The sequence below is a fragment of the Stenella coeruleoalba genome (genome assembly GCF_951394435.1).
Source record: "Stenella coeruleoalba genome assembly, chromosome: 13".
NCBI lineage: Eukaryota > Metazoa > Chordata > Mammalia > Artiodactyla > Delphinidae > Stenella > Stenella coeruleoalba.
The window spans coordinates 54,909,907-55,054,085 of NC_137159.1; the positions used below are offsets into that span (position 1 = coordinate 54,909,907).

A 144,179-nucleotide genomic window follows, 5' to 3' on the forward strand; every position below is an offset into this window, starting at 1 on the left:
GCAATGATTTGGGTTCTGGAACTTTAGAATCCCTTTGCATGTTAGTTGGGAAGCCCTATTGATATGGACAATAATGGCAGCTAACATTTTGCCAGGTGTTTTCTGTGGACTAGGCACAGTACTAGCATTTTAAAGTATAATGATTTGGGTAACTGGGATACGTGGTTGAAGGAGGGAGCCTGGTAACCAGGAAGGTGAAGGTTATCTGCCTGGGCCCTAATCACCAGCACTGATTCAGGAGTGATTCAGTTGATTCACCTTGATCTGATTAAGCAGGTGAGTTCTCTTTTCTACCCTTATGCCTCCTGAGGCTTCAAACTTGGACGAAGAAAGTGACTTTCCTGGGTAGATGAAAATTGTTCTCAAGGTAAAATATACAAAGATTTGAGCTCCTCTTCTGAATCAGCCCAAGAAGACTCACAGATTTCAATGGTGGTGATGGAGGAGGAGACAGTTTTATGCTGCTTCCTGGATGAAACGAACAACAGTGCAAAAGGATAAAGGTGTGTGCAGAGTATATCTGGGGATCTGTGAATAGTTTGGGGTGGAAGCATATAAAGTGCCTGGTGGGGCTAAGGTGGGAGAGCAAACTGGACAGGTAGATTGAGCTACAGTGAAGGATCTTGCAGTCTGGATTTTACTGTGTTGGCGATGAGAAACCAAATAAGATTTCAAATAGGGGTGTGCCATGACTAGACCTAAGTTTCAATGAGATAATTTTCTGCAGCTATGTGAGGGATGCTTTGGAGTCTAGAAGTCCATACAGAGGCTATTAACAATAGCCCAGAAAGTGAGAGTTTTTATATTTTTTCCTTGTTTTCAAAGTTACATGAGCTTATTGTAGAAATAATAGTATACAGAAAAAACTAAGAGGGTATAATAAGCAAATACCAGGAGTAACAACTATTAAACATTTTGATGTATTTTATTCCAATCTTTTTTCTCACAGAATTGAGATTTTACTGTAAAGTTTGTTAACATTCTGATTTTAACATGTATTTTCCCATATCAATTTTTTAAAAACCCATAATAAACATAGGCTTTGATGGCTACATAAGGTTCCACTATATAGATTTTTAATAATTTACTTAAGCATTCTCCTAATATGAGTGTTTGAGGTTAAACACCTAACATGAGTTGGGCCAGTCAGAGTCCTTTTCTGGAAATTTTCAAACAAGAATTAGGAGAATCAAGTCATTCCTTCTCTGGAGGAAATTGGCATATTTCCTGCTAAATGAAGTACTCTTGTGGCAATAAAATCCCTTTTTTCCTTTAGGAAAAAGAGAATAGGGGGAAATGTGAGAGGAGATGCGGTCCCTGCATGAACCAGTTAGCAGAAAAGCTTCTCCACCTTATTAGTCCTGCTACTCACTTTTGCTTCCTCACTCCCCACATTCCCAAAGCCTTTGCTCCCCTGGAATCAGCCCAGAGACTCTGCAGCGAAGTCCAAATTCCATGACAGCTAGGAGGTGGGTGGATGGGTGAAATGTGTTCTCGGCATCTCAGGACTACTTAAAGCCTTTTTCTAGAGAAATATGGTTATCCATGGTGGTTAATTCTTCAGGATTATACTTCAGTACAATTATGGGTTACAAGTGTTGTTACAGGAACCTGACTACCATGTATTTTTTTCCTATGGAAAAAATGTCCAAACAACCACTGATAAACACATTTTTCAAGCAAATACTTTATAAGTTGTGACTAACTTTTCTTGTAAATTGAGAGTTAAATTCATTTCTAAGCTATGGCAGTATTTGACTTTAAGGACACACACAGAAATCTAGAGCATTCAAAATAAAATTTTAGACACAGTCCAATCAACTTACCTATAAGGAGCTTATTATGAAATCATGGGAGAACCCCATGACTTATACATATTGTATATGTGTCAATATGCATACATACATATGAAACTTACAATTTGCCAAAAACAGCTTCCTTTTATATGGATAAAACAAAGCAACACAGAAGACAAAGCATGAGTGCAAGAGAAGGAGGTAATAACTACCATTTTCACTAGTAGTACACCTCAGCTTTGACAATGAAAACATTAGGTATTTCTTGAAGATTATTCAAAAGATAATGCTTGAAATGGGTTTTGTAAATCATTTATTATGATTGAAAGGGAAGAAAATGATAGGAGACAAATATTACATTAAACATGTAACATTATTCTCTTGTAACCAATCATAATAACATACTTTGAATTTTTTAAATGGCTATATAAAAGTAATTTCCCAGAAAATAAAATTTTCACATCAGTTACAGAAAATTGATTTCTTTCCATCAAAATATTTTATCTCTGCTCTATCAAAAATAAATGCCAAGTCTAGGGTACTACCATTTAAGCTAAGTCTTCACTACTCGTTTAAATTAGATTTTCGGGGGGCTTACCAGATGGTGAACTAACTATTGCCTGAGAATAAAGTCCTCACACATATGTAACAGCTCTGCCAAGCCTGTGGTTCACAGACTAATGATTATTAAATGGTTTTCTGGGAACTCAGAAACTACTGTATCCCAGCCAAAAGGCTCCTGAGAGTCATCTCAAACTGGTAACCCATTTATTCTCAGAAATTAATTTGCTTACCCAGTGAGTGGTTGTGGTTCAAAAGATTTAGGAGAAATAGTAAATGGCAATCTATTTCTATGGTTTTTTTTTTTTACCTTTGTCATTACCAATAAAGCAAAATCTTACTTGATCAGTATACTTCTTGGCTCTGTCCTTTCGAAGGATGCTAACATGGGATGGAGCATTTTTAAAAGGCTTATTGTGAGAACAGTACATTGCCATAGGGAGAAAGCAGCAAAAAAGAAAACATGAAGGCTCTGCCAACAAATTAATTCAGCAGCTAACTTTTTTTTCCAATTGGTTAAAAAAAATACCATACACAGAGTGATAAATATACGTCCAAAATATAAAATATTCTACACATAAATAAAATTAAGTATACTCATGATTACTATTTCAATTAAACATTTTTGCAATATAATTTTCATGTCTTATCACAGTTTCATTTTTATCATGAATAATAAGTATTTTGACACAAACCGGAATGTACTGACCACTTACGTAACCTAGTAAAGTAATACGTTTCTAGATTCTTTCACCTAAAAATTTACCTCCTTTGACAGAAGAGTTACTTTCTCTTTCCTTTTAAAAAATATTTTTGGGAATTTATTTTTAAACTATAATTAAAAAGGACTGTATGAGGAAAAGCTTTAAGAATGGTCTTTGTTTTCACAGATATTATTATTTAACAAAGCAAGGTCAAGATGACCCAGCACTAATGCAATGAAATGTGGGCAATATTCCAGTGAACTTGGGTTATGTTGACAGCCAAAGAATGTCAGGAATCACTGTCTCATTTTAAGTTTTACACTCCAGTGATCTGAAAAAGTGACAGGGTACACTTTCTAAAACCACATAGGAGGTTCTGGTTACCTAGCTCCTGTTTTCTCACACAATGATTCATAGGGCCAGAAGACTTACTGCACTTGCTCTAAAATTTACCCTTCAATACCACCCTGCAGCTGTTTCTTAAACTGTATACTCTACTTCTTTCTAAACACCATATCATTAATTAAAAGCACATTTAATTACAGTACTTAATTTTTTGGCAATGAGCATTGCCAAATAATCAACTGGTTTGCCAAATGAGAGTTTGGAAAAACTCCCTTGAATCTCACTTTCTAAAGATTGTTAGAATATTTTTTTAAAAAAGAGAAAAAAGCCTTGATGTGTCTGATGGCAAAGGAGAAGGTGATGGAAAAAAATAACAAATTCTAACCCAGTTAAGCTAAGAGAAAATCAGCACGTGGGAAAATCTGTGTTTAGGTCTTATTACTAGCATTCATTTGCATATTTATGAATCAAATGAAAGAGAGTAACCCTCATTATTTTTAAAGAATGGACTACTACTGTGTGTGTGCCATGCTGCCAGGATGTAAATGAACTTGTTTGGAGCCGAGGCAGCCATTGGTTAGAGAACAGGGAGTGAATGTTCAGGTCCCTGAGCTTTCAGAGTAAAGTGGGGCCTTTGGTTGGTCTGCTTGACAGAAGGGGCTGGCTTCCCATCACCCTGGCTTGAGGACCCTGGGTCCGAGCTGAGAGCAGCGCTGGAGCAGAGAGGTGGTGAACCACCTTCTGCTGATAGAAGTTGTTCATGTAGCTGGCGATCAAAAGAGTGATTTCAAGAATCTAAAACAAGAAAAATGGAACTGTTATTCTCCTGAGAAGTTCTCATCACTTCCAAAAGAGAGTGAAGGGTTGGCCATGGGTGGTCTCCATCTGCAAGTACCCAGGCTACCAGACTTCCCTTTTAACCAGATCAAGCAGTGCAGTACAGTTGATCCTTGAACAACACAGGGGTTAGGGGCCCCAACACTCTAAGCAGTCAAAAATCCATGCATAACTTTACAGTGCCCCTCTGTAGCCACGGTTCCTCTGTATCTGCAGTTCTACATCCATGGATTCAACCAACCATGGATCGTGTAGTAATGTAGTATTTACTACTGAAAAAAAATCCATGTGTAAGTGGACCCGTGCAGTTCATACCCATGTTGTTCAAGAGTCAACTGTACTTACATGTTCAGCACCATCAAGGCACTGACCTATTTTCCCATTACTTAAACCAGCAGAAAGTGGTACTTTAAAAAAAAAAATCAAATTTAGTGGCAACATTAGAAAATGTGACAGTAGTACAATTCTACCAGTTATCCTAAAGCCACATTTGTGAATACATGAATAAGAAATTCAGTGTATTATATCAACTCTTTAAACTAAAGCACTGAGTGTACCATGATCTTCTACACTTACAGACTTCACTTAAGTATAGATTTAATTAAGAAACATATATGTCATTTTTTAAAGTTTCAAATTCTAAAACAGTAGTCTCTTTTAGTTGAGAATTTTAAGACAAAGTCTTCGAAAAATTAAATTCTCATTCTTTTTCCTAAAATCAGAGTTACATGTTAGAATGCAGCCCTTTTATTTACTGCTTTTATTTAGAGACATTAAAACTACATAGTTTGCTAAAAATAGTAAAGAAACAAGTATGCCTTAATTTTAAAACCTCACTCTTCTCAATAATGAGTCTATAAAGTGAATTACTACAAGTACGTAAGGTAATGTACTACAAGTACATAAAGTACCTGACAATAACAACTTATGCCAGGACCACTTATTTTGAACTTTCTGTATACCAGGCACTGGGCTATAAATACTTTACAATTCCTTCATTTTATTCTTAATCCAGGAAAAAAAAAGATAGCATCATAGCATCATACCATTTTTTAGATGAAGAAACCAAGGTTTAGAAAGATAAGGTAAGCCAGAATTTGGACCTATGGTTGTTTGATTGTAAGTAGAGTCTGTTTTCCCATGAGGAACTTATTCTTTGTACAATATATGTTTTAGTATGAAAAAAACTAGCATAAAAATGTTAGCATAAAGCCTTCTACTCACCTTGGGTTTTGCCATGGCAAAAAGTAATTTCTCTGTTGGTTTGTCCTTTGAATGTGCATTGTTAATGACTATCATAAAATCATCTTGATAACCTCCAAAGGTCATTAGACTCTTGTACACATAGCTGATTATTAACCTCTTCAAAGAGAAATAAAAGTAAGTATGTTATACAATCTTTATTTTCAAAGAAAGATGAGAGATGATTAATAACATGTATCCCCATTAAAATGATGATGTGGTCAACCACTGCAGATGGAAAATATGTTTTAAAAATTCCATAAAGTTCCAAAAAGCAAAACTTGAACTTGCTGTGCACCAGCAACTATTTACATAGCATTTACACTGTATTTGTCCTTAAGATTTCTATCTGTCTATCTATCTATCTATCTATCTATCTGGTTGAACCATATGAAACTGATTCTTTTTAAGGTTAAAAAAAGGTCAAATATTGGCAAATCCACATAGTTCACCCTGATATATAAACTTTGATATGTGTAAACATAAACAGTATCACGCATACTACTTTTTTTTAACATTCTGCTTCTTTTAACTTAACATGTTATGAACATCCTTCCATGACAACAAATGTACTTGTATAACATTTTAAATGATTTTATAGACATTTATTTGGATTTTATAGACATATAGACATTATTTAACTAATCTCCTATTGAAGAATATTTAAGTTTTTTAATTTGTTACTATCTTAAACAATATTCCAATGAATATTTTGGGACATATTTCATAATACACATAGCCTAATTATTTCTTTGGTTATAAACCTCAACAGCTAAAATTACTATCTCAAAAAAGTAAATCTTTCCAAACTCAAAAAGACTATACCCATTTACATTCCCAGCATTACAGTCTTGCTAACACAGGATATCATTATTCTTTTGAAGCTCTGCCAATCTGATTGGTGAAAAGTAGAATCTCACTGTATTAAACTGAATTTATTTGCTTGATGGTGAGATTAACATTTAAAAATACATTTATTGAACATTAGTATTTCTTCTGTGAATTGCCTCAGCCCATTTGTCTATTGGTGTGTTCATCATTTCCTTACTGTTTGAAAAAACATCCACATTCATAAAGGATACCAACCCTTCATCATACATGCAGCAAATATTTTTTCCCAATGTGTTACTAAAACAATTTAAATAATATAAGTCAAAGATGTACAGCCTAAAAGGAAAGGAATCTGCGTATCTAATGATCAGCTTGCAAGATTCTGAGCAGACCATCCCAGCAGTGAACACCTCTAGTGCTGCAGGCTGGCAATGTCTACTTCCTGACCTGTATGTCCATCTCCCGGGACCTAGGAACTGGTTTACTTAGCTAAGGTAACTCAATACTTGTGTACTACTTCTGTTGACTTTAAGTCACTGACTTTATAATCTATCTTCAGATTATCTATTCAAGAACTAAAAGGCATTCAGGAAACATAAATGCCTTCAAAAAAGTTTTTCAGCAATTATAAGGAGAAACAGTTAACTATAACACTAAAGGATAACCTCGTTTACGAGAAATTCTCAGTGATCCTGACTATAGCCACAAGTAGGAGAGCCCACTACACCTACCAGGTGAATTTAGCAATCCTTGCCTACCAGGTTAAAAAAAAAAAAGAACAAAAATTTTAAAAGTACTCTGATACATATAAAATATGATAGAAAATAAAGTAAATTTCAGATAAATAAATGAGTAAATAGAAATCACAGTCTGATTTTATATTTAATCATGTAAAAAGCTCTAAGATACTGTCTACGTACAAATGAACTGGTAATTGATATTATGGGATAGTATAGAAATTGTTATAGAAGGCTTCGTGAAACTGAACTTAAAAATTTGGTAACTGAGGTTTCTACCTAAATGTTATCTTCAACAGTTGCATTTTACACAGGAAGCAATCTTCCGAACACAATAAATGAACAGTCATTTTACAAATACAACCATGATTGCAATTTAGTCATGGTATCTTAATATTTTTCTCATATACAATATATAACCTGTCTAATCTTGATTTAAAAGATTAAATTGTAACCATAGTTATATTTGTAAAATGACTATTCATTATATAGTATTAGGCAGAGTGTTTTCTGTGTATGAGAAAAGTCAGATAAAGATATCATTACCTTCTGTTTACAGTACACTGAGCAATGGAAATAGTTGACTCAATGCAGAACTTAAGGATTTAATCTTACCATGGAGTTGTATTCTAAGATGCTTAAACCATCCTCATGTATAGCCAGCCACATGAAAGTACTTCCAAGTGATGATGGGGTTATGGGCTATGAAGAGGTGAAAATACACTACATAATAAATGCTAAGCAAAATTACAGAAATAATTTTCAGTGTAAATGCAATGCAGCATTTGCAATAACACAACAACATCTTGTTATTAAAAATCTCACCTGGGGAGCAGGCAGTGTGGTATAATGGAAAGAGGAGTGAATTAGCAGACCTGGGTTTGAGACTCAGATCTGCCATTTATTAACGTGTGCATTTGGACAGGCCTCTTAAGCTAACCCCCAGCAGGTTTCATCTCTCCTTCTTCAGTGTTCCTCCATCACTCTGTTCATGTCACCCTTAACCATATTCTCCACACAGTAGTTGTTTCCAGGCCTATTGCAATACTGGTTGTGAGTTCCTGGAAGTGTGAGTACAACCTATCTGAAACCATGGGCTGATGTATCCCTAGAGTTTAGCTCAATGTTTGGCAAACAGAATTCATAAATACTAAATGAATGAGCAAATGAGTGAGAGAGTAAATGAGTGAATGGATGAATGAATAAAAAGAAGAAAGCAGAGTTCAGCTGTTGTCTTCAGTCTAATGATTAAGCCTACTGAGTGTAAGAAATGATTTACGGTATGGGGAAGTGGAACGGAAGGGAAAAGACAGAGACGCTAATGGCTTTCCTTCCCTTTCCTTAGTGTCCCTTCATGGTTTTCTTTAAATTGTTAGAAATTTCCTTATTTTCTTTTAAAAAGCCAAATGTACTAAACCTGGGGTTACTCAGGTTATCACTTTATATTTTACTGAACTGAATAACCCCCCATTCTTTCTTACTTTTGCAAGAAACAATTTGGCACCAAAGAATGGCCACTTCCTGGCTACTGTCAGATAGATTCGCACACAATCAGCAGCACTGTGTCCCCGGAGGGCCATCCATCTGGTTGACAGTCGCTGGCAAAGCTGCCTAAAAAAAGAAAAGAACAAACACAAAAGAAAAACACATAAATAGTGTATGATCCTCCCAAGATAAAGCTCTCCTTGAGCCGATCCTAAGCACCCCCGGGAGACATACTCACAACCTAGGTGAAGCTGTTGTTTTGTGAGTCCCATCTCACCACTGTCTACCCCTTGTCCTTTTTGTAGCATTCCTTCCACCAAATTCTCGTACGGTTAGTGCTCTCAGTATGTATGACCTAAGTTCCCCGCTCCCCACCCCCTTTAGGTAAAATTTTAAAATCTGATAAGCTAACATCAAACTGCATAAATTAGTTTAAAAGGGAATAACTTTCATTTTTAAAGAAAAGTACAAGAAGTCAAGACTGAAGAATGAATCCCCAACAGTGGAATTTTAGGTGCTACCACTCCTGGTTTGGAGACATGCTAGCTGCAGGGGAAACCTCTTAAACAAAAGTACAAAGGCAGACACTTATTCTACACAGACAACAGACTGATCTCAAATGTTTCTGTTTTGGAAAAATTCATGGTGAATTGGATTTGCCTCTATTTTTGAATCTACAGCTTTTCTTTATATGGTCTCAAAAATCAAAACTTCAAATTAGTTCAGTTTAATTAAAATTTTATATTATAATAAAACATCTTGTGTAAAAAGATAGTTTATTTTTATTCCAATTTGTTTATAATGGAATACCCTAAGAGATAAAAATTTTTTGGTAAACACTTAATATAATTAAACATCTTATTAGCCAATTTTTTCCTTTTCTTTATTAGCACGATTAATTTGGACAAGAATGAATAAGGTTAAATGAAAAGTAGATCTTCTAAATTAAGGTAGATTTTTTTTCTCATTAAAAAAAGTTTAAATCTAGATACTACAGTTTCTAGGCACATCTTAAATAAAAAGAACTATAACCTCCTGGTATTCAACAGTACTTAAAAAATCCTGAGAAAATTGTTATGTACAATTTTTTTCATCTTTAAAATTTCAACAGAAAAATGTCACTGAAAAACTAGTGTGCATCTGCCTTTTCAAGAGTTACAAATAGTTCTTTACCTTAACTGTTCTTCAGAAGAGTCATCTCTATACCTTTTAGGATAAAATTTCTCTATGAGTTGTTTTATAGTTTGATTTGCTTTGCACTGACTAGTAACATGCCCTGCTGGAGTAGAAAAAGGTCTTTCAAAATCTCCAATCTCCACCTAAGTGGAAACCCAAAAAAGAGAAAATACAGGATATTAAAAAAGAATTTTAAGATAGAAAATTAGTTTCTTTTTTCTAAACATTCTTTATAACATACAATATATAAATCTATGTGTCATGATTGTGTGATTATGGAATTTATAATCATATATAAATACTATTATTCAAATTTAAATTTCATTTGAAGTCTAATTATGAAAATAATCTATAATTTAAACATTCCAGTTTCATTTCTACATTAATCACTCTAGGTTAATATCTGGTAGTATTTGCTAAAGGTCACTTACTCTACCATTCCTGTTAACAGCACCAGATAATTTTTCATTTTTAAGGTACCATTTTGGTTGATAATAGTAAGGCAAAATAGAACTTAGAAGTGAAAAATTAAAAACTTATAAAGCTATGAAAAATCTTTAAATAGTATTACTTGGACTTTTTCAGGATCTCTACCGAACATCCTGGGAGCAAGTACTATTTTCTCATTACTTTCTTCCTAGATTTTCTCCATAAATGTTACTGTATTCATCCCCTCAATCTATTATTCTGTCATTTCTGGAAATAAAGCCCTTCATTCCCCCTTTTGCCTGAATGAAACAATGTTCAATCCTTACTTCCATTAACAGGCTACACAGATGCCATCCTCTACCAACCCATCCAACCACTCACCCAAACATCTCTCCATCTACTCTCCCACTCATTCATTCACCCAAACCTATACTGAGTCCCTGTTATATGCCAGGCACTGTGCTAATTTATATGAGAAAGAAAAAAGCTGAACATAGTTCCTATCCTCAAAGAGTTTACTGTCTAGTAGGGGAGACTGAAGAATAAATAAATACTTGTGATAATCTGTGTTAAATGCTTTGTATAGGGTACCAAAGAGGGCTCAACAAGTGAGATGGGGTGGGGGACATACTGAACATCCACATCCTTACCTAGAGTACTCCCCAGCAAGCAGATGGAGGGTTCCATCAAGACTGGGATGGTCTTACAGAAAGCCCTGGGTCTCCATCTCAAAAGGGCCCTCTGCCTTCAAGTAAGCTGTTAGCACCACCAGCCTCTGAGATTCTGACCCCTGTGACCTCCCTTATCTAGTTCTTAATCTGACCAGCTACTGTCTAAATTCCTCAGCTGAGCTTTGCCCTTACCGTCTATTCTTATGACTTTCTAGTTTCCTTGACCTGGTCCCTTACTTGATGGTTTCTTGGCTTGGCTTTGCTGTTCAGTTTTTTCACCCTCATCTCCTATCTAGTCAGGTATCATCTTAATTTCCTCACACCAAATAAAAGTTGTCCACCTGCTCTTCAAATACATCGAAATCCTTCCCCCAGAGCAAGCTTTTCATTGTCCCCACCTATCACCAGGCAGTACTCAGCACATCTAGCTGTGAACCCTTAGACCAGGATTTAACCTCTATAAGGACATGGCAGTTGGACAAACAATAGTTACAAACATAGAGGCCACTTAAGGCAAGCTTGGCTGTTAGGGAACCCTGTAGTGGGATATTCAAACTCAGGGTGTCCCTTTCTGGCTCCTGGCATACTGTGTGGCACAGAATGAGCACAATTAATGTTTGGAGAATCAACTCCAAATGTTTGGAGAATCAACTCAGATAATCCCCAATATGCCTCACATCAACATGACCCCTTACCAGACACCATGTACAGCAATCAGAACATCAGCTCCAAGAATTTCCTGATTAAGACAGAGAATATCAACAAGGCCCTATAGATATGCAAATCTACAACAGAAATAACTATTTTCTTCTACAGACCTCAGATTTCCTTAGCATATTTCATTTATCTTCACAAAAACTGCTCTGAGGAAGAGACCAGAGGTATTATTTAATTTTCCTTTTGTAGATGGAGAAATTATACTTTTTAGTTAGTAATATGCTCAGAATTTTCTAGGTATATGGTTTTACCTTTCTACCCCTTCCGAAAATTCATCTAAAAAATATTAGAAGTGTGTATCTCCAAAGGATATGATGATTTTTCTTGGAGAAGCTTTCCCCAGAAAATTAAAAAGTAAGAAGATGAACTTATTAAATTTTAGCAAAAATAAGAGTGATTTTAACAGAGCATCTGTGCCTTTAGAGAACCAAAGCCTAGAATGGCATGTGATAGGAAATCATTCCTAATTCTATCACCAAGAAAAAATGTGACCTAGTTCTCATTTCTTCAGCTTTTTATCACTTGCAAAAAGGGAACACTCAGTGTAGCACTGAACGCTTTAAAGTCTGGATGACCATAAAATTGTTATGAAAGTAAACTAAATTATCAACTAGTCATTCATCCAAGAACATTTATGGAGAATGGACCGTGTATAAGGCACTGTGCTAGATACAAACATGAACAGAGAGAGCCCTTGCTCTCAGGAAGGCCGCAGTCAGTGGTGCAAAGCAGAAACAAATAACTAATAATAAACCACTGGGGTCAGGACAGTAATAGATACATGCAGGGCATTACAGAAACCCCAAGAGGAACATTTAACCCAACCAGGCAGAATTCAAGAAGGTTTTCCTGGAATGAGTGACCCCTAAGATGAAAATTAAAGGATAAGCTGAAGTTCACAGGTAGAGGCATGGGAGTAGACGTGTTCCAAGCAGAGGAGACAAGTAAAGTTTAAGAGGTGAGAATAAGTGAATCATATACAACTCAGGACCATAAAGTTCAAGGTAGAGAGTATTAAAAGATAAGGCTGGAGAGGCAGGCAGAGTTTAGATCATGACAGTCCCTCCATGTAAAGAGAATGACACAGCTAGATCCACATTTTTGCTGTATCTCCATTCCAGTTACTGTATATTACTGCTGCCTGACAAACCACCACGGCAGTTTCTAGGCCCAGACCTTAGAAAATGGCAGCTTCCACATCTTGTCTCTTCCGGGACAGCTCTTGCCACCCCACCACCATTCTGTGAGGAAGCACAAGCAACCACTTTAAGAGGCCACGAGTAGGTCTTCTGGCTGACATTCCCCAGCAGAAGATCCAAGTAAGAGCTGGCATCAGCCCCAAGACGTGTGAGTGAATGAGCCTGCAGATGATGCCAGCCCTCAGCTGTAGAGTCACAACCAGTCTACAAGCTATGCCAGCTGATGCCATATGAAGCAGAGACAAGCTGCCCTTATACATCCCTGCCCAAACTGTCCTTTTGAGCCGAGTCTTGGAGTCATTTGCCATGCAGCAGTAGGTAATTGGAACAATCTCTCTAGATTCTGCATGGAGGATAGAAGTGTGTGTGGGACCAGACCAGAGAAAAACACATTACTTAGAAGCCTGATGCAGGAGAGCAGGCAGGATGTGATGATGGTCTGAACCATAGCAATGGTGGTCAGCATGGAGAGGAGGGAACAGAGTTAAAATGGGCAGGGCACATTTTAACTGGGGGAAAGGGAGAGAGGGAGGGCAGAGTCAATGATGATTCCTGGATTTGAAGCTTGCTTGGCGGACTGAATGGAGGCAGTGAATAAGCAAAATGTGAAGGAAAAGAAGGGAAGATGATTAGTTCCCGATATGTTGGATTTAAGGAGCCCATGAAAGAAATATGAGCTGGAGAGAAAAGATTTGGGAATCATCAGCACAGGTGGTAGATAAAATTAAGAGAATGAGTAAGATGTCCTGGGATGGTACGTAGAGTGAGTGAGTGAGAAGACTGAAAACCCGGGGGAATCTAAGCCAACGACACATCATTTTCCCTTAAGTAACCTGTGCAAAGACCCAGATGGGGTAGAGACTGTGGGTTGTCTCTTATGACCATTCTCTCCTTCTTTCTGAATAATAAAAACCTTGAATTTAGCTGGGCTCACTGCTGCCCAGCTAAGACCACATTCTCCAGTCTCTCTTGTAGGTTGGCAAGGTTGTGTGACTTAAGTTTTGACAGAGAAACATAAATAGAAGCGTTTTGTGTAACTGCTGGGAAGTTTCTCAAAAGCAGGAGGGCATGCCCTTCTTCAGTCCTTCCTCCATTATGATGCCTGGAACATTGATGTAATGGCTGGAGCTCTGGCAGACCTCCAGGACCGTGAAGATGACAGCAGAATGGAGGGCAGGATAAAGCCTATGCCCCTAATGCCTGTAGAGGTGCCAGCATGCCTATCTCTCGCTGGGGAGGGGCAGATTTCCCCTTCCACATCCCTCTAGAGTTCTCTTAGCTGGTCTAATAATGAAACTGACACAAGACAGATTAACAGGAGAAAAAAAACCAATTGAACGCACAGAGGTCTCATAGAAATGGGACCCCTGAAATGACCAAAGCAGGCTGTTTATACATCATTTTTAGACAAAGAAACAATTATTTATGAAGATTTAACAAAACAAAGGGGTTTGTGCTTGGGATAGCAGATTAGTGAAGAAGCAACAAAGTTTGTTTATACAGCTTTCTTAGCCTTGAATTCCCTAACTCTGTTGACAAGGATGCTTTTTATCCTCCTGGTAGAGGGAGGATACATTCACATGGGAAGATTTATTTCCTGCTTTTAAGGGAAAAGAGGGAGGTCAGAGTGTTTTTAAAATATATATCATTTTTTTTCACCAGCTGTTTCTCAAGTAACTTTAATTAAAAATAATCAATATGCCACTGAGGCATATTTGGGGGCACACTGCCCTGGGCCCCAACACTCTCCATATGAGAGACAAATAACACTTCCATTTTAACTGTCATTATTAATTTGCATGCGTGTGTAGTTTATAGCCAACCGAACTTAATTGATACAATAGGTAAATAAAAGAAAGTGCTTTAGCTTTTTAGAAGACTGATCCTATTTGACTACTGAATGATTTTAGCATGGCAACCGCAACCCCACAGTTCAACACTCAAACTCCTTTATTAAATGCAAAGCCTAGTGGGATATTTTCAAGAGATTAAGAAACTAGGTTCCCTTTATGGAATATTGTCTCATTCTACATCACCGCAATTGTCAGCAATGGGAGTCAGGCTGCAATTATAATGCCTGTAATTTTTAAGGTGTTAATCACAGCAAATTGAATTTAAAGAATTACGAAAGGTATATTGTTTTACTACATTTAATTCAGTGGAGAAATTAGTATTTTATCATTACAAAACATCGCTCTATATAACACGGAAGTTACCTGAGCTAAAAGAGCTGCCATTTCTAACGCCAGGTCTCTGTTCAGAGGAAAAAGTCCATTTACTATTTGATCATTTGTCTGATACATTAACAGCAGCTTTTCTCTATCAGTCTCTCCACGAGCTTGCATTGAGAAATACAGTCTGTAAAAAAAGAGGAAATTTTTCATTAAATGATCTACTTACAAAGGAAAAAAGTAAAGAGAAATCCAGAGGACTGATATGGGGCTGCTCTAACAATAGTTCTCTCAATGATACAAACTTAGACCATTACTATCGGTTAATGACCTCTATTTCTATTCTTTATAACGTTTATCAGCAAACTGAGGAAAAACTGCTTTGAAGTTGAGGCTGATGGATGCTTCTATGCTACCTTTATGCCCTGAAATACCTTAATACCTTAGATGTTACTGAGGAAGGACCTCAGACACCAGTGGGCTGTATAAACCCAGTTTTCAAAACACCCATGATCTTTCCTAAACACCTTGGACACACCAGGAAATAGAAAATGAAGGTTTCAATTCAAAATCAACATCGAATGGTCAAGTGGGGCAGTTTTCTCTGGGAATCTAAAAGATAATATTTGCACATTTAAATGTTTTGACTTTTTTATGCCACATTCTGATAAACAGCCTTAGGATCTCAAAAATAGTTTACATGTTATCATTATTATTTGTTGAAACATGACATGACTTTTGTTCGCCTAGGTTTTCCTCAATTCAGTGACCCTCTATGTTTAATCACTGTGCTGTTTCTTGGTATGTGAGGCTTCTGGGGCTCTGATTCCAGGCTGCAGGGCAGGCACAGAGCACTGTAAACACTGTAAATGCCGTGACAGTGGTGTGGGTAAGCAGCCCCGTGACATACCTTAATATTGTCATGACAACACAGTGGCAGGAAAACAGAGATTTAGATCTGGCATTTGTTAAGTGTGTGCTCAATTAGCTATAACCGGATTTCCAGCCTTTTTTCCCCTATCCACTTGATGATAGGGAGAGGACACCCTATCATCAGTTACGGAATCTTTCGTGGTAATTACCTCAAATAGCAAGGAATGAGAGGGCAGCAGGTCAGAATCTTGGGGGAAGCACGGGGGATGTACTTTGAAAAGCTATTCCTCCCCATGGTTCTGATTATTCTTTCCGTTCACGCCAGCTTAAGAATCACTGGCCTGGGCCATCATTCAGAGTGGTTTCTTTTTCTTTTCTTTTTTTTTTTTGTGGTACGCAGGCCTCTCACTGCTGTGGCCTCTCCCGCTGTGGAGCACAGGCTCCGGACGCACAGGCTCAGCGGCCATGGCTCACGGGCCCAGCCGCTCCGCGGCATGTGGGATCTTCCCGGACCAGGGCACGAACCCGCATCCCCTGCATTGGCAGGCGGACTCTCAACCACTGCGTCACCAGGGAAGCCCCAGAGTGGTTTCTTGATAAAATAATTATCTGTGACTGCATGATGGCAAATTGTTAACTGGTAGGAGAATATGGCTGGGCAACAGAAATAGTTTCTAAATTCAAAATGGTGTTAGCAAAGGGATATAAAATAAAGAGAATAAAGTTTAAGATGAAAGCCCTCCCTTTCTGGCATGTGAATGTTTTTGTACTTAGCTTATTTTCTCCACTTGAAGTTAAGAACTATGTCTTGTTCATCACTATAATGCACTAGGGTTTTTTTAGCTAAGTGTTAACCATTGGAAGGTTCTTAGTAAAAGTTTGAATTGGTAATACAGCTAGGAGGGAAAAAAGAACCTGTAGTTCAAATGGCTACAGGCAAGAAGAGCTAAAGTGCATTTTCTATCATTTCTGGCATGCCAATAAGACTGCACCTGGGAAGGGAAAATGAAGCACTATAGGCACAAAGGAGAAAAACAATTCCAGACACACATATAGGAACACAACCTGTAGGAATCATAGGCTCAAGCCCCTAATGGAACAGTTTGGGCTCCAACAGCTATACAGGGATTTGGAGAGAATGTGAAGAGGAACTAAAGAGTCACAAAAATGATCCGGAAGTCAGAAAATCAAATCCATGGATCTTGAATAGGAAAGGTGCCGGGGTTACATGATCTGAGTCTCTCCCAATATGACCAGCTTCCAGCTGCTCTCCAATCCTAAAGGGGCCTGAAACAGAGAAAGGGGCTTCTGTCACAGCAGGGAGGGCACACGTTGGAAGGCTGGGGCATTCCCAAATGCCCACCTCCTCACTTGACATCCAGGAAGCTGAACACTGTGGGATGGAAATCATGTCACTATGTGGACCAGTATCAGCAAACACACTGCTCCAAGTTCAGCAGAGCTCTCGGCACTGCTGGGTAATCCTTTTGCTCGCCTCCAACCGGCTCCATATTTCAGTCCTCAGAGCATTTATTTCCTACTGTTGCCTTTCTCATCATCATGTAAACTTACTGAGGAAGCAGCCTGCCTTCACTCTCCATTTACCTTCCTTCCTTCCTCTGTCCACCATGGTCTGCTAATAACACTACGAAATCTGCAATTGTGACGCCCCTTCCCTGTTCTCCTCCGGCCTCTATGGCTACCACAAGTCCTGTGCTCAGAAGTCACCACTGTGAGAAGCCTCTCTGTTCACACAACAGACATGCTATATTCACAACAAGAGGGGTATCTACTATGTGTTAGGCTCTGATCCAAGTGCTTTACATTTGCCAACATTTAGTCCCTCAGGCAACCCTAAAGGTAGGTACTGTTTTCATCTCCACTTCACGTAGAGGGGACTTGAGGCACAGAGATGGTGAGTGACTCGTTCAAGGTCACAGAGTGAGTGGGGGAGCCAGGATTCTAACCCGGCAGTTTCTCTCCAGAGCCCATGTTCTTCACTACTCTGCTATACTGTCACTGTTACAGCATTAATCACATTGCTAAGAATTCATGTCTGTCTCTCCCTATAAACTGTAAGATTTCTAGAGGGTAGGAAAATTCTATTCACCTTTGAATCTCTAGGGCTTCAACAAGGCCTGGCACTGGCAGACACTGGATAGATGTTTACGGCATGAATGGATAAATGAATGGTGGTGAGAATTGTTACACATGGAAACTATTTGCCAAAAAACCCCTGAAAAATCCCTTCTGTAGCCTTGGGTAAATGAGTTAACTCTCTAAAGCTTCAGTTTCCTCATCTATAAGATGGAGATTAATGATAACACCTACCTAGAGGTGTTGTTAGGATTAAATGAGATGACACATATAAACAGCTCAGCATAGGGCCCGGCATGTGGTAAGTGCTCAATAAATATTGGTGGCAGTTATTATTATTACTATTATGATGATGATGAGCCTTCTCTAGAGGTCTTTAGAATCGTAAGAGTCTCTTCATACTAGAATTTTTTTTTTTTTTTTGGTGTGAACACAGCTGGAAGAAATGGCATACACTAGGTGACCTGTGAAGAGGCTTGTTGGCTTAGGATCCAATGGATATAGGTGCTCTTACAGTCAGCTAAGGGTGGCAGAGATGGGAATGTTAAACTATGTTCCAGAAAACAATAACAAAGAATTATTGAAAATAATCTTTCGTTTCAAAGAGGGGAGAAGGAAGAGTTGTTCTCTGTAGAGAAAGACACTTGCCAGTTTTGTTTTGTTAAAAACATGCTTTGATTTTGCAATTTCAAATAGACAGTAAGAAACCAAATTAAATAAGTGGCTTAAATATGAATAGAATTTAAACGTTAGTTACCAAATGGTTTTCTATGAGAACAAGTTCAAAACCTATTAATTAGATCATTAACCCCTAAATCTAAATAATTAAAATTCCATAACTTACTAAATATAAGCAAAAATTCCATGATAAAGAGAGCTGGTGCTTTAGTTTTGCTTATTACAGTGCTGCCTGACAGATGAAGAATCAAGTCCGCAGCTGCATGGTAGGTCACAGCCAGCTCCCCTCCTAACTGTGTCCCCGGAAATTAGGGCTCATTGTCTAAGCCATTTTACACATGTGCAAATCACGACCGCATTTAGAAACAGTACTTTCTCATAGATGTGGCTATCCAGCCATTTCAGATTTCTGTTAAAAATTAAACGTTATGATCGAGTTGCTTTTTCTCTGATGTCAAAGATACTGTCATAAAGCTTTGTTGTTGTTAACAAGGCATTGTGTTATTCATGACTGTCTTTGTCCTCCCTGGTGGTGTTTGCTAGACTTGGCACAGTAATTCTTACGTCTTTCAGACCACTTTTCTCCATTTCATCCATTTAATTTTGGTTCCAACTGTGGCCATCACAGTCAAAATCAGTATGTATTCAGCATTCATAAGCTATGCAGTGTTAGGAATAGTCTTAGACATGGACGTAATTCCACTTAGTGCCAACAAAACCAAATGAAAATTCCTGAACCTCTTCTACATAAAGATATATGGCAGGTCAGGTCCAGGAGCTGGCTTCCTTCCACAAAAGACACAGGCAGCAACACGGACCTCTGGATCAGTGCTTCTCAAAACTTAGCATGAGTAAGAATCACCTGGAGAGTGGTTAAAACAGACTCCTGGGCCTTATCCCCGGACATTCTGACTTAGTAGGCCTGACATGGGGCCAAATAATTTGCATTTCAACGTGTTTCCATGTGATACTGAAGCTGCAGATCCAGAACCCACACTTTGAGAACCACTGCTCCAGTGATCACAAAACTAAAACAATCATCTGGAAGGTCCACGTCTTCCAGCTGCTGTTCTTGCCAGTCACCAAAGGGCCACAGATGAAGACTGCCATCAGTGGAGACAGGTTCCTCTGGGAGTACAGCCTATTAGATTTCTAGTATCTAAATAATCCTGCTTATCTCTACGAATAGGAGATTTTAAAACCTTAGATACCAAAGCTTGACAGTTACCTTCTCGTTACCCAGAACTCCTGCGAATCACCTCAGCTCATGAACCCCTGAACAGAGAAGCTCTTGTGGCTCAAAACCACCATTCAGATCAAAGGAGTCTGTTCAAACAGTGGTGACACTTCAATGTCTGAGTGTGTAAGAGGAATCCACAATATGAATGCACAATATTTATTTAACTGTTCCCCTATTGATAAACTTAAGTGCCCCCTACAACACTTATTTTTCACTGTTATAAAGCATACTGGAATATTCTTGCCCACTTGTGCAGGTATTTCTGTGGAATAAAGTGTCAGAAAAAGAGATCCTGAACTGGATCAAAGGCTGTTACATTCTTTATGTTACATAGTACCCTTACTTCTCATATCCCAACTTCAGATCTATGAACATATTCCAAAAGTAGCCTTCTGAAAGAAGTCAACACTTCACCAATAATTCTACCAGGCTCTTGGTCTGATATTTTAGATTTCTTACTTTATGGGATATGAGTCAAATAAAACAAGAAAATACTTTTTTTTAGTTTTTTTGCTGTTGTTGTACAGTTAATATGACCTGGTCAGTGAACACTCTTTATTAAATACCACCTTCTACTAATACATGGAAGAAAAGAAGATATTAAAAAAGAAAGAAAGAAAGAAAGAAAACCTGATTTCTGATCATTTGCCAAAGTCTTTTAAAATTGTATCAGTTGAGAAAGTGAGTGCTCCAGCCCTACCAGCTTTTTCCCAGTTCCTGAAACACTGCACAGCCTCCTTATACAGGCTTTGAACATCCTTTTCCATCCATTTCCACTCTCAGCGCCCTTCTGACGTGGGCATAAGCATCATTTCCTTAAAGAAGCCTCCCAAAGTCTCCAGGCTAGGTCAGGATTTTTGCCATGTGCTCTCACAGAGCCATGCTCTTTTCTTTCAGAGAACTTAATATGTTATTATATACTCATTAGAGTCATTGTAAAATTAGCAACCGTCTTCCTCACTAGCCTGTAAATTCCAAAAGATGTGTCTGTTTTTATTATCATTTTATCCAGAGCATCTAGCTAAGTGCCAGGCTTATAGTTGAAGCTCAATAAATACAGAGGAAGAGAGAATATGAAAGAATAAGAATGAATGGATATGAATATATCACTTCTGAAAGACTTGGGTAAACAAATACTTCTTACTACAGATCTACAGTAGGGTATTTGAGTATTCAGTCTTATGAAAAAATGTAAAATAGTGTTAAAGGAAATTTTGAAAGTGAAAAATTATATCAACTACCCTAAGAGAGCAGCTATATTTTCCTATAGTTTTTTTCTAATCTTTGTCCAAGTGCATATTTTTATAAAATATAATTATTCATGACATTAACAAACTAGAATTAGAGAAAAATATTTATATGACAGTTTCTTCTTCCTATAGAAACAGTTACCATTTATAAGAAAACATATAAATGAATATAACTTTTAAGGCTATTCAATAGGAAACTAAATTGTAGGTGCATGATTTGAACATAGACGCATACTCCCACTTTGGCACTTGGCAACGGCATTACACACCTGTTTTTATAAGTGAGACGAACGGTTCTCGTACCTTCCCATTTCCCGGGCTGCTGTTCTTTGGAAGCCTGTTCCCATTTAGAGATAATGTCACAAATCTAGAAGGGAAGTGGAAAATGGAGATTCATAATATTTTTCACATTGGATATTTTTTGAAGACAAGCATGTCTATAGACTGAAATTTTTCAATTAATGTGATCAAACCAAATGGACTGGTGCTTTCTGTTTTAAGCTTCTGCAGCTCTGAGTTTAGAATTTAATTATAAATCACTCTTTGGTCCTCTTATCCTTTTGGACACACATTAACTTTGGACTATGGCCATGAATTTTTTACTCAAAAAGGAATCTTAATGAAGGACTGCATGAGACTGGAAACAAGAAGATTCCAGGAATTTTTTCATGATTTAGTCACTGAAGAAGCAACTTCCCACCTTCTGAGTTTATAAAGATGGGAATAACTGATGTTATACCAAAGAAATCTGAAATATAATGTTAAGATTTTTGATTGGGAAAGAACAAAAATTCTTCAGGAACCAAATAAATGTTTGTTTGTTTTTTTTAGACTGGTCATTTGAGAATTATAAATAACAGTTTTCAGAATTATGGGGTAAGCAGTTATTCACCAAAGCCCCTGATATTTACTCAGTTCAAGCCAACCAAAAATACTAGCTTATCTTATTGACTAATTATTAACATAGGAATGTCTGTCTCAAAAATTTACATTTGGAATGTCTGTCTCAAAAATTTACATTTGGAATTGTTGATCTAAACAGGATATACTTGGAGCTGAGAAGAAAAAGACATTCATTTATCTAGATGTCTCAAAATGCAGCTGAAGAAATAAGGCAGGGGTGGGGTGGAGTGAGGTGGAAATCCTATATTCTGACCAGTACTCCTTAAGGAACTAAGTATGAGCTTTAACATAGTCTGCGGAACCCCATGGACACCCAACAGATCGTTCTGCAAGTGGAGCTGGGCTTCTGGGAGTTAGATGAAAGTACTGATATTTCACATGTTCTAAACTCATGGGTGTGTCCCTTGCTTTGCCCCAATTCTTTAATCTCCAAATCATAGAAATACCTTTACTCCGTAACAAGGTACTTATTCCCAAGAGCAATCAAGGGCCACATCAAGTAAGAGGGTCCAGACCTGGTTCTAGCTGTTTGATTTGCCATAAATCATTTTTCACTCTGGGCTTCAGTTTCCTCATTTGCAAAATAAGTGGGTTATTTCTCTAAGGTTCCTTATGGTTCTATATTCTATATTTTTAATTGTTGCCATTGCTAGATGGAAACTTTATTACAGTTATTTTACTATGACCTAGAAAACATTTTTAAAGAATCTTCCAATTCTCTGTCTTTGCTCATGATTTTCCTTATATCTGGAATCTCTTCTTTATTTCCACAGGTCCATATTCTACCAATCCCTCAAAGACCAGTTGAGCTCTTCCCTAATTTCCAATCTGAACTTAATCTCTCCCTTTGTAGAATGTTCACCTCGCTCTTTATATATTTATCACTTTCAGATTGAAGGTTATCAGTGTATAAGGCTACTCTTTCCTAAGCAAATTAGAAGTTCACTGTGTGCAGGGACAATTTCTCGACCTTCTTTATATTACCCACAGGGTCTGGACCAGCTCCTGGGACACAATAAACAGTTCCATGAATATTGCTGAGTGAATGAATAAAATGGAAAGCCATTTTATTAGACCTTCCACACCTCCACTCTTTTTACCCTAATATTTAGGGTATTATTACTATTATTAATCCTCTTCTTCTCTTTAACATGGAGTATGTGTGTGTGCAGATTGTATTAAGAATTCTACGGCTTCAACAAAGTCCTGCAATATTATTTTTATTATGAAAATTAGATTGCTTAAATTTTTGGAAAATTCTTGAGCTAAACTTTTTGCAAATAGCAGAGTAGCTTCTTTGCTGTTTTCTGGGTCTGCCTCCTTAAAAGGAGTTGGTTTTACCTTGATGTTTCCTTGAAGACAATGCTCTAAATCCCTGCCAGAAGGATCATCTGTGAACAATGCAAATCCAGACTGTGCTGGCCTCCTCATCCCGGTATCCTGGTTCAAAGTATTCAAAAATTCTTCCACTGTGGTGGATGCATCAAATCCAACTACCTAAACAGAAATAACAAAGTCGTTCTCTTAATAAAAAGGTACAAACATTTCAAACTTAGATTTCAGGGGGGAAACAGGGCATTCTTGATGCATGATTAATGATAGCATATTTATCTAGGTGTTTTAACTTTTTTTCCAAAGCTCCGCTGGAGAAATTTAATGTCATCTTAGTCATTAGCTTGATGTAAGAATTCAGAAATCTTGGCTTCAGCCAACAGACATGAATTCAAAATAGAAAGATCATTTGACAGCTGCAAACATCTTGCAGAGATATTATGCCTGCCCATTAGAAGCAAACCAAGAACTACAGTACAATATGTAATCTTTAAGCAAAGGAAAAAAAATAAGCACATTTAACTTTTGTTTCTTTAATATGCAGTTAAGTATCTGAATTCCATGATAAAAGGCTTAGAGCTACAAAGACTAATTGTTAGCTTTGGAACATGTTTGCTTGAGTTAATAAGCAAGCAGTTAGATCTGAGTTGGGAGGGCTTGGACAGTTTTCCCAGATAATTCCTGAGATCTGGAGATTTTAAAGAGACTAAACCTGTACACATCCCACACGTTAGTAATTATTTTCTCACCTAGCCGGTACCCAGGTGGGGAAAGGCCTCAATCTTTTTGTTTTTCTCCATCAGAATTATAATGGTAGTGAAACTCCTCCCTTATTTGGTTCAATTATGGATTTTTTTAGTGTGAATCCTTTTTAGCAAAACTATTTCACAACTCAGCTGTCCTGACAGAAGGTCTAATACATTTGCATATTTATCACTGCCAGGAGCTGACAGAAATAGGGAAACAGTCTCACTTCCCAGTTCCACAGAGTGCACTTAGAATTCTAGACTAAGCATGTTTTCACTGGGTAGAAAGTCTAATCTACCTGATATATCCCATTCATGAAGTGTACGGGGATACTGAAGGGCAAAGAATGATGATATGGGTTTCGAAGAAGGGTGGAAAGAATTTCCATTCTTGAGGGTCTTGCTTCTCGATCTCCATTCTGTTGCGTTCTTTCTACACATCGTTGGCAGTAAATGGCATATTTTCCAAATTCTGTCCTATAATACAAAACTTAAGATAAAGCCTAAGAACAAATTTAATTAAGACAACCTTTTACATATATGAAACCATTAAGAAAGCTTTCCTTGGTATACAAATATTACAATGTATTATGCTAATGTTGACAGTAATTTTTCTTTTCTTTTTTTTTTTTTTTTTTTTTTGCTGTACGCGGGCCTCTCACTGTTGTGGCCTCTCCCGTTGTGGAGCACAGGCTCCAGACGCACAGGCTCAGCGGCCATGGCTCATGGGCCCAGCCGCTCCGCGGCATGTGGGATCTTCCCCGACCGGGGCACGAACCCCCGTCCCCTGCATCGGCAGGCGGACTCTCAACCACTGCGCCACCAGGGAAGCCCAATTTTTCTTTTTGAGTGATATTAACTGCTGTTACTTTTCTCAAATTCTAGTGTCTTTACTTTTGCTACTGACTAAACCAGACTTCCCCACAAAACAATCTTTATTGTTATTGTATTATTACAGTCACAAAATATATTTAAAATTACCAGACATTTTATGGTCAATATATAATGATTATATTAACAAATATAAAGAAAATAACTGTATAAAGACTAGTACAGGATAACTTAAGAAGTGCATGATGAGGAGAGTTCTCTTTTGAAGAACATAGAAGTTAATGCCATTCCTGCTAAGCAAGGTAAGAAAATATCTTCAAACAAAAATAAAAATATATTTTCCTTTTTTGCAAAACATGCACTTCTTTAAAAATGTTAAATGTTAAACAAAACCAGTGGAGTAAATAAATCCAGTAAAAGCTGGATAGAGATCTTATTTGCCCTCATTTGTTATATATAATTTTTATTCTGTTTATAAAAGCAGGTTGATAATATCTCTAAATATATTTTTATTCCAGTGCCTTCTAGGTAGACTTTAAAATGTCACCTTTGTCTGGAGGGGTAGGGGGTCCTCAGTGACTGCTATTGGAATCACATGACCTTGATGACAGAGTCTCCAAAATATATTATGAGCTGGAGTATATTTTCCTACTGCTTTCAAGTTGTTTTTTGATTCATCATTTGTTTGTTTGTTTGAATCCCAGAGTCTGTTTAAACAACCTAATATGAACCTCTTGGACAAAATGATCCTGATAACCCTTGGCTGGGTGCCCTGGGTCTCACTGTAAGAAAGCCCCTCTGACAGCTGAATTTTATGAGTCTTTTTCAAAGGAGTAAAAATTCTGAAGTAATTCAAATACATACAATTATAAAAGGTGGGAAGACCATCAGAGAAGTCTTCTACATAAAAGAATTCAATGTGAAGAAAATAGTAATAGGAAAAATAAGGAAACAAAATAGTTGCTTTTATTGAATGAACACCCACTAATGATAACACATTCATACTTGAAATGTACATAGACTTTTCACTTAAAATATTCTTTGTCAGTTTTTCAAGCTTTTACTGTAATCTTCCATAAGAGATTTAACATAACAAAGGAAATATTTTCCCAGCTCCGCATAAATGATAACCAAAGGCTTCCTGTACCAACATTTGTTTCACACATTCTTCCACAAATGTACCTGGCAGGTTACTGAATACCTTTGACTTATTGTAGACACTCAGAGGCCACATAAATGGTTTAGCTGGCTAGAATTCTGCGTACCTGGAATCTGCATTCCTCTTTAGGTGGAGTCTGAGGAGCCACAGGAAAGGATGATGGGGAAGGAAGAGCCCAACACAGAGCGCTAAGAGCTGCCAGCCCTGGGCAAAGAGAAGCATCACAGGTCAGACACCATGTGGTCGTCAGAGATCCAAGTCAGGGCAAGTATGACTGACAGAGGCTGTGAGAGCAAGGGGATGATGACAGTCTTACTTGACCCCACATGTTTTTGCTTTTTCCATATATGCATTATCTGCTTAGAGCGTTTATAATACATAAAAACATAAAAGCTTCCTATTGGGTCAGAACCATAATCCATCTAGTTGTATATATTGTTGTCTACAACTGAGGTACCAGAAGACATGATATGGTAGTCCTTTCTGATATCACACCCAAAGATCAGGGAAATTGTTGCTTTTTGTTCATTTATGTATTAACTCATTCATTGAAATATAAGTAATGGCACTGAGAAAGGGCAGATTGAAAAATAGTAAAAAAAATTATTTATACAAAAAGCAAAACCTATCTACCCATATATAGATACATACCTAAATAAGGGGCAAGTACAAAAATATTAACAGAGGTATGTCTAGGTAATAGAATTGTATGTGATTTTTATTCTTCTCTTGCTCTGGACTATATTCTATTTTCTATCTTAATTTTTTTAATTAAGCAAGTATAACTTCAATAATTTTTTAAATGTCATATAAAAAAGGAGAAGGGGGAAAGGCCCTGCCCTTGAAGAACCTACAGTCCAGGAGAAGACATTATATATTGAAACAGTAATTTATAATATAATATCGCTAATACATTGTAATAATATTTTTTAAGTATAACTAATGGAGGGAATGACTTACTGTTGCGGAAGTCAGGAAGGAATATATGGGAGAGATGTTGCTTGGGCTGGACGGTGAAGTCACAGGTAGGAAGAAAGCAGAGGGATCCAGGTAACAGGAATAATGCCAGGTGCAAGGTGAAGGATAATGCAAAGGCAGGGTATGTTTGAAGAATGGGGAGAGTTTATTCATTCACTGTACACTGGAGGCAGGAAGTATAAAATGAAGTGGAGAAAGAGGAGGCCACTGGAGCCAGACTATGAAGGGCCCTTGATTCACATAAAGATTAAGCTTCAGAACCCCTCTATGCACAGGTCCCCTCCAAGTCCCTGGGACAGGCCCGATGAGCTGTCCTAGTCATATGACATGGTCATACGTTCTTTTAAAATGTGTAAAAGTAATGTATTTTGTACTCTTTTTCTTGGAGAGTATTCGCTGCATGAGCTTCAAGTCCCACAAAACCTGGATCCACCCCTGAGAGTCTTACAGGCTAGGGTAAGAAATTTCTATTTTATCCTGTAGTTGACAGGGAGTCAGTAAGCAAAGATTAAAAGAGGTATTCACTGAAGAGTAAACACAAGTGACCAAAAACCCCCTGAAAATAAATTCAACTGCACTAATAATTAAGGAAATGCATCCAAAATCAATAGTGAAATACTACTTTTTACCTGGAAAGGAATTAAAAGAAGAATTACACTGAACATTGTTGAAGATATAGGAAAATTCTAGAAGTGGACTCAATGAAATTCACTGGACTTGCACACAAAATTTAGGTTCAAAGATGTCTAATGTAGTGGTATTTATTATAGGAAAAATAACTGGAAAAACCTAAATGTATAGTAATTGATATTAATGCAACTAGTATTAATGTTTTGTAGATTATTGAAGGCTATAGGGGAAATGATTATGTTCTATAGTTTTTAAAAAGTAGTATGTACACTGTAGCTCTAGTAATGTGAAAAACTGTGAGTGCATAAAGATATACACATATACATTTATATATAAATATAGAAACTGAAAAGATATACATAAAAATATTAATAGCTGTTTTTCCATTTCATACTTTTTGTAATTTTCCAAATGTCTGTATTGAATATGTATTTTTCTTACAATCAGGAACACAACATCATTTAAAATTGCATGTATATGTATCAACAGATACCTGCAGTGGTCCTGGTTGATTCTGTGGCTGTCTCCGTCTTGTCTGTTTAATGAGCTGACAGCAAATTTCATTCTGTAGCTCAGGATGTGTCAAACAGATTTGCAAAGCACTCTGGGCTAGAGATATGTGGTAATCAATTGCAGGAGAGTCAACTGCTGCATTTATAAAAAGTTGGCAGGTCTGAATTAAATGAAAAAAATAGATATACTCAGGGTGAGAAATGATCAGATTTATTCTGCATGAAATATTGATCCTCTTCTTAGCAATAGCTTTTGTTTAAAAGGATGGAAAAGGATATATTGTGATAACACTAATCAAAAGAAATCCAGAGTGGCTGCATTAATATCAGACAGAGTAGATTTCAGGGCAAGGAATTCTGCCAGAGATAAAGAGGGTCATTTTATAATGATAAAGGGGTCAGTTCATCTAGAGGACATAACAATCCTAAATGTTTTAATAACATAGCTTCAAAATACATGGTGCAACAACCTATAGGACTATAAGGAGAAACAGACAAAGTTCACAATTAAAGTTAGAGATTTCAATATCCCCTGTCAATATTTGAGAGAACAAGTAGGCAGAAAAATCAGTATGGATTTAGAAAATCTGAATAACACTATCAACCAACTTGAACTCATTTGTAGAATACTCCACCTCAGAGCAGAATATGCATTCATTTTAAGGGCATATGGAACAGTAATAGTCCCTGGTCTACCAGACTATAAACTTCATAAAGACAAGGACTCTTTCTTATTTATCTTTGTATTCTCTACACAGCACAGAATTTCTAAACTTATTTGACTACAATCCCTTCCCATCTTTATTTTTTTCTAGTAATACCAATTGGCATCTTTAAAAACTAGTTTACTGAGGAAAATATTTTGGGAAATAGTAGAATAAATAACTTAAAATGAATGCAAATAAATACTTTTTTCCCCCAAAGAGATTAAATTTTGGAGTAGGTTACTAGTAAAAGGTTATAGCATAATCTTTCCTAGACATTTTCCAAAGTAGGATATTAATACTTATCATTCTTCATTTTAACAGTTCATTGTAATAAAACTGTGAAAATTTGTTTTGTTCCTGACTAGAGGAGTAGGTACACTTGCCTGAGAAAGTTTAGGATGGATTGCCTAAAGGCAGGGGAAGCAACTTCAATACTCATAAAGTGTTCTATCTATGAATTCTTAAAAATACTTGCATGCTAATTGAACCCCAAATTATTGTAATAATGTATTAAATAAATTTGTAGTTATAGTGTAATATATATTTGTTTCAATGAATTAAATATATTGGGCTTATTAATGACATTGATATTTGGGAGTAAAATGAAGTTCTGAGAGTGAAATCAGTTTCTTTTGAGCAGGCTATTTTAAAATGTCAGTCTTTTTTTCTTACAACAAATGTCAGAAAACAAAAGAAGTACTGCTTGTGACAGCATATAGTTGGATCGTGTTTTTTTATACAATCTGACAATCTCAACCTTGTAATTGGAGTGTTTAGACCATTTAAATTTAATGTAATTATTAGTATGATCAGGAATAAATCTTCTATCTTGCTATTTGTTTTATATTTGTCTCATATGTTCTTTTTGGTTTTCCTCTTTTTCGGCCTTTTAAAAAATTACTAGAGTATATTTTATGATTCTGTTTTATGTCCTTTATTGGCTTATCAGCTAAACCTCTTTGACTTTTGTTAAGTGGTTGCTTTAGGGTTTTAGCATATATTTTAATCTTATCACAGTCTACCTTTAAGGAATATTATACCACTTCTTGTAGTATAGGAACCTTACAACAGTATACTTACATTTCCCCTCTCTCAGACTTTGTGCTATTATTGTCATATATTTTATTTCTACATATAATTTTAAACCCCACAATACAATGTTATTATCTTTCCTTTAAACAGTCAATTATCTTTTAGAGAGATTGAAATAATAAGGAAAAATTCTTATATATTTACCCACATATTTGCCATTTCTAGTGCTCTTCATTCCTCTGCATAAATCCAGATTTCCATCTGGCATCATTTTCTGACTGCCTAAAGGACATCACTAAACATTTCTTGTAGTATTGGTCTTCTGGGGAGTAATTCTTTCAGGTTTTATATATCTGAAAAAGCCTTTATGTCACCTTTGTTTTTGAAAAATATTTTCACTGGATATTGAATTCTAGGTTGATAGATTTTTTTTCCTTGCAGTACTTTAAAGATGTTACTCTACTATCTTATGACTTGTATAGTTTTCAATAAGAAGTCTGCTGTCATTCTTATCTATGTTCTCTATGTGTTAGGTTATTCCTCCCAAACCACCACCCTCTTTATAACTTGTCTAAAGCAACTGATTATGATGTATATTAGAGTAGTTTTTGTCACATTTCTTCTGTTTGAGATTCACTGAGCTTCTTAAATTTGAGAGTTTTATAGTTTTCATTAAATTTGGGAAAAGAAAATTTAAGCCATTATTTCCTTGAATATTTTTCTGTTGCCTTTCTTCCTTTTGTGGAACTCCAATTCCATATATATTAGGCTGATTGAAAATATACCATTGCTCACTGTACTGTATTCAATTTTTTTCAGTTTTTTTTAAACTCTGTGTTTCATTTTGGATAATTTTTCTTGCTATGTCTTTAAGTTCACTAGTCTTGCCTACTGCATTACCTTACCTGTTGTTAATCTCATCCAGGGTATTTTTTTCATTTTAGCCACTACATTTTTCATCTCTGAAAGTTCAATTTGGATCTTTTAAATATCTTCCATTACTCTTCTTAAAATGCTTATGCTGTCCTCTACTTTCTTGAATATATGAAGTATGGCTGCTAGTCTCCAAGATGGCCCCCAATGATCTCCATCTCTTGATATTCAGACAATATCTGAGGCAATCCCCTTCCATATTGTACTAGAGTTAGTCTGTGTGACCAGTAGAATATGGCAGAAATGATGATATGCCATTTCTGAGGTTAGGTTATTAAAAATCAATGTGACTTCTATCTTGAGTACTCTACTTGATGCTTAGTGCATTAGGAGGTCTTTCCATTCTGGATGATAGGAATACAAACTATTTTCAGCTATGTGTAAGCTCCAGGAATTTTTTTTTTTTTTTTGTCTATTCTTTTCTGGTAATTCTTTCCCTAGCCTCAGGTAGTTTCCTCACACACATATGATTATCAGTTCTCAGCTAAAAACTCAAAAGGAACCCTCTATGAATCTGTGGAGCACTTTCCCACTCTCTTTTGCTCACTCCTCTCAGTTTTGTGAATTCTAACCATCTTGGCCTCCTCAAATTCTAAACTCTGTCTTGGTAACTCAGGAAGACTGCCAAGCACCATCTGGGTGTCCCTCCATGCACTGTGGTCATGAAACTCTCTCCAAGATATTAAGCTGCAACGATTGTAAAGCTTACTTCATTTGTTTTCCTGAGGATCACTGTCCTGCACAGCCTGTTATTCAAGTCTGAAAACCATTGGTAGGGTAAATCCAGTTCCTGTTGCTCCATCACAGCCAAAAAGCAGAAGTTCTTCCTTTTATCTTCTAACTGGTTGTTGTTTGTACGTGTAAAAAGTTTTGATTTCTGCTTATTAATTTTGTACCTCACTATCTGATTGAATTATCTTTTTTTTTTTTGAATTATCTTTTTTGTTTGTAGTAGTTTTTTAAGTTTTTTTCCCCAGGTATACAATTACATAATCTGTAAATATTTGCATTTCCAATTTGTTCCCTTCTAATTTGTTTTCACTGCCTAATTGCAACTGGTTAGTACCACTAATAGAATGCTAAATAATAATAATATTAATAATAATGGGGATACACTCTATACAGATTATGCTTTAATAAGAAGTTTTTAAAATATTAATGGGAGTGAGTATGATTGTCTTGTTCTTCACTTTAATGAAAATGTTTAAAGCATTTCCCCATAAAGCATGACATTTGTTTTTACTAAGCAGGAATATTTTATCATGTTAAGGAAATATCTATCAGTATTTTATGAATGCCTTTTCACCATCTATAGAGATGACTGTCAACTTAATAATAAATAATATTAATAGACATCCTAATATTTAGCCATCCTTGATTTCCTGGAACAAATCCCTCTTAGTCATGATTAGTATTCTTTTAGTATGATGTTGGATTCTGTTTACTAATACTTTATTAGTTTTTGTATGAAATGCTCTGTTTTCTACAATATTTTCTGGGGTTTGGTAACAAAGGAATACTCACTTCACAAAAAGAATCTGGGGACATGATGACTGAGAATTGCTTCAAAATAATCCAATCTTGGGGAGCAGTGGGGTTGGGGAGAATAAAACAAAATTGGTCATATGTTGACAACTGTGGAGCTGGATGATGAGTATCTTATACTTCATAATATTCTCTCTACTCTTATATATGTTTGAGATTTACCCCCAAAAAAGTAAAAGAAAAAAATTTTGCAAAATTTCCTTCTTTCCTATGCTTTGGGACAGTTTAAACAGCATTGAAATTAACCACACTTACAAAGTTTAGTAAATTTCCCTGTTTAAATTTTCATTCACCTGTGTAACTGGTTTTCACCATTTATATTTTGTTATAAAGTTGATCACTTCATCCAGATATTCAAATATATTTGTATAAAGTCTTTCTTGCTTTGGATATTTGTGTATTCTACAGGTGGATTTTTAAAAACGTTAAAATTATGGTAATTTTAAAACATGAACAAAAGTAGAGAGAACAGTATAATGTACCCATCATCTGGTGTCAACAATTGTCAACAAGCATTTTGCCACACTTGTTTCATTCAACCCCTGCATCCACTTTTTTTCTGTAGTATTCTAATGTATATCATGTTATTTTACCAATACTTCAGTAGGGCTCTCCAACTGATAAAGATTTTTTTCCCATAACCATCATGTCATCATTATCCCCTTCCCAAATTAACAACAATTCCTTAGTATTATCTAGTAAATATATAATTTTTTGAGATGGGTGAAATGTAGGCAAGAAAAAGCCAAAAGAGAGACAAAAATTGAGACTTTAAGAGACTATGGGAAAATGAAGTACCAAGGTCCCAGTGCAGAGTCAAGACATGAATCCATAGAAGGTACATTATATTCTGAGACTGGAGTAATGGAGGAAAAAATAGATGAAAGAATGTCTGTTGAGAAGGGAGATTCGAGGTGATCAATTCTGATGCCCTCTAATTTTCCCAATGAACTAGAAGGTAACTTTGTTGTGAGGAGCATTACTAAGTAGGGAATTTGAGGGGATGTGACCAAAGACAAGCAAAAGGAGAGACAGTTGGCCCTAAGGAATGAAGACCACAGATTTACATTGGCTCCAGTCCATACGGCTGTTTGATGCTCTCTAGCAGTATGTATGCGATTAATAGGGAAGCAGGCAAGACAGCAGCATTGATCTCGGTTGGGGTTCAGCTGAAGATTGCATGGAACTACAGGTCCCAAGGAACTATGAGTATTAATGAAAGTCATCCAGACTAGATAAAGAAGGAAGAAAAGCCAAGAGGCAGTTATTGTGCTCTCTCTTGATCTCAAAGAAAATAAATGGCTCAAAAAAATGTCTTAGTGAGGATGAGAAATGGAAGAAAGAAAATTAGAGAGCTCATGGGCTAAGAGATTATGGTTAATGAAAGACCCATTAGAATTTAAGCTTTTAGAAGTGGTGTACTTATGAGGAATGTTGAGGTCAGGGTGTGGACATGGAGAATTGGAAGGTGAAGCAGGGTAGAGAGGAAGCTTACTGACATTGAGAAGGTCAGGAATCTTAAGGCCGTGGCATTGGTGAGTGAAGTGATAGCAAAGTAATTCAGGTAATGGCAAGATTTGAGGCAGAGAGAAAGATGTGAGTTGGGAGCCAAAATCCTTAATGAAATTTGAGGAGTTACCAGAAGGTGACTGATGACAGAGATGATGGGGGTGGAGGATTAAGAGTGATATAGTTGAATGGTAAGCTTCAAGTCACCACGGATTTCTAATAGAGGTTGAGTAATAAGAATGTGAGAGTAGCACTGGAGAAGAAGAAGGGTATTGATCCCTCTCCCAACACTGAGGTACAAGTGATGTCAGGAGTCTCTCCATTTGAGAGGTTGAAGAGGAAATGATTCTTCTGATATTAAGTGTTTCACATGGCCCAAACCATAGATAGTTTACTGCAGTAAATCTCAAATCCTCACTCAGAAAGCATATTAAATTCACCTAATTTTATTTCAGTAGATTTTCTTAATCATCATCACATTTTGAATTTTCTTGAAAAGAGTGAAACTTTATAATCTGAAGTTTTATTTTTTCCTATTAAATTTTTTAACAATATATAACTCCATATAAAATCTTACCTTAAATAATTTAATTGCTTCTGTCTGTAGAGCTTCCGAAGGTAGTGTTGTCAAAGGAGAAATGAGTCCTTCTTTGCTGTGACACAAAGTAGGGTGTCTCCATATCTGAGAGGCTAAACACAGAATGAAATATGAACAGGAAATAGAAAGAATCACTTATTTTGGCCTCACATTAAATCAGTCCTTTAGAAATTACCTCATTCTGGCTTGGCTCACAATTTAAGTCATAAAAGTCATGAAAAACCTCTGATAACATTATTTTATTTCAGTTTCCAGGCCATTGGGATTCTCCTATTTCTGTTTTGGATAAATTAAAGCTAGAAGAGTTTGGTAGAAATATTCTAGGCCAAAACAAGTCTACCAGGGCGTTGTCATGTTGCTTAAATGTGCTAAAGATTGGTGACCTAGGTGGGGAGATGACTGTACATGAGAGGGAGCTGGGGGAAGATACAGAGAGGAGAAGCCAGAGCAGCAGGAGACAGAAAGATAAAGAGGAACTTGAAGTCATTCCTAAAATCAACATTTATTAAATTCCTATGCTAGACACTGCAAATAAAATGTGATCTCTATTATTAAGTAAAGCAGAGCTTAGAATCTAGGCTCTCAATGGGGAAACCTTAGCCATAAAAAAAAACTTCAGTGCAAAGCAACAAATGCTATAAAAGTTTTAAATGGTAAAGTGCATTGGGATATAATTTTAATATTTATTAGGCACCTTTTATGACCCAGATGCTGAGTTGGGATGGGTTGGCTGGGGGAGCTCCTAAGGTAGGTAGGATTTCATCAAGTTGGTGGGGAATGTGAAGGAAGAAGGGTGTTCCAGGCAGAGGGAGTAATGTGAGCAAAGGCAGAGAGGTGTGACAGGATATGGACATGTCAAGGAATGACTGTGTCCTTAGAGCCAAAGAACCACAATGAGAATCCTGGCCCATGACAAGCAAAGCCTGTGAGAAGATGGGTACATCTCAGGGAAACAGGAACCCGCAAAGTGAAAACTCTATTAGGCTAAGGGAGTTAGGGGCCCATTTCATAAACCATAAAGCCTTGTACGTTATAAACTTACAAGGTTCCCCTTCTATATTTAGCAATTTGCAAACGAGTTGTTCAAATTCAGATCCAACATTTACATTGTTACTTCCAGCTGCAACAGTCAGGTGATAAAGCCAAGTGTCCTTAAAAATCAAAACATATTAATAGAAATGTTAACCAAGAGACAGTTTTTGATGACTTAAGGAAAAACACAACTTGCATAAACAGTAGAAAACTTTGACAATGGAAAAAAAACACTCTTAATTTTTAAATAATAACTAAAAGCCACTTAAAGAGTTCTGAAGCCAGCTTATTTGAATTGTGCTTATAGTACCTTTCCCCCATTGTTCACATTTAGAAAAGCATAAGAAAATTAAGAAAGTAACGTGACATTAAGAGACTAGAATAAATACAACCAATTAATATTCTTTTATGAAATACAACAAATTCTATCAAATTTAAAATCTGACTCCTAGTACATACAAATAGAACATATAAAATACCTAGGAAATCCAGAAAATTTAAAGAAGGAAATAATACCCAGAAGGAACATACCTCAACACAATAAAGGCCTTATAAGAAAAGCCCACAGCTAATATCATACTCAATGGTGAAAAAGTGAAAGCTTGTCCTGTAAGATCTGGAACAAGGCAAGGATGCCCACTCTTGCCACTTCTATTCACCATACCACTGGAAGTCCTAGCCAGAGCAACAGAGTAAGAAAAAGAAATAAAAGGCATCCAAATCGGAAAGGTAGAAGTAAAATTATCTCTGTTTGCAGATGACATTATCTTATTTGTTGAAAACCCTAAAGGTTCCATAAAAACACTGTTAGAACTAATACATTTAATAAAGTTGCAGGATACAAAATCAACATACAAAAATCAGTTGTGGGGACTTCCCTGGTGGTGCAGTGGTTAAGAATCTGCCTGCCAATGCAGGGGACATGGGTTCGAGCCCTGGTCCAGGAAGATCCCATATGCCACGGAGCAACTAAGCCTGTGCGCCACAACTACTGAGCCTGTGCTCGAAAGTCTGTGAGCCACAACTACTGAGCCCACATGCCACAACTACTAAAGCCCATGCACCTAGAGCCTGTGCTCCGCAACAACAGAAGCCACCGCAAGGAGAAGCCTGCATACTGCAAGGAAGGGTAGCCTCCACTCACCACAACTAGAGAAAGCCCACGCACAGCAATGAAGACCCAACACAGCCAAAAAATAAGTAAAATAAATGAACTAATTAATTTTAAAAAATCGGTTGTGTTTGTACACACTAACAATGAATTATCTGAAAAGGAAATTAAGAAAACAATCCCAAAACAATAGCAAAAAAAAAAAAAAAAGAATAAAGTACTTAGGAATAAACTTAACCAAGGAGGTGAAAGATTTGTACACCAAAAAAATAAAGCACTAATGAAAGAAACTAAAGCAGACACAAATAAGTGGAAAGACATCCAGTCATAGATTGGAAGAATTAATATTATTAAAATGTCCATACTACCCAAAGCAACCCATAGAGATTCAAAGTAATCCCTATCAAAATCCCAATTTTTTTTTTAACAGGAATAGAAAAAACAATCCTAAAATTCACATGGAACAACAACAGACCCCAAATAACCAAAGTAATTTTGAGCTAGAAGAACAAAGCTGGAGGGATCATACTTCCTAATTCAAAATATATTACAAAGCTACAGTAATCAAAATAGTATGGTACTGGCATAAAAACAGACATTAGGTCCATCAATGGGCCTAATGATTGCTTCATTAGGCCAATGGGACAGAATAGAGAGTCCAGAAATAAAACCATGCATATATGGTCAACTGATTTTTGACAAGGTTGCTAAGAATACAGTGGGCAAAGGATTGTCTCTTCAATTAATGGTGTTGAGAGAACTGGATATCCATAGGCAAAACAATGAAGTTGGAGGGCTTCTCTGGTGGTGCAGTGGTTTAGAATCCGCCTGCCAATGCAGGGAACACAGGTTTGAGTCCTGGTCCCGGAAGATCCCACATGTTGCAGAGCAACTAAGCTTGCATGCCACAACTACTGAGCCTGCACTCTAGAGTCTGTGAGCCACAACTACTGAGCCCGCGTGCTGCAATTACTGAAGCCCATGCACCCTAGAGCCTGTGCTCCGCAACAAGAGAAGCCACCGCAATGAGAAGGCCATGCACTGCAACAAAGAGTAGCCCCTGCTTGCCACAACTAGAGAAAGCCCATGCACAGCAACGAAGACCCAACACAGCCAAAAATAAGTAAATAAAATATATATTAAAAAAAATGAAATTGGACCCTGATATCACACAGTACACAAAGTCAGTTCAAAATGGAATAAAGACTTAAACATCAGACCTGAAACCATAAAACTCCTAGAAGAAAACATTGAGAAAAAGCTTCTGGACACTGGCCTTGGCAATGATTTCTTGGGTATGACACCAAAAGCACAGGCAACAGAAGCAAAAATAGACATGTGGAATTACATCAAACTAAAAAGCTTCTGCACAGCAAAGGAAACCATCAACAAAATGAAAAGATAACCTACTGAGTGGGAGAAAATATTTCAAATCATATTTCTGATAAGGGGTTAATATTTAAAATACATATAAAACTCATACAACTCAATAGCAAAAAGACAAACAATCCAATTAAAAAATGGGCAAAGGATCTGAAAAACATTTTTCCCAAGAAGACATACAGATGGCTAACAGGTACACAAAAAGGAGCTCACATCACTAATCGTCAGGGAAATGCAACTGAAAACCACAATGAGTTATCACCTTACACCTTTTAGAATGGCAACTATCAAAAACAGAACAAAACCCCAATAAGACAAGAAATAACAAGGTGAGGATGTAGAGAAAAGGGAGCCCTGTACACTGTTGGTGGGAATGTAAATTGGTGCAGCACTATGGAAAACAGTATGGAGTTTCCTCAAAAAATTAAAAATAGAACTACTATATGATCCAGCAATTCTACTTCTGGGTATTTATCTGAAGGAAGTTTTATAATATAAATTTATATAAAATAGTAACTCAAAAAGATATATGCACCCCCATGTTCATCACACCACTATTTACAATAGCAAAGACATGGAAGCAACCTAAATGTCCATCGATGGACGAATGGGTAAAGAAAATATGGTATATACATACAATATTATTCAGCCTTAAAAAGGAGGAAATCCTGCCATTTGTGACAACATAGATGAATCTGGAGGACATTTCTGTGTCTGGTTTCTTAGCAATCAGGTTTGTTGCCTGCTAACAAACCAGACACAGAAAGACAAATACCTTATAATACCACTTATATGATGGATCTAAAATAGTCAAACTCATAGAAGCAGAGAGGGAATGGTGGTTGCCAGAGGCTAGGGGGAAAGGGAAACAGGGTGGTATTAGTCAAAGGGTACAAAGTTTTGGTTATACAAGATGAATAAGTCCTGGGAAAAAAAAAAGATGAATAAGTCCTAGAGATCTATCATACAGCATGGTGCCTATAGTTAACAATGTTGTATTACATACTTTAAAATTTACTAAGAGGGAAGATCTTATGTTATTGTAGTTCTTATCACACACACACAAAAATAATAATTAAAAAAGAGGTTGAGAGGAAACTTTTGGATGTGATGGATAGGTTTATGCCATAGACTGCAGTGATGTTTTCATGCGCACATAATTATTTCCAAAGCATCAAGTTGTATACATTGATTATGTATATAAGGAAGAAAGAAAGAAAAGAATCCATTTTTCTGCTCCCCAAATATACTGGACTTTTTTCTTTCTATTAAAATATATATGTACATCATATTTTCACATAGTTGAGATTATATTAAGGACGTGCTTATACTATGTTAGTAAAATTCAGAAATTATAATTATCTATTTTTAATATAAAAAAGATATAAGGCTGCAGGATATTTTATCATATGGACATTATTTAATCAATTTCCTATTGTTGAACACTTAGATGGTTATTAATTTCATGCCGATAAAAAAATACCATGAAATCTAACATCTGTTAAGTAAAAAAGGGTGTCTGTTATATTTTTTGTGTTTGAAATATATCAGAAATAAAATTATTTTAAAAATACTATGTCCAACAAATCTATACGTAAATCTTTGATTGTACTTAACGGTCATTTGAAAATTATTACCAATACTTAATCATATTAGTCTAAATCATTCTAAATCAACCAATTAGACCTTACATACCTTTTCATGCTTGGATCCAATCAGGAGGTAAGTCGGACCTTGGTCTTTGGGGTGGATCACAATAGTGTAATGTGTGGATAAAAGACTTCGCCCACTGGCTTCATAATCTTCATCTGAATCACAGGATCTGTCAACCTCTTCAACTTTAGCCTCCCAGAGTCTGATCTGACCTAAAGGAAACTAAAGTAAATATTAGTAATTGTAAGGAAGGAACTTTCTAAATATTTTCCTGCTAAAATTTTTCATAGTGTTTTTCATTCTTACCTTTATAAAGCATACCTTTTTTTAAATGAATGCCTAAAGCTAATTGGATTATCCACATTGTTACAAAAGTAGTAGCCACAACCAACATGCCAACTGTGATACTGAAGAACAATTTGAATACTAGACATTTAACTTTTGTGGAAAAAGCAAGAAGCCACTTCCATACAGTGGTTTGGATTATTCATTTGGACCAAAATGACACATTACCTAGTCAAGCAATTCAGTCAAAATATTCATTTGACTTTTTTCCCCACAGAATTAATTTAAGTTATTGGATCAAAAGGACAAGGGTAGACATAGTCTCAATACTATTCATAGAAAAAGTAACAAAGTGAAACAGCTGGTGTGAAGAAGTGTGATTAACTATCACTCTAAACCCCAATAAATGAGGAGTGTTTTGAGGCTATATACACATATATGATTTATTACACATGTAATATATCACAAAAAATGCCATGATTTCTTTCATCTTAATTTAAGTGTAAGAAAAACATCCTAAAAATGATTTATATTAAATTTTACCTACTCTTTTACTGATGAAAACCATTATTTGCTGTGTAGAATATTTAGCATATTTGTTTTAAAACTTTTCTTTAATTAAGTCCATTTATTCCAGCAACACACACAGTCTGCTTCAGATGTACAACTTCTAAAATATTCGGTCAGGTTTGGAATTGCAGCCTGAGAAAGTTCCTTGTAACTCCAAGGACATCTACCATCTTACATTTCCATGCTCGGGCTCAGTGCTTGGACTCTCTTTTCCCATCTACACTCACTCCCCTGGGTGATGTCATCCAAGCTCATAGCTTTTGCATCAGCATGTATTAGCTACTTCCAAATTTATAACTCCTGACTCACACTAGCTCTACTTAGATGTCTAATAGCATTTCAACGTCACTTGGTAAGTCCTCCCCCACCACCTGCTCTCCTGAGTCTCTCCCATCCCAGTTGTTCGCAACTTGATCCTTCCAGCTGTTCAGGCCAAAAAGATTGGCATTGTCACTGCCTCTTTTCTTGCTCTCATATTCCATACCCTTTTAGTCAACAAATCCTATCAGCAAATCTTTCAAAATATACCCAGAATCTGGTCTCTTCTCACACCTCCACACTAAACCACAATCAGCTCTCACCTGAATTACTGTAAGAGTCTCCTAACCAGTCTCCTCCTAATTCCCTTCAGACAGTAGCTGGAGTGTTCCTGTTAGACACAGGTCAGATCATGTCACTGCTCGGCTCAAAATCCTCAAATGGCTTCTCATCTTACTTGGAGCAAAAGCTAAAGTCCTTACTATGATAAGGCCCCCTGCAATTTGGTCCCCATTACTTCCCTGAACTCATCTCCTATTATCCTCTCCCTAACGGAGTCCAGTCCAGTCACACTGACCTTCTCACTATTCCTCAAACACACCTGGCATGCTCCTGCCAAGGCCTCTGCACTTGCTGTTCCTTTGGCTTGGAATACTCTTGCCTCTTTTACTTCCTTCAAAACCTAATTAAAATGTTGGCTTCTCAGTGAGGTCTTACCTAGATATCTTATCTGCCTAATAGCTGATTAATAGTAAAAAATTAATTCATTTGATTAAATGTGTTGTCTTTTACGAGAAACACTGCTTTTTCCCATTAAATTAATTACAGTTATTTTCTGAGTAGTTACTATGTTCAAAGCACCATTCTGGAGACTGAGTGAATAAAATTTACTTCTGAAGGAAAAATGTGAAATTAACTTATCTATACTTTCAGAAAAAGGCAGTAAAACAAAAGCAAAATAATAGGGCAGAAAATTCACATTAATAAATAAAAAGCAAGCTTTAAAAAATAGGATAAAGAAAACTAATTCTACTATGATAATACATGACAATACTATCCTAATTGTGTGCTTTAGGCATACCTAATCATATGACAATCAAGGTTCCATCCACCCCAATATTTAAAGATGATTATTCCTTTTACCAGAGGATTTACCATGGTTCTATAAACAGTGAATAGACCGGTGCTTTTAAATATTTTGACTGAATTTTTTAAAAGACACTGATTGAGATAAAGACAAATTGTTTCTGAAACATCTATAGCACAAAATGAAGTAAGCCTAATACCGATTCACAAGCATTCTCAACACTTCTCCAGTAATTATAATGGATTTCTGTTCAGCTATCTACATTCCTCTGACTTGTTCCTTCTGTGATCAATGTTATCCATTTTTAATAAAAAACAAAATTATTATTAGTAGTAATAGTAGGAACATTTAAATTCTACTCTCAGCAAATTTTAAATTATTTTTCTATTTATAAAACACGAATATAGAAACTTGGTAAAAACAGAAAGTTATTAAAAAAAAAGGAAGAAAAAAATCATCCATAATTCTACTCCCACTCAACATTTTGGCATAGTTCTTTCTGACTTTTCTGCTATGTGTATCTTTACATAGATGTGCTGGACTGAGAATTATAAACTCAGAATCCCAAACTTGCTGTGGAAGGTAAGCGTGAAAGAAGAGTCATGATTCTCCTGAGACAGCTGCAGTCAATTGCCTGGGCTGATGTATCACAGAGGCTTCTCAGTAAACTGCTGAGTACCAGCTGCCTCTGTGCTTTGTGTTCAGACCATTGGTGCTGGCTTCTCAGATCTTCAGTGGCAGCTGCTTCCCCGACCTCTACTCCCCCGACTTTTCTAAAGTTATGTATGTCCCTAATTCTGCATTAAAATTGTTAAAAACTGGAATACACAGAGTGGCTTCTGTTTTCCTGACTGATAATTGAGTTAGGGTTATACTGAATATGCAGTTTTGTACTGTGCTTATTCTTGTATTATTTTTATGAGCATATTCCCACATTACTTCAGAGATATCACTCTCAATGGCTGCACTGTGTTAAGTACCAACCCGTGAGCGATACTGACGATAATGGCATGCATTTTAAATATGGCTAGTCAGAACTGAGAGTGCAGACTATGAAAATAGAGCAGAGAAATACTAACTGACCTACATGGTCAGTGGACCAAGAAGTTTAGTCTCATTAACACAGTAATCAGTCACAGGTTGCTGTTCTGTGGAGCTGGCATCATTGTTTTATGCAAATACTCTTGGTCCATGTTAGTTCAATTTTTATAGTTTCAGTAATCCAAAGATGACATGGGGTATGCACAATGATAATTAGGTATACATTTCATGTTTGGAAGATACCCATCTTTTTACTTTGAAAATGCAATAACTCAAGTTTTGGCGGGGAGGAGATTAGTTAAAAATGAACGAATGGGATATAGATATGCAGATGGATGGATAGATAAGTGGTATCTAGGGATTCGAGGGCCTGGGACAGGACTGGATTCTTTTCCCTTCCCAGCTCTTTTTTCCTAGCTTGCTGTTCCCTTCAATCAACCTTATCTAGTCTGTCAGACCTGAAAAATATGAGAAATTGATGGTTGAAAGTGGGATAGAGGAAGACTTTTCTAGGTCTTAGAAGAAGAATTAATTAAAAGTTACTAAGGCTTATAATTAAGAATGAAAACCCCTGTAGGGGGCTTCCCTGGTGGCGCAGTGGTTGAGAGTCCGCCTGCCGATGCAGGGGACACGGGTTCGTGTCCCGGTCCGGGAAGATCCCACATGCCGCGGAGCGGCTGGGCCCGTGAGCCATGGCCACTGAGCTGGTGCTCCGCAACGGGAGAGGCCACAACAGTGAGAGGCCCGTGTACCGCAAAAAAAAAAAAAAAAAAAAAGGCCCTGTAGGTCTATGATTACCTTAGTAATAAATTTTATGCAAAATTTCAACCTTATCAAAAATTCTGAAGTTTGAGCTAGCAACAGAACAGTGAAAGGGAAAACTTGAAGCCATAACAAACAAAAAATTCCTCTAATTAGCATATTAAAAATACATACATACCTTATCTTCTTGACTACGAAAATAATATAATGTTTTTCCTATAAGTGTACACCAGACTCTCTTGGAGTAGCCATGTTTTACCTGAAATCATATTTCAAAGAATTACAAATGTAGCTCAGAACTCTGACACCTTAAAGTATAGTTTATACACTTTATTTGAAGTTGTTCGGCTGTCCAGTTTGCTTGAGATATAAGTGATATTCCAACTAGACTATCCAAATGCTATTTAAAACTTACCCATTATAGTAATAGCATGGTATGTTTTGCTTTGGTGTTCACCATTCAACATTTAACGAATGTTTACTATATGTCAAGTACTATGCCTAGGACTAAGGATTCAAAGATGCAGTTTCACAAGTAAGTATATTTCATAGTTTTTATATTACATAGATTTCCAATAACTCTGTGGGGCTCTCTGGGTTAACACTCTGATGTTAGAAACAAGATTGAAACCTAAGAATTCTAGTGATTTCCAAAATGTAAGAGATTCAATCATTCAAAACATTTGATGCCTTTTCCAGAGTAATAATACACTGAACATATTTGATACCTTCTCCAGAAGGATACACACAAAATTGTAAAATAATAATACTAAAAGCTATTATTACATATTGAGTACTTCCTACATGTCAGGAGCTATGTCAAGTGATTGGGATGGAACCTGAATCTGATTCCTGACTCTGAATAGTCAGAGGCTAGTCTAGATACTGGGGGGACGGATATGAATGAGACACAGTCTCCTTCCTCAAGGAGCTCACTGCCTCGTGAGGAAGACAGACAACTAACCCAGCAGCGTGCTACATATCTTCATCAAGAACACAAGGAGTTTAAAAGCCTAGTTTTTGGGGGGGGGGTTTTTGGAGGAAGACATTCTACCAAAATTTGTACTGAATACCACAGGTTTTTCATCGTTTGGTAGCTTTATGAAGATCCTCACTGTGAGTTCCTCTCTGCCCCAGTTCTGCCCAGGTACAGGCATTGAAGATCTTTGCCAGACAGTCCCAGCTACACCCTCAAGCCTAGAAAAACACCAAGAACCCCATTCCCATCAGTGGGTAAGATTGATAATAGGCTCTGTTGCCCCAGACCTAGAATGTGGTGAGCCTGGTTGAGTTTGCCCTATAATCCCACTACCCTGGCAGCCCTGCCAACTTCTGCCTTGAGGCTTGACCCTCTCCTGCAATAGTTAGAGTGGGCTTCAATTTGGAGTGGCCCACCACCTGGAAACCAAGACACTGGCTGGTAAAACGAAAGCCCAACATTCCATTGTCATGCTTGCCCATGGTGATAAATACGAAGGAGAAAACTACAGCAGGAAAGGAGAAGGAAGTGCCTGGAGAAGGAGGGACGTGTTTTACAATTTAAAATAAGGCGGTCAGGAAGGCATCACCAACACTGATCCAAGCCTTGGAGGAGGCAGATGAGCTATGCAGTCACCTGAGAAAAGAACACTCCGGGCAAGGAAGCAGCAAGCTTCCTTGGTCCTGAGACGGTGTGTGCCCATGTGTCTGAGACTAAGCGAGGAAGGGGAGAGGTCACTGGGGAAGGGGCAGCATATAGGGGTGGAGAGCACACATATTTTGCAGGGCCCTTGTAATGACATAACATTTAAACGGACTGCTCTGACAGTTGTACAATGAGAAGAATATAAATTATTGCCACAACGGATTTTACAGTCAGCAAGTCACGACAGTAGAAAAGGCCTGGATTCTGAGGTCACATGGACCAAGGCTTAAATTCCAGTTCTACCACATACTGGATGGATGATGTCCTCAGGCAACTGACTTGACCTCCCAAGTTCTGTCGTTAACATGGGATTACTGTACACCTCATTCATTGGGCTGTTGTGATGACCAAAGGAGAAAATGTAAATAAAGGATACTAGTAGTTACTCAATAAATGCTTCCTTCCTCACTATGCATAAGGAGAAGTAAAACACATGTTTCGTTTAAACCCACAAATGCAGCCAGCCTTTGGGCTTTCAAAACTATGGTTTAAGCAAACAAATAACTCCACCATCTAACAGTTTGATGGATTTAAATGTTGCTTGAGGAAAAACAAAACAAAATGTCGCATTTGGCAAGACATGTTTCGGTTTAATTAAATTTAGAAACATATATTTACAGATGAATATCCTGGAAGTTTTAAATAGCTTGTGTTATGCAGCTTTTTTTTTCTCCTTTTAAACAAACTCCAGAAAGGAGTCTTAGCAAAACTGAAGAATAATGCATCTGGCTATAGAGAGTATACTTTTGAAATGATTTATCTTTAAAGAGAACAATGTGTGCCTTTGAGGAACTACAAATTAATGAAGACTTCTGCCAACTTACAGTAAAAGCTGTGTTTTAAAACATAGTCTATCTTTTTATGTACATCTGATTATGTTAAGATTTCTTCCAATTCTGACTTATTCTGAAAAAATCATAATGAAACAAATTACACTAGAAGAATCCTCACAGAGATTTAAAGACAATCTCAAACCTCAAGGCTTTGGTGAACTAAGTAGTTGAAAGAATAAATTTTTTTACCTTGCATCCATGACAAAGTTACTTATATCAGTTCTCTCTGAAACTTTGATGACAAATAGTATATCATATTCTGATTGGCCTTTGTCATCACACAAAACATAAGCTCCCATGGTCTTCTCCCCTCTCCTATATTTGCACGCCTGTAGCCTTCTCCACCACAAATCCTGCCACCTGTCTTGCTGACTTCAGCATCTAGGTAAAACTCTTGTGATAATAATAGCTAGCACTTTTGGCATGTTTATGATGTGCCGGGCACTGTTCTAAAGCACTTGACATGCTTAAATAATTTATTTAATCTTCCCAGCACCTGTGAGGTTGGCACTATTATTATTCCCACTTTACAGAAAAGGACACTAAGGCACAGAGCCTCTAAGTAATCTATTCAAGGTCACACAAGTGGCAACTGTCAGAGGCAGGACATGCACCCATGCAGTCTGGCCCCTGAACTCTTGCCCTAGCCTTTTTGCTGTACTGCCTCCCTACAATCTTAACTCACAGTTCCTTGCTCTCTTCATTTCTAAAAACCTTTGCTATCCTTCCATTTTTGCCATTCATCCGCTTGGCCACACCCTGGTCCTTTTTCCTTCATTGGGAACTGCTCCACTTCTGAAATTTACATTCTACTCTCTGATCCCAACCTCCCCCCAGCTCCCACCCTCCTACTCACACCACTCCTATTCTTTGACCTCATTCAAAACTTTTAAGTCCTCCAACCCTTCCATTTTATTCCAGTTTATCAGTTTCCTCCTGGCTTCTCTTCCTTCTCCACCAACCTTGAATTTGATATTTGATCACAAAACAACTCTTGCTCTAAAACCTGTGATTATGTTGCATTCCCATGCTTCTAACAAATCCACACAATAAAATTTTACCTCCATTTGTTTTTAAGTAATCCAGTGGAGCGTGTAGGAAGAGAAAGAAGGTTACGGGAGGTTTTAAGAAATGACATTAGCCATAGTTAATAATTGTTGAAACTCGGTAATGAATATATGAAGGTCCTTTCTATTATTCCTTCTACTTTCACATGTGTTTGAAAGTGCCCATAATAAAAGAATGATTTAAAAATCATCATCTTGATATGCATAAAGCAAGTAAAATGTTCATTGTGGAATTTAGGTGGTGGGAATATGAGTGTTCACTGTAAAATACTCTTCCAACTTTTCTGCGTATTTGAAAATTCACATAATAAAATGTTAGAAAAAAATGACTATCCTCACATCACTACAATGTAAAGTCTCTGCTCTTATTTCTGAGCATCTTAGAGAAGAATAACCAATATGAACTCAAATCACTGAAGTCAGGTGGGCCCTCGGTAAATCAATCCTTCTATCTGTCCTTGGGTATATCTCACTTCCCTTATTCTCAATCCTTTCCTTCACTCTCATGGAACTGTCCACTGGAGTAATCTTCATCAAAGAAAACCGAGGACATCAGACATGATTTCACTCACTGCCCCACAAACTTGTATTTTCATCCTTCCTCACCTTTCTGCAAGTCCAGCCCCTCCACAGTGCCCTCCCGCCATGCCCGATCACCCATTTCTTCTGGACTTTGTTCTTAACCTCCCACTTCTCTCTCCCAGCTTCCTCCCTTCAATTTGGAAACTCAAGGTATGCCTTTCCCATCTGAAAAAGTGCCTCTCCTGACACCATGTTCCCTCCCAGCTTGATTCTTTCTCATGTGCCGGAAAGTATGGACAGTCCTCCACACTCAATACTGCACTTACCCATCACCCGGTTACTGTTCAACATACCACAAGGCACTTTCTGCCCTAGCACTTGACCGCATCTGACACTACAGATAACTCCCTCCCTGTCAACCACTCCACCCCTGGCCTCCAGGACGTACTCTCCAGGGTCTCTTCATACATCACCTTTATGTGCCCTCAAATTTTGGGAACCCGAGTGTCCCATCAACAGTCCCCTGCTCTTCCCACCTACACAGTTTCCTGGGTGATTTCTCTCACTGTCGTGGATTCAACTATCATATCCATGATGATAATTCCCCATATCGTTCTCTCCAACCTAGCCCTCTCCTCTTTTTTTTTTTTTTTTTTTTTGCTGTACACGGGCCTCTCACCGCTGTGGCCTCTCCCGCTGCGGAGCAACAGGCTCTGGACGCGCAGGCTCAGTGGCCATGGCTCACGGGCACAGCTGCTCCGTGGCACGTGGGATCCTCCCAGACCGGGGCACGAACCCGCATCCCCTGCATCGGCAGGCAGACTCTCAACCACTGCACCACCAGGGAAGCCCTAGCCCTCTCCTCTGATGGAGACTGGTGTTGCCACTGCCTGCTGGACTTCTTAACTCAGGTGTCTTCACAAGCTCTAAACGTTGACAGTTCCCCAAATAACCTTTTAGTCATCCTAAACTGCTCCTGTTTTCTGAGCTCTCTATTATCTGGCATGGTCTTTCACCCAGCCATCCTTAACTCTCCCACTTCCTAGTCGCTGAATTCAGTCTAACGGAAGATTTTACCTCCTAGCATTATTCAGATTCACCCTCTGGTCTCTTTCCCCATGACCAGTTCAGAGTCCCATCCTCTTGAGGAAAACCACTTCCACTTACTGTTCTTAGAACCTCCAGTTTGCTTCCCACAAATTCATCTTCCTCTCAGCAGAGTAATCTGTTAACAGCATGAATATAGCCATGTTCCTGTTACAAACCCTGAAGGGTTCCACAACACCTTCAGGATGAAGAACAAAGTCCTTAACAAGACAAAAAAGCCCTCCATGATCAGGACCCTCCAACTTTTTCTCCAAAGGACTTGCTCTTCACATAGGTGGCACTGCTTTGAGATACTGTGTCTTTTGTTCGTGCTGTTTTCTAGCCCAGGATACCTTTCCTTGTCCGTTTCCAAAATTAATTCATACTCCTCCTTGGAGACTTGGCACAGGCAAATCTTCTCTGAGAAGTTGTTCCTGATCCCACAGTCTAAATTAGGTTTCTCTGTGACCTTATGATGCATGTCAACAATAGTATTTTATATATATCATTATAAATATGTGGACGTCCTTTTCTTTGCCAATAGATATGAGGCTCTCTGAGGGATGGGGCAGTGGCCTATTCATCTTAATACCCTGCAGCTCATTGCCTGACATGTGGTAACTGCTCAATACATATTTTAAAAATAAATGAATTTTTATATAGGAAATGTTCTTCCAAAGCATTAAAAGTTGCAAGAGTGACTGTCCAGAACCAAATTAGTCAAGTTCTTAATATCTACCTACATATTTCTGTACTTAATAATAACAGTGTGACAACTTGGAAAAGCCTCCTCCCCTCCAAAGTATTCAAATGCTGCTCTGCCATATCTGGGATTGTAGCCTGAACGTGAGCTCAGAACAAGTCACTCAGAATGAGTTTTTCTCTTATAAGGCTTTGCAGGTGAAAATATGGGGGTGGACAAGCCTTCACAAATGGTAGGAAGGAAACCTAATAAGCATCCTGTCTATAAATTCTAATGGTTTAGTCATCTGATAATCACATCAACTTATACTCATTTAAAATGCAATTGTGAAATGGGAAGCAGGGAACAGCACAAATGTAACAGGAGTGGAAACTGACAAGCCATGCCAACAATTAAAAATAAGCAAAAAAACAAAAAACACTAATTGTGAAAGAAGTAACAAACCCTTAGCCATGAGATCATATTAAAGCTTAAGGGTTTCATAAACATAGCCCTTGAAACAGGAGGACACCTAGTTACTATGAATTAGAATAAGAATGTGATTTAAAGTGGCACTGTGTTCGTTGGAAAACATATATCAGCACAATACCAAGGAGTTCTCAAGCCCATCAGTAACTGAAAAAACATTTTCATGGTAACGTAATGTTTTGGAAAAAAACATAGTGCATCTCTTTGTTGAATGTATTGGTAATTTTTTTCTCCAATTTTTTTCTCCAGTCTTTGTAAATATTACTGAAGAGCACCCACCTACATTCCCACATTAATAATAAGTATAAATTACATGGTGGCATAGCTCATCTACAGCTAAATTTTTCACCTCTTACATAAATAAAGCACATGAGTGATGAGTGATGACGTAGAGGTTATTTTTGTGGGTAATATTTTGCACATAAATATCTTATTGTTTTGTTCTAAAAGTGACCAATTGAACTCTTAAAAATTTATAAATAATATTTATCTTAGCGTAAATCAATACTTCCTCATTCTAAAAATGTTAGGAAGCAGAACTAAGCAAAAATGAAGTAAAAACCACCCAGAGATATCTAATATACCTTAGTATATTTCTTAGTCAGACATTTTTCTACAAACATGTTTACCAAAAATGGCATAACAACCATTTTTATGTATTTATGGTAATATGCTATTTTATCACCTAACAATACATCCATAACCTATTTCTAAAACATTAAGCATTCTTTTACAACATTTAAAATGACTGCATAGTAAAGCATTACCTGGTTACATAAATATTTATTTAAAACTATGCTCTACTCTACATCTAAGTTGATCCCAGTTTTTCTTTATTATAAACCATGATGTGCAAGTAACCTTTCTGCAGTAATGGAAATGTTCTGTATCTTGAGAGAGTGACAGTAAATATCTGTCAAAACTCATCAAATTCTGCACTTAAGATCTGCATTTCAATGTATGTTAATTATATCTCATTTGTTTTAAATAGGAAAGGAAAAACCATGCTGTGATGGACATCCTCATACTTAAATCTTATGCAAATTAAGATAATTTCCTAAGCATAAATTTCTTGGACTGAGATTGCTGGATCAAAGGGTACGTATATATGTTCATAAAACATTTAATAATCATTCATTCATTTGTTCACTCAAAAATATTTATTGAGTAAACACTTTAGTCAAGATATTGCCAAATTGCCTTCTAAAGTAATAAACTCACTAGCAAATTTCTTAACTTGTGTCGATACTGCATTTCATACTTTTAAAAGAGGTCCTCCCTTGATCAGATTTTTTAAAAATATCCATTATTTCTTGCTTTTTAAGAAAATTATTATTGATAGTAGAACGTTTCCCCATATGTTTATTGATCATTTGTATTTCTTCTCTCTACTATCTCTACTTTTCTCTCATTGTGTCCTTTGTTCCTTCCCCTCACTGGTATTTATCCTTTACTTACTGATTAGAAAAAGCTTGTTTTTCATGTTCAAATACCTTTCCAAAGCTTCTCATCGGTCTTTTAAAAATTCTGCTTAGAGAAATTCTGATGGTAAGAACATTTACTTTTTTTTTTTTTGGTTGTGCCACACAACTTGTGGGATCTTAGTTCCCCGACCAGGGATTGAACCTGGGCCCTCGGCAGAGGTTCCGAAAAGCAGAGTCCTAACCACTGGAATGCCAGGGAACTCCCAAGAACATTTACATTTTTTATGTAGAGTAGTCAAATTTACCATTTTTCATCTTCATGGTTTTTGTCTTTGGTATCATACCTAAAACACTCTTCCCCATCCCAAGATAACATAAATACTCAATATTTATATTCTCTGATGCCCACTTTTTTATGATCGGGGGCTAATTCCATCGCTGCCTGGGATACCGCTATGTATAAGAGTTCCCACCTTGGTGAGCAATCCCTTCACCGTTGGTTTGCCCTCAGGTTGGAGGAAAAGGGGGTTGGCAGCTTGTACCCGAAGAACGTTCTGTAACACTTTAATCCATTCCTCCAATATATTGGGAGAATCTGCAGTCAGATAGTATGTGTGTTTTTCAGTGGTCAACTAGAATGGGATAAGAAAGAGATAGGAAACTCTGAAGATTTTAGGATATTAGCACTTCCTTGTCCATTCTTCAAACATCACTACCTAACATGGAAACAAACATGCTGAACCTTGAATCCTAGGCTCTAAATAAATGATTCCATAAATCACGTAGCATATTTTAACCACTTTGTGAGAATGACAATTAACTTTTTCTGAAATAATTTTTTTCACTTCTGTTTACTTTAAAACTCTTCATAGTATTAAGCTTTGGGGTCATGATTTTTTATCTTGTTTACTCATTACATTTTCCTTTTCTCCCTTAAATGTGCTACAGGTTCCTGGTTGTTGAAATGAGGAGCAGAATGATTTCAGACTGTAATAAAATAACACACTTTAAGCAAATAAAGGGAAGTTATTTGTTATGGAAATGAAGAAATGAATTATAAATAAAATAAGAAAACCTATACAGCAGAAGAGGAATTCTTAAACATGTAATCAGATATTATGAATTCACAATTTCTCAAGTTCAAATTAGCCATATTTTAAAAATTCCAAATATTTCAGAAGCCTACAAATGATTCTTATCTGCCATGCTCCAAGACAAAGTTTTCCCTGATTCTCCTTTCTGCATTTTTGGGCAGTCCTCAGGTATTATCTACTGGAAACACTGATAATGTACCTTTCTAATAAAATATTGTATTCTACCCTCCAAAGGAGCAAGATAAGAAAATAATGATTATTGAAGGCATTTCAGAAATAAAGCATCTGAATTTTAAATCACACATACCAAACTGTCTCGATAGCTTGTTTTTTGTTTGTTTGTTTTTGTTGTTTTTGTTTTTTCGTGGTACGCGGGCCTCTCACTGTTGTGGCCTCTCCCGTTGCGGAGCCCAGGCTCTGGACGCGCAGGCTCAGCAGCCATGGCTCACGGGCGCAGCCGCTCCGCGGCATGTGGGATCTTCCCAGACCGGGGCACGAACCCGTGTCCCCTGCATCGGCAGGCGGACTCTCAACCACTGCGCCACCAGGGAAGCCCGATAGCTTGTTTTTTTTGTTTGCTTGTTTTAACTTAACAAAGGTTTCTAGCAAGACTGGCATTATGTGTGGGTGAAATGGTCAGCAGCTACCTCTGCCATGTGACTCAGTGGGAGCCAGGACAGCCCCTCTGCTCACCAATATCCTTCCCACTTTGGTGTTACAGCCTCTGAAGTTCATACAACTGCCATTTTCCGGTTCTCTATTTAATTGCAAACATTTCTGAATTTAATAGTACATTAAATTATGAATATCTTGTTGGGAATTCATTTATCAAATAACCCTCCCCTAAAATAGCTTGACAGTTTGAGAACAGAAAATGGCTGGGAGGGTTAGTGTGGGGAAAGAACCGTGTAAAGGATCAAGGGCAAAGAAAGTGTAGAGGAGAGTTACTAACATATACTCAGGTTATATTATAGTTTTAACTAAGAAGTCCTAGGGTTTCACACATTTTTGGGGCATCAAACTGACCCCCAAAGGGAATAAACAAACAATTGAACACCCAATTTCCACTCTATTAGCTTACATAATTGAGAACTGAGTTTTGCATGACACAAAAAAAGAAAAAAAAGTACCTGAACTGTTTGTTTGTTATCTCCTCTTAAAATGCTGCAGGATGCACTAAGTTCAATATGGCCCTGGGGTTTTCTGATTACATCACTCTGTATGAAAGGAAGAAAACCAATGCAAAGTGATTACCTATAATAGTCATAATAAGAAATGCTTTGTCTAATTAATTGCATTACATGGAAGAAAATCAATCAGGAGTCTGATTTATAGTTTGAGGAATTCAGTTCTAAATAACAAGCAATTTCCACTCACCGGAGATTTGTAGTAAAGTAATTCACCACCTTTAAGAACAAACCATCTCCGCTTCCAAGTCTTGACTTTACCACTCATTTTTAATAAGTAGCCAGATTTTTCCAGTGGTTCCTAATTAAAGAGATTTTAAAAAAATATTTAAGTTTCCCTTTGGAGGCTCAAACTAACAGATACATTAATGTTAAAAAAAAAACTGATTCAGTGTTTACATTTTTCCCATTATCACTGGAAGACGAGCAAGTTTTCGGGAGCTTCTGCTCTGGCTGTGAGCACTCTACATCTGTGGAGTAAGCATCTGGGGGAATAGCATAATCACTTTCAGAAGCTACAGAAGAGAGAGACACACCTAGATGAAAAAAGAAATAAATCAAGTCAGTATTTAATAATTGGGTGGTCCAAATGCTGACTGTCAGGTTTCTTAAGAAATACATCTAATCCCAAATCATGAACCTTCCTAGACTAGATGTAGTCCATGAAGTACCTTTAAAGCAGAAAACAGAACTTAAGCATAAGGACTATCATGCAAATCTCCAAGGAAGTTAAAGGAACATAAATAATATTTCGGTATGATTATAAGCACAGCTATTTTTACATATATAAAATGTATGCAGTAGCCTAACAATATCTTTTATTAAGGATTAAAAATATGTGTATTTACATATTGGCATGTAGGCAAACAAATGTTGAACCTTAATTTATCAAGATTTGTACAATCACACTTTACTGCACTTAATTTTTGTAATCATTTTTTAACATCTTTATTGGAGTATAATTGCTTTACATGTAATCATTTTTAAAGTAACATCACATTAAAAAAGACACACAAGTCCAATACTACTAGTTTACAGATTTTGAAAATCTTTCATAAAAGAGACGCATTAAGACTTAAAGATATAAAATGACTATTTCATTTGCCAGCAGCTCTAATGTAAAATTCAAGGGAGCATTTTTCACAATAATTCACTTGTCATTTTAGAAAACAACTTGCAAGTTGCAAGCCACATTTGGAGAGTCACTACAATTGGAGATTTTGAAAATATTAAATAAAATCAAGGACTTAAGTCATTATTCATTACAGTATGTGGCAATTTTTTAAGTGTTTATTAACATTTAAGGGAAACATTAGGACAATGTCACTATATTATTCCTCTTATTTATTTGACTAAGACAAGTAATGGCTGTGATAATAGTAATATCTTTATTTTTCAAAGAGTAACAGAAATTTAGATCTACAAAGGACCTCAGAGATCATCCTGGTTCATGCCCTCATTCTCTAAGGAGACTAAGGTCCACAGATTAAAGGATTTGTCCAAAGTCAAACAGCTAGGCAGAGGCAATGTTGGAGTGCAAATCTCAGGCTCCTAGCCCCAGGGTGCTAGGGACAGAGCAGAGAACAAAACGAAGAAATTTCTGCCCTCATGGAACACAGATTCTAGTCGGGGGAGACAGACAAAAAACAGGGAGTAAATGCCATGGAAAAATAAAATGTAGAGTGGACTAAAGGGAATAAAAAGAGCTAGCAGTTAGAGAAGGGCAAAGGACTACATTTGAATGGTGTGCTCTGGGTAGATCTCCTTGAGAAGGCAGTGTCTCAACTGGAGGAGGCAAAGGAACATCTGGGGCAAGAATACCAGGTAGAGCAAACGATCAGTGCAAGGTCCTGAACTAAAGGAATGAATGGCATGTGCCGGGAACAGCTAAAGGGTCTGGATGGCCAGAGCTGAGTAAGAGAGAAGAAAGGAGGAACTGAGGTCCAAGACATCAAAGAATCACATAACATGTTATAGTCTTTATAAGAGGTCCTTGCAGTGTTTTGAGCAAAAGTGTGATATAACCTGATTCTGGCTGTCAAGGGGGCAAGGTCATATAGCAAAGGGACTGATGGAAGCCCAAAATATTAAACCTATGAGAGCTGAACAGCTCCTGTTGAAGCTGAGGGGTTTGGGAGTACCTAGGGGTTCCATGGAACACAGTTTGAAAACCAACATACTGTGCTGCATTAAAGGCTTTTGTAAAATACAGATGCCATTTAATGTGACTGGCTCTCTCTGTAACCTGTATGCCAAAAATTTTTTCAAAATCTACAAAAATCATAGACATGCCCAAAGTAAGTTTTTGTTGGTTTCCATCTTAATATCAGATTAACCACCACATTTTTAGGTATATTTATCTGCCATTTAGCAGTGCAACAAATTTAGCTGAAATAAGTCCATCCTATAAATTATCCAAAATCACACAGTAACTGTAAAAGAAGAACCTAATTTAAGCCAAGTATCTCACTTTATTCCTATAACGAAGTGATCTCTCTTTTACAGATAAGGTAAAAAACAAAAAACAAAACAAAACAAAAAAAAACCACTGTCTTGTCTGGAATCACAAAGAGAATTTAAAAGAGAATTAGGACTAAAATATAAGCATCTTAGTCCTAGGTGAATACTCTTTTCACTATGAGTTGAAGGCAGCTCAGATGTTTTTTTTTAAGTCCTATTATAGAGATAAAATTCCCATTAAATATTCTGAATTTTTGGGAGTTGTCTTGTATGCCTGAGACTCTCCCTTACCTCGTTTCATTGCTCTGGGACTGCCTGGCCCACTCCGACTGCGAGAGTCTGACTCTGAAGTCCGGGAGCTGGATCTGGAACTATCTTCTTCCTCTGACCCAGAGGAGTCATCCAGGAATGGGTTGCTGCTTATCTGGGTCGCCTTCTGAAGAAAAGCAAAACAGCCTCCCTGTGTCCATCCTTAAAGTCACCACTCTCTTTAGGTATAGAATGTTTTACCAGAAGTTATGGAATAAGTTTTTTTAAGGAATACAAGAAAATATTTTGCCATTATCAAAGTCACGTTGTTAAATCCCAAATTCCAATTAGCAAGGCATTTGTCAATTATAAAAGATTCCTAAGAACATAAGCCTGTTAATACCTGATGCTACTTTTTTTTCTGATATTTATTTTAATTAGGTACTTCACACAAAGGAGGGGAACCCTGGCAGTGATACAAAGATCTTTCTGTATTAGGAGTTTCCATTACATCATTAATACTATTTCCTTTAAACAATTAACAGCTATGGAGGGGGTGGAGACTCACATGTAGCATAACAAAAACGGAGCATATCAGACCTCTAATACTCCAATAAAAATAAATATCTTCTCTAGATCTTTCCATTTCTTCTCTTTTAATAATATGCTAGTGTGAACTTCTAAAACTCCCTTTAAAGGGACAGTCCGTGTAAAATGTCAAGAATGGAATCTGGAGCTTGACTAAACAGTTTCCTTGATTCATCATGAAGAGCCCCACATCTTTAACAGTAACAATAATGAGTTACCCCTTTTAAAGTTGTGTACACTGGGGTTGTCATATTCTTGTATATCAGTGATGTATAAAGTCCTGATGTGGTATAGGAAAGCACTGCAACAGAATCTGAAACAGAAAACAAAATGATTAAGAAAACAAACCTTCTAACTAGTGCTTATGTCTATTTCTTATGAATGTGAAATAGCAAAACTTCCAATTAAAGAGAAACTGGATGAACATACAATATTCACTACACAGTCTACCTGAAGAATTATGGCATTTATGGCAGTTTTAATTATACACTCTCTTACATGGTTCATTATGTCCTCAGGTGTGCTAGTTCCCAACTAGACTGTAAGCTCTTTGAGAGCAAGGATCTTAGCTTTATTTCTTTGGCATCTCCATCCAGCTCACAATGGGCAGAAATGAGTACAAACACCTGCTGACTGATTCAGTGAGCAGTACCCTATGAAGATATTCTCTGACTATTCAGAGACCTATTACTGACACGTGTTAAAACATCGTCACTTTTAAACCTTTATCAGGTGAACCTCAGATTGAAAGGTTAGAATATATTTCCTGAGTGGCAAGAACAGAGGATAGCTGAAAAGGAATAGAACAACAATAGTCACCTCTAAGATACAGATCAGAGGTAGGATAGGGAGGGGGCCAGTAGAACGAACCACAGAAAAATTTTTCTTTTTATTCCAGACAGTTCTCTGTTGTTTGGTTTTATTTTTCATAATGAACATGCATTGTTTCTATAATAATATTTTGAAAAAAGAAAGAATGGAGGAATGTGTTTTAAACTCTGGAAAAAGAAGACATAGAGATCAATAGTTTTACAATTTTAAACAGCTGAAACTCCACAGTTTCTTAGCTTTAGCCTCTTTCGGGTAAAAACATGAGGTATTTGCTACATAAGAGTTGAACATCTATGTGCCCCTATACTGAGTAACATGAATTTCAATTTTAAAATATAAATCAGCAACCTCAGAAAGCATTTTCTGGAAGTTGGCAAAGTTGTATTTTTTCCAATGACTTTAGACAGTTAGGAAGTTCTTGGCTAATGAAATGGCAATACAAAATCACTTATTTTTTAAACATTTTTTATTGTAGTAAAAAACACATAAGATAAAATTACCACCTTAACCATTTTTAAGTGCATAGTTCAGTTAGTGTTAAGTATATTTACATTGTTGTGAATCAGATCTCCAAAGCTTTTTTATCTTGAAAATCTGAAACCCTATAGCCATTAAGCAACTGCTCCCCTTCCCCTACTCCCCCTAACCCCTAGTAACCACAACTCTACTTTCTGTTTCTATCAGTTTGACTATGTCAGATATCTCATATAAGTGGACTCATACAGTATTTGTCCTTTGTGACTGCTTATTTCACTTAGCATAAAGTCCTCAAGGTTCACCTGCATTGCAGCATGCAAAATCACTTACTTTTATTAACATTCTCCATATTGAAGGCCTCAGACATTCGAATGCCTGATTTGGCTACAGCATAAATTCTGCTTTCCTAATGTAAAAGAGAGATTTAAGCTGGATATTTAAAGCAAAGAAACAATTACTTTCAATACACATGTTCTTCATTTGTGCTTCATTTAATTGTCACCAGAGTACAGAATTATTATAAAACTGTCACCAGTGCCAACTAAAATATGCCACTGTGAACAGCACTGCAGAATTTTCTTCCATCCATTAGTCACTCCATTATTTATCTTTGTTCCCAAATTTTTGCTTGGTATTTTAAATTCTTTTGAACAGACAGGAAAAAAGTAAGAGAAAGCTTATTCACGATCACTGACTATTCATAAATACCACCATTAATATTCCACCATTTCACAACATGGTCAAAAAAAAAAAAAAGGAAAACTCTGAAGAGCTGTAACATGAAGCCACAAACCATTTATTATCATTGACTAGACACAAATATTATCTTTAATATTCTACCATTCTAGAATATGGTTAAAGAAAAAGAGAAAGCCAAAACTTGAAGTCAGAAAGCACACACAAAGTAACATTTAGTGCTATCACCTTCATATCTCAATGTACATTTCAATGAAGTAGAAGAAATACCTGAGGTCAAATAATAAGTGAATTTGAGAACTGCAATGGAATTTATAGGATCTTGTTCCAAAAGCAGGTTGTTATTTTGCTTTCTCTTCTCTGAGAGAGATTTCTGAAATGGGTACTGGAAGGCTATTGGCCCTGCCCCCTCTGAGAAAAGGGACTCTAGGTTGTCCCTAATGCATAGATCACCATGTCCTGAACTTTGTCACACACCTAACCTGGACAGTTATCTGGATCGGGGCACAGGGGGCAACTAAGGCAGTCCTCTTTGGGACTGCGCTAGACAGGGGCCTGTGTGAGGCAATGGGCAGGAGATCTCTAATCATCTGAGACACTTAAGATTGAAGAGTGGCTGAATGAATCACTCTCACAGCTTCTTTGAGAGTGTGATGGTGAGATACACAGAGAGAGACAAACAACAGAGTGGACAGAACAAAAAGACATATAAAAATAAGGCAGTAAGTGAGGCACTTACAAGCCATGAGAGAGCGAAGGAGAGTAGTTAGCAGTCATGAGAGAAGCAGACAGTCACTGTAGACAGGAGAGGACAAGCTGAGCCATGGGACCAGGGACACTGGGTATCACCTGTTTTTCTAAGGAGTTGAGCATCAGAGGTGCTCCTGAATCATTACATGCTGTCCTGCTAGAGTGACTACTGTATTTTGGAATGATATTCCAGTTCAATAAGAATGGGCTATGCCTTAAAGTAAACTCTTAAAAATCCTTAAACTCTCATAAATTGAGGTGACTAGAATGTATCTCTTTAACTTGAAACTTGAAAATACCCAACAAGCAGAAATAAAACCTCAAACTTGGCCAGTTTGCTAGAAGGCTTTTGCAAAGCAGTACTACTTTTTCAGGACTGGATAGTTTCAGAAGGCAAGAAGAGAAAAAGGCAAAAAAGTAGTAAAAATGGTTTGCCAAATAAAATGAAAGTGAATGTCTAACCTAAATCTCTGCCAATCTCAACATAATGAAAGAAGCAAAATTTCAACTCCTAACTGCCTAAAGGGTAACATAGTTGGAATTCCAGAGATTCACATGCCAATAATGTCCATTTTTTATGCTATCCAGAGTTTAGTAATAAACTGCAGGCGGTTTCACGTGGACTTTGCAATGAAATGTTCTTTTAAAAGTAAATAAGAGCAGATACATCTCAAGGTCTGAATTTATACTAGGAAAACATAGTTGCCTTCATTTGCTTAAAGTTGCATTGGTCACTAAATAAAAAATAATAACAGAACATGACTCCAAAAACCAAAAAATCCCACAACCCAGATGATTCTCTGGAGGCCAAAGGTTAAATTATGTCAATATGTGAAGGAAAACTTCAATCTACAAAACAGATAATTTCACTTTGTTTCAAATATAGGAAGAATTTTTTTTTAATCTAGAGATTCCTAAGAAGAATCACACAATTAATGGGTTAATTATTATATTAATGGTCAGTGTTTCAATGGAAGAAATTTCAATCTATTCTAGATATACAGGAAGATGCTTTTGGTTAAAGCAATAAATTTATAAGTTCATGAAGAGTAAAATTAAATTTCTCTTAAAGCCAATCAAGTAAATACTTAAGTTCAGAACTTGATGACCAGTAAGTGCCCTCATCCAGAATTTACCCACAAGTATTATACAGTTAGAGAGAGCCCTTCTTCCCCACCCCAATGTTTCCTTCCATGTGGAGGGAGCTCCAAAAATTGAACATTCCTGATCTCTAGCCAGTGATTCCTAGAAGGAGAAACCGGACATGCAAAGCCCGGCACCTTCCCCTCTCCTTTCTATTGAGAAGTAGCTGTGTGCAGGAAATAACCATTTGTTCTTTCTCTAGACTGTAAGCTTTAGAGGAGCTGGGCCTCACTGGATGAGCCTGTGGTGGCTGGTCAAGCGCTACCTGGGCCTGGGTGAATAAATCTAGCTTTTTCCCAGGTGCAGTACTTGCTCCTTTGCCCACCAATTCTCTAAAATCCATTTTATCAGTAATAAAGGTAACATTTTGATCTTGCTTTGTCTTACCCTTCTCTTATTTCTCGACTGGTTCAGGGGAAAGAGGAGGGGAAATTGAATTCTAAAAACTGGGAATTGTCAGAACAAAGCCGGACTGGAAAAGAAAGAAGAAGAAGTGGAGTAAAACCTGAAAATGAGCGTTGAGCAAAAACGAGTGTGTGTGCGTTGCACACAACACATAATTTACCCAAGAGGGAAACCGGTGCAGGGGAGGAGTTGGAGGTTTCCCACAGGCCGCCTTCTTTGCTGAGTTGCAGGTTTCCTGGTCGTCTGAACACGGGGACTCCAGGGAGCCGTAGGAAAATAATCCATCATCACAGCTAGTGTCCATAGTCTCTAAAATTTCTGTACTGTCGCCATCAACTAGATCAAGGTCTGTTTCCTGAGGTCTCAGTGGCCGGATCATGCTTATAGCATTTCTGTTTGTACCAAACATCCTGTCGGAACTTAACTGTGGCTGGCTTAGGTGTCTTTTGGCTAGAGCTACACTTAAGCTGAAAACATTAGGAACCCTTAATTTGGGAAGTGGCAGGCTTGAGGGGGGCACTAGTTCTGTGCCTTTTCCAGTGAGTGAGTTAGGATGCTTTGGACTCAAAGCTGGGGTCAGAATAGGGCTTGGGGTGTTGGCTTCACTCGATGAAGATGAATAATCCAGTCTCTGAGACTGAAATTTTTTATTCAGTTCGTCTGAGGAACTATCGTGCTCCTTTTTACTTGATTCAGAATTTCCCTTTCCGAGAGGACTCCACTGTGCCTCCTGTTGCCAAGAATACAGCTTCTTGTGTTCTGGTCTCTTTATGCCAAAAGTCTCTTCTTCAAATATAGAACTGCTGTCATCAGAGGCTGTCAGATACGTCTCACTGCCCATTCTGCTACACTGGACCCCCTCCTCTGATGTGTGGCTGGAAAGGGTGGACGTATACCTGGACTTGGATCTTCCTTTGCCCCCGTCGTCCTCATCGGAACTCCAGTCACTCCCAGGAGCCCCAGAATTCTGGGATATGCCACCATCCGTCACAAAGCTTGTCCTTGTTTTCTGATTCTGCTCTGAGACACACGGCACTTGATGCAATGTTCTCTGACCTCGGTTGTTTTCTTGAATTTGGTTATCGACAGACTTTTCTGGTATTTCCATTTCTAGAAAAGCATACATTATATTGGCATGCTGCCTTTAATCATACAATCTTTTTGTATGTTTAGCTTTATATAACTACATTGTACAAACTGGAATTTCCATGAGTCAAATTAATTTACATTATCCTTTTTTAGTCATATGCCTTTTTTAAACCCAAGTTTGAAAACCACAAGCTTTCTATAAAACACTGAGCCCTTACACTTCAATAGAATAATATCAAAATGAAACTGCTTTTTACAAAGAAACATGAAGGAAAAATAAAACTGACAATAGTCTAGGGCGAGATAATACGAGAAGCAAAATGAAAAATAAGGCAACACTGACTATCAAAGAAAGCAGCCACTAAAAAAATGAACATCATCATTTATATTTTAGAGGCAAAGACAATGACACCCTCTTTCTACTAAACTTCAAAATTATCATAAATAAATTAAAACATAATAAATATAAAGCTATAGTTTAAAAAAAAAACTTTGTTCCCAAGCTTCACTACATGAAATATGCAAAACCGTAAGGAAAACATACACAAAGAAAAGCTTTATTCACTCTACTTTTGGTTTAATCATAAATATAAAATATGTCTTTACAATAAAAAATAACAGTCTTTAAAAATATCTTTAGATATGGCTTATTATTGTTTATAACATAATTAATAGAACGAACCATTATAAACAGTGAACTAAAAATTTAGATTGAAGAATACAAAAGAAACTTTGAAAACATGAAAATATAGATAGGAGCTTCATAATTAAGGATACAGAGGCTGAACAAATAAACTCCACAATTTGGTATCAGGCAGTTTGTTAAATTTGCAAATGAGCAAGAACCGCAGTACAGGCAACCTCAGCTGAACCGAGCTGTACTCAACTATTAGAAAGTGGGAAAAAAACTAAAATGACGTCTCAAAAAAGAAAAAAAAATCCATGTAATGGCATGAAAACAAGTACCAAAGGAGCCTTCTGAATGGAAAAACATTATATAGTTTTCAGAGTTTCAAAACCAAGCATAGAGACAGTTCTTAGGGCTATAATTTTTCTCCTTTGGAGGAAGGAAGCAGGAACTGAAAATAGAGAAGATACAAGTTCAAGTCTTTCAAAAATATTTGGGAAAAGTCATACTAGTGGTGGCAAAGCAGCAACCGCAAAATTAAGCAAAATTTAGAGGGGCTTTAAGACTAAAAGAAGGGTAGAAATTTGCACACAGGTCCAAAGTTTAAACATCTGGCAAATATTTTCCTCTTTGAGGCAATAAAGGGAAAATCAAAGCAGTTACTAAATTGTCACCTGGTGTTCTTTTTCTTTATAAGTTTGCTGTGTCACATTTAATTTCATATTGAATATTAGATAATCTTTTTATATTTTAAATAAATAATGAATAGAAAGTTCATACTTCTAAAACTCAGTTAAAACAAGTCGGTATGACTGTACATTTTAAAATTTTAACTATTACTGCTACCTATTGCAGGAAAAAGTATCAAGAAGGGAAAACCAGTTTTTCCTATAAATCATTGGCAGAGAGTCTCAAAAAACACACAAGATAACTAGATACACAGAGTTAAATGCTGTTTTGCTCTTTAGAAATAGTCTCATAAAACATCAAGTTGTCAGGAAAAAAATAAGGAAAATTAAGCTATCTTTGCATTAATCTTAGCAAATGATTTTTCCTTTTTTAAAAAAATGTCAAAGTAAATTCCTCTAGTCCATAAATACCTTCTATGTCTTTTCCTTCAGTGAACTCAGGTTCTTTAGATGATATCTTGCTCGTTTCCTCAGATTTTACAACTTGAGGAGGACTCCTTGCTCGGGATAAAAAGCACCCAAAAGTCAGACTGCTCAGACGCTGGCCTTCTGTGAGCTTCGGTGTGGAGACAGTGGACAACTTCTTTCCTTGAACTTCTGCAAGATCATTAATCAAAATGAAGATCTGAATTTTTTATAACAATTTGTTAAACAGAGAACCAAAGCATATAAAAACGTGGACAAATCACTCCTTGAACCAGAAAAAAGCCTGAAGTTCATCTTTATTTATGTATAGGAACAATGACCCCTCAATGTCTAGCATCACACGCCAGTGTTTAAAATCTGTTTATATATTCTGAATGCACAAACTATTTTTTAACTGCAAAGAGAAACATTTCTAATCCCTTTAAAAGTAGTTAGTTCTCAAACAAACAAACCAAAATCCAGATATAAACAACTAGGAAGTTATAGCTTCTTGCAATGTCAACTACTGGTAAATACCAATCAAGTACTGGTAAAATTTGATTGTTTGGTATTGCTACCAATAGTGAGAAAAAAGGGACGGAGGTCTTGGTTGCCAAGACAACCCAGGAAAATTTAGATGATCACTGGGGCAAATATCACATGATCACTGGAATAACTTTTACTTATCTTAGTTTTTATTTATTTATTTATTTTTTGTGATACGCGGGCCTCTCACTGTTGTGGCCTCTCCTGTTAGCGGCCATGGCTCACGGGCCTAGCCGCTCCGCGGCATGTGGGATCTTCCCGGACCGGGGCACGAACCTGTGTCCCCTGCATCGGCAAGCGGACTCTCAACCACTGTGCCACCAGGGAAGCCCTTACCTTAGTTTTTAGTGTGCTTCTCATAAGAAAGCAGATGAAGGGACTTGGTCTATGGTGACCACAGCATGGAGAGCCTTAATCACTTCCTTAAGGAACAAAAAGGGGAGGGGGCAGTCTCTAGATTGAGAATTTAGACAGCTAGGTGAGTGATTAATCGAGCACCTAATCGAGCACCTCATCATGGGTTTAATTCATCTTCTAGGAATTGTAACATTGCTGCTTGTAAGATCAAAAGCATGGAGATCCCAGTGATAGTAAGAAAAGTTTCCAAAGAAATTAAATTCTCAACTCTAGGAGAGCACCAAAGGGTTAAGTTAAATAGCAACTGATAATTGAGTATAGAAAAATACCTTTATATAGTGTATTCCTTCAGATGTATCTTTTAATATTTTCATGTTGCCATCGCTCACAGAACTAATTCATGATATTTTAGTAATCACATATATACATATACATTTTTAAAGTACTATATTATATCTACATATGTTGTATCTGTTCTTCTCCAGTAAAGCCGAGGTTCCAAGGATCAATAATCCTTAGTCTCCAAGACTAAAAGGCTGCCAGTGAAGACTAGAATTGTAAGTTAAGAATATCAGGGAAACAGTATTTGGTGAAGGGGCTTAATACATCCAGTCTATTTCAAAGAGGGTGAACACCACAAGGACCTAAAACTTTAATTATAAACATGGAATTCCAGATCAACTATAGGAACACCTATTTTTTTCATCATATAGGTAGAGGAAATGTGTGATGTGTGATATAAGAAATAGATTTTGGTCTTCATCCATGGCTCCTGGCACACAGCTCCTAAAACCCTTGGAATGTCCTAAGAGCGATAAAAGTGTCTTTTGTTTTCATAACAAGCCCTTTTAAACACATCTGAGTATGTATTAATGAGGTGATTTCTGGAAAGCCCCTAGATGGCCTCAGGATGGGGCCTGGTTGCCAGGGGAACCAACCAAATCATAAGAGAGTTGGAAATTTCAGCCTTACCCTCCACCTCCTACCTCTGACTTCAGGTGAGGAAGAAAGGGGCTGGAGGTTGAATTAATCACCAAGGGCCAATTATTTCATCAATCATGCATGCTTACATAGTGAAACCTCCAGAAAAAATCAAAAGGATGGGGTTCAGGATGCTCCAAGTTGGTGAACATGTGGAGGTGCTGGGAAGGCGGTATACTTAGTGAGAGCCTGGAAGCTCTGTGCCCCTTCTCCCGTATCTTGCCCCATACATCTCTTCCATCTGGCTGTTCCTGAGTTACATCCTTTGTAATAAACCAGTAATCTAGGAAGTGAACTGTCTGACTGAGTTCTGTGAGCCTCTCTAGCAAATTATTGAACCCAAGGAAGGGATCTTGGGAACCTTGGATTTACAGTCTGTTGGATAGAAGCAGGGATGCCACCCTGTACTTGTGACTCTGTCCAAAGTGTGTGTTTGTGTGTGTGTTCAGTGCCTGCTCGGAGGTGCTGGTGGGTAGTTTTGTGGGGGTGAGGGATCTGGTGCTATCCAAGTAGATGAGTCAGAATTGAGTTAAATTTATAGGACACCCAGTTGGTGTCTGTTGAGAATTGGAGAATTGCTTGGAGTGGGAAAAACGTCCACACATCTCATGTCAGAAATATTAAGAGAGAGAAAACAGGATTTTTTGCCTTAACAAAAGGACAGCAATAGGTACTAACATGCAGTAGACAAAGTGCTTTCACATATCCTATAATCAGCAACCCCCCATGAAACCAGTAAGACACTATTACAGTCACCATTTTACTGATGTAAAAAAAAAAAAATTGGAGATATAAACACAGCTATTAAATTGTAGGGCATTAAAGTTGACTTCAAAGTCCAGGTTCTTTCTACCATGCCAGTATTTTTCCAATGCATTCTAGGAAACCCCACGCCTTTATGGAAATGTTGCAGAGGATGCAAGAAATGAAAGAAGAGTCATGGGTGAGACCAAGTCTGCAGAACTCTGGACCCATCACCCAGTACAGGTTTTTTACCTATTTTATCCCTTGAGATTCTATAGGAAAAAAAAATTGTTTAAAAAGGGTTCTGCTGCTAAATAAAAGTTTAAAAAGCACTATTAGGCCATGGGTCTAATAAGCACAGGCTATCCATACACCCTGCTGACTTAACCTCCTCTTCAGCTAAATGTGCACTTGAGTGGCTATCATACGAATAGCATATTAAGTGAATCTCTATCATTAACTCTACCACCCATCCTTTGGCTTTAAAGTTAAAAAGAAAGGAAATAGCCCTAAGCATTAGAAAATGCAAAGAGTTTATTCACATTATAAAATTCTGCTCAAAATATTCAGGTTGTAAGAATTTCAATCACCATTGAGCACAATGCCACAAAATGAAAATAGAAAATAACAAGACTGATTTTTTAAGAAGTAAACATACCTGAAATTAAACATCCAAATTACCCCCTTTGGTTTATTCACTACTGTCTAGCTGTGCTAATATGGACATATGGCTATTTAAATTTAAATGAATTCAAATTAGATAAAATTCAGTTCCTTAGTTGTACAAGTCATATTTCAAGCGCTCAATAGTAAAATTCTAGCAAATAAATCCAACTAGGCTATCTTAGCCAAAGTGCACATACCTTGTAATTTTGACTGTATTGTTCTTATCTCTTCGGTTTGGTTTTGGTTGATCAAACGAAGATTCTGATTCTCCAATTCCAGCTAAAAGAACATAATGGTTTTCTTTTATACAGGGATAACATTTCTAAAATGTACTAGTAAATTAAACATTTAGAAAATGTTAATATCTCATTAAACACAAGCAAAATACAAAAGAAATAAGTAAATATCAGATGAATTTATCAGCACAGATTGTCAGCCTAGATAATTATGGCTTTAATATTTGTTTCCAGAGCTAAAAGTTTTAAATGTTTTTCACCCCTATGCCTTTTCCACTGTAAAGTTATTTTAAACCAAATTATTTTGGCATTTAATCTGCCATATAAACTAAATAATGTGTACTTCTCAGATACTGAATATATTAATTTTATGAGCTATGCACATATATTCTCTAATTATTTAAAGTTAACTAATTAGAACTAGTCAACTAATTAGAATGAGGCTACTTAACACTGATTACCATGGGTCTATCAATATTTTTAATTTTAAAATTACATTAGTCATTAAAGTGAAAGCTACCTATCTCATGTTTGCCAAAAGCCAGCAGCACCACCAACTGATCAGAATTTTGTTTCATTCAGATATTCTGATGACTTATCTATTCAAAAGAAGTAAAAGGTAAAGAAAAGACAAATATGGCAATAAATACCTCATTCAACTTAACTGTTACCCATTCTTTGATCTTAGCTGCTTTCTCTTCTATTATTTTAGCTTCTTGAATCCTTATTTGTTTCTGAAATAACATTAGCAGTTTGTTTAGTTCAAACAGAAGCTCACTGGTCTGGAAACGTTACAGTCATAGATATAAAAGGCAAGTCCATTTAAAACCTGTTTCCAAGTTAAGATGTCTGCCTTTAAATTACCAAACATAGGAAAAAATAAGAATGGCTGTCCAGCAGAACAATAATAAAAGCATACATAAATATTTCTAGCTTTAACATCTGCTATTCCCTTTCTCTGAAAGATCATATACCAAAATCAATCCACTGAATTTATCAACAAAATAAACCATTTCTGGAAATAGTCTAGGTTTAGAACAGTGGAATAGAGTTCAACCAGGCTGGGGAGAGGAGAATCAGAATCTCCTCTGGAGAATGGCTTATTTTCCCCTCAAGTGCTAGTTTTAGAAGGTCCAGAAAAAATAGAGATTGAGAAACTCTAGCTCACATCCACCAAACTTTAAATCTGGTTATGGTCACAAAACTACTGAGAGTGCGACTATCATATAAATCCTAGTGGGTGGAGGCTGAAAGCCACTGACCTAAAGGAACACTGATGCCAGAGAAATGAAAAAAATGATTAAACATTGAACAGTTCTATAGTGGTCATGTTTAAATGACACTAAATGACCTTTTAAGTAAATAACCCTAGTGCAATTTTTTTCCTAAAAACTAAAAAAAAATAAACTAAATACTATACTTGATCTCAATGAAGTGGTTTAAAAACAGTATACACATTTCTAAGCAGAAGGATTAGAGTCAAATCAAACACATGTTTAAAATTTAACCTTCCATAAACATTTCCAACACCCTAACAATCTAAAGCAAAAATTTATTGGAAACATTTTACAGACATAAATACCTGCTGATAACCAAGTGTTTCCAACTTAAGGAGTATTGTCACATCCAAAAAGTGGTAGATACTGCCTTGGAATCACCCCGGATTTAAAGTGAATGTATTTAACTTGCACCTTTCACCAGTAATGTGATGTAGTCCTAGGGGGTCACCAAGTAAGATTTCTGATCAAAATTTAGAAATTTTGACTCTCTTTTTAATCTTTGCGATTATGTATAAATGAATGCACATATTTAGGACTCTTTGATGATCAAATTCTTCCTAACCTGCTCCTCAAGTTGCAGTTCCAAGTTTTGAATGATGTCATCTTTTTCCTGTATTAGAGTTTCCAGATCTTGACACTTTTTATACAACCTCGTCTCTGATTCACTGGTTTGAATATTAGCTGCTTTTAATTTTTCTTCCATAACTTGTACCTAAATTCAGAGGATAAAATATTAAAACTATGCACGTACTTAATTTATCATAGTATTAAATTCAGAATTTTACTTTAACATTAAATTCCTAAAAGGTATCGTCATAAAAGGAAAACATTGAACAGCAAGTTTTAATGTATTTAACAATTATAAAGTCTGAAGACTATTTTGCTAAGTGATGCTACCCCTGAGGTGCATGAGGGTACATGAAAGATTCTCATAATATTGCTATCATGTAAAGAAATGCACATGTTAACTAGATCAATGATAATATGCAAAGTATTTCATGTGAGCATAGAATTAGAAAGCTTCCAGCTCTCATTTTTTCATACTTTATAAAAAAGTAAGAATATCAAGTACAGACATTGAGTGGTAAGATAAGACTCAGACTGGATGACCTAGTATAATAACACATCTTGGGAAAAAAAACTGAACTTAGCTGAAAAAGGTACACATATACAACAGAAAGCAAAAGTAAAACAAAAGAACCTTAAAGGGACTTCCCTGGTGGTGCAGTGGTTAAGAATCTGCCTTCCAATGCAGGGGATGCTGGTTCAATCCCTGGTCGGGGAACTAAGATCCCACATGCCGTGGGGCAACTGAGGCTGCGCACTGCAACTACTGAGCCCGCACGCTCTGGAGCCCATGGGCCACAAATAGAGAGGCCACGCACTGCAACTACTGAGCCCACGTGCTCTGGAGCCCACACGCCACAACTAGAGAGAAGCCCGCTCTCCACAATGAAGAACCCAAGCGCTGCAGGGAAGATCCCGCGTGCCACAACTAAGACCCGCAGCCAAATAAATAAATAAATATTAAAAACAAACCAAAAAAGAACCTTAAAACCCCAATGATGAAATCATAGAGAGTAAAAAAGTATGACAGTCAAGATATAGGTAGGAGAGTACATTCCATGAGGGTTTATTGATTCAATACTTTAACAAATATTCAATGAACACCTGCCAAGTGCCAGGTCTATACCAGGTCCTGGGAAGACATCAGTGAATAAAGCAGACCCCCAAATCTCTACCTGCATAGAAATTACATTCTAGTGGGTAAGAGAGAGCACAAATATTGTAATGACTAAAAATCACACAGTTTGTTACAGATGGCAATAAGGGTAATGGGAAAAATAAAGCAAGATAAAATAGATCGCTGTACGGCTAGGGGTTGTGGTGCCTCAATTTTAATATCTAAGATATACTGGCTCTGCTTGGATCTTCTGCAAAACACATTTGGGCATATGAAATGTTTGAAGAGATATGTGTGATGTTAATGTTAGTAAGAAAGAAAATAAAGTACTGGGCACTGTATACAATATTAAAACTTTTATTCGATATACTCCAAATAGGTAAGAATGTAATCTTAGTAATGTTTTAGATTATAGGGGGCAAAGAAGAAAAATATGTAAAGGCATTTGAGAAATTAAAGATGATAGTTAAGATGAAAAGTCTTATAAAACATCTCTGAAAAATCAAAATGAACTTACTTAAAGCTCAAAAATACTTGATTAATGAGGGTTCCTAGAAGGAGGGTGTTAAGGTTAGTTTGGTTTTGTTTTTTTAACTATGAATACAAAGTTTCATCTGTGAGTTCACTGTATAAATGTAAATTCAACTCAAATGCCAAAACTGTCCTATTTAAATACCACCCACATGGCTGGAAGCTATGAAAATAAAAGCAGATCCAAAAAAATAGGAGAAAAAATATATTCTACTATCCAAATGATAATTTTAAGTTATTTTAAGATTTAGATTTTTAAACATAATATAGCAGGCTTTCTGCAGGAACCTCAGACCAAGAGGTCAAGGACAAAGGCCTATATCAGAGATGCTGTCATGAAAAAAGCCAGAGCAGGACAGAGAGCTGGACAGTAAATACCAAAGGTCAGTCTTAAAATGGTACAGCCAGTTCCATGCAGGGTATTCTGTAGCTGTGGAAGCAGGGAAAGAAGAGCAGAGACCAAGTGCAAAATGGTAGTCCTCCATCAAGGAGGGAGTAATAGATCATAATACTCCAGAAAGACAAAATTAATAAAAATAAATATTACCGGACCGACATCTACAGTCTCCTTTTATTAAATTGGAGCAAGCCACCCTATGGACATTGGGCTACCATATAAAATTGTCCTATTATTGCTTAGAAAAGGCCTATGGTCCTGGAAAACTATTTTTCCAGGACCTTCTTCCTCCCTGAAAAACACATTCAACTTGAAAGTTCATTACGAATGAATGCTAGAGTCAGAGCTCCTTGGCTGCACCTTTGCCTTGTGCAACTGTTTCATTTGACTATTACTTCTAGATAAACAACTTTCCTGGGCAAGAAAAACATTGACAAAGGTGGCAACATCTCTGCAGGAGAGAGATCACAAAGCAGTTACAGGCAACCTTCTTCCAGCTGGCCCTGTTAGGACCAAGTTCCACAGGATTCACCAGCCTTCCTTGGCAATTAGTATGAATAAGAAATCTGCAGAAAAGTTAAGAGGCCTACAGAAAAACTAAGCAGCCTTTAAAAATATCTTACCACAAGTACACAGAACATAGGTCAGATCTTTTACCATTTATTTAACTTGAATTATACAATTTAACGACTCAGAGACTGGCCAGTAACACACACCTATGAATTCAAATTAGTTGTTGAATAAACTCTTGCAGTTACCAATATGTGGATATCCACTAGTGAGGAATGTTTTGTACTTTCACGCTACCTTTCTCCTTTACTTCCAGGAGAGCCTCTGGTTGCATCTACCTACCCCCTCAGCACACTCCTCAGCTATTTCCCGAAAGTCTTGTTGATTCTGAGCTTTTGTGCAATGAAGGGTTAATTCAGCAGACTTGGGGTGCTCGAACCCTGTACATTCCAAAGAAAGAACTAGCCTTTGACTGTCTGCTGGGAAATAACCTCTGAGCCCCTGGAATATTCTGCCTGATAAGACTGTCTTTATATAGCTGATATACTGGGCCACACCAGATAGTTTATGCTAACAGTGTGACTTATACTGAATACCTTTTTTGTTTACTTACCTGGGTCATGGGCCACACTGTATCAAGTTTGACCTCTGGAGGGGCTGGAAGTTGAGTAGCTAAGGTGGGTTATGCATGCATTTCGTGCTTATAAGACTGACCCCTCCCCACCCTGCCCACCAATAAAAATCCTGGACACCTAGGCTCGGATGAACAACCTTGGTTGGCAATACTTCATATGTGTTGTCCCACATCACTGATGGGAGAACCAAGTGCATTCCTGTGCAATTCCACTGTGAGAGGACAAGTGGAAGCTCGTACCTGGTGTCTCCTGGACTCTGCCCTATGTGCATTTTTCCTTTGCTGATGTTAATCTGTATGCTTTCACTGTAATAAACCATAACCATGAGTATAACAGCTTTTCAGGATTTCATGAGTCTTTCTGGTGAATCATCAAACCTGAGGGTAGTCTTGGGGACCCTGACACAACTTCCAATGCTATTTTCCATTTTCTTGTCTATCCTGGAGAAAGCAGAAACTGCCAATATTTTCCGCATTGTAACTATCCATATCAATATTTCCTTCTTCTCATTTCTAACTTCATCCCTCCCTCCCCCACTACAGGTAATCAAGATGTGACTATATTTTTGAGTGGGGGGTGTAAGTTTCTATTCCTGTATAAGTATCGCAGTGACATGACAAAGATACTTAATCATTCCAAAATACAATGATGAAACTGTTAAGAGTATTTTGAATCCCAGACCATTTTCCAGTTAATTAAAATTTATCGCAAATTAATTAATCATTCTAATCATATTTTAAACATAGTTATTTCAGCATAGTGCTCCAAAATTTATGCAGTAAGGCCAGGCCCATTCTCACTGAAGGTGAAAGGGAACATCACTGGATAAAGTAGGTTTCCATGTAATGAAGCAAATCATTACACGGTCTTGGACGTTAGGATGACTGAGTAGTTATCATTTACTAAGAACCAAAAATAACTTGGATACTAAGAACCAACTTTATAAAAGGCAGATGAGCCCACATATTAGAATGGTCAGAAGGAAATTTAAATCCAACTCCTACCAAGCCTGAATCAAATACACACAAGCGACTGAGTCCAGAAAGACAGAATTGAAAAGACAAACTCCTACAGGGGAAATTATCTAGCCCTCTTTGGTTAGCATAAATTAGTGTATTAGATTGTATTATATACCTAACTAATCAGATACTTGAGAAGGAATCCTGTTTATCAGTGTCTCCCAAATGTGCTATTTGCTGCTTTTCTGCCTCACAAAAGTTCTCATAAGTAGTATTGGGTTGATCTGCACATACTGCTTTCAAAATTTGTGAACAATAACAATAAAGATGTACTACAGCATCAAGTAAAAAGACTGCCAAGATTTCTCTGGAAGAATGTTTAATTCTTTTTTCTATCAGCAACTTATTTAGTGATTATGCAAGTGATGCCCACACATTAATAAACAAGGAGAAAAATGTACAAAGCTAAAGTGTAGAGCTGAGCTGTTTCAGCTGACTATTGCTTTTAGTGGTGAAACATTCTTTCTAGGTTAGTATAAATACAGTTTAATTCTTAGGATATGGCTCAATGACAAAGGATAAATTATGAATTTAAGCAACATGAACAGCAGATAGGCCATAGTCCCATAGAAACTGTTAAAGACAGTGAAGGATTCAGTTACTCTAAGTTAATAATATTTACTTAGTCTTGCAAAGGCAAAAAAAAAAAGTAATATAGTCAGTACATTAGAATTCATCTGCTGTTTATATTTCCTGTTAACTTTTAGATTCATTATGAAATATTTAAGAAAAAATTCTTCTGAAACATAACAAAAATAGGTACTGTATAAATTTAAAGTGTATGACAAAAAGAAATATCTACAGATTATAAAGAAACTCTGGGAGATCTTCAATTCTCACTCTTTTGGGGGGGTGTTGATTTAAGGCAGTATATCTAAAATAACCAATCATTGTATAATTTTTCTTAAAAATGTGGCACATAGAATTAAATAACTTTACATTTGATATCCTCAAAGGACAACTTCAAATAAGATATTCTTCCTGTTAACTTATTGAGATCAGTGGTTGGGCCCTGATGGCTACAAACTGCCACGGTTTGCTTCCCTTGAGTTGAGAATGGGGATTCCTTTTTTCTTTCAAGATCCAGTGAACCAAAGGGGTAAAAAAAATGAAAATCACAAATTAAAAAATTCTTCATTTAGTTTAATTTTCAGAGCTAAATAAATTTGCTGCATATATAAATTTAGACTTTTAACTTAAGGCAAAACAAAACCATCTTCAATTTCCTTCTTTTTTTTTTTTCCTATAATACGAGCAGTTAAAGGAGAAAAAGGGAAGGGAAGGGAAGGGAAAAGAAAGCTAGGAAAGAATAGACAGAGAAACGTATAGAGACAGCCATGGGTACAGAAATAAAGAGAGATGTCACCAGGAAAGGCCAAAGTCAGAAAGGGAAAGAAAGGGAAGGAGACAGGAAAGAGAGGTCAACAAAATGACAAACGTATGCTGCAAAAGGCTGAAGGCTGAATAGGGACGCACATATATGGCCCACCACAGAAAAAGACATTTGGTATAGAGTGACAGAGAGTGATATAAACACAAGAGTCTTTCTTTTAGAATGTAAGTGACCTTTAATGACTTTACTGTTAATTATTGGCTTTTTATAGATATATGTAGAGTAATTACTATTTGGTCCCATCAACTAAAGAATATAAAATACAAAAAAACCAAGCAGGGCTTCCCTGGTGGCGCAGTGGTTGAGAGTCCTCCTGCTGATGCAGGGGACACGGGTTCGTGCCCCAGTCCGGGAAGATCCCACATGCCGTGGAGCGGCTGGGCCCGTGAGCCATGGCCACTGAGCCTGCGCGTCCGGAGCCTGTGCTCCGCAACGGGAGAGGCCACAACAGTGAGAGGCCCGCGTACCGCCAAAAAAACCAAAAAACAAAAAACAAGCAAATCATACATCCTTACCATTACTACTAGTACTTGTATCAAAATCTACATTTGAGGTTTTAAAAAATTATTGGTAATTTTTCGGTGGGGTGATGGTACTGTAGCTATGATTTTTAAGTCTTTGTTTGTAGATGAGTTGCTGAAATACTGTTGGGTGGAATGATATAATATCTGGGACTTGTTTCAAAATAACCTAGTGTGAGGGTAGGGAAGAAGTGGGTGGAGGTATATACTAGCTGTGCATCAACTAACTGCTGAAGGTGATGACAGGGCTTCATTATACTATGTTCTCTGCTCCTGTAGTGGTTGAAATTTTGCATAATAAAGTTTTAAGATTTTATCTTCAAGTATAATTAATTTAAGAAAATTAAGGATTAGGTTAAATTGGGTTAACTTAGTCAAGCCACTAAAACAATCTACGGAGTAAAATTAAATCTTTTAGGTGAAAACAAGATTTGGTAATACTCAAACTGAAGGAAGAAACATGACAAACTTAGAGCAAGTATAAGAAATTGAAGATACACTCCTTGGAAGAAATTTTGTACTTAAGACTTCTGAAATTCTTGACTTGACTGAATCTGACAGAGATCTTTTCATAAAATGTGAAATTATCAATTTAGGCTCCTTAGACAAACTTTAAGGCTGGTGGGCTCATCCAAACTGCTCATTTTACTGTTGTCAAGGCCCAGAAAGGGTTAAGTGATTTATCAAAAGATTATTTTTTTAAAGTAAAAGTATTACCAAAATCAAAAACTAGAAAGTATGAATATACAGAATAAAAAAACCAATCATCCATAATTCCACAAACACAAATTTTTGTTGTTGTTGTTAAATTAAAAAAAACAAAAATAAAAATAAAAATGTTAAATATAACATCATGTTAAATATAAAAATCTGTAAATATTATTCCTAATATAACTAAGCATTTTTCCATATTTGCATATATTCTTTGTAATAGTTTTTTGTTTTTTTGCTGTACGCGGGCCTCTCACTGTTGTGGCCTCTCCCATTGTGGAGCACAGGCTCTGGAGGCGCAGGCTCAGTGGCCATGGCTCACGGGCCCAGCCACTCCGCAGCATGTGGGATCTTCTCAGACCAGGGCACGAACCTGTGTCCCCTGCTTCGGCAGGCGGACTCTCAACCACTGCGCCATCAGGGAAGCCCGTAATAGTTATTTTTAATTGTTGTTTAATATTTCATGGAATAGATACAGTTCTCTAATTCATTCTCCTACAAAATGGCATTCATATTATCTCCAACTCTTTATTACTATAAATAAAGCTGCCATGAACATATTTATACATAAACTGTCATTATGGTTAGGCATAACCATAAAAGTCATATTTGATTTTTTTCATAAGATAAAACTTCCAAATAGAAGCATTTATGTCCTTTTGAAAATTTATTAAGGGGCAAAACAAAGTTAGATTCTCCATTTTCTCTACGGAACCAGCTCATGAACAGGAAAAATGATAAAATGAGGAGGACAGCTGAAGACTATTTTCAGGATTGTTTTGGGCAAAACAATGTTTATACTGGTAGAGGCAGAAAACAATTTTTTAACTAAAACTATACCCTACCTGTTGAAAAGCTTTTTCTGCTTGACGTTCAGCATCAATAACTTGTCTCTCCAGCTGCTGCATCTGAAAAGTGAGAAAAGATATAAAAAATAGAAAAATTCATATTTCCCTTTTGGAATTCTTTAAGACATTTAAAGTACTTCAGTGAATATGATTTCATACAATTTAGCACATTAAAAGCTCTTTCAGGGCATATTTAAAAATGGATCAAACAAAATACCAAAGGTTTGATATTTTTAATACAATGTAATATATACTACATGAGTATTCATCAATAGAATTTTCTTCATTGGACTATACGTTAGAAATCACTGGTTAACACATATTGAGAACAATAAATTAAATCTAAGAGAATAGTAAAACCTCAAATGTCATATTTGATTTGTTGATCAAAAATAGACATTTCTCCAAAGAAGATATACAGATTGCCAACAAACACATGAAAGAATGCTCAACATCATTAATCATTAGAGAAGCGCACATCAGAACTACAATGAGGTATCACCTCACACCTGTCGGAACGGCCATCATCAAAAAATCTACAAACAATAAATGCTGGAGAGGGTGTGGAAAAAATGGAACCCTCTTGCACTCTTGCTGGGAATATAAATTGATACAGCCACTATGGAGAACAGTACGGAAGTTCCTTAAAAAACTAAAAATAGGGCTTCCCTGGTGGCACAGTGGTTGAAAGTCCGCCTGCCGATGCAGGGAACACGGGTTCGTGCCCCGGTCTGGGAAGATCCCACATGCCATGGAGCGGCTGGGCCCGTGAGCCATGGCCGCTGAGCCTGCGCATCCGGAGCCTGTGCTCCGCAACGGGAGAGGCCACAACAGTGAGAGGCCCGCGTACCGCAAAGAAAAAAACTAACTAAAAACACAACTACCATACGACCCAACAATCCCACTACTGGGCATATACCCTGAGAAAACCATAATTCAAAATGAGTCATGTACCACAATGTTCATTGCAGCTCTATTTACAATAGCCAGGACATGGAAGCAACCTAAGTGCCCATCGACAGACAAATGGATAAAGATGTGGCACATATATACAATGGAATATTACTCAGCCATAAAAAGAAACGAAATTGAGTTATCTGTAGTGAAGTGGATAGACCTAGAGTCTGTCATAACAGAGTAAAGTAAGTCAGAAAGAGAAAAACAAATACCGTACGTTAACACATATATATGGAATCTAAAAAAAGGTCATGAAGAACCTAGGCGCAGGATGGGAATAAAGATGCAGACCTACTAGAGAATGGACTTGAGGACATGGGGAGGGGGAAGGGTAAGCTGGGACAAAGTGAGAGAGTGGCATGGACATATATACACTACCAAATGTAAAACCGATAGCTAGTGGGAAGCAGCCGCATAGCACAGGGAGATCAGCTCGGTGCTTTGTGACCACCTAGAGGGGTGGGATAGGGAGGGTGGGAGGGAGGGAGATGCAAGAGGGAAGAGATATGGGGATATATGTATATGTATAGGTGATTCACTTTGTTATAAAGCAGAAACTAACACACCATTGTAAAGCAATTATACTCCAATAAAGATGCTAAAAAAAAAATTCCCAATGAGCATGGGAGGGATAAATTAGGAATTTGGGAGTAACATATAAACATTCCTATATATAAAATAAACAACAAGGACCTACTGTATAGCACAGGGAACTATACTCGATATTTTGTAATAACCTATATGGGAAAAGAATCTGAAAAAGAATATATATATGGAATCACTTTGCTGTACACCTGAAACTAACACAACATTGTAAATCAACTATACTTCAATAAAAAATAAATAATAAAAAATTTTAAAACGAAGAAAAGGGCTTCCCTGGTGGCACAGTGGTTGAGAGTCCGCCTGCCAATGCAGGGGACATGGGTTCGTGCCATGGTCCGGGAAGATCCCACATGGTGCGGAGCTGCTGGGCCTGAGAGCCATGGCCGCTGAGCCTGCGTGTCCGGAGCCTGTGCTCCACAGCGGGAGAGGTCACAACAGTGAGAGCCCCGCGTACCGCAAAAAAAAAAAAAAAAGATACATTGACACAGGCTTAATATAGAAAAAAAAAGTCCCAATGATATCAGAAAGTGTTGTATTCTCATAAGCTCCATAGGTGGTATGTTTATGTCACAACTGCGGAGTTTTAATTCTTACAGATCATGATGGAAAGAGTATAGAAGATACTCTGATTAAACACACACGTCCACAAAAGCATACAGCACAGAGAATGGAAAAATATCTGGGTATTTTTTTAAAGTTCTGTGGAGAAGAGAAAGTTTGGAGATTTTAGAGAGTGGGGAATTAAAAAAAGTTTGGAGAGTTAAATAGTAAAATGAATATTATAAGTAAAATAAATGAAAGTATTAAATAGGACCCAGTGCAGTTAACATCATACACAACCAGGATGTAAAACTAAACTTTTTGCTGAGTATTGAAGTCTGGTCAACACTAGAGCCGTCTGTCTGTGGCTCAGTCTGTGGCTCAGACTCTATCAATTTTATTGTTGGCTGATATTCCCAGACGCCCTGAACTTCCAGAACATCTCAAACTCACAGCACCCTGGGTACCACCCCCATAGCCGACACTCCAGACCTGTCCCCTTCTTGAAAACCACAGAGAAGCGGCCTCCTGCAGCTACAACGGCCCAGTAGGGAGCTGCCCTCTCTGGACTGCCTGGGTGACAGGGACCCCAACTGAGGTGTGCTCTGTTCTCAATGCCTGAAAGATGGTTTCTGTTATGAGTGTACTGTATCATTTTTTAAGGGTACACTGGTTGGGAGAATTTGCTGTGTTTTGATAACTATGTTTGGGCCAATTACCATTCGACACAGATAAAACTCAAGACCATGAGCATCATCACCTTCACCCACCTAACACAAAAGATTTCTTAAACATTTCAGAAGTGGAACGCATAGAGCTCAGTAAAAGTATCTGTATTTACTCTACCATCCTTGTAGAACCCAATGATGAGTATTATTGGGCTGTACTGAAAGAGACTTAGGCCAAACACTGTGACAAAACAGAGCGCTACAGTACTAAAAATGATGGTTTGTTTAAGATAAAAAATGACATGTGGACACAGATAAGGAAAAGGTACAAATATGTCTTTGGGAAGCACGGCAACAATGACAACTGGTTCTTTCCTCCACATCCCACTACATTTACTGTCATTGAAAATAAAGTATCTTCTGTTTACTAGGGATGCATCACAACCTTTCTATCTGAGCCACACTATAACATCTGGTGACCTTGAATATGTGACTATGGGAGAAGAAATTGTTTTAAGTATAGAGCTATGAAAAGACTTAACAGACTTCTGAATAAGTCTGAAAAGTGTGCAGATCAAAGTGTGATTTGGAAGTTATCTGAAGATAAGCAACTGGCCGTCTGCCTGAAATATGCAGGAGTTCTTGCAGAAAATGCAGAGGATTCCGAAGGAAGAACTCTATTTATAAATACAAAACTACTGCATGTCTTATTCAAGAGACAATGTCTAGTAACCCTCAGCAAGTAGCAGAAGCCTGCTGTTCAGATATGGCTATTACTTTTAATGGACTGACTCCCAAGAAGATGATAGTAATGATGGATGGTGTGTGCCAGCTCAGGGCATTTAGACATTATTTCAATGACACACTGATTTTCTTGCCTTCAAATGGTTCAGAAAATGACAGAGGGCTGGGAAATAATAGGACTGTGTTGTCCAGGAGTGCTTGAAATGTGGCTAGTCCAAATTGACATGTAGCATAAGTATAAAATACACACTCCATTCAATAATATTATTTGAAAACCTAGTATAAAAAGTATAAAAATCTCAGTAATTGTTCATACTGACTCAACAATGAAATGATAATATTTTGGATATGTTGCATTAAATAAAATACAACATTAAAATTAATGTCAACTGTTTCTTTTACAGTTTATTCATGTTATTAGAAATTTTTAGCATTCTTTTATTTATTTATTTATTTTGGCTGTGCCATGTGGCTTGTGGGATCTTAGTTCCTTGACCAGGGATTGAACCCGGACCCGGCAGTGAAAGTGCCAAGTCCTAAACATTGGACCGCCAGGGAATTCCCTATGGAAGATTTTTTTTTAATCTTTCTTTTATTTAATGGAGATTTCTTTTTAGCTTTATTTTATTTATTTAGGAAATTTGTTAATTACATGTGTCTTACTTTATATTTCTATTGGATAATAAAAATGTAAAACATTCCATTATCACCATATATGTCAATTTAACTTCCTGTCCACATGGCAGCATTTTTTAAAAGGAAGTTTACTGTAGGGATCTAGATTCTGGAAGAGGTTTCAAATATTTGGATATGTAAATAGATACTTCCCAAGTGCATTCTCTGGACATCATGTCACCTTTAATTTTTGTGAAGCTATTTCAAATGTTTAATAAGCAAGTATTGCTGTCTAAAAGCATTTTATTGAGTCATTGTTACAGACTGCAGCATTATGTCAAGCAGTTGGACAAGCATGGTGTCTCCTGTCTAGGATATTCCTTATCCAAAAAACTAACTGGCATGTACATGCCAACACCACATTCTTTCACTACTGACAATATGCTAATAATCATCACCTCTGCAAAGCAACTACATTGTGTTTTCAGGGGAACGTTTGCACTTGTGCAGCCTTAGCCTCAATTTTGAATATTTTTGAGATTGCCAGGAAAAACAGGCAAATTCACAAACAGATTGCTGCTCTGTAAAATTTTGCTAGTAAAAAAAAAAAGACTGACATACCTATTAGAATGGCCAAAATCCAGAACATTGACAACACCAAATGCTAGCAAGAATGTGGAGCAACAGGAACTCTCATTCATTGTTCATGGGAATGCAAAATGATATAGCCACTTTGGAAGACATTTTTATGGTTTCTTATAAAATTAAACATACTCTTACCATACTATCCAGCAAGTGTGCTCCTTGGTATTTACCCAAAGGAGTTGAAAACTTATGTTCACATAAAAACTTGCACACAGGGACATCCCTGGTGGTGCAGTGGTTAAGAATCCGCCTGCCAATGCAGGGGGCACGGGTTCGACCCCTGGTCCAGTAATATCCCACATGCCACGGAGCAACTAAGCCCATGTGCCACAACTACGGACCCTGTGCTCTAGAGCCCACGAGCCACAACTAATGAGCCCACGTGCCACATCTACTGAAGCCCATGCACCTAGAGCCCATGCTCCACAACAAGAGAAGCCACTGCAATGAGAAGCCCGCGCACCCCAATGAAGAGTAGCCCCCACTTGCCTCAACTAGAGAAAGCCCAGGTGCAATGGAGACCCAATACAGCCAAAAATAAATAATTAATTAATTTTAAAAATATCTTTAAAAAAAAACTTGCACACAGATATTTATAGCAGTTTTATTCATAACTGCCAAAACTTGGAAGCTACCAAGATGGGCTTCCTTCAGTAGATGACTGGATAAACTTGTATATCCAGACAATGAAATATTATTTAGGGCTAAAAGCAAATAAGATATTAAGCTATGAAAAGGCATGGAGGAAACTTAAGTACATATTATTAAGTGAAAGAAACTAATCTGAAAAGGCTACATAAAGTATGATTCCAACTATATAACATTCTGGAAAACTATGGAGACAATAAAGAGATCAGTGGTTGCCAGGGATTGGGGTGGGGGAGGGATGAATAAAAAGAGCACAGAAGCTTTTTAGGGCTGTGGAAATGCTCTGTATGATACCATAATGATGGATACATGTCATTATACATTGTCCAAGCCCATGCAATGTACAACAGCAAGAGTGAAACTATGAACTTGGGGAGACAATGATGTGTCTATGTAGGGTCAACAATTTGTAGCATGTACCATTCTGGTGGGGGATGTTAATAATAGGGAAGGCTATACATGTGTGGGGGCAGGGATTATATAAGAAATTTGTATCTTCCGCCCAATTTTTCTGTGAACCCTAAGCTGCTCTAAAAAGACAAAGTTTTAATAATAATAATTTTTAGAAAGATTTAATAGTTTGTCAAGAGGACCACTGTGATCTGAATGTTTGTGTCCCCCCAAAATTCACATGTTGGAATCGGAGTGCCCAATGTAATGGTGATTAAATCCTGAGGGTGGACCACTCATGAATGGGCTTTTATAACAGAGATCGCACAGAGCTCCTAGCCCCTTCTGCCAGGTGAAAATACAGGAAGTCTGCAACTCAGAAGAGGGACCTAACCTGATCTTGCTGGAATCCTGGTATCAGACTTCCAGCCTCCAGAACTGGGCGAAATAGATTTCTATTGTTTGCAAACTACAGAGTCTGTTGTATTTTGTTATAGCAACCCGAACAGACTAAGACAGAAAATTGGTACTGAGAGTGCAGTGCCTCTGTAACAAATATCTAAAAATGCGGAAGCAACTTTGGAACTGGGTAACAGATAGAGACTGGGAGAATTCTAAGGTGCATAGTAGAAAATATCTACATTGCCGTGATCGAACCATTAAAAGCTATTCTGGTGAGAGCTCAGAAAGAGAACAGGAAAGCTATAGAGAAAGCCTCAATCTTCTTGGAGAGTGTACCTAAGGATTGTGAACAGAATGTTGGTAGAAATGATGGATGGTAAAGGCTCTTCTGTTAAAGTCTCAGACGGACATGAGGAACATGTTATTGGAAACTGGAGGAAAAGTGATCCTTGTTATAAAGTGGTAAAGAGCTTTGCTGAACTGTGTTCATGTCCTAGTGTTTTGTGGAAAGGAGAACTTATGAGTGATGAAATTGGATATATAGCTGAGGAAATTTCTAAGCCAAGTGTTTAAGGAGTGGCCTGTTTCTTTTTGAATGCTTATAGTAAAATGTGAAAAGAGAGAATGACTTAGAGGTGGAATTGTTAACCAAAGAGGATGCAGAAATGGAAAATTTTTGGCCTATCCATATTGAAAGAAATGAGAAAGCTTGTTCCAGAGAGAACAGGGTGTGGCCAAGCCACCTTGTGATTAAGAGATTAGTATGGGTTTGAACCACAGACTGAATCAGCCACCCCAGCAGGAAAACAGTCCGTTTGAACTGAAGAAGAAGGAATGAGGAAGGCTGTTGGACTTAGATTTTACAGGACAGGACTATATGGCTGTGAACATGGGCTATTCTTCAAGACAAGGAAAGAAGGACCATAAATGTAATTCAGAGATCATCAGGGCTCCACAGCTAACCAACATCGTTCTCAATGGTGAAAAGCTGAAAGCATTCCCTCTAAGATCAGGAACAAGGCAAGGATGTCCATTGTCACCACTTTTATTCAACATAGCTTTGGAAGTCCTAGTCATGACAATCAGAAAAGAAAAACAAATAAAAGGAATCCAAATTGGAAAAGAAGAAATAAAACTTTCACTGTTTGCAGATGACACGATACTGCACATAAAAAATCCTAAAGATGCTACCAGAAAACTACTAGAGCTCATCAATGAATTCGGTAAAGTTGCAGGATATAAAATTAATACACAGAAATCTCTTGCATTTGTAAACACTAACAATGAATGATCAGAAAGAGAAATCAAGGAAAATCACATCAAAAAGAATAAAATACGTAGGAATAAACCTACCTAAGGAGACAAAAGACCTCTACTCTGAAAACTATAAGATGCTGATGAAAGAAATCAGAGATGACACAAACAGATGGAGGGATATACCATGTTCTTGGATTAGAAGAATCAATATTGTCAAAATAACCATACTACCCAAAGCAATCTACAGATTCAATGTAATCCCTATCAAATTACCAATGGCATTTTTCACAGAACTAGGACAAAAATTCTAAACTTTATATAGAAACACAAAAAACCCTGAATAGCCAAAGCAACCCTGAGAAAGAAAAACAGAGCTGAAGGAATCACACTCCCTGACTTCAGACTACACTACAAGGCTACAGTAATCAAAACAGTATGTTACTGGCACAAAAACAGACACATAGATCAATGATACAGGACAGAAAGCCCAGAAATGAACTCACACACCTATGGTCAATTAATCTCTGACAAAGGAAGCAAGAGTGTACAATGGAGAAAAAAACAGTCTCTTCAATAAGTGGTGCTGGGAAAACTGGACAGCTACATGTAAAAAATGAAATTAGAACACTCTCTAACACCATACACAAAAGTAAACTCAATGAGCCACAATTACTGACCCTGCACTCTAGAGCCCGCGAGCCTGCGTTCTAGAGCCTGCGAGCCACAACTACTGAGCCCGCATGCTACAACTACTGAAGCCCACATGCCTAGAGCCCATGCTCTACAACAAGAGAAGCCACTGCAATGAGAAGCCCACACACCGCAACAAAGAGTAGCCCTCTCTCTCCGCAACTAGAGAAAGCCCGAGTGCAGCAATGAAGACCCAACACAGCCAAAAATAAATAAATTAATTAATTATTTAAAAAGAAAAAGTAAACTCGAAATGGATCAAAGACCTAAATGTAAGGCCAGACACTATAAAACTCTTAGAGGAAAACACAGGCAGAATACTCTTTGACATTAATCACAGCAATATCTTTTTTGATCCACCTCCTACAGTAATGAAAATTATAACAAAAATAGGGGCTTCTCTGGTGGCTCAGTGGTTAAGAACCCACCTGCCAATGCAGGGGACACAGTTTGTTTTTTTTTTGCCGTATGCAGGCCTCTCACTGTTGTGGTCTCTCCTGTTGCGGAGCACAGGCTCTGGATGCGCAGGCTCAGCGGCCATGGCTCATGGGCCTAGCCACTCCGTGGCATGTGGGATCTTCCTGGATCGGGGCACGAACCCGTGTCCCCTGCATCGGCAGGCGGACTCTCAATCACTGTGCCACCAGGGAAGCCCGGGGGACACAGTTTTGAGCCCTGGTCCAGGAAGATCCCACATGCCGCTGAGCAACTAAGCCTGTGTGCCACAACTACTGAGCCTGTGCTCTAGAGCCCGTGAGTCACAACTACTGAGCCTGTGCTCTAGAGCCCGCGAGCCACGACTACTGAGCCTGCGCGCCACAACTACTGAATCCTGCACACCTAGAGCCCGTGCTCCGCAACAAGAGAAGCCACCGCAGTGAGAAGCCCGCACACCGCAACGAAGAGTAGCCCCCCTCGCTGCAACTAGAGAAAGCTCGCATGCAGCAACGAAGACCCAACACAGTCAAAAATAAATAAAATAAATTTAAAGAATAAAATAAACAAATGGGACCTAAGTAAACTTAAAAGCTTCTGCACAGCAAAGGAAACCATAAACAAAATGAAAAGACAACCCACAGAATGGGAAAAAAAATTTGCAAAAGGAGCAACTGACAAGGAATTAATCTCCAAAATATACAAATAGCTTGTGCAGCTCTATGTCAAAAAAACGAACAACACAATCAAAAAATGGGCAGAAGATCTAAATAGACATTTCTCCAAAGAAGACATACAGATGGCCAAAAAGCACATTAAAAGATGCTCAACATCACTCATCATCAGAGAAATGCGAATCAAAACTACAATGAGGTATCACCTCACACAGGTCAGAACAGCCACCATCATAAAGTCTACAAACAATAAATGCTGGAGAGGGTGTGGAGAAAAGGGAACCCTCTTGCACTGTTGGTAGGAATGTAAATTGATATAACCACTATGGAGAACAGTATGGAGGTTCCTTAAAAAACTAAAAATAGAACTACCACATGATCCAGCAATCCCACTATTGGGCATACATCTGGAGAAAACCATAATCCAAAAGGATACACGCACCCCGATGTTCATTGTAGCACTGTTTACAATAGCCAAGAAAGACAAGGAAGCAACCTAAGTGTCCATCAACAGAGGAATGGGTAAAGAAGATGTGGTACATACAATGGAATATTACCCAGCCATAAAAAGAATGAAATAATGCCATTTGCAGCAACATGGATGGACCTAGAGATTATCATACTAAGTGAAGCAAGTCAGAGAAAGACAAATATCATATGATATCGCTTATATGTAGAATCTAAAAAAAGGTACAAATGAACTAATTTACAAAGTATAAAGAGTCACAGAGGTAGAAAACAAACTTATGGTTACCAGGGAGCAAAGGGGAGAGGGATAAACTGGGAGATTGGGATTGACATATACACACTACTATATATAAAATAGATAACTAATAAGGACCTATTGTATAGCACAGGGAACTCTACTCAATACTCTGTAATGACCTATATGGGAAAAGAATCTTAAAAAGAGTGGATATGTATATGTATAACTGATTCACTTTGCTGTACAGCAGAAACTAACACAGCATTAGAAATCAACTATACTCCAATAAAAATTTTAAAAAAAAAAGGAGAGAGAGATCATTAGGGCTGCCTCCTCAGTTTCAAAACGTGGTAGATGGATGGGGTTATTGCCTGGGTTTCAACAGGCCAGATGACTGACCTCTGCCTAAATCAAAGTGGTACTGCCCAAAGCTATGGGGGCTCTATCCTGCCCAGCAGAGCCATGGGGGCACGGCTACCTTCACCTAGATTTAGAAAGATGAAGCAACCTGGAGCCATGGGCCCACAACCCAAGCAGAGGGTCACTTGAGGGCAAGGTCGCTGAAGGGAGCCACTACCAGGGCAGTGCCAGTGAAGCCATCAGGCCACCCTTGGGGCCCCAGACTGGTAGAATCACCAGCATGCAATTGCAACCCATGAGAGCTGCTGTGTGGCTACACCCAATAAAACCATGGGAGGCGAGCATATCCCAGTGTGTCCAGAGGGTGAGACCACCCCCACACCATGCCTTAGGTGGGTCTGGAAGGTAAGACCTTTGTCCCACAGAGCAGAACATCTAATTAAAGAAGATTGTTCTCAAGCTTTAAGACTTAATGTTGCTTGTCTTCTGGGGTTTTGGATTTGCTTGGAATCTGTTACCCCTTCTTTCTCCCTTTTGGAATGAAATGTCTGTTCTATACCTGTACCATCATTGTATTTTGGAAGCACATAATTTGTTTGATTTCACAGGATCACAGCTGGGGGGAATTTTCTTAGAATGAATCATACCTTGAGTCTCATCCATATCTGATTAAGATGGTATTTAGAATTAGGAGTTTGAGATTAACAGATGCACACTACTATATATAAAACAGATAAAAAAACAAGGACCCACTGGATAGCACAGGGAACTATATTCAATATCTTGTAATAACCTATAGTGGAAAAGAATCTGAAAAAGAATATATATATGTGTGTGTGTGTGTGTGTGTGTGTGTGTGTGTTGTGTATGTGTGTGTATGTGTATATAGATATATATATATATATATATATATATCTGAATCACTTTGCTGTAACACCTGAAATTAACACAACATTGTAAATCAACTATACTTCAATTTTTTAAAAAATGGTATTTATATGAAATTTTATTCTTTAGACTTTTTTTGTTTGTGTTCCCCCCCAAAAATGGTATTTATATGAAATTTTATTCTTTAGACTTTTTTTGTTTGTGTCCCCATTGTTTCACATGTTGGAATTCTAACACCCAAAATGATGGTGTTAGAAGGTGGGACCTTTGGAAGGTCACTGGGTCATGAGAGCGGGGCCCTCACAAATGAGGTTAGTGCCCTAGATCCCACAGAGCTCTCTGAGTCCTTCTACCGAGTGAGGATATAATGATAAGTCTGCAACCCAGGAAAGTACCCTCACCCAATGTTGCTGGTGCCCTGATCTCAGATTTCCAGCCTCCAGAACTGTGAGAAATAAATTTCTGTTGTTTATGAGCACACAGTTTGTGACACTTTGTTATAGCAGCCTGAATGGACTAAGACAAAGACTATACAAATATCTTGTCAGATTTCTCTTTCTGAAGTGTTTGCTTTTTAGCAATAACAGTGAGGGCAGAAGCCTTGTCTGTCTGCCTCACTGTTACATACCCTAATACAGCTCTTTATACATAATAGGTATTCAATGTATTATAAATTATTGAATGAAATGACATCTGTAAAGCACTATGCCTGTATGAAGGATAGCAGCATTATTTTTACACTGTCAAATAACTTTTTTTTCTGTTCCTATGGCATTTACTTTCTACCTTGTACTATTTTCAAAACTATACTGTAAGTTGCTTGAAGACATATTTCATGTGTGAGTACCCTTTATATCCTCTGTAACACCATATCTTTGCACATACCAGTCACTCAGTAAAATTCTAAAAGCTTGCCAGCAAGAAATAACCTTACAAAAAATGATTTTTTCCATTATAAAAAGCATTGCACACACACAGCATTTCATAGGACTTGGTATATAAGGTTACAAATAAACTGAATTTGCTGGACGTGAAAATTATATGGATATGTGAATACAGTGAGTTAATTAAAAGCATATGTCTAAAAAGTATTTTTGCTTTTTTAATTTAAAAGGGGTAGTCCTTGAAATATTAATATAGGGAAAAGTGGAAAGAGCACTGAACTTGGAGGCAGGAAGGCCTAAATCAGAATCCAGATTTCACTACTTCTAAGCTGTGTAATGATGGGTAAGACATTTACCTTCCTGAGTCTGCATTCCTTACCTGTAAAGTGAGATAACACTTATCTCATACTATTTATGTGACGATTAAACAGGAAAGTGTCCAGCATAGTATCTAATACTTAATGGGTGTTCAATGAATATTTATACAGAAAAATTTAAAGCTGTGTATTTCTACCACATGTATTACTTTTATGAATAACTTTAAGTTAGCAAGGTTTAGTTGAAAATGAACTAACTATAGATTTAAGACACTGGGTTCTAGTTCTAATTCTACTATTTACCAACAATTTGGCATTGGGCTCTAAAATTCTTCTTAATTCCCTATTAAAATAGGGATAATGTAACCTATTCTACCTACCTAACAGGAAGTTATGAGGATAAAAAACAAAAAAAATGTAAAAGTGATGTGAAAGAGCTGTTGGTGTTTCATTAATTAGAAATACATGGTAGCAGTTGTGGTGTTATAATTTGAATGATAAAAATAAAAGCCATGAATGTCCCAAAACAGCGGATTGTCTAAATATTTAAAGAGATACCATATATTCATTAAAAATATACACAGATGGATTAAATAATATATTGAGGCTTTGCTTCAACATAACGTAGGAGAGGAGAAGTAGGTCAGGGTATAGGTGAAACAGGATTGGTCCTGAGTTAATAACCATTAAAGCTGGGTGATGTGTACCTGGGGTCCATTATAATATTCTGCTCACTTTTGTATGTTTGAAAACTTCTTTAATAAAAAGTTTTTAAAAATATGTAAATGACATACTGAAAGACACATGTAAATGAAATGTAGTATGATTGAATAATATATGTAAATATATGTTAGTTAAGAGGTCATTAGTGACTTTCGTGAGTTCAGCTGTAATGTGAGGAAGCAAGGACACAAGTTGGAATGCAAGAGTCTGAGTGAATTAAAGTGACTGATTAGGGTTAGACAGCCACCCAAAATGGCCACCATCAATTCCTTTCCTCCCTGTAAGTACATGTCACTTCTCTCACTGAGAGATGAGGTCTCCTGTCCCTTTTCTTGACTCTGTGATGGCTTTGTGACCTGCCTTAACACACAGAATGCAGTGGAAGTGACATCGTGCCATTTTGGGTCTAGCCTTTAAAACATATTTCTACTTATATTTTTTCTTTTTATGAAAACACATTTATATATATTACAAATTAAAAGTCTGCTACTGTTGCAAAGCCATGGCAGACTAAGGAGTTGCTGAGGGCTAAATTATTCTCCAAGGTGAAAGATTTCCTTCAGTTGTATTAATATTTCTACCCAAAATGTGATTCCATCACACCCTATCCCAACGTATCCCCACACCACTTCAGGCTTTCAAAGTAGGCAGTTTCATGATTATGTTGGAAAAACCACTAGTTCTCTTTAGGAAAGATGGGGCAATTGAAGTCTTTCTGGTTGCCTGACATTCTCCCATTTTATGGCTTATACTGGACTTACACATTTAACATCTTCTAGCATCTTCAATGCTAAATAATTACCTAAATTCCAAGAGCTTGACTGAAAGCTTAAATTGAAGGTGCTGTTTTTTAAGTTCTAGAAAATGCTCATTCTCTAAAGAGTGCTCTCTAAAGAAAAATCAGTGCTGGCCATCCTAACAGTTTCAGCAGTTCCTGTTTTGATGCTCAGCTCTCCATTGCTATTTGTTTCCATCCTTTCCTTCACCAACTCCCTACCACAATGCCACCTTATATAGAGTTTTTTTTTTTGTAATTATCACCACCTCCCTAATGTTTCCTTGATACATTCTGTTTCAAGTTTTATTGTTACAATATAAAGTATTTTTGCTGGCCTTTTTTTTTAAAAAGAGTTAAGGACAATCACTTAAAAGAACAGAAATTCAGTCCATAGCTTCCAAAGCATCAGAGAGGAAAAAAAGCATGGGAACAGGGAGATAATGAAAACTTCATCAATATGATATATAGAAATAATACATTTATTGTGATTTCAGATACATTTAAAGAAGCCATACGTTAGGTGATAAAATCAGTCTTAATAAATTTAAGAGGGTTGAAATCCCATCAAGCATCTCTTCTGACCACAATAATATGAAAACAGAAATTGATTACATGAAAACTGAAAAAATTCACAAATATGTGGAGATTAAACAACATGCTACTGAAAACCAAATGGGCCAAAGAAAAAAAATTAAAAGAGAAATAAAAAAATACCTGGAGTAAATGAAAATGGACATGTAACATACCAAAATCCATGGGATGCCACAAAAGCAATTCTACGAGGGTTGTTCACAGCAATAAATGTCTACTTCAATAAACTAGAAAAGTCTCAAATAAACAACCTACACCTCAAGGAACTAGAAAAAGAGGAACAAACAAAGTCCAAAGTTAATAAAAGGAAAGAAAACACTGCTAATTATTAGAGAAATGCAAATCAAAACCATAATGAGTTATCACCAGTCAGAATGGCTATCATCAAAAACCCTACAAATAAATGCTGGAGAGGGTGTAGAGAAGAGGGAACCCTCCTACACTGTTCATGGGAATGTAAATTGGTACAACCACTATGGAAAACAGTATGGAGATTCCTTAAAAAACTAAAAATAGAGCTACCATATGATCCAGCAATCTCACTCCTGGACATATATCTGGAAAAGATGAAAACTCTAATCTGAAAAGATACATGTATCCCAATGTTCACTGAAGCACTATTTACAATAGCCAAGATATGGAAGCAACCTAAGTGTTCATCAACAGATGAATGGATAAAGAAGACGTGGGCTGTGTGTGTGTGTGTGTGTGTGTGTGTATGTGTGTATGTATACACACATACACACACACACACACATATATATATAGGAACATTACTCAGCTATAAAAAAAGAATGAAATATTGCCATTTGCAGCAATATGGATGGACCTAGAGATTATCATACTAAGTGAAGTCAGAGAAAGACAAATATTATGATAGCACTTATATGTGGAATCTAAAAACTAATACAAATGAATCTATTTACAAAACAGAAACAGACACACAGACAGAGAAAACAAACTTATGGTTACCAAAGGGGAAAGGGAATGGGGGGGAGATAAATCAGGACTATGGGATTAACAGATAGACACTACTATATATAAAATAGATAAGCAACAAGGATTTACTGTATGACACAGCGAACAATATTCAATATTTGTAATAACCTATAATGGAAAAGAATCTGAAAAAGAATATATATATATATATATATTCTGTATATACATACACAGACACACACATATATATATAACAGAAGCACTTTGCTGCACACCTGAAACTAACACAATATTGTAAATCAACTATACTTCAAAACAAAACAAAAAAAACCCAAAGTATAAACCCAGAAGGTTTGATTCTTTTTGATATACTCTGAAAACACAAAATAAATTATTTTGTTTAGAAAGTGATTTCCATGGAAACATCCTATTAAGAAGATCTCCTTCCAAAAGACTGAATAAGTCCATCTATTTCACAATTTGATTTTTGTTCTTTTTCTGTTGATCAAAGCCATAAATACACATTGTGTCAACCAGTTTCATAAGATTTTTTAATAAAATAATTGTACTCTTTTGGTCAATGCTCTTATTATTTCTTTAAGTGTTCTAAATAACATGCTTCTATTTCTGTTGACTTCTTCAGTTTAGTGATTTCCTACTTACTTCCTGCATGGAGAATGAAGATTTAGCTCTTTGATCTCCTTGCCATCAACACAGGTACACTCCCGTACTTCCAATACGTTTATATCTTACCCTTGGTTAAATTGCTGTTCTTCATTAGTATTATTGTGACTATGTATGATAGTCAAAGAGGAACCATGTAGTACACTATGGTTACTTTTTCCTTTGCTACATAACTTTTTTCCCTAGTGTCTTGTTCTTTTATTTACTTAGCTTTCTATGAACTTAATAGTTCAACTCCAAATTCACACCACTGTCTAAATCATCTCTCAGGATGCTCATTCACATCTAATTTTCCACCAATTTCATCTTCCTGAAGCAGCTCCTAAAGCCTCTGACCTGTGTCAATACAGACTGGCTCCTCTTTCTGCCTGGGCACTGCTGTCTTCTTGGGAAGGCCCTTCAACTTCCTCCCACATTGAATCTCCTATTTACTATATCTTATGCCTTCCTCTTTTTTGGTTTACTTCTTCCTTTTAATGGAGCATATCCTTCTGGAGATTCCTCAGAAAGGTTACCAGACCCTGCATGTCTTAAAAATCTCTTTATTCTACCTTCAGATAAAATTCATAACTGGCCTCAGTACAGAATTCTGAGTTTGATGTCACTTTCCTTCAGAATTTTGAATGCATTTTTTCATTATCTCCTAACTTCTAGCGTTGCTTTTGAAAAGTCCAAGCCATTCTAATTCCTGATCCTTTGTATGTGACATGTTTTTTCTCTTGGAAGGCTTGCAGAATCTTTTCTTTGGTCTATATATTCTGAACTTTCATGATGATGTGCCTTGGGGTGGAACTATTTTTATCTGTTGCGCAAGGCACTTGGTAGACCCTCTCAATCTGGAATCTTGCATCCTTCAATCCTGGGAAACCTCCGTTCATCATTTCACTGATATTCTCCCCTCTAGATTTCCTTTATCCAGAGCTTGGACATAGTGGACTGGTCCTCTAAATTTCTCTTTTCTCTCCTGTGTTCCATCTCTTCAACATCTTTCTCTACTTCCCAGGAACTTATCTTAAGTTTATATCCCAAACTCTTTATTAAATTGACTATTTCTTCTATCATGATTTTAATTTTTTGAGGGTTCTTTTTATTTCCTGAATATTCCTTGTTTCATGAATGCAATACCTTTTTTCTCTGGGAATATTAAATGATAGGATTTTATTTGTTTTGTTTCTTTTTTCCCTGCATAGGCGATATTGGTTTTTTCTGATTGGTTGTTCTCTATCTTCCATGTTAGAGGCCTTCATCAGATGTCTGGTCATTCATAAGATGCCCACTGATGTTTAAAGGTAAGGAACTAAAAAGCTGACTAGAAGCTTTTACACATATATGGGGCTTGCTGATCATGAACTTTAGTATTAGGTGATCTGGCTAGACTTTCTGTTGAAGAACCACTGATGTCAGCATTATTACCTCTTTCCACCTGGGCTGATAAGATTGCCCAAAGACTTTCAATCTCCTCCTGTAGAATTGGCTGTCAGCATTTTAGGAACCATGTAGGAGAAGAAGGCTGGGAGGGGGAGGACAAGTTCACCATTAAATATACATATTTCACTTAATTCTCTTGTTTTTGGTGAAGCAGAGTGACAGAAACCACAGCCTAGAATAAGGATTGGAGGGTCCTGAACTTCTCCCCTGGGAGCTGAATGCCCTGCACAACCCTGTAAAGACCTACAAGGGGAAGTGAGTGTGGGGCTGGGAATAGTGGGTATTAATGGAAAACACGTGGCCCTTAGAGTCAACTAACTCCCTGAAACCTTCTCACTTATCCCCGTATGCCGAATGTGCAGCAGCTAAGCATTTACTTCCTGTTAAAAAACTGAAATGTTCTTCTCTTATAATGCTGAATAAATTACTTGGAGGGCTCTAGTCCAACAACTGTGGCATTTATGGGCTCATGGTGTAATAAGCAGTCTCCCACCCACTCATTCTAAAGCAAACATTGACAGTTGACCAGCACTGACTATTTATACACAATTGTTGGTCAGCTTTCCAGATATCTCATTCTTAAATATAAATGGACCACCAAAGATCATCAGACATTTGAGAAAAGCTTGCAACCTGAAAACAAACAAACAAACAAACATAAAAGTGGAAAATAATCTCAGAGGAAAGAAAAATAATTCAGGGAAGAGAACTTTTAAAAAATTAGAATGTGTTCAGGAACCAGGAATTTTCAAATACATTATTTCACAGTCACGTCATAAGACAGAAATCATTATTCCCATTATAAAGACTGGGAAATTGGTGTTTCGAATGAGTTTGCCTTGTGTAAGCTAATGCTCCCAGCCAGTGACATGGCTGGGATGTGAGTCTTCACGTTCAGATTCCCTACTGCTCTTTTAGTTGAACCACAGCAGCTTTGGTATTTATAAACTCCACACACAGCGTATAGCTCTACAGAACCATATGAAGATCAGTCCCAAATACGTGAAACCACAAAATCTTTGGCTGGAAAGCATTTGTCTTTATTTTTGTCCCTTGTATGCTATTCTTTTGGCCTAGGAATCTTTTATTGGTAACTTAAAATCATTAACATTCATAATAGGAACAACTTTAAGTTGCATGTTCTCAAGAAACCTATTGCAGAAGGAAACACAGGAACACAGGTATGACCAAGAGAGGCTAAATTTAGAATTTGAGATTCTAACCAAATTCTACCTAAGTAGTCTCTCCCCAGATTTGGGGTTTATTATTTACTTACGTAACATTGGTTGTGGCAGGGATCACGAATACCCCATAACAGAAACTCAATAAATGTGTGTTGAACAAATAAAAGAAAGGAAAAAATAATGAATGAATGGATGAAGGTTTCAACTCTTTCCAAATAATTATTTAAAAGCAAAGATACATTTTGATAAAACAAAATCACTAAATTTTCACAATCTATGTTAAACATCATAAATACCAAACATTTCACACTGCATAAATGTAAATACACATTAAGTATATCCAATAAAGTTTAGAACACTTTAAAATCAGTTTAGGGACTTCCCTGGTGGCACAGTGGTTAAGAATCCGCCTGCCAATGCAGGGGCCACAGGTTCAATCCCTGGTCCAGGAAGATTCCACATGCCGCAGAGCAACTAAGCCCATGTGCCACAACTACTAAGCCTGCACTCTAGAGCCTGCGAGCCACAACTACTGAGCCCACGTGCCTAGAGCCTGTGCTCTGCAACAAGAGAAGTCACCTCAATGAGAAGCCCACACACCGCAACAAAAGAGTAGCCCCCGCTCACCACAACGAGAAAGTCCGTGCACAGCAACAAAAACCCAATGCGGCCAAAAATAAATTAATTTAAAAAAATCAGTTTAAACATAAGCATAGGATGAAAAGCAATACTTTGTTTTTCGAGTGATTGTTTTTATAATCATTCAAACTGGGCAATAACTTTGCAAAATACTAAAAGTGAAAAAAAAGCAATGCGGGAAATACCCATTAAGTTTTTACTTTCACAATGTAGACTGTAATGTAAAGCTTGGGTCAATTCCACAGCCAATCCATACTAAGTCAGTAAAAGAAACCTGAAATGATCCATATCAGGCTTTGGACAAAAATAAGTCTTTTATGAACAGGCCACTAATACAATAATAAAATGAAGAAGCAAATTCTAAGCCTGGTGCTTTGATTTACCAGAATGAAAGTGCCCTCTGTAGCCAGTGTGAACACAGCAGCAAGTGGCAGAGGGAAATCTGCCACTGGTCCAGATTTTACACACACACACACACACACACACACACACACACACACACAGAAACACATACATACATAACACCACCATACATAACACTCAGTGATCTCATTGTTCCATGCACTGTATACAGATAAACTTATTTAATGAATTGGTTACTACAGGCAGAATACTTTAGAACCTTCAAACTCATTGATGTGGACAGAAATTCCTCATTAAGTATCTCTCTTCTTGACTTTTCCCCATAGAACCCATGAAAGACGTTATAACCATTTAAAAATTTTGTTATTAAAAATAATATCCTCAGTCAATAGCTCAAAAATGAAATTTAAATTAGCCTGAAAAATCTCATTATTAGTATATGTATAATTTTCACTGGGCACTGTGAAATATTAGGTGGGGCAAAAGAGTAACAGGGCATGTGTGGTTTAAATAGGGCAATCACAGTGGTGACTGGACTGTTACATGAAAGCAAATACAATGCTATCCAGATACTCCTTATTCTTAGACGAGAATCCTAGACCACCTCAGGGGAATCATATTCACAAGAGGAAGGTCAAGTGGCAGGAACTGCCAGACAGAAATGCTGTATCAGGTAAAGGCAGCATTAGGTTATGTGGTCCATGCTGATGCCCAGAGGGAAAATTCATATTTTTCACCTTTTCCTTTTCACTGAAAATCTAACCTGTAGGAAATAACATTCACTTCAACTGAAAAAGAAACTTTCCCTTTCCCTCCCTGACTCCAAAAATGAACTAGTAATACGGTAAAGTAGGAAAATTACTTAAATCTCAGCTTCTCTAAAGCGTTTATGTTTGGCATACTAGAGATATTTCCAACACCATTCCTTAAATTCCTCTAAAGACCTCTCCCACTTACAGCAGGACCTGCCCAAGACTTCAATAAGGCCTTTTTCTTCACAAGCTTCAATATTTGAAGTTACTTGGAAATTGTAATGGAAAAAACAAATAGGTGAAAAAAATAGTTTTAAAAAAATCCCGTGTATTCTCCTAATCCATCTCCAAAACTATACAATGTATATATGATTGAAATCCATCTTGAATTATAAAAACACTCTGAGATCCTCTCATACATTTTTCCTAAAAAAATTCAGAAAGATGTCTCCCATCAATCTATAATTACATTAGTTTAAGTCATCTCCTTGTACACTTAACCAGTGTGTCCAATCAGAAGGATACAGGAAAGTAATAATGAGTTACTTCTATGTGCCATGCACTCTTTTAGCTGCATCACAAAAAAAGCATGAAAGATCTAAGGTTTCATGCCAACTCTGCTATTTGCTAGCTGTGTAATATTGGGCCTACTACTCAAATGCTCTCAGTCTTAATGTCAGCATCTGTAGATTGTGGGTAATAATAGTTATGTCATAGAGTTACTGTAGGGTTGAAACTAGCTAATGGTTGTAGTCAAGGCTTAGGAACCATAGTTAAGCACCTAGTGTTAGATGCCTCAAATCAGTGCCAAGAAAACAGAACTAAGAACAAGAACTGTAGCAGAAAGGAAAAGTTGGACAGAATTTCTGGCAAAGAGCTGAGGAATCAAATTAATATTCCCTCAAGAATCTTCAGACTTAGGCCTGCAACCATCTGGAGGGAAGGTATGGAGAACTATTAGGAAGAAGCCTCAGGGCAGACTGGTTCTCACACAAAACTAAAGGTTACAGATGGGACCAGACTATCCTCTAGAACGCAACAGGTGACTCAAGTCGTGTTGGCACGCAGAAGCAATGCAAGAGGGTTTGCTTTGAAAAATACGTAATATTATGTAAACTGTTATTACTACATCCATAAATGCATCCTAACTTATGCAGACGTGTGCTGCCAAGCAGAGATGGAGTTACATGCTGTGTGGCTGAACAGAGAAGACAGAATAGGTGAGTAGGTAAGAATAGCAGAGAAAGCAAAGAATGTGGTAACAAAACTGTATTAGAGATGCCATATAGGGTGACAGCTAAGCATTCAAGCTCTAAAAACAAAATGCCTATTTTCAAATCTTGGCTCCACCACTTACATTTCAGCATGAACTCAGGCAAGGTAAATAAATAACTTTTATGTGCCTTAGTTTCCTCCTGTGTAAATATGAATAATATTAATAGCTACCTCATAGGGCTGTTATAAGGATTAAAAAGTTAATATATGGGCTTCCCTGGTGGCGCAGTGGTTAAGAATCCGCCTGCCAATGCAGGGGACACGGGTTCGAGCCCTGGTCCGGGAAGATCCCACATGCCGCGGACCAACTAAGCCCGCACGCCACACCTACTGAGCCTGCACTCTAGAGCCCAAGCCACAAATACTGAGCCCACATGCCACAACTACTGAAGCCCACGTGCCTAGAGCCTGTGCTCCGCAATGAGAGAAGCCACCACAATGAGAAGCCCGCACACTGCAATGAAGAGGCAACTAGAGAAAACCTGCGGACAGCACCGAAGACCCAACACAGCCAAAAATAATTAAAAAAAAAAAGTTGATATACATAAAGCACTTAGAACATTGCCTGGCACACGGTAAGCATCATTTTCCTAATCTGTAAAATGGGAACAATAAAACTTATTAATTCATAGATTGTTATAAGAGCTAAATAAATCATATCTGTAAAGTGCTTAGTACATAATAAATCAATATTTGGTATTTTTATTAAAACATGGGTGGGTACCAAAAATAATTTTTAATCCAGAGAAAAATATTTCATAGTGGAAAATAACAGAAAATATCATGAAAAGTGTTATTCCCATTTTGGTGTTGACTTTATTTACTGGGAAACCATGAGTAAATTTGGCATGCTTATCCTCTTTCCACTGTATGAAACACATCTGAATCATACCATCTCTGAGATCTGTCAAAGGATTTAAGACAGATACAAATTATGGAAGACAAAAAAGAAGAAGAAGAAGAAGGAGGAGAAGGAGAAGGAGAATAAGAAACCACAAATAAAACAGCAATTCTGAAATAATATTCCTCTGTGAATTCCTCTATAATTCCTCTGTGAATATTCATTCACTGACAAAAAAGAAAATTTAATAACATAAATTAATCACCAAAAAACTATTTACAATTTTACTTACAGAGAAAACGACACTTTTAAAATTTACAAAATGGGCACTCAAAGAAATTTGTTACGATAAGCCTTCTGAAGAACAAAACAAATGTTGGCATTAAATTAAGAATTTAAAGGTCAATTAATTGGAACCCAAATAGGCATAACTTCTTACAATGTCCATAATGAAACCAAGAGAGTAAGTAGTCAACGGAACCAAGAAAATTTTGAGGAGGCTGTGGTCAACAGCGGGCCAACTGTTGAGAGGCTAAGGCACCTGGGATACCTAGGAAGTGTCCAGTGAGGTTTAGAGGCAAGGTTATAATTGGTGATATTGACAAAATCATTGCATACGGGATTGGGATTGTGGAAAATACCAGATAAATCACAGTACAACCCAGGAAATGATTTTTTTCTCTTCTTTTTTTTTTTTAAAATCATGAAACAGCTTTATTGAGAGGTAGGCATCATGTAACCTAAGGATTTGTGCCTATCTATCTATCTATATATTTTTAACATCTTTATTGGAGTATAATTGCTTTACAATGGTGTTTTAGTTTCTGCTTTATAACAGAGTGAATCCCCTATACGTATACATATATCCCCATATCTCCTCCCTCTTGTATCTCCCTCCCACCCTCCCTATCCCACCCCTCTAGGTGGTCACAAAGCACCGAGCTGATCTCCCTGTGCTATGCGGCTGCTTCCCACTAGCTATCTATTTTACATTTGGTAGTGTATATGTGTCCATGCCACTCTCTCACTTCATCCCAACTTACCCTTCCCCCTCCCCACGTCCTCAAGCCCATTCTCTATGTCTGCATCTTTATTGCTGCCCTGCAACTAGGTTCATCAGAACCTTTTTTTTTTTTTTTAGGATTCCATATATATGTGTCAGCATATGGTATTTGTTTTTCTCTTTCTGACTTACTTCACTCTGTATGACAGTCTCTAGGTCCATCCACCTCACTACAAATAACAATTTTGGTTTTTTTATGGCTGAGTAATATTCCATCGTATATATGTGCCACATCTTTTTTATCCATTCGTCTGTCGACGGACACTTAAGTTGCTTCCATGTCCTGGCTCTTGTAAATAGTGCTGCAATGAACATTGTGGTACATGACTCTTTTTGAATTATTGTTCATTGCAGCACTATTTACAAGAGCCAGGACATGGAAGCAACTTAAGTGTCCGTCGACAGACGAATGGATAAAAAAGATGTGGCACATATATACGATGGAATATTACTCAGCCATAAAAAAACCAAAATTGTTATTTGTAGTGAGGTGGATGGACCTAGAGACTGTCATACAGAGTGAAGTAAGTCAGAAAGAGAAAAACAAATACCATATGCTGACACATATATATGGAATCCTAAAAAAAAAAAAAAAGGTTCTGATGAACCTAGTTGCAGGGCAGCAATAAAGATGCAGACATAGAGAATGGGCTTGAGGACGTGGGGTGGGAGGTGGAAGCTGGGGCCAAGTGAGAGTTGCATCAACATATATACACTACCAAATGTAAAATAGATAGCTAGTGGGAAGCAGCAGCATAGCACAGGGAGATCAGCTTGGTGCTCTGTGATGACCTAGAGGGGTGGCATAGGGAGGATGGGAGGGAGGCTCAAGAGGGAGGGGATATGGGTCATATGTATGTACACGGCTGATTCACTTTGGTGTACAACAGAAACTAACAGTATTGTGAAGCAATTATACTTCAATAAAGATCTAAAAAAATAAAATAAAACTGGCAAAAGAATATGTCAAATATAGCTTCAGATTCCTGACAAAACGTTAAATTATATTCATTATTTTTAAAATGCTTTCCTTAGCCTAAAGTACTGAGATTATTTAATATAAATGAAATGGGCCCCAAATAGCTGACGTTTACTAACAAAGGTGAGGGAGAAAAGCTTACCTTCTCTGCTAAGAGCTCTCGTATCTTGCTCGCTTGAACTCTAAATTTCATGAGCTGGGACTCCAGGGCTACACATCGTTCTTTCCAATCTACTGGTCCTTCTGTCTCAGAAAGCTCTGCCATATTTATTCTAGGAAGGAAAGAAAGCATTCAAGTGGCATAATATCAGTTAGCATTCAGGATAATTCATTAAATCATTGAACACACATATTCTAGTCACCATCTAACGATATCTAGACGTAAGTTTTGAATTCTAAGATAAATTCCAGAACTGGTGATAGCTCATGGAAAGAACTTAGGGGAGACAAGAGGCCAGGGTTGGAGGCCCAACTGGGTTACATAAACTTTCTGTTTAACTTAATTAAACTTTCCGTGTCTCAGCTTATCCAATCTAGAAAAAAGGGGGAATGTGGCAGTAACAAACCATTCGTCTCATGGGTAGGTTGTAAGGAACAAATTAAATACTGCTGTTCTTAACAATACCTTGGACAATATAACAGCACCACACAAACAGAGTACTGTCATTATTTTAGCTCTGCCCAACAGCTGAGGTAAGATTTTTTACATCTGTCGGTTCATAATTTTACCATGTTCTTAAACTTATAGAATTATTACAGTTTTGATTCAATTGGTAGCATCATAGAATAACCTAAAGAAACTTCATATCAGTGCTACAATTACGGCTTAGACTTATAATTATTACTTACCACCACCCTATATTTGTCCAGGTCCAGGCTGTCTTTCTTTTTTTTTTTTTCATCTTTATTGGAGTACAATTGCTTTACAATGGTGTGTTAGTTTCTGCTTTATAACAAAGTGAATCAGTTATACATATACATATGTCCCCATATCTCTTCCCTAAGGCTGTCTTTCAAACCAAAAATCCTTTGGTATATTTAACTGGGCAAAGTATTATGACCCTAGACGAGTTTAGATAATTTTTATTTGGTGTAAGAAGAGAAAACATATAAACATGAAATTTAGAATCACCTACATTAAGTAAATCTGGATCAGTGTTTTCCAAGATGCTAACCTTCCTTTTGGAGGAGATTAATCCTAAGGAGAAGCACGGTTAAGGGGAAGCCAAGAGGCAGGGGAACTGGTTTTGAAATTCTAAAGTGCAAAAAACTATTGCTTGACTTTGGAAGCACAATTATTTTTAGCTCTGGGATTCATAAAAGTAGTTTTAAATGTCTGTTAATGTTTCATCAGACCATTTTCATAAATGGCTTGATAATGTATTTCTGAATTGCCCTTGCTATGAACTGACAAAATCTGCATTAGAAATGGCTCTTCAGGAGAAGCCAAGTCCTAATCATAGCATATATGTGACAGCAAACTCTCAGAACCCCAGGATAGAACTGCAGTAGAAGCGTATTATTCTGTTCTTCTGTTTTACAAAAACATGTCTCCCTCACAAATTAAGCAAGTTTATTTTCCCAATATTTAGTGTAATATAACCCCTTCTTAAATCTATACCAGTTTTTTAAATCTGCAAAAGATTATTTTCCTAGCATAAATATTGATTTGTGCTTAGATCAGCTTTCACATTAATACTTACATTATCACTCAATAATTTAGAAATAAATATAAGCAAAGTTATTCTACAAAGGCTACTTTATTAAGAGTTCCCCAACCATCTCAAAGCCTCCAGATGCTCCTAAATTCTAGCCATAATTTAAGGGAAACTTATTGTAGAGCTAAAAATTGTTCTCTTCATTTCTTCGTTTTCACAGAAGCCCCACCCCACTGTTTTATGAGTTTTTCCTAAGGATATTAGCCTTGTTAATGACCTTTTTTTCATTACCTCACATCAGCATTTTCTATTAATGATTTAGAAGTAAATAAGGTAGTTTGTCAGTCACAAACTTTTTCTCAATTCTACTGCTATTTCATTTCTTTCCTCATTAGCTTTAGAGTGGACAAGGAATAAAATACAGATGAAATATTAAAAATAAAAAGCAGTCCTGAAATGGACATCCTTAAGTCTTGAACCATTCATATCACTGCACAGAAATATAGGGACACTCCTCTATCTTAAGCAACAAGAAGAGTCTATTTCATGTTGGTTAATTTTTGCACTACATTTAAAATAACCTGTTTATGTTCTACTGTAAAATTTCTACAGTTTTAAAAATAACAAACATATTTTTCAACAAATGAAAATCAATGTAATGAACCATATGAACAGAATAAAAAACAAAAACCATATGATCATTTCAACAGACGCAGAAAAAAACATTCAACAAAATCTAACACCCTTTTATGATAAAAACATTCAACAAACTAGCAATAGGAATGAACTTCCTCAGCCTGATAAAGAGCATCCATGAAAGCCCACAGTTTATATCACACTTAATGGTAAATGACTGATCCGCCTAAGATCAGAAACAACATAAGGATGTCTGCTCTCGCCACTTCTATTCAATGTCATACTGGAGGGTCTGGCCAGTGCCAGAAAATAAAATAGAAAGCGCACAGATTGGAAAGGAAAAACTAAAACTATTTCTATTTTAAGATGTCATGGTCTTATTCATAGGAAATTCTAAGGAATCCATTAAAAAAAACTATTAGAACTATTTGAGTTCAGCAAAGTTTCAGGAAACCAGATCAATATACAAAAATCAATTGTTTTACTTTATACTTGCAAGGAAACTCCAGAAATGAAATCAAGAATATATTCCATTTACAATAGCATCAAAAAGAATTAAATACTTAGGAGTAAATTTAACAAAAGAAGTATAAGATTTGTACTCTGAAAACTACAAAACATCATTGATCAAGATGAAAAAAAAATAATTACAAAACATCACTGAAGGAAATTAAAGAAGACCTAAATAAATGGAAGACATCGCACATTCATGGATTAAAAGACTTAATACTGTGAGGATGGCAACACTTGCAAATGGATATACACATTTAATACAATCCCTATCAAAATTCCAACTGCATTTTTTTGCAGAAACAGACAAGCTGATCCAATAATTCATATGGAAATTCAGGGAACCCAGCATAGCCAAAACAATCTTAAAAAGTTTTATGACTCACACACTCAATTTCAAAAATTACTACGAAGGTACAGTAATCAAGGCTGTGTGGTACTGGCATAAAGATAGACATATATATAGATCAGTGGAATAAAATTACGAGTACAGAAATAAGGAAATAAGAAATAAGGATGGGGGGCAAAATAGGTGAAGGGGATCCAGTGGTACAAACCTCTTATATAATAAATAAGTCACAGGGATGTAATATACAGTATAAGGAATATGGTCAATGTACTAATTTTGTACGGGGACAGATGGTCACTAGACTTATCGTGGTGATCATTTCATAATGTATGCAAACATTAAATCATTATGTAGTATACTTGAAATTAACATAACATTGTACATCAACTATATTTCAATTAAAAATATCTGTAACAACCCTACTTCCAAATAAGATCATATTTTGAGATACTAGGGGTTAGGACTGCAATACATCCTTTTTGGTGGCGGGTGGGGGAGCTATTCAATCCATTAAAAAAAGTACATAAATAAAACCTCACATTTAGAGAGAACTGATTTTTGACAAGGTGAAATGAATAGTTTTTTTTAAATAAATGGTGCTAGACAACTAGATATCCACACGCAAAAGAATGAATTTGGACCCTGGCTGCATACCATACACAAAAATTAACCCCAAATGGATCAAAGACCTAGACGTAAGAGCCTAAGCTCTAAACTCATAGTAGATTAAATCGGCATAAGTCTTTGTGACCTTGAATAGACAATAGTTTCTTAGATATGACATCTAAAGCATAAGTAATCAAAGAAAAAATAGGTAAATTTAACCTAAAAAGAAAAACTTTTGTGCTTCAAAGGACACAATCAAGAAAGTGAAAAGATAACACACAGTATGGGAAGAAATATTAACCAATCACATTATCTGATAAGGGACATGTATCCAGATTATATAAAGGACTCTTACAACTCATCAATAAAAAATCCAGTTAAAAAGTAGGCAAAGGAGGGCTTCCCTGGTGGTGCAGTGGTTGAGAGTCTGCCAGCCGATGCAGGGGACGCAGGTTCGTGCCCCGGTCCGGGAAGATCCCACATGCCGTGGAGCGGCTGGGCCCGTGAGCCATGGCCGCTGGGCCTGTGCGACCGGAGCCTGTGCTCCGCAACGGGAGAGGCCACAACAGTGAGAGGCCCGCGTACCGCAAAAAAAAAAAAGTAGGCAAAGGATCTAAAGAGATATTTCTTTAAAGAAGATATACAAATGGACAATAAGCACAAGAAAAAATGTTCAACATCATTAGCTATAAGGGAAAATGAAAATCAAAACCACAATGACTTCCCACTGCATACTAAATAGGATGGTTATAATAAAAAAGACATGTAATAACAAGCGTTGGTGAGGATGCAGAGAAATCTGAACTCTTATGCACTGCTGTTGAGAATGTAAAAATAGTACAGCTGCTTTGGAAAGTAGTTTAACAGCTCCTCAAAAGTTTTAACATAAAGTTACCATATGACCCAGCAACTCCAATGTTAAGTATATACCCAAGAGAACTGCATACCTAAGTCCACACCAAAACTTGTACACAAATGTTAACAGCATTATTATTCAAACAGCCAAAAAGTGGAAACAAACCAAGTGTCCATCATCAGATGAATGGATAAACAAAATGTGGTATATCCACACAATGGAATCTTATTCAGCCACAAAAAAAGGAATAAAGCACTAATACATGCTACAACAATGGATGAACCTTGAAAACATTACCCTAAGTGCCTAGTGAAAGAAGCCAGACACAAAAGGCAACATACTGTATGATTCCATTTATATAAAACAGGCAAATCCCAAGAGACAGAAAGTAGCTTAGTGGTTGCCAACAACTGTGAAGAGAGGGCAATGGTGATCAACTACTAATGGGTTTGGGGTTTCTTTCTTAAGTGATGAAAATATTCTAGAATTAGTGCTGTTGGTTGCACAATCTTGTGAATATATCAAAACCCACTGCACTGTACACTTTAAAAAGGTAACTTTCATTTGTGAATTATACCTTAATTATAAAGAGCATATATTTACAAATGAGTGAAGAAAAAGTAACAGTTTAAGTGGATGTATATTAATAATCTATTGTTTGTGGTTATCCCTGCTGAGAATTCCACCATTAACTCGAACAATTTAGAGTTAATTGTTAATCTCAAATATGACAAGTATCAGACATATATTTTACCAAGAGTACTGTGCTATGAAAATGACACATCAAATAAATTCTGTTAAACACACCTATTCATTTCTATAGTTATACTAATTACATATTTTTACAGTGAAGTAGCAAAACCTTAAGAACATTATTGGCATTTCATGTCTGCATTCCCAGTTACTAGAGTCATAATTTTAAAAATTCAAAACTACAGATTGGTTAGCTAATGGTCTATCCTGAGGTCTAGACACCTGATTTCCTCATTTCATTCTGTAATTTCAGTTAATATAAAGTAACTGCTGTGTTAATGCATCATCTTGAGTAAAGCTTCTAATTTTTAACAATATCCACCATCCTTTTCCATTACCACTGATTTTATAGAGCCTAATGATATAGCTTTGGGAGCTATACCACTTGCTAAATAAACAGCATTTCTACATTTTGAATTTGAAAGTAATCTAATTTTACTGCAGCCGACAGGAAAAAGTCTTGGTTTCCCAAATACCCCAATGACTTTGGGAAACATTTACTGACACGATTGTGGAATGAATGCTCTTTTCTCTGAATCTTTGACTTCCTGTTTCTCTTCCAAATCCCTAAAGGGAAAGAAAAAGAATAGAAAGAGTTCATCTACTTAGGCTTCCCCTGATGAAGCCCAAGGTAGCCACTCATACTCTTTAATTCTCTCCTCTTAAGGAACAGCTTAACTTGGCCCGGTGAGAGACAGAGACAGAGACAGAGACAGAGACAGAGAGACAGACAGAGAGAGAGAGAGGTGTGTGTGTTTCTAAAGCAGAGAAGATGTCTTTCTTGACCACACTGAGGCTTGCCTTGTTTAAGCAACCTCCCGACCACCACCCAGCACCACTTGGGCAAAGCCTGCCCTTCAGTAGCACTGCTTAGAACCCGTGCTCCTCACTCCATAGCTCCTCAGGGACACACACAGCTGTGTGGTCGAGGCTTGCGACTGGCATTTTCACAAAGAAAGCAGTGACCTGCAGGTAGCACAGCACTAGGACTTTTCCAGCGTTATTGTTTCAACCTCTCTTTCCACTGCGTTTCGCACGTCAAAAATTTTGGCTGAAATGTTCCATCTTTTAAAAAGTGGCCGAATAACTTGAGGGACAGCGCAGTTTCATGGTAGGTCACCTAAGGGCACTTTGACATTCTGGCAACTCAAGGTGTAGAAAATGGTTCTTTAAAGTTTTGAGAAGTTTCGCCCCCGAGATCACAGTGGGGCTCCCAAGAAGCGGAGGCCGAGCCGCAGCATCCCTAACTGCGTGTGCCACTCAGCGCGGGGACGCGCAGCAGCCTCGTGTGCCCCCCTGACTGCCCGCGCCGCGCCACAAACCCGGGCCCCGACTTTTCAAACAAAATGTCACGGGAGACCAGTGGGCTAGGAGCCGCCGGCCACTGCTCCCAGACGAGACCCCAGTCCTGCTAGCAGCAAGGGGAGCGACGTGGAGTGCGGAGGCTGCGGCGAGAGGCGCGGAGTTGAGTCCGGTGCCAGCCCGCTCCATCCCCGGGTCCCGGCCCTCCGGATCAGCCCGCCGCCCCCATCCTCCGCGCGACGCGCCCACCCGGGACGGCGCGCTCTAGAGGGGGCGGGGATCCCCGGGCACCGGAGTCTCTGGGGTCGCCCTTCGGCTCCCGGCCAGTCTCATCTGCCTACCTCTGCGCTGGCCCCCGGGGGCAGCGCCCGTTGTCCTGCGTGCGTCTGGTGCGGGTTTCCTGGGGCTCTCAGCCTGCGCCCGCTTCACACCAAGCCCGGAGCGGGCGGGGGACAGGGTACCGCCTCCTCCCCGGACTGGCGGCCGTTGTAGCCAATCAGAGACCTCAGTCGACCTCCTGACGTCACCTGGGGGTGTGGGTGTTGACTACTCCTAGTCCCTATCCCAGGAGGGAGTTCTGTCCAGGAGTCTCTATCCCTGGCCTTTGGCACACTTGAGCTCAGAGCCTGTTGTAGCGCTCACCTCCTTTCCATTCCCTCTGCCTCGACTCGGCATCCTCCTGTTTGGTCTCCCAGCCTGAAGTGTCTCCTCTTACCAGTCTATCCTTCAACCTCTCGCCAGGTTAACTGTCCTTAAGTGCGGTTTTGATGTACACCCTGACAAAGACCTTCATTGGCTTCCTTTTGCTTAAGTTACCAAGAACAGATCCCTTAGTATAGCATTCATAGCTTCCAACCTACTTTTGTCAGGTTTATTATTTACAGCTGCCCTTCACACACCTGAGACTGTTGCTGTGCACTTCCCCACCCCAGGGAAGTCCATTTGGAACATTTACCTACTATTTCCTATGCCCACCTTTAAAAGTTCTAACTATCCTCTAAGACACAGCTCAAATCATCTTCTGCTTGTAACCATACTTGTTGCCCCACCTAGCAGTAATCCCTTCTCTTGTTTCTGCTCCCTGAGCATTTACGTTTTTTTCTCCCCTTGGCACTTAGCTCATTCTGCCTTGTGTACAATTCCTTATCTCCCCATTAGACTGTGAGCTCTTTGAAACCAGGGATTTGTTTTCTTTCTTTTCGTATCCTCCTCAGCACCTAGCACAGCGCATTGCATGAGTAAGTAAGTGATAATTTTAACATAATTGGATTTTACATCCCAAGATGGGGTCTGGAGAGGCCAATCCCAGGGTTAAAAAAAAAAAGAGAGAGAATTCTGAATGTTATGGGTAATCCTTCCCCAGGTCACAAAGCTAGGTCAGACAAATTACTCCCATTGGTTCACAGTTGGCCAATAGAAAGTGCAGGAGGCTTTTTTCAGTACAATCTTTTTTTCTTTCCCCTTAAGCTTATCTCACCTTATATAGAAAAAGCACAAAGCAGATAAAGATTTACAAAGTTCCACAGAGGGAAGGCAATAAACGAATAAGACTAAAAGGCCAGCAAGTGAGTATCAGGCTTCCATGTTTCTTCCAGATGAGCACTAGTTTTGGACTGGATCCCAGACTACCCCCACACATCAAATTCCTTTTGCCTTCTGTGGGAGCTGATGATGCATAGCATATGAAAATGTCTCCAAACAGCTTTGGCAAACAAGCAGGCTGGACTGGGCTTATTTTATAGAGCACACAGGAGTTAAATAAACAAAGTTTAAATAACTTGCAAAATTTAACACAGCAAGTCAGTAGAGACCAAAGAGCTTAGTTCAGGAGAAAGAGAAAGAATGCCAAAATAGAATCACTTCCGTTTGTGAGTCAGAATACTAAATAGACTAAGAGAGCTGAGTGAATAAAGTCACTCATGGAAAGAAGCTTTCTAAACACGGCTGCCACTCTTGTAAGGCTCTGCCAACATTTGCTTACTGTCACCTTTTTCTAGAAACATGACAAACTGAATTTGGCTCTGGAGAACACAGTGGAACGGTATCCTGTTTCTGGTTGTGCTAAGAAAAATACATGAACAGTGGAATATTATTTAGCAATAAAAAGAAAAGTACCTTTAAATGCTACAACATGGATAAACCTTGAAAACATTATGCCAAGTGAAAGAAACCAGTCATAAAAGACCACGTTTTGTGGAATCCCATTTACATGAAATGTGCAGAATAGGCAAATTTATAGAGACAGAAAGTAGATTAGTGGTTATGAGGGGCTGGGGAGGATAGGAGTGATGGCCAAGGAGAGAGGGGTTTCTTTGGGGGAAATGAAAACATTCTAAAATTTGTGGTGATGATTGTGCAACTCTGTGAATATACTAGAGACTATCGACGGGTACAGTTTAAATGAGTGAATTGTATGTTATGTGAATTATATCTCAATAGAGCTGCTCTTTAAAAAATACATGCTGAATTTTATGTTTTCATATTAAGTAGGGGCAGTTGGAAAATATCTCTGACCAGCCCTCATGAATGTTCACGGCACTATATACCTTTGTCGCATAGTATTTACCTTAGTTGTATTTACCCTAAGGTAGTATTTATCTTAGTTGACAGTTGAGCTCAGGTGTGAAGCCAGGCAAGAGCAAAGAGATAATGAGAAGAGCATCCCAAGTCATGGGAGCCACAGGTGCCAGGCCCTGCAATGAGGAGGAGCCTGAGACATTGAAAAGCCTGAATGAAGGCCAGTGAGGCAGAGGCACAGTGAGGCATACGGAGCAAGGGGACGAGTAGAGCAGGACGAGGCTGCAGAAGAAAGAGGGTCAGACCGTGTGGGCCCTTGAAGAAACAGGGCTTCTCAAACTTCAGTGGGGATCTTGTTAAAACGCATGTTCAGACTCAATAAGCCTGGGCTGGGGACCAAGAGTCTGCATTTCTCATAAGTCCCAGGGACGTGCTTTTAGTAGCAAGGCTGTGACGACATTATTCCAAGAGCCCTAAGAATCCACTCAAGTTTTTTAAACAGGGACGTGATAAGATCAGATGTGGCAAGTTACGGAGAGTGGATTAGAAAAGAGCAAGAGTGGATTCAACGTATTTCAGTTAGCCCGGTGAGAAGTGGTGGCAGCTGGGGAGTGGTGGTGATGGAAAAAAGCAATGGGGGACCAAAGCTGTGCTTTAGGAAGCTCTATCTAGTGTGCTGGAGAGAATAGCTAGAGGGAGGAACAATTAGGAGGCTAAGAGAACAGTTCAATGAACATCTGAAGTAGGGTGCTCATGGTGAGATTGAAATGCAGGCCATGGTGGGAATTAGATTCTGGGTAGAACAGATAAAAATAGTAAACAAACATGTGGCACTTACAATGCATAGGGAGCTGTTGCAAGTGCTTTAGCATATACAATCTAAGGAGAGTCCTACGATATAGGTACAATTGTTATTCCCATCTGACAGAAGGGGCAATCGAGGTACACAGTTAAAATAACTGTCACAAGGTTGTACAGACATTAAGTAGCAGGACTGGGAATTCTGGCTTCACAGTCATCTCTACTGCACCTCAATTTCTTTCAAGAAATTGAATCTTCAAGTTCTGAAATCTGATTAGAGCATAGGGACGTGAGGCTCTGAGTAACTGGGAAATGATGGTCCCACTAACCAAAGTAGAGAAGCAAGGAGAAGAAGGAATTAGTTTAGGGGAAGAAGAATGAGATCTGGCTTGGATGAGCTGAGTGCAACCTGAAGTGCCTTTGAAATATCCAGGAGGAGAGAGCCAGCAGGAAATTAGTCAGACTGAGTTGAGGACAAAGGCTTGGGTTTGAGTATACATTTCAAGGTAATCTGCACAGAGGGGAGATTTTTGTAAATTGCAGAATGATTGCTGACCATATAGCCACTTGGCATACTGGGAACAGGAGCAGAGAGGTTGAAGGAAGCAGGGATAAGGGAGCTGGGTAAATACTAGGAAAGAAGAGTCTGGCTCTTTAATCCAACTGCACATAAAATCCAAAAAGAAACAAGGGGAAAGGAGACACTGGCCCCACTAGAATGAGCATATGGCTTCTGGAACAGAGATATTGGAAACCCCAGTTCAGAAAGTACATGTCCCAGCACTTGGGGAAATATAACAAAGACAAGGAGAAGAAGATTGGGAAAAAGAAATAGGGCTTGTAGGATCAAGCTCTTACTGGCTGACTAGAGTACAAAGTGGGGTATAGGCCCAGGCACCCCAAGCTGTTTACCTGCAACTCAGGAGACCAGAAAACTCTGGACACCAAAGTGTCCCTAGAACCAGGGAGACAGACAAACAACCTGGCCCTCCTAGAGGGGTGGACAGGAAGATGACCTGTCTGGTGTGTCCCCAGTGCCCAGGGCATAACAGCCTGTTCAGTCCTTTGGGGCTGAATGAAGGCAGCCTCACCAGGTGAGCTGGGCCTCCTCTATCACAGACTGGTGTGGGCAGCAGGTTGTAGGTGAGGCCAGGCCAAGGCCAAGACTGGTGGAGGTGAGAGTTTAATGGGCACTGGTAAGGCCACAGAGAGAACAAGCATGCACAGAGGAAAAAGAAAAGAGCTAGGGCAGAGCTTTGCGGATCACTTATTTTAAGGCAAGTGAAAGGAGAAGCAGACCATTGAAACAGATTGAGGGGGATAGTCAGCAATGACTTGGTCAGGACCCATGAAGTTTAAAAAAAAAAAAAGAAAAAGACACCACACATGAGAGTCACACAGGAAAACAGTGACCCAAACCATATAAAAAAACATTAAATGTGAACAGAGGATTTACTGTATTTGGGCTCATTACCTACCAGGTAGAGGCAGCTATTCTGGTCCAGATCCTCACTACAGCTAATAACTAAAACTTTTCCCTCTCTTTTTACAGTGTATAAAGGGACAGCTTAAGCCAGAAGTAAAGGAACAGAAAACACAGCAAAACTGACCACAACATCCCCTGACAATGACAATTAAAGACACATTATAAGGACATTATTATGTGCCTTGGGATAACTGTAAAATCATCGCCTATGGAATATAGTATGGATGTTTCAGAAAACCTGGCAGGGTGACTGAACAGGTATTTGATTGCCACTGAATGAAGTACAAGCCTAATGTGTTTGACGGGTATTGGAAGCTTGCATGGAGCATTTATTTGAAGGATAGCAGATACATAGCAGGAAAATCCTAAGAGTTGAGGTGAGAAGGAGTGGGCAGATGGAGCAAGGGAAGTGTAAAAATGAGAGAGGGCTATATGTAGAAACAGAAGAGAGGCAGTGTCTCACTGAATTCAAGAGGTGGGTTCGCTCTGAGCCTAGCTGAAATAATGTGAGATGGCTTGGCAACAGCATTTTGAACCAACAATTGAATCAAAGTAATTACCTGCATTCTTGTTTTCAATAAGTCTTTTCCTTTACTTAACCGAATTCATATGGTGGACCGGGACTTTGATCTTTAGTGCTGTGTTACCCTGTTACTTATGCAAATCAATACAGAAACTTTTTTTTAAAAGTTCCCCATAGTCACTTTTGTCTTATACTGTTTCCTGATTATAAAAGCAACATAAATTAATTTTCTTTGGAAAATATAAAAAGATATAAAAAAGAAAACTAAAATTACCCACCATCCATCATCAGTCTTTTTCTTTTTTTCTCTCATCATCAAACTTTTCCCGTAATGATAGTCCCTTATAAGATTATGCTGAATTTATACTTTTTAATCTTTTACACTTAAGATTTTGTGAGCATTTTATCTTTTTTAAAATTCTTATTTTATATTGGAGTATAGTTGATTTTAAATGTTGTGTTAGTTTCAGGTATACAGCAAAGTGATTCAGTTGTACATATACATATATCTATTCTTTTGTGAGCATTTTCTTTGTCATTATGTATTATTTGAAAACATTTTTAAGGACTGGTTAATACTCTACCATAAGATTTTACCCCAATTTATTTAACCATTCTCTTATTATTATACAATTAGCTTATTTCCAATTTTTCACTAGTATAAAAAACAACATAACTGTTTCAATATTTTCATGTTTCCCTAATATAATAACCTTTTGGAAGACTTTTTTATTTTTATTAAAAAAATTTTTTTTTTTTGCGGTACGCAGGCCTCTCACTGTTGTGGCCTCTCCCGTTGCAGAACACAGGTTCCGGACGCGCAGGCTCAGCGGCCATGGCTCATGGGCCCAGCCGCTCCGCGGCATGTGGGATCTTCCCGGACTGGGGCACGAACCCGTGTCCTCTGCATCGGCAGGCGGACTCTCAACCACTGCGCCACCAGGGAAGCCCTGTTTTTAAATTTTTATTTGTTTAATTTATTTTTGGCTGCATCAGGTCTTAGTTGTGGCAAAAGGGATCTTCATTGAGACATGCAAGATCTTTCGTTGCGGTGCGTGGGCTTCTCTCTAGTTGTGGCGTGTGGGTTTCTCTTCTCTAGTTGTGGCGAGCAGGCTCCAGGGCATGTGGGCTCTGTAGTTGTGGCGTGAGGGTTCCAGAGTGTGTGGGCTCTGTAGTTTGCAGCACGTGCGTTCTCTAGTTGAGGCGCGAGCTCAGTAGTTGTGCCACGTGGACTTAGTTGCCCTGCGGCATGTGGGATCTTAGTTACCTGACCAGGGATGGAACCCATGTCCCCTGCATTGTAAGGCGGACTCTTTACCACTGGACCACCAGGGAAGTCCCTGGAAGACTTTTTAATAACAGTTTTATTGAGATACAATTCACATACTGTACAATTTACCTATCGAAAGTGTACAATTCAGTGGTTTCAGGTATATTCACAGATTTGTGTAACCATCACCATAATCAATTCTAGAACATTTTCATCAATCCAAAAAGAGCCTCAATATACTTTAGCCATCACCTTCCAATCCCTCCTCCACACCAGACCTAGGCAACTACTAATCCACTCTCTGCTCCTATAGATTTGCCTATTCTGGGCATTTCATATAAATGGAACAATACAATATGTTATCTTTTGTGACTGGCCTTTTTCACTTACCATAATGTTTTTAAGATTTACCTATGTTATAGAATGTATCAGCAATTCATTCCTTTTTATGGATAAATACTATTCCATTGAGTTGGATACATTACCTTTTGTTTATCCATTCACCTGGTGATGGACACTTGGGTTGTTTCTACTTTTTGGCTATTAGGAATAATGCTGCTATGAACATTTGTGTACAAGTTTTAGTGTGGACTTAGGTATTCAATTCTATTGGAAGAATTGCAGCAACTCTTGGCATTGGAGTTGCTGGGTCATATGGTAACTTTATGTTTAACCTTTTAAGGAACTGCCAGACTGTTTTGCAAAGTGACTGCACAATTTTACATTCCCACCAGCAGTGACTGAGGGTCCCACTCTCTCTATATCATCACCAACCCTTGTTATTATTTATCTTTTTGATTATAGCCATCCTAATGGCTAAAGTAGTATCTCATTGCCTTTTTGATTTGCATTTCTCTAATGACTAATGATGTTGAACATCTTCTCATGAGCTTTTTGGTCATTTGTATATCTCCTTTGGAGAATTATCTATTCAAGTCTTTTGCCCATTTTTCAATTGAGTTATTTGTCTTTTTATTATTGAATCATAAGGTTTATATTCTAGATACAAGTCCCTTACCAGATATAGGATTTGCAAATATTTTCTCCAATTCTGTGGGTTGTCGTCTCACTTTCTGGAAGATGTCCTTTGAAGAAAAAAAAATTAATTTAGACAGAGTCCAGTTTATCAGTTTTTTCTTTTGTTGTTTGCACTTAGGCATATGGGTATGGACAGTCTCTGCCCTATGACCTACACGTATGGTAGCACTGAAAATTAAAATATATATTTGCTGTTCACATTCATAAATTTCATATCAAGAGCACCACAACATCAGACTTTGGTGATATCATAATATTTATAATTTGTATCATTAACACAGTATCTATTTTTTCTAGTTTCCTTCAGGCCAACTTATCCATGAGGCAAAATAGACACAGTGCTCAGTGTCCACAATACCTTTAATGGCCCATGAAAATATTTATTTATTATTTTTTTGTGTGTGTGGTACGCAGGCCTCTCACTGTTGTGGCCTCTCCCGTTGTGGAGCACAGGCTCCGGATGCGCAGGCTCAGCAGCCATGGCTCACGGGCCCAGCCGCTCCGCGGCACGTGGGATCTTCCCGGACCGGGGCACGAACCCGTGTCCCCTGCATCGGCAGGCAGACTCCCAACCACTGCACCACCAGGCAAGCCCCATGAAAATATTTTAACTTTAAAATCCAAAGAAAAAATGAACTTTGTGGTCAAACAAATGTTTTAACACACAGCATTAATACATTCATTTTCATACCAACACAGTGGTAAAATATCACTTTCAATGGGTTTTTCCTGAGGAAGGAGCCTACAAAGGCAAAAGTGTCAGGTCTAGGAAAGTAGTAATATGAAAATGAGAGGAACTTGGTTTTGCTCCTGAGAGAGAAAAGAAAAGAGAGGGACGAAGAAGGCAGATGGCACAATGGCAGAGAGCTGGCACAGCATAGGGTAAAGGGGCAATGAGAAATCCCAGGGGATGGTGTGGCCAAAGGCTTTTTAAGAACAGGAAGTCTACTGTGTGATTTTAGGTTATTTGCTCTATGATGCATGATGTGGCTTCTCTCAGGAGACTCAAATCTTTTGCAATGCCTGCAAGGCTCATAAATGCTTTGCATAAGTAAGAGGATGGGACCAAATGTCACATCTGACACGTAGGGCAGAAACACAACAGAAAAACAGGAGCCCAGAGGCAAAGTGACCATAAGGATATCAGCCTCCAGAGAAATCACAAAAATCTTCAGTGTGCCTTAATTCTTCCCCAGCTATGGAATTGGGTGAAGTGGGGGACTGGGCTGCAAGGAGAGGAGACTGGGTCAAATCGATACAGACTGAGAGGGCCTAGCTGACATCTAGTTAAATTTAGCTTTCAGGATATATGTATACACACACGTGATTGAAGCCTAAGTAGATTTATTATTTTCTTTAAGTTTTTACTTTAGAAATAATTCCAGACATAAAGAAGAGTTGCAGGAATAAAAACTGTACAGAGAAAACTCATATGGACTTTACCTATTATCATTTTACTTATATATTTTGCCTCATTTGTTTTATACCCACTTACTTTTACCTCTTTACACCCACTTGCTGAAACATCATGGTTCCCCATAGTATGTGTCCATCTTAGCTGCAATAAACCCAACTTGTTTAACTACAAGTGTGTTCCTGGTGGTCTCTGGCTGTAGGGAGTTGACTTAAGTAGATGTTCCACCAAGGAAGCCCTCAGCACCACGCACAGGACCCTCAACCCAGTAATCCTGAGTGTATCTGAGAGCCCTGTGTCTCTACCTGCACATACTAAATTGAGCTTCAGTATTTCACTGAAGCCCTTCAGTGTTGGGTTTATTTTGTTTTCATAGGAATAAGACCCCTTAAGATTTTTTTAAAAAACCTAACCAGTTTTGTGTTGCTCTTTGGCAAAATTATTTTCTAGCCAACACCTGCTTCTGCTTGACAAGCATTTTGAATGTTGTTTGTAAAAGGAAAACTCTACAGGGAGAGGATCTAAACTTTCTTCCCTCGCAGAGAGAACAGAATTAGCTTTTTAAAAGAACAAGTTCATATTTGTAGGGAGAAGAAATCTATAAGCTCGTCCTGAGCAAGCCTCGAGGGCTAAGGAGTTCAAAGTTCTCCACAGACGAGCTTAAAAAGTTTAAATGAACTTTTCCATGGGTCACCTTTACAGACCTTATCAGGACTTCTTCCTCAGTCTTGTCTTTGTTTCCCTGAGAACTGCTGTGTTTAATTTCACCTGCAGTGAATCAGGAGACTCTGTTCAGCTCTGGATTAGCTACAGTTGGCCTTTGGCCAAGCTCCGGAGACAGTTAGCCAAGCACCGTCCTTACGGAGCATTCCATTCTCGGGGCTTTTCTCAGTATAAAACTGCACCTCTTCCAGACTAAACACCTGCTGCTTTCCTGTTTTCTCTTTATATACAAACTTGTACACTTGACTTTCTAACTGGCACAGTTTCACGAGGGACAGTTTGGAATGCGGTGGCCAATCAAGGGAACTTTTGACGTGAACAAGGTTGTTCATTTGAGAAGTGCCTCAGAACAAAAAAAAAAGAAGAAACTTTCTTAAGAAGATTGTCTTGTTTGTCTAAAAGAGAAAAGTTTGTCTAGCTTGAGAAATATCCCCCCTTTTTTTTGTAACTTACAGATTAATGATATCTGATGTTCTCATTTATAGCTGGATAGAAATTTTCAAGGATTCAAGTTCTGTCAAAACCAACTGCACATCACTCTCTTGTATGTGTATATACATCACATTTATTTTTCTGTATCTAATCTTTCTTCCCCTCCTTACTGAGGGAACATAATTAGCTTTTTTAAAAAATGTTTTTTGTATTTATCTGATGACAGCTCCCTCACATTTTTTCTGTTTCTTTTTCCTCTCTTTTTCCTTCTCTTGGGAAACTTTAAAGATGAATTAATTTAAAAGACGCATCAGTTGTTATGTGCTCACTCTAGGAGTATAGTCCAGGTAAGCGGTCAAAAAGATCTAAAAGAAAAGAAAAGTTATTAAACCATGTTTCTTTTTATTGACACTAAAGAGTATATTTACATATTAGCCTGCATAACATCTATACTATAGGAAGAAAAGCCTTCAACTTTAAGTTAAAAGAAGAATTTTTGTTGTGATTGAGTCTTTAAAAATTAGTTTACCATATAAAAATAAAGTCAGTTAAGACCATTTAATCACATTTCTTGTGATTCAAACATCTTAAATTTCCCACATTGGTTTTATGAATTAAATAAATTGCCACTGTTTCCATAACTTGTTTTAAGTAAAAAATTATACATGTAAAATCGTATTCAGCTAATTGGAATGATGATCAATGTCTGTTCAAAGGGTTTAGTTTTATGAAGTTTGTACAGTGTTACAAATCATAAGGATTTAATGTGTTAGCTAAATTATGATTTCCAGATCTTTAACTTTAAAACCTTAGACAAATGACTAAGTTAATTAATAAAAAATCTTTGGATGCAGAGACAGTTCCTAAAAAAAGAAACACAAAAATTGGTCACTAAACAAAATTTTAAGTTACCTTATTACTTAAATTGACAATAGATAAACAAAATTTGCAAATACATTTAAATGATATTACTCACACACCCACAACTTAGTTATTTTTGCCTCCTCAGATTTGTTAGAATTATATGAAATAAATGCTAAAGGATAAAAACAGATTTTGTTTTTCAATTTTCTAGTTTTCTTTTGTGTCTGAGGAAAGTAAAGTTGGTTACCTTGGTTAAATATGGCAATTAATATAATTGTTTAATTACACTACATACAAAAATATTTTTTAAATACAAATATATATACAATGATAATACATATGATTTTTTGTTTTTTATTAAGAAAGTTATAGTTTGTTCAGATGGCAAATTTACTATGCTATATAAATTGTTTTATCTACTCTACTACTAAGTTAGTTATATTTTAAAACTATAAAGACTTCAAATTAAGATCTATTTTAATATTTATATATCTGTTTAAGTATGTGGGATTGAGTACATATTAATGCATATCAATAAGTCCTTTAGGTACTTCCCTGGTGGTCCAGTGGTTAAGACTTCACCTTCCAATGCAGGAGGTACAGGTTCAATCCCTGGTTGGGGAGCTAAGATCCCACATGTCTTGGGACCAAAAAAAAAACCAAAACATAAAAAAGCAGAAGCAATATTGTAACAAATTCAATAAAGACTTTAAAAATGGTCCACATTAAAAAAAAAATCTTAAAAAGAAAAAATAAGTCCTTTATTGCAAATTGTTACATGAATAATACACATAGGGAGTAAAAATAGAATTTGGATCTTTTTTCTATAAAATTAATGTTATTTTATGTACAGATCAGTGGAGATCAGAAAATTATTTTGCTAACTTTTGGTACTTCCTGACACAGTTTTAAATCATTTTTCAAGAGTCTTTACTTTTGAAAAAAAGTTGAATTCCTATCAACCATTGTTGCTTATTGCTATGTTTTTAGAACTTTGCTGCAAGTTGTTTTGTCTTTAGATATTTATGAATCTGCCTCTTTAATCACTCTCGATGTTGCCTTTCCTAAATTCAGGCCTCAAATTCAGAATAATAGAACTGTTAAAATGCCTTTTACGCCTGAGCTATCTTTCAGTTACCTAAAATGACTCGTAGGTAGCACAAAGATTTGCTCCATCCCTCAGTAAAAGAAAGGAAAATAGGAATGATTAGGTTTGTCTAAAATTCTCCAAATTTTAGTTAATTAAAAACCTGGGGACTTCCCTGGTGGCACAGTGGTTAAGAATCCGCCTGCCAATGCAGGGGACACGGGTTCGAGCCCTGGTCCGGGAAGATCATGGTCTGGGAAGATCATGTGGCCTGCAATCCACAGTTATTGAGCCTGCATGCCACAACTACTACAGCCCGTGTGCCTAGAGCCTGTGCTCTGTAACAAAGAGAAGCCACCACAATAAGCCCGCGCACCGCAACAAAGAGTAGCCCCCACTCACGGCAACTAGAGAAAGCCCGTGCACAGCAACAAAGACCCAATGCAGCCATAAATAAATTACTTAATTAAAAAAAAAAAAAACCTGTATGAGTTCTTTTGTTTAACAAACTTAGAATTTAAAAAAAACTGACAATAAAAAGAGAGTTTATCTTCTAATGCAAATTATACTTAAGTAAAATATATTTCTTAAATAAAAATACTTTCTATGATTGGATACTTTTCAAGTTTAAGGAAAAAAATGACATGCTCACGTACAAGGACAAAGACTGGTACAATAACTGCCTATCAAAATGTGTCTTCCAGGGCTTCCCTGGTGGCGCAGTGGTTGAGAGTCCGCCTGCCGATGCAAGGGATATGGGTTCGTGCCCCGGTCCGGGAAGATCCCACATGCCGCGGAGCGGCTAGGCCCGTGAGCCATGGCCGCTGAGCTTGCGCGACTGGAGACGGTGCTCCGCAACGGGAGAGGCCACAACAGTGCGAGGCCCGCGTATCGCAAAAATGTGTCTTCCAGGATTCTAGATCCACAATTCCTATTTCCATTTTTGTTCATACAGAATCTGAATAAATACTAGTGGTATTAATGCAAATACATGGTAATCTTCAGAGGCCTATTGCTCATTTCAGCATTTCACTGAGTAGCCAAAACATAGCTACCTTGTCCAAAAGTATGACGGCAATAGTAAAATGTGTGAAAACTTTAATTAATTTTACGGTTTTCACTAACCTTGATGGTTCCTGTGCTATATAGACTCTGCTATTGATAGAAAATGCTCATCCCTTTTCAGCTGGTCACCTAATCTTTATAAAATATTGTTGTATTTCTCCTCCCATATCACTACAACACAAACACAGCCACTTCCTTCCTTTACCTGAAAAAAGGAGAACCCTGTGATTACTTAACCCCTATCGGGAACTCTCCACATCCCTTATGGACCTTACAGAGACTCTCTTGAGTACCCCTGATTTAATTGTGGTGGCTCATCCTTGAAAAGAAAAACTAAAAATTGCCAAGCAGGCTAGTTTAGCACAGTCTTGAATTTTCCCTTGAAATGTAAGCTTCTCACGGAAATTAAATCAGTTCCAATGGCCATATTAATTGCTCTTGCCCAGTGCCAGGTAACAAAAGATAAAACATTTGTACTAATAGTGGGTATTGTTTGGGTTAGTCTATGATTTTAAAAGGCTTTAGAAACAAAGAAGTTTCCTGACCATTACAGGAATCCTTGCAAAATGCACTGTGAAATAAAGAACCTTGAGATGTTTTGCTAGTACCTAAAGAGATAGCCACAATAAAAGTCAGAATTTAACAAAAATCCTTCATGACATTACCCAAAATAGCTGAGAGAAATTAGCCATGATGTAGAACCAACATTCATGGGGTAATTTTAAGAAGCATTGCTGATGACGTTTCCAATGCATATCTTATTTGCCAAATATTTATAGTTCATTCCCTCATTTCCTTGGGACTTTTCTCAAATATAACCTTAAGAACGAGGTCTTCCCTGACCACCCTATATGAAATAACAAACTTCTCCTTCCCCATCCCGCTTTATATTTATAGCAGTTTGTCTACTGTCTGTCTTCCCCCACTAGAATGTAAGCTCCATGAGGTCCTTTGTTCTTTTCATTCTTGTTATTTTCAGTGCCTAGAGATGTAGGCACTTGATGGGCACAAATAAGTGTTTATTCAATAAAGAAAGTACGCCTTCCTAAGTCCATTGCACTTAGCTTCTCTCATTTATTCATCAAACAAACAATACCTTTTATCTTTCAGGCAGTATGTTGAGATCTGGTGATGAACAATGACTAGACTTCGAGGTGACTAACCTCGAGTGATAGCCTTCAAGGAGGTTATGGTCCACTCAGAGGCAAACTGACAAGTAAATTGACAATTAGAGCACGGTGTAATAAATGCTGCAATAGTGGAAGTACTAGACACTGAACTGTACAGCAGACTCATCTAGCCAACTTTAAGGGAATCAAGGAAGAATTCCTGGTGGAAGTAATATCCTAACAAAGACGTGAAGGACAAGGAGTTACTCCAAGTGAAATATTAGTAGAGTCAAGAGTGTTTCACACAGAGATTGGTCTCCAGAAAGGTTGAACAGTGAGAGAGGCTGTTGTCAGATTAAAGATTTACCCTCCCCAGAGGCACCGATTTGTGTCATGTCTTACATCATGTTGTTCCCTGTGCTGGGAAAGGCTGGAATGCCACCCTGTTTATAGCTTAATCACCTTTACATCCTGAAAAACCTTTTGCTATGTGGCTTCTCCTGCCTCACAAAAGCTGATGCAGTCACTTGCTTCTTTGTCCCATCCCTATAATCAGTGTTTCCTCGGTTCTAGCCCTTACCAATATTTTTCTTCAACACTAGATGGAATTCCCTAGAGAACAGAAAATATGTCTTATATACTTTGTATCCTTAGGCACTAGGAACTCCAAGAGGCTGGCAGAGAGTAGGCACTCGCTAAATGTTTGTTGAATGAATAATTAGTACTGATTCTGTATGTAATTTCTTGATTCTAGTAGTACTTGGAGAAGACAATGACTAGAAAATCCCAGGACTTTCCTACATCAAGAAAATAATGACTGCAAAGTAAAAACTAATATAAATATAGACATAGATTTTATCTATTTTATCTATCTATCTTCTAGCTCTTGCTTGAGTAATAAAGGGGGTGAAGAACCACAAATGTGTCTTATTCCATAAGTTTATTAATATTTGTCTCCAATTAGTTTTATGAAAGCAGAAGCTGAGACGGGGCTTGATGTGCACGATATTAGGGACCAACTTCTGGCTGGAAGGGGAGGATGTAGGATTGGAGCAAGAACTGCAATGCAGGCTCCCCTAAGGCTCAGGAAACACCATGGAGAGTTTGACAGCACACACGACCCCAGTCAGAGTTGTTCCACAGTGACCACAAGTATATTAAGAACACCATCAGTTGATCAATACCCAGATGGAAGGGTGTGAGCTTGGATATGGCAAACGGTTTAGGGAAACCCTGATGGGAGTGACAGCTGGAAGCTGTCTGGTCACTGAATTCCGAGCAGCCTGGGTAGCAAGTCCTTCCTTGAAGCAGGACCTCTGTATTCACCACAGTCTTATTCCATGAACGTACAGTCATGATTTCAAATGAGGTAGGTTATATTCAAATTTCCCTAACAAAAATATGTGTATCTAAAAACGTGTGGAAAACACCAAAGGTGTATGATGGAAGTCAGTATATTGGAATTATACTACACATACATTTTTCTCAGAGGTATTACTGGATTTGAAGCACTGCCATGTGGCTTCCTTTCTTTAAGTTTGATGACAATACCTTTAAGTCAGAATTTTGGTCTACTTTGTCCCAAAAGACATCTAACATTTTCCATGGCGGATTGCAGAGCACTCTTTCCTTTGCGGTGCTGTGAATTTCATTTTCCCATCCTTTTTCCATGACCTCAGGAGCCAACTATCCAAACAAACTTCACTTAAACTGATTCATATGGTAGCTCTGTACTTTGAAGTTTAGTGTTGATCATAAAAGAACCATAAAATGATTCTTCAAACTTATTTTAAAGCAATGAAGCCAAATGATTTCTTGAAATATTTTCAATGTAATAGATATTATTGAAGAATTTTAACATTATAAAAATTACCTTTTAGTGAAAAAAAATACTTTTCCTTTGAATGTAAGAATTTTTTCTCTTGTGCTCTTTTTTTCCTATCCACGTTATCCTAGATCATTCTATTCTGTTGCTCTTTCTTTCTGACTGCATTTCTTACTGGTTCTAACCAATGCTTCAAGTTTTTCTTCCCTAGCTGTTGTCTTTCATAGCTTATACGGATATTACTATCAGTAGGATCTAAAGGTCACCAGTTACACATTAAGGGTTAATATTCCATTAAAGAAGCATTCGACTCTTATAGACATTTGGAAAACTGTCTGCCAGACTCTTAAACCTCAAGACTCTTGAGACTCAGCTGTGCTCCCCTTGTGTACTTAAATCTCTAGCTGTCACATGAGGTCATAGTCTTTTTCTTTGTTTTACTCCGCTATAATAGAATGGCATTTGGGTGAGTCCAGCTCAGTTCTTTAGATGCTATTGGAGCACTTGTTTGCAACAGACTATAGCAGGGACTAGAGGAATAAAGATAATCCCAGTCTTCCAGGATTCTGCTCTCTGATGTGGTAGACTTTTGTACCAAGTTCAATGCTAATAGAGAGCTATACTCAGTGTTCAATGAGAAGACAAAGAAAAGACACCTAACTCAATATAGAGGCCTAAAAAAGGTTTCTAAAGATGATGACTGCTGATTTGAGTGTTAAGGGATGTTTAATAAGAGTTATCCAGTCCCATATTACTAGAGCATCATGCGGGGGGCACAATAGGGGGTCCATAGGAGTAATATATGCCATGCCAAGTAGCATCTATTGTATTCTATAGGACATGGGGACCACTTTTTAAGCAGAGAAGTGCCTTGTATTTTTGAAATATCATTCTCACTGGCATGACATGGAGGATGGCTCTAAAGCAGTGGTTCTCAGTGTGCCATGGACTAGCAGCTTCAGCATTACCTGAGGACTAAGAAATGCAAATTCTCAGGCCCTACTCCAGACCTACTGAATCAGAAACTCTGGGATTGGGGCCCACCAGTCTGTGTTTCAACAAGTCCTCCAGATGATTTTGATCCAGGTCAAAGTTTGAGAATCACTGCTCTAAATCAGCAGGAACATTTGACAAAGTCTGGAGCGGGGCTCAGATTAAGAAGGAATTCACCTCGGGTGCAAAATTTAAGAGGGTGCCAAAATCCTCAGTAACCAAGATAATATGTTAATGTAACATTTTGAAAAAATTAAAATGAATGCCAAAAATTCACAATGTTGTGTTTTAGGGCCCTGTGTTATTGTGCAATGGGAACAGTTGTTTCCAATCTGCTTGGGGTTCCCAGGGCCCACATAACTGTCACATTTCCCAGCAGGTGAACTGGGTAATGTGGTGTTCAGGCCTGGCTTCAAGGGTGTGAGACTTGTGCAGTTGAACACAGCCCCACATGCAGAAGGACCCCACACTTAGAGGGGCCCCCCAATTGGTTTACTGCTCTGCTGTCACTGTCTTGAAATTCTTTATAATTTTTAAAGAAGGGGCCCTGTAGTTTCAGTTTGTACTGGGCCCTGCAAAGTTTCTCTGGAATGGTTTCTGGATGTCTTTTTGTTTTCCTTCAAATTTTACATTAGCATAGAAGAAATTCAGTCTTCTTGCTGTTGTAGGACTTTCATTAACTTGTTCCACGTGGTTCAAAATATGATAGGACATTTTGATAACTGTATATAGGGCACAGATTTTTCCTTTTGCCTCAGGCTCCAACATGGCCCAACACAGTACTAGTCCGGAGACATTTTTCTCACGACAAAGGTGTGCTACTGACATCTAGTGGGTAGTGACCAGGGATGCTTCTAAACATCCTACAATGCACAGGACAGCTTCACAAGAAATTATTTGGTCCAAAATGTCAATGGTGCCAGGGTAAGGAGGTTGTTAGCAGTGTCTTGAATTGGGACAATGATAGCAAATATGGAACTATCTAGAACTTGGTGATTAGTCAGCTGGGAGGGAGTGGAGTTCAGGGGAAAGAAAGATTCTCAGAGTTTTCGCTTGTTTAGGGCACAAGTTATATGGAGAATTCGGGGGAAGGAGCTAGTTAGTTAGAAGTAAAGCAAAAACAGATAGGAGTTTGAGGCAGGGCATCCAAATAGAGATGTTCATTTGAAGGCCAGCATCTGAAGCTCTGAATAGAGAGAGTTTAGAATGGTCAACAGGTACCTCTATTATGGTCCTCTGCCCTACCCAAACCTCTAGGACAATTCCACCCCTCCTGCTTCAGGGAATGGACACCACAGCTCAACCAGAGGAAAAAGAAGGCAATTTTTGGCTTTTTAAGTCCCACGTGATTTTTCTGAAACCCATGGCAGAGAAATAGTTTTGTGTATTTCAAATTTTTAAGCCCTAAAGAGCACAAGGTATAGAGTTCATTGTCATGCTATAAGTAACAGGCTGGGATAACAGGCAAGTCCAAGTGCTTTTCTCTGAGATGAAATAAAAATTCCTCAAGTGGGAGAAAGGGAGGGACAAAGGGGACGTAGGGGAGAGGATGGCTGGGACAATGGGATTGGGTCAGGGGCACCAAGTGGACAGAGCAGAATCAGTATCAGTAGCCAGCACATCCCCACTTGCAAAGGCAGCCCTCTTTTCCAATAGCTAAGACCACTTGAAGGCCCCAGGATAGAAATAAAGCCCCATCGCCTATTCTTGGGTAGAGCTGAAGGGATCCACAGTCCATTACAGACAAACGCCAAAGTAATCTCCAGCTTCTTCAGTTACATTTACTAGGCAAGTTTCTCTAGAACTGTTCCTGGGTGACTTTTTTTTCTTCTTCAATTTTTATATCAGCAGAGAGTGAATTCACTTTTCACCCTAAATATTTTCAAACTTTTTATTGCCATCAATAAAAGGCAAGGATTTTTCTTTGTTAAGTTTATGGGATACATTTTCTAGTTACAAGATAATTTTCTACAACATTTGTTTGTTTATTCTTTAACTATACACCTGTGGGTACCTCTGAAGGCAGAGATATTGTCTTGTTCAATATAATACCACTAGACCATGGCACAGTGCACACAACATAGTAGGGGGGTCTGTAGTGGATGCTGCGACGTGCTGCCCAGATCTCCACTTTACCACCAAGGCATTCATTCCCTCAGATGTGGCTAGTCTCAGCTGTGATGGCTCATTACCTGATCCAATACCTGGTTCATGCAGGACAGAGGCTCTGTCCCTTGCCAAGCCAACGCCAGAGCTCTCAGTAGGATTGGCTAAGGCCTCTGTAGCAAATTCATCCCCTTTCAACCCTTCTGACCGTTCTGTTTCCCTCAAGTCCTTACAAAAGTTGTTTTCAAGAGTACTCCCCAGTAACCCTCCTTTATGCAAATCTCTGCCTAGAATCTCCTTCCTTAGGAACTGACTTAAGATAATGTTTAATAAATATTCATTGACTAAATGGATGAAGGGGTTCTTCCATTGTAAACTATGAGGTTCCTCACCCTGATCAGAAATAATTGTGGAAAACTATGACCTTTATTTGTAGACTTAACATTTTATTTTTATCATCTCAGGCCCTAAAAGTCAGAGCTCACACTCAAATCATTCACTCAGCTTCTGGGTCATGCGTGACTTTTCTATGATGACAGTATCAATACACAGTTGTTTTAGTTATATTGTCATTTGGTCACCAGATGGCAGAGGTGACACGCAGAAAGCCACTCTTTCTGGCCCTGGGTCACCCACTCCAGGATTTAACATTAAACCCAAATTACCCATTTAGTACCATTAATTCCCCAAGACCTTGTTATTACGGCATTGTTTCATTTTGTAGGAAAGTGTCACCGACACACTTGGCCTCATTTGCATATAAAAAGGAGGGTTTCAAATATAATGGAAAGAGCCCTGGACTAAGCATCTGAACCACCGCACATTGGCCATTTGTTCCATTTGAATATGTTTCTCCATCAGTAAAATGAGAATCCCAGCCCTGCCTGCTTTAAAGGTCTGTGGTTAAGGAACAAATGAAAATGACTGGGGTTGAAGGGACCATATGTGTTCCTCCCTAGTCCAGGAGAGCTCTGAGTATGGGGGGCCAGGATGGCGTCCTGTAGGAGGTGGAGGGACTTTGCCTGGCTTCTAGGGTGAGGGGCTAGTCTAAGCCAGACTCCTGGGCTGGGCAGTTACTCCTCCTCTTGTAGCGTCCTCTGAGGTATGCTCCCTTCCTAGAACAGCACAAATGTTTCCTGCATGCAGCGGTGCATGGTTTATTTCTTCCAGGAATCCTCAACTCCTGCCCTTCTTGCTTGTGTGGGCTACCAGACCAGGAAGAAGTAGCTGGGTTTGGACAAATTTTTCACATGCTATGGGATGGACCCTCACTGCCCGAATTTACCCATTTCCACACCAAAGTCCAGGCATAGGCAGAGGCTAGCGCCAGCCAAGCCAGGAGAGCTTGGTTCAGGCTTACATGTGCCCGCTAGGTCTCCCGTAGGAGACCGCAGCTGTCTGCCAGACCTGGCCCTATAGGAACCACCTGCGACCGTAAGGCCGTGATGAAAAATGCAGCGGTGCCGAGGAGATGCCGCAGGACTCAGTGGAGTGCGGTACTGGGGCCCGGAGAAGTACGACCTAGAGGAGGGCACTGCGGCCCCAAACCGCAAGGAGTCTGCTAAGAAGTACACCCCCACCTGGCGCTGCGTGGAAGGGGAGGAACTTCGGTACTCACGTGACACAGGATACCCAACACCGCATCCACTTCTACCTCTGGGCCAAGTGGCCATTCTTCTGTTCAAATCCGACTGAAAACGTGGATTGTGCCGGGCACCCAGGGATCTACCCACAAATAGGGACTGCAGCCTAAATTCCAAAGACCAGAGACTGAATCTTTCAGCCTTGCTAAGAGAACACCTTGATCTTTGAACCTTTACTGCGATCTTTTGTACTGGTGCTGTCGGTACTAGTTTGTTGTGGTTAAAAAGCAACTAGCGGGGCTTCCCTGGTGGCGCAGTGGTTGAGAGTCTGCCTGCCAATGCACGGGACACACCTTTGTGTCCCGGTCCAGGAAGATCCCACATGCTGCGGAGCGGCTGGGCCCGTGAGCCATGGCCGCTGAGCCTGCGCGTCCGGAGCCTGTGTCCCGCAATGGGAGAGGCCGCAACAGTGAGAGGCCCGCGTACCGCAAAAAAAAAAAAAAAAAAAGCAACTAGCAAAACAGCTTGCATTTGTATTCGTTTTCTATTCCATACTTCTCTGCCCCATGTTTTTTCTCTCCTCAAAATCTACTCTTTAGGGCTTCCCTGGTGGCGCAGTGGTTGAGAGTCTGCCTGCCGATGCAGGGGACACGGGTTCGTGCCCCGGTCCGGGAAGATCCCACATGCCGTGGAGTGGCTGCGCCCGTGAGCCATGGCCGCTGAGCCTGTGCGTCTGGAGCCTGTGCTTCGCAACGGGAGAGGCCACAACAGTGAGAGGCCCGCGTAATGAAAAAAAAAAAATTAATTTCTATTCTTTAAATTAAAAAAAGAATAGAAAAAAAGCACCACACAAAAATCCCAGCTACACAGGGTTTAGTTTCACCAGCGCTAAGGCTGTCTGAGCTAAGGGGCTGAGGGCAGCCTGCCAGGTGAATACCCTGGAGCTGGTCTGGCTTTGACACTGAGGTCAATGCAGGTGTGCAGCTTGGTGTCCACACGCTTCTTTTTCAGTTAGGGAGTGTATTAGTTTCTTATTGTTGCTGTAACAAACACTACACACTTGGTAGCTTAAAACAATACACACTTAAAAATTTTTTTATAGTTCTGGACGTCAGAAGCCTGAAATGGGTCTTATGGAGTTAAAAATCAAGGTGTCAGCAGGGCTGTGTTCCTGTCTTTTCCAGTTTCTAGAGGCTGCCTGCATTCCTTGGCTCGTGGCTCTTTCCTCCATCTTCAGAACAGATCATGCTAAACCCTGCTTCTGTTATCATATCTTTTTCTGACTTCAATCCTCCTCCCTCTCATGAAGACCCTTGTGACTGGGCTCACCTGGATAATACAGGATAATCTCATCTCAAAATGTGTTTAATCACATCTGCAAAGTCCCTTTTACCATGTAAGACAACACATTCACAGGTCCGAGGATTACCACATGGGCATATTTGGGGAGCCTTTATTCAGCCTATCATAGGAAGTACTGAAAATTAAGTGAGGGGCAGTGAGCCCAAGAAGGCTTGTGGTTGAGAGTCAAGTATGAATGGGAAAAATAATAGACCATTTATTGTGCATGTATTCTGTTCCAGAAACCCTGATAGGCACTTACCATGTGCTATCTCATTTAATTCTCACAAAAATGTAGCAAAGTAGCTCTTATTACAGCCATTTTTAAAAGATGAGAAAACTGAGGCTGAAAGAGCTTAGTTTACTAGTCAGTGGTAAAGCTTCACACTTGGGTCTCTGACTCAAATCCTTTCTCTTAACCTCTAGAAAAATCAGTTTTCTCATTTGCAAAATGGAGACAGTAATTAGCTCATACATTTGTGTGAGGATTAAGTGAGCTGACCTCTGTGAAGGGCTGAGAAGAGGTGTGACTCCTGGTGAGTGCCCCATTAACATTGGCCTTTATTGTTACCATCTGCCAGAGCTAACCTTCCCTGGTCCCTCCTGGCTCAAGTCCCTCCTCTCTCAGGCAGGCAGAGCCTCACCCAGTTCTAAGCCAATTCTGCCCAAAGTAGGCAGAAGCTCTGACAAAGTAACCCCAGGAAAAGTAGGCTGTAAGCTCTGAAATTAGTGTGCTGCTGGAGAGATGGTACCATGAGACACTAGGGTGGAGCATTCAGTTGAAAGAAGATACTATTTTTGTGTGATATTTAAAATAAAGTTGAATGGCCCTTTTTGTAGTCTTTCTAACAAAAGTGCCTATGGAAGTGAATTGGGTTTTTCGTGAAAGGGGCAAGAGTGTTAACTATGTTTACTCACACCCCAAAATGCTCCAAGCAGCTACTCTGCTGGATCTCGACTCAGTCCTGCCAGAGGCCTAGGACCACTAGGAGTGTCTTCACTCCAAACAAAATCCTAGAAATCATCCCCGATTCCTGTCTTTCACTTATTACTATACTCAATTAGTCACTGAGTTCTGTCCATTGGGCCTCCTAGTCACCTTTTAAATCCATTTAAGTACCTTTCATGACAAGTAGAGCAGTTGAAAAAGAGTATTTGGGGGTACTGAAATACTGCACGTCCGGAGCCTGTGCTCCGCAATGGGAGAGGCCACAACAGTGAGAGGCCCACATACCGCAAAAAAAAAAAAAAAAAAAAAAAAAAAAGTGTGCAAATAATAAACTGGTGCAGCCACTATGGAGGTTCCTTAAAAACCTAAAAATAGAGCTACCATATGATCCAGAATTCCCACTCGTGGGCATATATCCCTCAATGTTTGTAGCAGCACTATTTACAATAGCCAAGACATGAAAGCAACCTAAGTGTCTATCGACAGATGAATGGATAAAGAAGACATGGTGTATGTGTGTGTACGGGGAATAGAATATTACTCAGGATACACACATAATGGAACATATTACTCAGCCATGAAAAATGAAATATTGCCATTTGCAGCAACATGGATGGACCTAGAGAATATCAAACCAAGCGAAGTAAGTCAGACTAAGACAAATATTATATGATATCACTTATATGTGGAATCTAAAAAATAATACAAATGAACTTATTTACAAAACAGAAACAGACTCACAGACAGAAAAAACAAACTTATGGTTACCAAAGGGGAAGGGGGGGAGGGATAAATTAGGAGTGTGGGATTAACAGATGCACACCACTATATATAAAATAAACAACAAGGACTTACTGTATAGCACAGGGAACTATATTCAATATCTTGTAATAACCTATAATGGAAAAGAATATATATAACTGAATCAATCACTTTGCTTTACTTTTGAAACTAACACAATATTGTAAATCAACTATACTTAAAAAAGGAAAACAAACTTAACACAATCTTTACCTTTTCCAAGAGATTCTATATTTTACAAACTTTGTTTTCTTCCCTTGCAGGACCCAGCAGAGTCCTACTCTCTAAAATTTATATTAAACTTTCCATCTCTTCCTGTGCTAGAGATTTCTTCTCCAGATGTCCCAAAGAAACAGTGGTAGGTATCTACAAGTCCCCTCCTCTGGAGAGGACTGAGAATTGGGATTGCCATATGGACTGGGTGATGCAAATCTTCCTCATTGGTCTTTCTCAGATATAGTCCATACATGGGCTCCCAAATGATAGATGTTTTGGGGTGGCAGAATAATGTGGGGGAAATAAGACTGCTTTTTGCAACAAGAATTAAAAAAATATATTTTCTTTTCAAAAGCATTTTAATCAAAGATGATGCTATGTATTTAAAATTTTTGTGTTTTCCCATCTGTGCCCAATACAATTGCTGCCTTTCTTCAAAATGACAATAATAAAATTCAGCTGGTAAAAAATATTAACTTTTCAGTAATTTGAGGGTGTTCCAATTAGCAACTCTACAACCTACAAAAACAAGCCTTAAAAGAAACCTCTATTAAACTAGTGTTACACTAAAGTTTAAGAAGAAAAAAAGTTCACTCATAATGTTACCAGCCTGATTAACTGCTTTTCAAAACACATTATTTTCCAACTCTTATTCACAGTATCCACATTTTTTTATCAAGTTGTAAACATAATGTATATATGATTTGCTGTTCTAATATTTCTGGGTCATATTATTTTATAACTATTTTCCTTATGACTTAATTTTTAAGTTACTCACTGAAATTTTCTTTTAAAGTTTAAATATTTGATTATTTTGTAAAAAGTATAAGCAGCACTATGAATTTTAAAAACATAATATTGAGCAATTTTCATAAACAAAGTAATTTTCTATTTGAATGTTATGCTTCATAATAAATATAGCATTTAAACTGAGCTGACAAGCTATTCTAACTCACTTTGGGTAGAAGTCAATAAGCTAAAATCTATTTGTAAATATTTGTTTTATGTATTTTTCTGGATGAATTCTATATTCCACATGAAAAAATATGCTATCATTCAAATGGTGCAGAAATAAACAACATGGAAAGTGAGGGTCTCCTGTAATTCTACTCCCAGGAAAACCATTGTCTGGTGAACATTCATCCTGGCTGAACTCCTTATTGAAAGGTGGAAGTAATTCTGTAGTTTGCTGCCACATAGTGGTAAGGTAAGCATCATTGCACATTAACACTGGAAAAGAACTTGATGGTCTATTATCCTAACCCAACAAGTATATTTGCTGAGTTACTCACGCTAGGCACTGTACTAGTCAATAAGGACCTAAAGATGGCTCCTGTCTTGGAAAAGTTCAGAAGTTAATAGGAAGACTGACAAGCATACAAATAACTAGCATGTCCCAACAAAGTGACAATGCTGAGACAAAGTGACAATGCTGAGACAAAACTACTGGCAGTAAAAACAAGAATTTCTTGTCAGGTTTCACTGAGGAGGTGACATGTGAGATGTATCTTCAAGTGTGAGGAAGTTTTGCGGGTGGGAATAAGAAAGACCTTCTGATGGACTTCCCTGGCGGTCCAGTGGTTAAGACTTTGCCTTCCAGTGCAGGGGGTGCGGGTTCTATCCCTCCCTGGTCAGGGAGCTAAGATACCACATGCCTCCCAGCCAAAAGACCAAAACATAAAACAGAAGCAATATTGTAACAAATTCAATAAAGACTTTAAAAAATGGTCCACATCCAAAAAAAAAAATCTTAAAGAGAAAAATAAAAAGCAAGAAACACCTTCCAAGCAGAGAGCACAGTGCATGAAAGATCAGTGCTTTCAGGGAATACTGAGAAGGTCCCACAAGTTGGAGGCTGGTGTTTGGTGAAGGAAAGAAAGAATACATAAAAGAGCGCCATCATGTGCTTTTAAGTAGGGAAGGGATAAGATCAGAGTTCTTTAGAAAGGAAAAGTTTGGGACTTCCCTGGTGGCCCAGTGGTTAAGAATCCGCCTGCCAATGCAGGGGACACAGGTTTGATCCCTGGTCCTGAAAGATCCCACAGGCCACGGAGCAACTAAGCCCGCAAGCCACAACTACTGAAGCTCGCACGCCTAGAGCCCATGCTCTACAACAAGAGAAGCCATCTCAATGAGAAGCCTGTGCACCGCAACAAAGAGTAGCCCCCTGCTCTCTGCAAGTAGAGAAAGCCCGCACGCAGCAACTAAGACCCAACGCAGCCAAAAATAAAAATTTTTTAAATCAAAATAAAATAAAAAAAGAAAGTTTGAAGAACATCTAAAATGTGCCTCATTCATAACAAACCTAACAAACCTTTTTTTTTATTTTTGTTTTTTTAGGGAATCTGCTTAATTATTAAAATAAATATTTACATTGAGAATACAGTTAACTTAGTAGCTTTCTTCACATTTTTGAGAGTCACAGAAGTTTCATTCATGTTTTAAGCAGTTAAGATGGTAAAGATTCTACTTCATAGGAAATGAATTACATTCAATGACTTCTCACAACAGTCAACTGGAAGATTATTCCATTGCTTTTGAAGCAATGGTTGGGCTGGCATCTGTGATAGTAGCCAAATAAATGAAATTTCTGTGTAACACATGCTGGTACTGGGTGCACTCATTTGCCTGGCCTTTGTTCTGATACTCCATGATACAGCAGATCAGCTGGTCATTCTCCTCTAGGACCCACTGGATCATTTTGATTGACTTCTGCCCTGCCTCTCAGCCAGTCTGGTATGAAGGCTACCAACATCCTGGGAAGCCAGGTTGAAACCCAGTCTCAGGCCCCACGGATCCTCGTGCATCTAGTAAACCTAGTTTTATGTTTAAATTCTGTGGCTGTCTTCTATGAAAATGTATGTCATTAAAGGCAAATAAGTTTGTAAGAACACATGAGCATTAGTGTTTCCTTAAGATATACTGTGGAAATTATAATCAAACAACTCGTAAACAAATCATTCCTTAGTTGTGATCTATTAGTTAGTACATTTTAAGTATCAAGAGAAATTTGTAGATGTGTTATAGACTGTGGTAGCTAGCCTCCAAAGTGGCCCCCCAACTATACTGGCCTCCTGGCATTTATGGGTTGGTGTAGTCCCCTCTCACAATGAATAGGACTGAACTTTGTAATCAATGCGATATTGTTGACATGGTGTGGGACTTCTGTGGCTAGGCCATAAAAGCCATTGAAGCTTCTACCTTGCTCTTTCTGGGGAAGGCCAGCTACCATGTTGTGAGAAAGCTCAAGCAGCCTGGGGGAGAGGCCCACATGGGGAGGAACTAAGGCCTTTTGTAAACAACAAGCACCACTGAGTTAAGTCATCTTGGAAATGGATCCTCCACCCTTAGTTAAGCCTTTGGATGACTGCAACCTCATGAGAGACTCCTGGCCAGAAAATATCATCTTATATTAACAAACAATAAAATATTCATATTCATACTCTAGTATATGCTTTTGGATTTCATTTTAGACATGAAGCTATTAAATAGGGCTTATTAGGAGGGATTCCTTAATTATGTAAATCACCATACACTACTGGCAGATTATTCTCATAAAGTGTGTTTTTTAAAATGTAAGGGTGACTCTGAGACTGACAGACTCCATTGAGATTTTCAGTTATGGAAAACAATACCTATTATAGTAGATACCTGTGATTGGAGTGAAGTTTATGAACAAGTATTAAATGAGTAGGCAATTAAATCCCTTTTTTGTGGTTTTAAAAGGTGAAATTTTAATTATTCAAACATCCTTTCAAATGTAAAAGAACTTAAAAAAATCATTATGTGTGAAAATGTGTTATTAAATAACTATAAAAAAATTCCCTTCCCTACTTGAAGGGAAAATGCTGCTTTAACAGGTACATATTTAAAGTAAAACTACACTTAACAAAACACAGATATACTGATTACTTTTCATGATTTTATGTAGTCCACTTTTACCATAAGATGCCATTTAAGTGTTTTCTTTTATATTTTTATATATCAAGGATTACTGATTCTTTAAAAATTCCCTTGGACTACATTTTTACAAATAAAATATATAGCTACTTAAAAAAAGGTTCATGGCCCAAATTCATGCTGTGTTCTGAAAAGACCCAAGCAGAGAATTTAAAGTGGTCTCAATTTGGTGGTGCAAGTTGACTCCAAAAAAAAAGCTCTTTTCCAAACACGTTACTCTTTCAGTCTTTAAAACCTGAACTTTCTCTTGCCTTTATTTCCCCTAGGAGTTACCATTCCATTTATTTGCCACTGTGTACTATACCGCCATTGTCGCTGCTTGATCTTGTCACTGTCAATTCCTTTCCTCCCAGTCTCTTTTAAACTCATTCAAATCCACTCCAAGCAAACTTTTGCCCTGATCACTCTATGAATGGCAACTTCATCCTTCCAGTTGCTCAGGTCAGAAATCTTGGAATCATCTTTGACTCTTTTCCTCATACTCCATATCCCATCCTTCAGAAAATCCTGTTGGCTTACTTCCAAATCATATCCTGAATTTGTCCACCCTTCACACTTTCCACTGCTACCTTCCTGGTCTGAGCCACCAGCATCTTGCCTGCTTAGTTTATAGCAATAGCCTCTTCACTCATTGAAGTGGGAAGTCTTCCCACTTCCACTAAAGTCTTAGTCTCAACAAAGTAGATCCAGGGACTCTTTTGAAATGCAGATTAATCCTATCACTCTTCTGCTCAAAATGACTCCCCATTTCACTTACAGTAAAAGTCCTTGTAAGGCTTTACATAATTGAAACTCCCTTGTTTCATTCCCTATAACCTATACCTTTGCTGGCTTGGCTCTAGTCACACTGGCCTCCTTGCTGTTCTTCCTCACCAAGCTCCTGCCCTGACACACCTCTGCAGTGGCTATTCCCTCCACATGGAATGCTCTTCCTCAGGGTATCCACATTTCTCGCAAATCCTTACTCCAGGAGGCCTACCCTGACCACTCTATTTAAAATGGCAACAGATCTCCCCCTCACTCTCTTCTATTCCCCGTTTTTTCTATGGCAGTTACCACCTTTGCACATACATGTTAATTGTGTGTGTTTGCCTCCTAGCTCATGCTCTCATTTTGTGGGGGGAAGACTCACAACGTCTTACTCTCAAATGCCCCTTACTTTCAAATGGTTGGGCCAAAATTTAAAAAGGGTTGTAATCCATTGATCGTTACGAAGTTACTTCAGTGAGACTGAAACATATATTTAAAAAAGGAAAACACTTAAAAATGGTGTTAAAGAACAAAATTCAACCAAGTAAATGTGAAGATCTAATTGGCTTTATTCAATGATTTATGAACCAGGCAGCATCCCATCTAGTAAATAGGAAGGCACTCCTTCAGTGGTACAAAATGGAAAGCTTTTATAGAAATGGGGTGAGACAAAGAAGTTATGAGTAAAGGAAAAAAAAGGATTGTTTCAGGTAAGATTACTTCTCTAGTGCTGATAAGCAATTCCAGAAATTCTGTTCTTGAGACAGGCTGAAACTGCCATTAAGTCTTGGTTTGCTGTCCTGGGGGCTAGTGGCTCCACCTTGAGCCTGTTGTTTCTTTCTTCTCCTTTTTTTAAAAAAACGATGGTTAAGATGGTAAATTTTGTTATGTGTATTTTACCATATCAGAGCACATAGCTCTTGTAGAATAACAAATATTTCAAGAAAGTTTTGTTTCAGTTATATATGTGTGAGTACTTAGGTGTACTTGGTTTAAGGTACAATGTATTTCTTACTATCAGTCCCAGTCAAAATTAGAAAAAAATTGCTGTAGAGGAAGTTCTACACACACTCATCAGCTGACATGTAAAAGACACTTCACAGCAGTATTGTTAGTGCAAAAGCTGGAAACAATCCAAATCTCCAGAGGACTAGAATGGATAAATGTGGTATATTAAACAATGGAATACTATACAACAGTGAATGAAAGAACTACACAGACCTGCTTTTCTGTGGATGCCAAAAGCAATGCTGAGAAGCAAAGTCCTGGAGAAAACAAACGATTCCACATACAAAGCTCAAAATCAAACAAAATAAGATCTGTTTAGTGATACATACACAGGTGATAAAACTACAAAGAAAAACAAACGAAGGTGAGATAAAATTCAGAAAAGTAATGATTAAAAACTTAAAATCATCAATCTGACTAAAGGTTTGGGGAACTAGAATGTTTCTCTGTATTTCCCAAATTAATTGCACTTGAACATAACCTCCGTGTCTATTTCTTGATCTTACCTCCGTCCCAGCTCCTAGTGTAGAGGTTGGCACCTACTTATTTTATGTATTTTTAAAGGGCCGAGCCATCTGATAATTTGGTTTTCTGCATAATATATATACCCTAAATAGGATAACTTTCAAGGATAGCGCCTGGTAACAGCTCCGACAATAGCATTCATTAACTGCTGAATGAATACCTGTACTGTGGCATACGTTAGTTCATTTCCGTACTTCGCATCTTAGTCAAAATTCTTACTGTGGCTTCAGTTGACTGCCCGTTCCATCCCCTACCCCCTCTCACAGGCTCTAAAGTCATCAGGCTCCTGATTCTAAAGGCCCGGAGGCAGTTTTCTCCCTGTCTCTGCGCTGAGAAAGCTGAGAGGGAGAAGGTGGAACGTCTGGGTTAAGGCAAAAGTGCTTCCCAGGGACTCAGGGGTGTGGAGGCCACTGTCAAAGCTTACCTAACGGTAAGGAGGCGGGCAGGGTTCGCCCTAGCGGCTCAAGTGAGGTACCGCGCGCACCCTTTAAAGTAGGGTCTGACCAAACTCACTAACACCGGTTCTCCGGTGACATCACCACCCCTCTGGACTCCTGATTGGAGGAGTTCATTGGCTCAATTCTCGCGATGATTCTCCCTCCAGGTCCTCTTCCTTCCCTCCCGTCGCCTCGACCCGGTAGTCGACTACAGACCACGCTGTGAGCCACGGAGACACCGTAGAACTAGACCAGCTTCCGGGACTCGTCCTGAGGGCTGCGACTCTTCTCGGACTCTCACGGGAACGAGGTTTGGCTCCCAGGCGTCCTGCTTGTCCCATCCGCGGTAGCGTTCGACTCTCCACCACTCGGCTCGGCCACTTTGCTAGGGCCGCCAGGCGATATTCACCAATTCCCGTCCTTCAGTTACGCGAGAATTTGACGGTCTTGAAACTGATTTCCGGTCGCTTAGGTCTCCATGGAGATAGCACTTTAACCACTTTTGTTTTACCTGTCATTCCCCGGTCTCCACGTGGTTGGGAAATTGCCCAGATAATGTTTGTGGGAGTCAGCCAGAAAGTTGTAGATGGGAGTGAAGCAGCAATCAGAAGGGAAGCAGCCAGTGGGACCCAGGAGGAGTATAATTTACTGAGCATCTTCTGGCCATTTAAGCAGTACCTTAAGGTGGGCACGGGATTTTCCGCTATTGGGAGGCCCAGTTCTTCAGGACAAACGTTTAGGCATCCATTGAGCACGCATAAGCACCAGACCTCTTTGTGCAGTCTTGAGGGTTCCAGGATCAAATCCCGGGGCAGATTTGCTCACCATTCACCAGAGAATAGCCTCCCCAGTTGTCTATCTCTATTCCTTCTAAGCTTTGTATATTGGTGACTTACCTAGGAAGTGATCCCCAGTGATATTCCCCTTGATCTAATCATTTCACTTTTCAGATTCTTAACCTTGTCAATGCTTTTCTAACTGTGTCCATTTTTATTACCATTTTCTGTTAAGTGGATTTTCACATTTCATTGCTGTATTGACCTCTTACTTAGCAAAGGGACCAAAGGTTCTTCAGTGTCAGGACTAGCTTGTCATTTGGATATAGAATTTACTTAAGATGACAGGTAGTCCACTTGCTGCTGTTAAAAGTATACATACCTTTTAGAACATCACTGACAAATGTGTTTTAAATAACTCATTTGTTTATTCATCAAATATTTATTAAGCACCTGATATGTGCCAGGTACTGTTTTGGGAATTGAGAATTAAAACAGTGGACAAAACAGATTAAAGTTGCTGCCTTCATGGAATTTATTACTAGGGGAGACAGATAACATGCAAATAAACAAGTTCTTGTAACTTCAGGTAGTAGTAAGTACTATGAAGAAAATAAAGCAATAGAAATGGTCTGTATATGCGTAGGAGTGGTGGCATTTTAGATAGAGTGGTCATGGAAGGCTTCTGGGAGGAGGTAATATTTGAGAAGAGACCTGAATGATGAAGAGTTGGCCTTGCAAAGATTTGGTGGAATAAGCCTAACAGACAGAGATATCAGGAAGTGCAAAGTCCCCTAGATGGTGAAGAGAAGATTAATTTGAGATGAACTGTAGGGGAAAGCATGGCCAGATTATTTAGGGCCTTGAAGGCCAAAGTCTCAAATTTGGATTTTATTCTAAGTGAAAATGAAAGCCCTTGGAAAGTTTTAAGAAAGAGAGTAATTAGATTTGAAAAAAATTGCTTTGATGACTGTGAAGAAAATGGACTCTTCAGAAGCAGAATGGAAGTTTGGAGACCAGTTGGGAGGTTATTGCAGGAGTACAGGTGGAAAGGGTTCATTCAATTTCTGTTTGGGTATTCCCAGCATTGGGAAATTCTCTTTTGAAAGGCAGCACATTTTATAGTTGAACCATAGCGTTCTTCCTTTGTATTGAGCTGGAACTGGCCTCCCTGAAGCTTGCACTGACATTTCCTAATTCTATAGACATCTACAAATTCTATAGCCATCTCAGATAGAAGACATCTGGGACTTCCTTGGTGGTCCAGTAGTTAGGACTTGGTGCTTTCACTCCGTGGCCCCGGGTTCAATCCCTGGTCAGAGAAAAGATCCTGCAAGCCGTGCAGTACAGCCAAAAAAAAAAAAAAAAAAGACAGAAGACATCTATTCCTCTTTCTCCAAAGCAGTCCTCCAACAACAGCAGCTCTTTTAAGGCACTCGTCCAGTCCTCTTTTCTCCAGACCAAACACCTTTGGTTAACTGAACTGTTTTCTGAAAGGAGGTGCTCTCTTGGCCCTTCAGAAATCTGGCTGTTCCTTGGAAGCTCCATCATTTACTATGGCTCCTTAAGATATGGCCACCAGCATAGCATCTAATGCTCCACATGTCACCTGACCTGTGAAGATGACCAAGGGATCAGGCATTCCCTTGGTCTAGCTGACTTCTAATGTGGTTTTTAGCAGTCATGTTGTGCTATTGGCTCACATAATATTCAAACCACATATTGAGCTGTTTCAAATCACATATTTTCTCCCCCACCTCCCCATCCTGTATTTCTAGATTATATTTTTCTAATCCAAATGCAGCATTTTACATTTATTTCTGTTTCATCTTGGTAAATTTATTCCAGTTTATTGGTTTTTTTTTTTTAATCCTAATTCCATCATCCAACATATGCTCCCACCTTTGTGTCTTTTATAAATTCACTATGTTATGTCCTCTAATGTCTACATTATAAACACTGCTAAAAATGCTAACTGCACCAAGAAAAGAGCCCTGTGTGGCATTTCCCTAGCGGCTTGTCTTCAGACCGCATGGTACTATTAGTGTGTATCCTCTAAGTACATTTGTTCAGCCCATTGTGAACCCTGTTAGCTGAAACAAACTCTGTTCGTTAACTAAAAGCAAACTCACGAGGATAGTATGTGAAAGTTTCCTTTGTTAAATATTTTGCAGAAATAAAGATATAGCATCTCATGATACCTCCTGATCTGTCAGTCTAAGAAGTCACGGAATGCGTAGTTTATTTTTGAAAAACCATACTGGTTTCTTTGTTATTACTAAAATGAAGGTTTGCTGTATTTTAAAATATAAAGACTGGGTAGGTAAAAGTAACTTCAGACATTAATAAACTCTTCCTGAGTCTAAACAAGTTTTTCAAAGCAGAAATCCTTAGATCAGTAGTTCTCAGTCTGTGGCAACTTTGCTCCCCAGGGGACATTTGGCAATGACTAGAGACATTTTTTGGTTGTCACAACTTAGAGGAAAGAGGATGCTACTGACATCTAGTGGGTAGAGGCCAAGGATGTGTTAAATATTCTACAGTGTCCAGGACAACACTCTATAGCAAAGAATTATCCGGCCCAAAATGTCAGTGGTACTGAGGGCTTTAGTGCATTAGTGTCTTAAAACTCTTCTTTCTTGTAGTGACTACTGTTAATTCTATTTAAAATGGGTGTAAAGAAGAAGAAAGAAACTCAAGTTACTTCATTGACCGTTTGTCATCAGGACCTTGAAACTTTGAGATGTAAGTGATTTCTGACTTCATTTGTTGATCTCTTTTTTAGGTTGCAAACAGTATATTTATCTCTGGGACTCCATATCACATAATGTTCAAACTCTTGGTATTTAATTATTCCACATTCTTTACATTCAGTTTTGGTTGTAAAATGGTTTTCTTAAACTTCTATCTTCAGACTAAGTTCTGCCAGGTTTTTTTTTGTTTGTTTATAAATATTTAAATTTTATAGAACACATGACAAAGGCAAACTCATATCCGTATATTGTTAAATCACTGAAGAAATTTTTGTGTGTGTGTTATGTAGCTTTGGCTGATGTAGAAGGGAAGAATCTAGCTTCTTTGCTGTTACATTGTGTACAACTCACTGATGGAGTGTCACAGATCCATTATGTTAAACAGGTAAGGCTGATTTGATATTCATGAGTGCATCTTGAAGGTTATCATGCTATTATGGACTTTTAAAATTAACTGATAATTTTTGGCTCCCAATTATTTAATATAAATGTATCATTAAAGAATAAGGGATTGTTTTGTTTTTTCTATTCATTGTATGATATCTTTTTATTCAGAGTGGCAAAAGAAGCCATACTTAGGCTTCCACCACTATTGGAGCTGTATATAGGTAGGATAATGAAATAATTGTGCATACCGTTTTGTTTTTTGAATTTTATTTATTTTTTTATACAGCAGGTCCTTATTAGTCATCCGTTTTATACACATCAGTGTATACATGTCAATCCCAATCTCCCAATTCATCACACCACACCATCACCCCCCGCCACTTTCCCACGTTGGTGTCCATACGTTTGTTCTCTACATCTGTGTCTCAATTTCTGTCCTGCAAACTGGTTCATCTGTACCATTTTTCTATGTTCCACATATACGCATTAACATACGATATTTGTTTTTCTCTTTTTGACTTACTTCACTCTGTATGACAGTCTCTAGATTCATCCATGTCTCTACAAATGACCCAATTTCGTTCCTTTTTATGGCTGAGTAATATTCCATTGTATATATGTACCACATCTTCTTTACCCATTCGTCTGTCAATGGGCATTTAGGTTGCTTCGATGACCTGGCTATTGTAAATAGTGCTGCAATGAACACTGGGTTGCATGTGTGTTTTTGAATTATGGTTTTCTCTGGGTATATGCCCAGTGGTGGGGTTGCTGGGTCATATGGTAATTCTATTTTTCATTTTTTAAGGAACCTCCATACTGTTCTCCATAGTAGCTGTATCAGTTTACATTCCCACCAACAGTGCAAGAGGGTTCTCTTTTCTCCACACCCTACCTAGCATTTGTTGTTTGTAGATTTTCTGATGATGCCC

General features: G+C 38.0%; 3 protein-coding genes and 2 pseudogenes across 12 annotated transcripts in view; 3 read left to right on the forward strand and 2 right to left on the reverse strand.

Moving 5' to 3' along the window:
• Positions 1-2,098: 2,098 nt before the first annotated feature.
• Positions 2,099-119,056, reverse strand: PLEKHH2 (pleckstrin homology, MyTH4 and FERM domain containing H2). 6 transcript variants are annotated; one of them, XM_079940376.1, is made up of 31 exons: positions 118,948-119,056; positions 116,124-116,190; positions 101,981-102,110; positions 77,171-77,233; positions 69,487-69,636; positions 68,295-68,378; positions 67,606-67,687; positions 64,121-64,306; positions 61,464-62,413; positions 58,640-58,715; positions 57,220-57,314; positions 56,456-56,600; positions 54,104-54,240; positions 53,895-54,005; positions 53,648-53,734; positions 51,897-52,055; positions 43,815-43,895; positions 39,676-39,855; positions 35,497-35,605; positions 34,434-34,546; positions 28,112-28,291; positions 26,117-26,214; positions 24,320-24,497; positions 23,284-23,439; positions 21,309-21,406; positions 14,947-15,088; positions 9,712-9,857; positions 8,535-8,664; positions 7,669-7,755; positions 5,468-5,605; positions 2,099-4,201 (listed from the first exon to the last, which is right to left on the reverse strand). In XM_079940376.1, the coding sequence occupies exons 3-31, from the start codon at positions 102,101-102,103 to the stop codon at positions 4,022-4,024; spliced, it is 4,464 nt and encodes a 1,487-aa protein (XP_079796502.1). In that variant the 5' UTR covers positions 102,104-102,110; positions 116,124-116,190; positions 118,948-119,056; the 3' UTR covers positions 2,099-4,021. The 6 variants fall into 6 exon arrangements, 3 of the variants coding, with proteins under 3 accessions (XP_079796502.1, XP_079796501.1, XP_079796503.1); XM_079940375.1 differs by lacking the exons at positions 116,124-116,190; positions 118,948-119,056 and adding an exon at positions 108,850-109,054; XR_013830973.1 differs by lacking the exons at positions 2,099-4,201; positions 5,468-5,605; positions 9,712-9,857; positions 116,124-116,190; positions 118,948-119,056 and adding an exon at positions 108,850-109,054.
• Positions 77,431-81,903, forward strand: C1GALT1C1L (C1GALT1 specific chaperone 1 like; the record flags this gene model as incomplete). Its single annotated transcript, XM_079941596.1, is given in 7 exon segments — positions 77,431-77,434; positions 79,902-80,007; positions 80,009-80,174; positions 80,178-80,353; positions 80,355-80,467; positions 80,470-80,637; positions 80,640-81,903. Coding segments are annotated over 7 exon segments (984 nt in total). The 3' UTR covers positions 80,891-81,903.
• Positions 119,057-128,751: 9,695 nt separating the features above from the next.
• Positions 128,752-129,456, forward strand: LOC307196041 (dynein light chain 1, cytoplasmic-like; annotated as a pseudogene). Its single transcript has 2 exons — positions 128,752-128,795; positions 129,146-129,456. The product of its transcript is annotated as a dynein light chain 1, cytoplasmic-like (transcript).
• Positions 129,457-135,174: 5,718 nt separating this feature from the next.
• On the reverse strand, positions 135,175-135,406 carry LOC307196410 (SS18-like protein 2; annotated as a pseudogene). The gene has a single exon. The product of its transcript is annotated as an SS18-like protein 2 (transcript).
• A 3,434-nt stretch (positions 135,407-138,840) lies between these two features.
• Positions 138,841-144,179, forward strand: part of THADA (THADA armadillo repeat containing) — a 312,182-nt gene continuing 306,843 nt past the window's right edge. For 2 of the 3 annotated variants that reach the window (XM_079941582.1, XM_079941583.1), the window contains exons 1-3: positions 138,841-139,641; positions 142,753-142,852; positions 143,151-143,245. In XM_079941582.1, coding sequence (XP_079797708.1) covers positions 142,777-142,852; positions 143,151-143,245 — 171 coding nt within the window. In that variant the 5' untranslated portion in view covers positions 138,841-139,641; positions 142,753-142,776. Of the gene's footprint in view, positions 139,642-142,752; positions 142,853-143,150; positions 143,246-144,179 lie in introns of those variants that run through there. The other variant, XM_079941584.1, reaches the window with a different exon arrangement.

Bases quoted from the DNA above. Each gene is read 5' to 3' on its own strand.
- PLEKHH2 (XM_079940376.1), bottom strand. From the start codon at position 102,103: ATGGCAGAGCTTTCTGAGACAGAAGGACCAGTAGATTGGAAAGAACGA. The intron at 54,006-54,103 runs GTAAACACTGAA...CTCTTTAATTAG, and splicing joins CCAGTGATAATGGGAAAAAT to GAACCACTGGAAAAATCTGG. The intron at 21,407-23,283 runs GTAAAACCAACT...CTTCCCTTCTAG, and splicing joins GTCTTCAAGGAAACATCAAG to ATTTGTGACATTATCTCTAA.